The 144,179-nt window shown below is 32.4% G+C and overlaps 15 protein-coding genes and 1 long non-coding RNA gene across 25 annotated transcripts in view; 6 read left to right on the plus strand and 10 right to left on the minus strand.

The window, feature by feature from the left end:
* Window positions 1–13,445: 13,445 nt before the first annotated feature.
* On the minus strand, window positions 13,446–14,457 carry LOC130813003 (chlorophyll a-b binding protein, chloroplastic-like). The gene has a single exon (XM_057678675.1). The coding sequence runs from the start codon at window positions 14,388–14,390 to the stop codon at window positions 13,587–13,589; it is 804 nt and encodes a 267-aa protein (XP_057534658.1). The 5' UTR covers window positions 14,391–14,457; the 3' UTR covers window positions 13,446–13,586.
* Window positions 14,458–23,738: 9,281 nt separating this feature from the next.
* Window positions 23,739–26,313, minus strand: LOC130813004 (cytochrome P450 736A117-like). Its single transcript, XM_057678676.1, has 2 exons — window positions 25,059–26,313; window positions 23,739–24,353 (listed from the first exon to the last, which is right to left on the minus strand). The coding sequence occupies exons 1-2, from the start codon at window positions 25,956–25,958 to the stop codon at window positions 23,739–23,741; spliced, it is 1,515 nt and encodes a 504-aa protein (XP_057534659.1). The 5' UTR covers window positions 25,959–26,313.
* On the plus strand, window positions 25,584–33,766 carry LOC130813006 (uncharacterized). 4 transcript variants are annotated; one of them, XR_009042156.1, is made up of 5 exons: window positions 25,584–25,721; window positions 27,123–27,352; window positions 30,944–31,721; window positions 33,157–33,270; window positions 33,628–33,766. It is a non-coding gene; the product is annotated as an uncharacterized LOC130813006 (long non-coding RNA). The 4 variants fall into 4 exon arrangements; XR_009042158.1 differs by lacking the exon at window positions 25,584–25,721 and adding an exon at window positions 26,501–26,641; XR_009042157.1 differs by lacking the exon at window positions 25,584–25,721 and adding an exon at window positions 26,677–26,885.
* Window positions 31,090–34,268, minus strand: LOC130813005 (cytochrome P450 736A117-like). The gene is made up of 2 exons (XM_057678677.1): window positions 33,053–34,268; window positions 31,090–31,701 (listed from the first exon to the last, which is right to left on the minus strand). The coding sequence occupies exons 1-2, from the start codon at window positions 33,950–33,952 to the stop codon at window positions 31,090–31,092; spliced, it is 1,512 nt and encodes a 503-aa protein (XP_057534660.1). The 5' UTR covers window positions 33,953–34,268.
* Window positions 34,269–41,840: 7,572 nt separating this feature from the next.
* On the minus strand, window positions 41,841–54,282 carry LOC130813607 (cytochrome P450 736A117-like). Its single transcript, XM_057679442.1, has 7 exons — window positions 53,761–54,282; window positions 50,203–50,266; window positions 49,884–49,934; window positions 46,934–47,081; window positions 46,524–46,815; window positions 41,996–42,011; window positions 41,841–41,887 (listed from the first exon to the last, which is right to left on the minus strand). The coding sequence occupies exons 1-7, from the start codon at window positions 54,280–54,282 to the stop codon at window positions 41,841–41,843; spliced, it is 1,140 nt and encodes a 379-aa protein (XP_057535425.1).
* A 3,960-nt stretch (window positions 54,283–58,242) lies between these two features.
* Window positions 58,243–62,470, plus strand: LOC130813007 (serine/threonine-protein kinase AFC2). 3 transcript variants are annotated; one of them, XM_057678678.1, is made up of 12 exons: window positions 58,243–58,523; window positions 59,666–59,861; window positions 60,166–60,192; window positions 60,276–60,429; window positions 60,544–60,592; window positions 60,681–60,795; window positions 61,000–61,091; window positions 61,233–61,389; window positions 61,479–61,543; window positions 61,641–61,738; window positions 61,855–61,957; window positions 62,073–62,470. In XM_057678678.1, the coding sequence occupies exons 1-12, from the start codon at window positions 58,422–58,424 to the stop codon at window positions 62,217–62,219; spliced, it is 1,305 nt and encodes a 434-aa protein (XP_057534661.1). In that variant the 5' UTR covers window positions 58,243–58,421; the 3' UTR covers window positions 62,220–62,470. The 3 variants fall into 3 exon arrangements, with proteins under 3 accessions (XP_057534661.1, XP_057534662.1, XP_057534663.1); XM_057678679.1 differs by lacking the exon at window positions 59,666–59,861; XM_057678680.1 differs by lacking the exons at window positions 59,666–59,861; window positions 60,544–60,592; window positions 60,681–60,795 and having other exon boundaries at window positions 58,244–58,523.
* A 2,448-nt stretch (window positions 62,471–64,918) lies between these two features.
* Window positions 64,919–70,710, plus strand: LOC130813008 (quinolinate synthase, chloroplastic). The gene is made up of 7 exons (XM_057678681.1): window positions 64,919–65,867; window positions 67,162–67,446; window positions 68,148–68,366; window positions 68,587–68,766; window positions 69,116–69,631; window positions 70,016–70,177; window positions 70,257–70,710. Exons 1-7 carry the CDS (start codon window positions 65,163–65,165, stop codon window positions 70,311–70,313), a joined length of 2,124 nt encoding a protein of 707 aa, XP_057534664.1. The 5' UTR covers window positions 64,919–65,162; the 3' UTR covers window positions 70,314–70,710.
* A 1,336-nt stretch (window positions 70,711–72,046) lies between these two features.
* On the plus strand, window positions 72,047–76,493 carry LOC130813009 (manganese-dependent ADP-ribose/CDP-alcohol diphosphatase). 3 transcript variants are annotated; one of them, XM_057678684.1, is made up of 2 exons: window positions 72,047–72,376; window positions 74,907–76,493. In XM_057678684.1, the coding sequence occupies exon 2, from the start codon at window positions 75,334–75,336 to the stop codon at window positions 76,300–76,302; it is 969 nt and encodes a 322-aa protein (XP_057534667.1). In that variant the 5' UTR covers window positions 72,047–72,376; window positions 74,907–75,333; the 3' UTR covers window positions 76,303–76,493. The 3 variants fall into 3 exon arrangements, with proteins under 3 accessions (XP_057534667.1, XP_057534666.1, XP_057534668.1); XM_057678683.1 differs by having other exon boundaries at window positions 75,323–76,493; XM_057678685.1 differs by having other exon boundaries at window positions 72,173–72,376; window positions 75,320–76,493.
* A 1,297-nt stretch (window positions 76,494–77,790) lies between these two features.
* On the minus strand, window positions 77,791–80,378 carry LOC130813010 (high-affinity nitrate transporter 3.2-like). Its single transcript, XM_057678686.1, has 2 exons — window positions 80,141–80,378; window positions 77,791–78,600 (listed from the first exon to the last, which is right to left on the minus strand). Exons 1-2 carry the CDS (start codon window positions 80,265–80,267, stop codon window positions 78,125–78,127), a joined length of 603 nt encoding a protein of 200 aa, XP_057534669.1. The 5' UTR covers window positions 80,268–80,378; the 3' UTR covers window positions 77,791–78,124.
* A 9,859-nt stretch (window positions 80,379–90,237) lies between these two features.
* LOC130813011 (asparagine--tRNA ligase, cytoplasmic 2) lies at window positions 90,238–94,875 on the plus strand. Of its 2 annotated transcripts, XM_057678688.1 has the most exons (8): window positions 90,245–90,746; window positions 90,846–91,013; window positions 91,697–91,936; window positions 92,343–92,924; window positions 93,287–93,537; window positions 93,633–93,762; window positions 93,852–93,910; window positions 94,354–94,875. In XM_057678688.1, the coding sequence occupies exons 1-8, from the start codon at window positions 90,549–90,551 to the stop codon at window positions 94,535–94,537; spliced, it is 1,812 nt and encodes a 603-aa protein (XP_057534671.1). In that variant the 5' UTR covers window positions 90,245–90,548; the 3' UTR covers window positions 94,538–94,875. The 2 variants fall into 2 exon arrangements, with proteins under 2 accessions (XP_057534670.1, XP_057534671.1); XM_057678687.1 differs by having other exon boundaries at window positions 90,238–91,013.
* Window positions 94,876–95,646: 771 nt separating this feature from the next.
* Window positions 95,647–97,233, minus strand: LOC130813012 (cysteine-rich repeat secretory protein 55-like). The gene has a single exon (XM_057678689.1). The coding sequence runs from the start codon at window positions 97,215–97,217 to the stop codon at window positions 96,261–96,263; it is 957 nt and encodes a 318-aa protein (XP_057534672.1). The 5' UTR covers window positions 97,218–97,233; the 3' UTR covers window positions 95,647–96,260.
* Window positions 97,234–101,106: 3,873 nt separating this feature from the next.
* LOC130813013 (uncharacterized) lies at window positions 101,107–114,240 on the minus strand. Of its 2 annotated transcripts, none has more exons than XM_057678691.1 (14): window positions 113,677–114,240; window positions 113,015–113,124; window positions 110,467–110,529; window positions 110,190–110,382; window positions 109,961–110,065; window positions 109,758–109,888; window positions 109,007–109,481; window positions 108,855–108,920; window positions 107,845–107,921; window positions 104,693–104,974; window positions 103,502–103,832; window positions 103,264–103,413; window positions 101,786–102,328; window positions 101,107–101,436 (listed from the first exon to the last, which is right to left on the minus strand). In XM_057678691.1, exons 1-14 carry the CDS (start codon window positions 113,947–113,949, stop codon window positions 101,254–101,256), a joined length of 2,982 nt encoding a protein of 993 aa, XP_057534674.1. In that variant the 5' UTR covers window positions 113,950–114,240; the 3' UTR covers window positions 101,107–101,253. The 2 variants fall into 2 exon arrangements, with proteins under 2 accessions (XP_057534674.1, XP_057534673.1); XM_057678690.1 differs by having other exon boundaries at window positions 109,007–109,610.
* A 1,989-nt stretch (window positions 114,241–116,229) lies between these two features.
* On the plus strand, window positions 116,230–119,697 carry LOC130813014 (cytochrome b561 and DOMON domain-containing protein At4g12980-like). The gene is made up of 3 exons (XM_057678692.1): window positions 116,230–117,091; window positions 118,257–118,511; window positions 119,097–119,697. The coding sequence occupies exons 1-3, from the start codon at window positions 116,477–116,479 to the stop codon at window positions 119,364–119,366; spliced, it is 1,140 nt and encodes a 379-aa protein (XP_057534675.1). The 5' UTR covers window positions 116,230–116,476; the 3' UTR covers window positions 119,367–119,697.
* Window positions 119,698–122,111: 2,414 nt separating this feature from the next.
* LOC130813608 (uncharacterized) lies at window positions 122,112–122,642 on the minus strand. The gene has a single exon (XM_057679443.1). The coding sequence runs from the start codon at window positions 122,640–122,642 to the stop codon at window positions 122,112–122,114; it is 531 nt and encodes a 176-aa protein (XP_057535426.1).
* Window positions 122,643–133,303: 10,661 nt separating this feature from the next.
* On the minus strand, window positions 133,304–134,489 carry LOC130813015 (auxin-induced in root cultures protein 12). The gene has a single exon (XM_057678693.1). The coding sequence runs from the start codon at window positions 134,393–134,395 to the stop codon at window positions 133,637–133,639; it is 759 nt and encodes a 252-aa protein (XP_057534676.1). The 5' UTR covers window positions 134,396–134,489; the 3' UTR covers window positions 133,304–133,636.
* Window positions 134,490–139,363: 4,874 nt separating this feature from the next.
* Window positions 139,364–144,179, minus strand: part of LOC130813016 (probable mitochondrial import inner membrane translocase subunit TIM21) — a 10,237-nt gene continuing 5,421 nt past the window's right edge. Inside the window, exons 3-7 of the mRNA XM_057678694.1 lie at window positions 144,173–144,179; window positions 142,505–142,683; window positions 142,373–142,421; window positions 141,309–141,428; window positions 139,364–140,303 (exon numbers count right to left, since the gene is read on the minus strand). The exon at window positions 144,173–144,179 is cut by the window's right edge and continues 139 nt beyond it. Of these exons, the coding sequence (XP_057534677.1) occupies window positions 140,139–140,303; window positions 141,309–141,428; window positions 142,373–142,421; window positions 142,505–142,683; window positions 144,173–144,179 (520 nt within the window). The 3' untranslated portion in view covers window positions 139,364–140,138. The remainder of the gene's footprint in view (window positions 140,304–141,308; window positions 141,429–142,372; window positions 142,422–142,504; window positions 142,684–144,172) is intronic.

Here is a 144,179-nt window from a genome sequence, read left to right on the forward strand (position 1 = left end):
TCTGTATCCTAACGGTTTATTTCTCCAAGGGACAATCCTCACTCCCCAGACCTGCAACTTAACTTACTGCTAGTCATTGCCCAGATAGGAAACAACATCATTGCAGGGTCGTTAAGACCAAAAGTACACGTCAGCTAACGTCGCATAACAAATAATTAATTACAACAAGAGAAAGACTTAATTCAATAGCTGTCAATTCGCAGAAAAGTACGCTTTGATCATGCTAATAAAGAATAATTATTTTCATATAAAGGTTAGTCAGCCATACTGCTGTACTATCCAGCCATACTGCCGGTACACTCCAATCTCCATAAGTGAGACAATACATTAGGGGGAGCTAACCCCTAAGCAAGTCTCTACCATAGACACTCGCCTTACTTCGGTGCCTATGGTTAAGTATGCATACCCCCGCGGTGGCTCATAATGCCCCCATATACCGCGAGTAATTCATTTCCACCAATTGACGTCATACTACGTCCACTTTAAGGTTAGTGAGGTCATACTACCTCTGCTTATCAAAACAATGTATAAAAATTATTTATTCGAAAGATAACATTATCCGTACTATATATCCATGCCTTACTTTTGTATACCATTATTATATGATACATCGGACTAATGCGAACCACGCTGCGTGTACATACCTTAAGCAAGATAACCAATTCACAAGCGTCTTAATCAATTCCCGGTCACGAATCGACTTCCTACAAGGTTCAATCGTATTCGGGAAATAAGCACACATACACATTTTCCTCAAATCATCCATAACACACATATACAATTACATCCACACCTAGAATACCACACACATCATGAACATCCATCACATACTATAACGTGGTAAACACACAAAACAGGACAGCATACATAATCTGTCCAGAAACACAACTTAAAACTGTCAAACTGAAAATCCGACTTCACCGTTGCGTCCGGAAGGCGTCAAAACCCCCGGGTACCAATTTCCATAATTTATAACATAGTATAAGTATTTTTAACCTAATTTCAAAGCCAAAAATGTTCCAAAAACACCTTTTTTCACCATTTTCCAAACCTACGGGATTTTGTCATTTCATTTTTTTTTATCACAAAAATATAAATTTCAATGCTTTATTTCCTATTAAATCTAAACGACTATTTACATAATTTTCATGACCATCTATGAAATTAATTTTTATTTCTCAAAATTAATTCTTTTTACACAATGTACACACACACACATCACATATATATTTATATATATTTCTCTAACAACATTATAAATTCCTCCTATTAATCAATAAAATAAATTTCTAACACCACATACATTTTTCTATTAGCATCCATTTTTTTTATATATATATACTTTACAATCATCCATCAAACAAATCCTTCACACACATATAAACATATCTAAAACCCTAAAAAGAAACATTCTTCATCAATTTAGATAGAAAAATACATCCCAAAATCATACATGAAATTTTAAATTCATAAAGTAAACATGAATTATAAGATAAAACATATAATAATCATAGAATTTTAAATTAAAACTTAAGATTCAACATAGATTAAGAATTACACTTACAATTGTAAAGGAAAACACCAAATGATGAAGTGTGATGGAGTTAGGAATGTGAATTAGGAGGAATTTTGAAAGGAAGTCAATATGAAAATAATTTAGGAATTAAGAAGGGTTAATTATATGGGATTAATGCCTTGATCCTTCATTACCCTAAGGGAGTTACAAGCTCCACCAAGAGTCCCTCCTATTTTCTTTTTTTTTTTTAAAAGAAAAGATGGGTTAAGGAAAAGTTTGGGTCCAAATAATTCTAATTGCCAAAAAGGATTGCAAATCTCATGACCAAGCCCAATAATAAATAAAATATATATATAGAAATAATATTACTAGTGAATTATTAAATATATCGGGAAGAAAATATCGGGAAAATATCGGGGTGTTACAGACTACCCCCCTTAAAAAGGTTTTGACCCCAAAACCACACTTATCATTACACATAACCACAAAACAAGTAAAACGAACTTAATCACTATACACACATACACAAATCAACCCAAAACATAAATCGCGCGAAAATCCTATCGCCTTCTACCCCCCTTAACGAAGTTACGTCCCCGTAACTTACTAACCCGAGAGAAAAGGTGAGGATACTGCTCTCGCATGGAGTCTTCCGTCTCCCAGGTTGCCTCTTGTGAGCGGTGATTGGACCGTAATACTTTAACCATGGTGACATCCCTCCGACGAGTACTACGGACCTTCTTATCCAATATCCGGACAGGCTGTTCCTCATAGGTTAGGCTCTCATCAAGTTCTAATGGCTCTGGATCTAATACATGAGAAGAAGATGCAACGTAACGTTTCTACTGAGAAATGTGAAAAACGTCTTGCACTTTACCCAGAGCATTAGGCAATGTTAACCGATAGGCTAACTTCCCTACTTTCTCCACAATGTCATAAGGACCTATGAAACGTTGGCTTAACTTTCCATGAGCACCAAAGCAAACTACTCCTTTCATTGGAGACACACGAAGTAGAACCTTGTCACCCACTTCAAATTCACCAGGCCGACGTCGGAGATCGGCGTACGATTCTTTGTCTATCTTGGGTTGCTTTCATTTTCTCGCGAATTAACTTTACTTATTCAGTCATTTGAACAAGCATATCAGGTCCTAAGGTGACAGATTCAGTAAAATCATCCCAGCATACAGGACTACGGCACTTACAACCATAAAGTGCTTCAAACGGAGCCATTTGAATCGTAGCTTGGTGACTGTTATTATAAGAGAACTCTACCAGATCCAAATGTTCATCCCATGAACCTTGCCATTCCATGGCTATCACTCTCAACATGTCCTCCAGTATTTGATTGACGCGTTCCTTCTGACCATCGGTCATTGGGTGGAAGGACGTACTCTGAAGAAGAGTGGTTCCCAAAGCCTGCTGTAATGATTTCCAAAAATGTGACAAGTATCGAGTATCACGATTGGAGACAATAGTACGAGGTATTCCATGATAGCGAATCACGTACTTAATATAAGCACAAGCAAGTTGTTCCATATCCCACTTACAATTCATTGGAATAAACCTTGCCGACTTAGTAAGCCTATCCACAATAACCCAAAGAGTATCATTACCAGCCTTATTTCGTGGCAAACCTAACACGAAATCCATAGATATGTCATCCCACTTCCATACCGGGACTTCTAGAGGTTGCAGTAACCCAGCTGGTCTTCGATGTTCACTCTTAACCTTTTGACACGTTAAACACTTGGAAACAAAATCTGCAATATTCTTTTTCATACCTGACCACCAAAACATGCATTTTAAATCTTGATACATCTTATCTCCACCAGGATGAACCGAGTATCTAGAATAATGGGCTTCGTTCAATAATTTTTCCTTCAAAGAGTCACACCCATCCGGTACACACCACCGTCCTTTAAAACGAAGACTACCGTCCTCATGAATTGTAAAACCTTCAGCTCTCCCTTCACTCATCTGCTCCCGAAGTTTAATGAACTTGGGGTCTTCTAGTTGCTTAGACATAATCTCTTCGAAATATGTAAGTTGAATGGACAATGCACTCAACTTGGCTTCCAACTCCCCTTCTTGGATTATCTCTAAGCTCTTTCTCTCAAACTCCTTACACAATTCCTCAGAGGTTATTAATGCTGAGACTGAGTGCCTCGATTTTCTGCTCAAAGCATCAGCGACCACATTCGCACGACCATCATGATAAGCAATCTCCAAGTCATAATCACTGATAAGTTCTAACCAACGTCGTTGGCGCAAATTCAACTCGGATTGAGTGAACAAAAATTGCAAACTTTTATGGTCCGTGAAGATCTTACATTTGACACCATAGAGATAATAACGCCAGATTTTTAATGCAAAAACCACAACCACTAATTCCAAGTCATGTGTTAGATAATTCACCTCATGAGTCTTCAGCTGATGCGAAGCATACGCCACTACTTTCCTATCTTGCATTAAAACACAACCTAATCCATGTTTGGAAACATCACTGTAAACGGAATATTCCAAAGATGGATCAGGTAAGGTCAACACTGGAGCTGTAGTTAATATCTCCTTCAACAACTGAAATGCCTTCTCACACTCCTCGGTCCATTCAAACTTCTTCTCCTTCTTCATCAAGGATGTTAGCAGACGAGCGACACGAAAAAAAAAAATTCTTCACAAAATGACGATAGTACCTTGTCAAACCCAAGAAACTTCGAATATCCGTAACATTTCGGGGTGTAGACCAGTCCCGAACAGCTGCTACTTTTGCTGGATCAACGGAAATTCCTTCCTTAGAAACAATGTGACCTAGAAAAGCCACTTGCTCTAACCAAAATTCACACTTCGAAAACTTAGCATACAACTGATTCTTTCGCAGAATCTGCAAGACTATCCTTAAATGTTCTCGATGTTCTTCTGGGCTCTTAGAATACACCAAGATATCATCAATGAACACCACCACACATTTATCGAGATACGCGTTGAAAACTCGATTCATCAATCCCATAAACGCCGCCGGTGCGTTGGTCAACCCAAAAGGCATCACGGTGAATTCGAAGTGTCCATATCTGGTTCTAAAAGCTGATTTACTAATATCCTCCTCCTTAATACGTAACTGATGATACCCTGACCGTAGATCAATCTTGGAAAAGACTCCTGCTCCTTGTAACTGATCAAAAAGATCATCGATCCGTGGTAATGGGTACTTATTCTTAACAGTGACCTTATTAAGTTCTCTGTAATCAATGCAGAGACGCATCGTTCCGTCCTTTTTCCTTACAAACAACACCGGGGCTCCTTAGGGCGACACACTGGGTCTTATATAACCCTTCTCCAACAACTCCTCCAATTGGACTTTCAATTCTTCCATCTCCGTTTGGGCCATTCGGTAAAGAGCTTTTGAAATTGGCCCTGTCCCAGGGATTAAGTCAATCGAAAAGTCCACGTCCCTTCTTGGCGGCATACCAGGAAGTTCTTCTGGAAAAACATCCTTAAAATCACAGACCACCGGAATGTTCTCAAGTCGCACCTCCCGCTCCTTCACCTTACTTATACTACACAGAAACCACGGTTGCCCTTGCTTGATTAACTTCTTGACCTTCAATGACGATATGATTTTTACCTTGGGTCCTTGGGAAGCTTTCTATATTTAACTTTCTCTCCTCGGGGTCCGCTTAGTGTTACAGATTGCCCCTCACAATATATTAATGCCTTATATCTACCCAACCAATCCATCCCAAGGATTACATCTAGACCTTCCATTTCAAAAGAAACAAATCACTCGAGATTTTGTCTTTCCTATATTGACCGACACCCCACGAAATAATATACTACAATGAAAGGTCTCTCCGGAAGGAATAGCGACTGAGAAAGATGTTTTCTCGGGATTTTCCAATCCTAAGTCTTTAATTCTAGACTTAGAAATAAACGAGTACGATGCACCAGAATCAAAAAGAACTTTATCAGACTTTGAATTGATGCAAAAAGTACCTGTGACCACATCGGACACTTGTGTTGCTTCCCTAGCGTTAACTGCTGATAGTCTGCCATTATTTTGAAATACTGGGGTGCGCCTTCTTGACTACCTCTTGTCCAGGAAGGTTCTCATTCCTAGCATTCCCTTGAGGTTGCTGAATTCCGAAATGATTTCTTTAAAACCTAAGGTTTGAGACACCCCCAGGGTTTCTACCAAAACAAACACCGTTTTGATTTCCATTTCCCGTGTCATTGCCACTCCGACCATTACCGAAGCGTTGTTGTGGAATACCTCTGTGATTCCCCCCTTGAGGTTCTTGTTGTCCCAATCGAGCATAACACTCATACATTCTATGACACGATTTACCACAGTATGAACAGTCCACTAATGTTCCCCGACAATCTCTCCATGGATGATTTTTCTGGCATCTCTTACAGTTATAAATTCTTTCCTTTCCATTGCGGTCATTAAGTGGTTTCTGTACCCTGGCCGCAGATATCGAACCTCTCCCACCTTTACTTGACTGTCCTGGCTAGTACACTTTTTCTTGATAACCCCATAGGTTTTGTGTTTCTTAAAGTGGTTTTGTGCATGATTACTCTTGCTCTCTGCATTTTAGAACATAGGTTCCCTCCTTTTGTCCCCACTATGGGCCAACTTCTCCTGCTCCTTCCTAATAACATTTCCTATCTAGGCTGCCCTCTTATATAACTGGTCTTAAGTATCGTACCTATCGATCTCAATGTGTTTTTGAATCTCGTACGATAAACCCAATTCGAAGCGTTGCATTTTCTTTGTTTCAGTCGGGACGTCCTCAGGGCAAAACTTCAGAAATTCCGTAAATTTCTGATAATACGCATGCACTGTTAAATTCCCCATTTCAAACCTAGAAAACTCGTTTGACTTATCTGTCCTCACGTGAGGGGGGTAGAATTGATCCTTAACGCTCCCTTAAAACGTTCCCAGCTTAATTCACCATCATTCTCCTTTATCAGCCTCGCCTTACTATGTGTCCACCGGTAGTCATCATCTTCGACTAGATAAAATGCAGCCTGGTCGACCATAAATTCCGCGGGACATCGAACTACACTAAAGAGTTTGTCAAACTCTCGAAGCCAGTTTTCCAGCGCAGAAGGTTGTCCTTTCCCATCATAAGTAAAGGGCTTACTCTGGGCTATTCTCTTACTAATCGATGAAGCCCTCTCTTCCAAGGATTTCTGTCTGGGGTTTCTTGTACCAACTAGGGCTTTCACTAGGTTCCGAAGTACACGGTCAGAGTGACCTCTATTTCCGTTCTTTCTCAAGAATGGAGGCATGATGGAAGGTATACGGCATTTTAATAAACAAGGTATATATATAAATATTCTATTTCCATCATCGAGGTTAAACAAAACTTAGGCTAATATAACTTCTTAGAGATAAGGAAGTCTATCCTAATAGTTGGTAGAATTAAAAAGTTGAGCCTGTTAATCGGCTCCTAAGCTTCCGCCAAATAAAAAAAAAATATTTTAATTAATTATACTAATGCTCAATATTCACAAAATTTCAATATCATAATATATCAAACTTCACAAATTTAGCTAATGAGAAGAGGTTATAAATAATTAAACAGAAAATTAAGATGATATTATAATTCAACCCGCATACTCTGCCATAACATATTATTAAATTCCAAAATACTTGGGTACAAAATCCCAAATAATCACCGTTCTTCGTAACCATATTGTCAAAACAAAACAGAAGAAACTTCTCGACAGAATATCCATACATCATTATTAGCATGAAAATACTCATATAAAATCATAAGCATAAATACTACAATCAAAAGCAAGATCATATAGTAAAAGGCGATGCATCCATACGGTCCCGATCTTCCTCATATAAGTCAGGGTCAAAATCAGCATCCCCGGAGTCGTCATTGGATGTGCTATCAGAATCAGTGGGTGTCTCTATGGGTAGGGAGTCACTCATATTTAGTTGTTCCTCAGAATCTAAAAGCTCAACAATTTCTGGTTCGGGTAATATTTCTTCCCACATTGTAATATCACTATCACTCTCGCTCATATTATCTTCCCTATCAGCTGCTTCTACCTCCATATAAGCATTATATCCCCCTTCCGCACTATCCTCATAAAATTCTTCAGCCTCCTCCTCGGAATTTCCCCAAGTATTTTCCTCCAGACCTTCTTCGGGGACTTCCTCGGGATCTTCTCCTAGATCCTCCTCAGGATCCTCCTTATCAAAATCTATCTGCAGAACTGAGTTAGGGTCGACCATTGGAACATCCTCCTCAACAATCTCAGCTGCCCCACTAGCCTCAGCATTCTTACATCTCTCATTGTCTACAACATCCATTCCTCTATCCCATCTATCAAACTCTCGCTCCAATTGAGCAATTCTCTCAATCAACTCAGCAATTCCCTCAGCTATTATTCCCTCATAAACTTGTTGAGACTTTTTATAGATCATCTCCATCCTGCACTTATAATCTAGCTCACTCTCTCCTTCTTTCTTGTCCCAAATTTTTAATGTTTCTATCTCTGCCCAGACCGGTACATTTACTAAGGCTCTCCATGGTTCTTCTAGGGTACTACTTTCCCCTTCAGCAGGTCTTTTTCCTTTATCCATGACAGATAAAAAAAAATGCTCGTAATCCATGACTCACGAATGAAAGAAAGAGCAAAGGAACAATCAATTTCCAAGCTCAAATAATATCATAATTCATCAACAAAATATCTAACAAGCACACAACAAAATTATCCATAACATCATGCTTAAAGACACCAAGTAAAACACATCATATCCCCTTAATGTCTACCCCTTTACTCTCGTCATCATTTTTTTTTTGGCGTTAGTCTATCAATTTAGATAAATAACACTAAATAAAACTCCCGCTCTGATACCAATTGTAACATCTCGGAATAACTCGGATCGTACGAAAAGAGAAGATGACCTTTTAAAAACAAGTGTATATCGTCCGAGTCAAACCAGGATGTTAGAAGGCAGTTAAAAACGGATTTGAAATTAAGGGAAGCTTGCGAATCGAGTTTTATTAGTGTTATTATGAACTACTAGATATAAGAAATTCTTAGCAGCGGATAAGAACGAAAAATTAAATCAACTTATTACAACTTGAGAACAAAATCGCCTCATAAAACCAAATATTCTTTAAACTTTATTAGAAGTTCTTATCAAGACTTCTGTATCCTAACGGTTTATTTCTCCAAGGGACAATCCTCACTCCCCAGACCTGCAACTTAACTTACTGCTAGTCATTGCCCAGATAGGAAACAACATCATTGCAGGGTCGTTAAGACCAAAAGTACACGTCAGCTAACGTCGCATAACAAATAATTAATTACAACAAGAGAAAGACTTAATTCAATAGCTGTCAATTCGCAGAAAAGTACGCTTTGATCATGCTAATAAAGAATAATTATTTTCATATAAAGGTTAGTCAGCCATACTGCTGTACTATCCAGCCATACTGCCGGTACACTCCAATCTCCATAAGTGAGACAATACATTAGGGGGAGCTAACCCCTAAGCAAGTCTCTACCATAGACACTCGCCTTACTTCGGTGCCTATGGTTAAGTATGCATACCCCCGCGGTGGCTCATAATGCCCCCATATACCGCGAGTAATTCATTTCCACCAATTGACGTCATACTACGTCCACTTTAAGGTTAGTGAGGTCATACTACCTCTGCTTATCAAAACAATGTATAAAAATTATTTATTCGAAAGATAACATTATCCGTACTATATATCCATGCCTTACTTTTGTATACCATTATTATATGATACATCGGACTAATGCGAACCACGCTGCGTGTACATACCTTAAGCAAGATAACCAATTCACAAGCGTCTTAATCAATTCCCGGTCACGAATCGACTTCCTACAAGGTTCAATCGTATTCGGGAAATAAGCACACATACACATTTTCCTCAAATCATCCATAACACACATATACAATTACACCCACACCTAGAATACCACACACATCATGAACATCCATCACATACTATAACGTGGTAAACACACAAAACAGGACAGCATACATAATCTGTCCAGAAACACAACTTAAAACTGTCAAACTGAAAATCCGACTTCACCGTTGCGTCCGGAAGGCGTCAAAACCCCCGGGTACCAATTTCCATAATTTATAACATAGTATAAGTATTTTTAACCTAATTTCAAAGCCAAAAATGTTCCAAAAACACCTTTTTTCACCATTTTCCAAACCTACGGGATTTTGTCATTTCATTTTTTTTTATCACAAAAATATAAATTTCAATGCTTTATTTCCTATTAAATCTAAACGACTATTTACATAATTTTCATGACCATCTATGAAATTAATTTTTATTTCTCAAAATTAATTCTTTTTACACAATGTACACACACACACATCACATATATATTTATATATATTTCTCTAACAACATTATAAATTCCTCCTATTAATCAATAAAATAAATTTCTAACACCACATACATTTTTCTATTAGCATCCATTTTTTTTATATATATATACTTTACAATCATCCATCAAACAAATCCTTCACACACATATAAACATATCTAAAACCCTAAAAAGAAACATTCTTCATCAATTTAGATAGAAAAATACATCCCAAAATCATACATGAAATTTTAAATTCATAAAGTAAACATGAATTATAAGATAAAACATATAATAATCATAGAATTTTAAATTAAAACTTAAGATTCAACATAGATTAAGAATTACACTTACAATTGTAAAGGAAAACACCAAATGATGAAGTGTGATGGAGTTAGGAATGTGAATTAGGAGGAATTTTGAAAGGAAGTCAATATGAAAATAATTTAGGAATTAAGAAGGGTTAATTATATGGGATTAATGCCTTGATCCTTCATTACCCTAAGGGAGTTACAAGCTCCACCAAGAGTCCCTCCTATTTTCTTTTTTTTTTTAAAAGAAAAGATGGGTTAAGGAAAAGTTTGGGTCCAAATAATTCTAATTGCCAAAAAGGATTGCAAATCTCATGACCAAGCCCAATAATAAATAAAATATATATATAGAAATAATATTACTAGTGAATTATTAAATATATCGGGAAGAAAATATCGGGAAAATATCGGGGTGTTACAAGTTGGGTCTCCGCAGCCCTAGGTTACTTGTACAGGAGGCTATATGGTGCTGCCCATAAGAACATCAAGGAGATTGCAGGACCATTAGCCATATTACAGGTAATAACAATAACATTTAATTCTAATCCACATTTGGTGAATTACATACTAATTACATTTGCAATCGTTAGCTGTGCACGTGGGAGCATATTCTTATCGGCCAACCTTACAGAAGCGTTGGTTGTGGTGAAGCTGCTCCGCCGCAACAACCCCCACTAGATGTTGCATATGGATCACGGTGGAATTTTGCACGCCGAACACGCAAACGCACTGGGACCGGTCTAGGATTCTACCCGAGATCAGTGAGACCTGCTACGACCTAACCAGGTAGATATTGGACCCGTACCCTGCCGAAGCCTACGCAGCTGTGCCCGAGCACTCGCGGGTTCAGTCAGGTGCCATTCATATGCTTCGACATTGTCGAAGTACATCTAGGAGTTGGTACAGGGCATTCCACCCCCTTGCAACACTGAACCCGAGTTGCACCTGATTTTGCGCAAAAATCAGGGTATGGCGAATTGGACGGAGATCAACGGGCGCCACATTGCTTGTTGGGATCATAGACTGGAGCTGCTAGCCCAAGGTGCGCCGATCAATGTTGTTGGCGCACCTACTACACCTGACTACATGCCGTGGTTACTCTTCATCACTCGCCGATGGATGACACCACGTGGCATCATCGCAGCGTCACATTATGCTCCTGCTGCGCCTATGATGACCCAATTTGTAAGTCTTCATTTGCATTTAAATGATTAAGTTGCCGATTACATAATATAATATTACATTAACTAAATATTAATTGTAGGCACAAGGTGTGACAGCCGTGATGTGGTATAGCCACAAGGAGCCGATGAGGGAGATTGCGCAAGACATGCTCGTCAACACGCAGTTCCAGCATTTCATACCGGAAGTCGCTGCAGAGTCATCACCGGCTACCACCGATGCGCACGTCTCATCTCCTGCTTATGACTATCATTTGGAGGAGATAGACCTTTCATACCCCGTTGACGTTGCGGGGACCTCGCAGGCTGGGCCATCCCAGCCATCACAGTACTAGTCCCCTCCTCTACCAGAGCGACACACGAACACCTCTAACTACCATAGGAGGCGTAGGAGACCAACTCAGTTGGATAGGGTAGATGAGGGTGATGAACGTTAACGTTAGGTTTTTGTGTATTTGGATTGACTATATATATATATATATATGTGTGTGTGTGTGTGTGTGTTTATTTAGTTGTATATTTCAAACATTTGTATATATTTAGTTGTATATATATGTTTATTTAGTTTATCATAACCTCTAAGCTTTGACTTACGAATGCTTGGACTTTTAGCGATGAATCATCCCATCTGAAACATATATTGACTTGTAATAACTTATAATGATGTATCTATTGCAAATATATCAAAATAAAAACAACTCAATAATTAGGAAAAGTAGCTGATAAAAAAAGTTAAAGTTGTAGTTCCCAGTTAGTTACTGCGAAGAGGGTCAAACAGAAGTCAACACCTGTTTGCAGTTACTAACTGCGAACAACTAGTTTGCTTTTTTGACCTGCGAACAGTTCCAAACCACAAGTTTGAGAATTACACGCTTATTTTTGAAAATAAGTTGAAACTTATCTTATTTCGTGCATTTTTTTGATAATTTATTTTATTCATTTCAATTTTTCTGTTTGGGTCTTGCTCGTGTTTGAAAACCATGGACTCTAGACCCAGATGCATATTCATTTATATTTTTTACACCTGAAACTGAACTTGAATTCACTACATTTAAAAAAAAACTGAACCCAAACCTAGATGCGTACCCATATAATTTTTTAAACCTAAAATCGAACCCAAGTTCACTAGATCTAAAAACATTGGACTTAGACCTGAAAATAGGGGTGAGTGGTTCATGATGAGTACTCGAGTTCATAGAAAAACTTCAAATAAGAATAAGGGTGAAATGAGTGATTGAGTTATTAATTCATTTGACATTTCATATGAATATTTTAGATAAAGTCTGTTGAGATTTAAATCAAAATAAAAATAGCTATATTGGAATTAATTATTGTAGTAAATTATGATAAGTTAGTTACATTATGTTACTGATTATTAGAAAATATTTAGTGGAGTAGTGGTCAAAACTACAGTTATTTTCTAGTACTATAAATTATATTATAATCATAATTAATTGAATATCATGATAAAAAATGAAACGAAAGAAATAATATAGCAGTTTTACATTTACTCTTCTACCATACTTTCTTTCTTTAGTTTTTTTTCCAACAAAATCCTTAAAAAATACTACCCTTAATTGTCCCATTTTTTTTGGCACTATTCACTTAACTCTTAATTTGTATTTTACTCTTAATCTATAAGTTAAAACATAGTCACGTGGAATCTTGTTTGATTCGCCTCAATACAAGGATTATTAATATCAAATTTTTATAATTTTTAATTAAGAATAATTTGAGATATTAAGAGTTAAAATATTAACTCGACAAGTGTGAAAAGTACAATTTAGGCTGAATAGAAGGAAGTATAATTTTAAATGATTAAAACCCTAAAAATTTTAAAGTTCACCCCTTCTCCTCTGTATTTGTCCTAAATAACATTTTAAGTCTATTTATGGAGTCCTTATAAATTTTATTCCTCCATTTTTTTTTATTGTTGACTTATTAATTTATCCAAAGACTCCTGGTTCTCTAATCAAATTTCAACGAATGTAACTCATTATAAATAAACTTTATAAAGCACAAGTCAGACATGACACACACAAATAATAATTAGCACACGAAGTAGTAATAGTAGGCATGCATTATAAGTATTCCTTAAATTGGATCAAATACAATTTACATTAAACCATCACCACATCACTATCAAAACAATGTTCCAAATGAATCAACCCTAAAACCCTAAAACTCAAATTAATTTCCAGGAACAAAGTTAGTAGCATAAGCCCAAGCATTGTTATTTACTGGGTCAGCAAGATGATCAGCAAGGTTCTCCAATGGACCTTTACCTGTAACAATTGCTTGAACAAAGAACCCAAACATGGAGAACATAGCCAATCTACCATTCTTAATCTCCTTCACCTTCAACTCAGCGAAAGCTTCCGGGTCATCAGCAAGACCCAACGGGTCAAAACTACCACCCGGGTAAAGTGGGTCTACAACCTCCCCAAGAGGCCCACCAGCAACACGGTAGCCTTCAACGGCACCCATTAAGATTACTTGACATGCCCATATGGCAAGGATGCTTTGAGCATGGATTAAACTAGGGTTACCCAAATAATCCAACCCACCTTCACTGAAGATTTGGGATCCTGCTTTGAACCATACCGCTTCACCGAATTTGACTCCGTTACGGGCCAATAGTTCGGGGAAAACACAGCCCAAAGCACCCAACATAGCCCATCTACAGTGGATGACTTCTAGTTCACGGTTTTTAGCAAAAGTTTCTGGGTCAGCTGATAGGCCGGCGGTGTCCCAACCGTAATCACCGGGGAATTCACCAGTTAGGTAGCTTGGGGGTTCACCGGAGAATGGGCCTAGGTACTTAACACGGTCTGGGCCGTACCATGGGCTTCCTGATGAAACGGGTTTGGGTTTTCCGGCGGTTTTTCTCATGGTGATTCTTCCTTCACCGAGAAGATCGGAGGCGGTTGGAGAGAGTTTTACTGCTTTACCGGCGAGGGAAGGGGAAGAGAGAGCCATTGTAGAGGAAGCCATTGTTGAGAAGCTTAAGATGGTTTAGAGAGATGGAGAAATGTAGTTAGTGGTGATGAAGTGAAATGGGTTGTTGCTTGTTGGGGTTGTTATGTAGTGGAAATTGGGTAATCTTCTTATCTGTGTGATATCTTTATCTGGTTTCTTATTTGTCTAGGGAGATTGTCTGCTGTCTTAGGTGGATTTTTGTGAACCATAAATTTGGAAGATTTTTAGTTTTTGATTTATTTTGGTTGCTAACCAATGAGAGGAGAACATTTGGAGATTTTTAGGATTGTAGTCATCTAGTTGAAATCTGTTTGTGTATAGGTACTCCACTTTGAATGAACTTTAATGGTTAGTTTCGTAATCAATATTAAATGGTGAGAATAAGAATGATTTGTAGTGTAAATCTTAATGATATATATCATGTTATTCCCATGGTAATGAACGTTTAATCATAAAAAAGTTTTCTTTTTCACAATTTTTCATTACCAAATACCACATTTTTAAATGATAATGCATTAGAATGAATTTTGTCAAGAAAATGAGATTGTTGAAGGAAAATAAGGAAGACCAATAAATTTGTCAATAAATATTTCTACCAAAATTACACTAATTTTGCATTATCAATTTTATTATTTGGTACCGATTATCAAACGGGTACAATTTTAGAGAGGAGCTTAATTCTTTCGACGAGTGATGAATAGTAGTTCACCATTTGAGTTTCTATTTAGAGGTTGTTTAATTGATATATATAGTTAGCTCTATCAAAATTGACTTTGATCACATTAAGAACAGGCTTAACCCATATCTCCTTAGCTCTATCAAAACGCCTAGGAGACTGATCCAGAGACAAAACAGATTGGTATTCGACAAGCCAGTCAACTGCTCTTCCCACGGAAAGAGTTGGAGGAATTGAGAAATGCTCAAAGACTACTTCATTTCTAGCTTTCCACACATGCCACAAATGACAACGAACTGTTCAACTTCTTCACCAATAGAAGCCCAAAACCAACCCAAAACATCCCTAAAAGACCCAAAAGAGATCGAAGGAGAAGAAATATCAGCAACCCTCCAAACATCATGCACCCACGAACAGTCCTGCAGCAAATGAAATAAAGACTCTTCCTTCCCACATCTCGGACAACAAAGGAATTCTTTGATACCTTTCTTACTAAGATTGGCTCCATGGGGAATAATATCCCAACACGCACACCACACAAAGTCTCGAACCTTAGGAGGGACTTTTAATTTCCAAATCTTATTCCATAAAGGGTCCAGACCCCTCGAACAAGAAGCAACATCAGTCGAGTTTAAAGCGAGAGAATAAACGTCTTAAACATAAAGAACCCCATCTTTGCTATGAACCCAACATAACTCATCCGCACAACCGTCAATGCTAATGGGAATGCCCAGGATTTTATTGGCTTCGAAGGGAAGAAAAGTGTCCCTAACAAGATCCTCACGCCACGATTTAGAAACTGGATCGATGAAATAGTCGAGAGTAGCATCAAGACTCAGATTATGACAAGGAGAAACAACCCGATTAGAGCCAGAACCATCTAACCAAGCATCTTGATGGACCTCAATACTTTTCCATTCCCAACCTTCCACCAAATACCCCCAAACAGCACCGAACGAGAGCCCCAAAGACTTCTCCACCCATAACTGGGATAATGGCCCACCTTAGCACTCCACAGATCAGCGTTCGGAAAATACCGAGCATTAAAAATCCAAGCAATCAACGAGTCCGGATGAGAATAAAGTCTCCAAAATTGCTTAGCAAGCATAGCTTGATTAAACAATTCAAAGTCTCTCAACCCCATCCCACTCGATCTACACATATGATCCCAAGCCTTTCCAATAAATACGCTTCCTTTCCTTAGGAATTCCCTACCAAAATTTCTGCACCAAAGTACTAATGTCACTACAAAGCCTAGCAGGAAGTTTAAAACAACTCATAGCAAATGAGGGAATAGTTTGCACCACAACTTTGATGAGAACCTCTTTTCCTGCACGCGACAACAACTTTTCCTTCCACCCTTGAATTTTTTTCCATATTCTATCCCGAATAGCCCTAAAAGAGATTTTCTTGGACTTATCGAACATCGTAGGAAGACCCAAGTATTTACTGTGCATAGCAACTTCCACAAAACCCAAAGTATTATTAATAAGATGACAGACTCGAGATTCCAGTTTCCTACTAAAGGAAATCTCACATTTTTCAAATTCACCTTTTGACCCAATAACTATTCATAATGCCTCAAAATACGACTAATAGTCTCAGCCTCCTTAACAGTAGCATGGGTGAATATGATACTATCATCTGCAAAAAATAAATGAGTAATGGTAGGAGCCTCCTTCGTTATAGAGATACCACTCAACAATCTCGAATGGTAAGCTTGTTTGATCATAGCCCCAAGCCCCTCAGCGCATAACAAGAATAGATAAGGAGCCCTGACGAAGACCTCTTTGAGGGCGCAAAGAATCCGCCAGTTGCCCGTTCACCATGAATGAATAAGTAACCGAGGAAACACACTCCATAATTGTATCCACCCACTTGACCGGAAAACCCATCTTCAACATAATGCCATGAAGATAATCTTATTCAACCCTATCATAGGCTTTGCTCATTTCAAGTTTCAGGGCCATAAAACCACGCTTACGAGCCGAACTCACCCTCATGAAATGGAAAACCTCAGAAGCCAAAAGGATATGATCTGTAATGAGCCGCCCAGGAACGAAAGCACTTTAGTTGTCATCAATGATAATAGGAAGAAAAGCTTTCAATCTGATGGCTAGAACCTTAGAGATGAGCTTATAGGAAATATTGCACAGACTAATCGGACGTAGATCTTTCATCTCTTTCGGATTCTTAACTTTCGGAATTAAGAACACATTGGTGTCATTGAAATGATTCGACATGACCCCAAATTTTAGAAAACGAACTACTATGCTACTTACTTCTTCGCCCACCACATCCAAAAACTTGTTATAAAACAAGGCAGGAAGACCATCTGGCCCTGGCGATTTTCCCGGGTACATCCCCTGCAAAGCTATCATAACCTCCTTTTTAACATACAGACACAATAAACTCACACACATATCATCAGTCAATCTGGGCTCAATATCTGCAAGCTTCTCAAAATCAATAGGAGGCTGAGTCGAGGTAAAAAGATAAGCATAAAATTCTTAACAACTCGTAACAGGTCCTCTTCTTTATCAACCATCCCCATCAGAGTCTAATAAAGAGACAATGTTGTTCCTCTTAAAGCGGTGAGAAGCCCAATAATGAAAATAGGAGGTATTCTTATCCCCATCCCGAAGAACAAAAGGCCTACATCTTTGCTAAGCTTCTGTTTCAATTTTCTTACGGATATCCCTCAATTCTTCCTCAACACGTCGCTCCTCCTCAATCACCGAATTAATAAGATTGCACTATCCATCTCAACCTTTTCAATCTCTTCTTCAACCAACGAAGACGTTTGTGAATATTCTTGAAGGTATGTTTGCCCCATATATCAAGAATACGACCACAACAAAAAACCTTCTCTGACCAAGAGCCCGTCGAAGATCTCCCAGCCTCAACCCAAGCGTCTTTCATCACATCAGTAAACTCTGCCACATAGAGCCATTTAGCTTCAAACTTGAACGACTTAGCATCCCAAGGCACGTCCTTAGCAGCCCCTCCCATATCCTTACTTGCTTTAACCAAAATGGGAAGATGGTCGGAGGAATCCCACACGATATGGTGCACAGAAAAAGAAGTAAATAAATCTAACCAATCCTCATTAGCAAAATCATGGTCCAACCTTTCCTCTATAAAATTATCCCCCTTTTATTAGACCATGTAAATTTATAGCCAGAATAACCCATACCCTTCAAACCACAAGCATCAACTGCATCACAAAAACCCATTATGGAGGAGAAATCATAAGAATTACCCCCCTTCTTTTCGGACTCAAACAAAATCTCATTAAAATCCCCCACTATAAGCCAAGGGATATGCAAGACCACTCCAAGATCCCGAATCATCTTCTACGTTCTCCATTTTTCCCCCGATTCAGACCACCCTTACACTCCGATTTCTCTCCAGTAAACCCCCGAATCACTCTTCACCTCAAAATCAATAAATCTTTGGCCCATCGATCTAATATGAATATCAACATCATTAGACCAAAAAAGCGCAACACCACCTGCCCTACCAACCGCATCCACCCAAACACCATGGTCAAAATTCAACCTCCTTTGAATTTTCCTCATCTCGGACTCCCATATGTCGGTCTCACAAAGAAAGATAATATACGGAGAATTTTGACGGACAAGATCCGTCAACGATCGAACTACCTCAGGACTCCCCAACCCTCGGCAATTCCAAAATAATAAACGACACATTGAGCCGGGAGAGCCCAAGAAGTGGGGCCCGCCACATTCGGATCAGCTTCCTCTCCATTACAATCAACCTCCATATATTATCAATACGATGTTTTTGAGCCTCCTTCTCATCTCCCACCATGCACTCCCACTCAATCCTCTTACAAACAGAGCGTTTACCAATACTAGAACGAAAAACACGCTCATCCGAAACTTGACCCCCATTACCACGGACACGACGTTTCCATCGTTTCTCATAACACACCGTAGGCAACCCCTCCTGCTTCTCACATGCCGATGTCCCAGAACCTCCATTACCATCATTAACAATGCCAAGCAAAAACCCATCATGCTCCTGTTCATACACCTCCTTTGACTCCTAAAGACAGCTTTGCACAGGCAAAACAGTCCCTTCCTCCCTAATAGAAACGTGTTGCTCAGAGATCAACTCATCTACCCTAACTTGGGTATGAAGCAACCTTTTATTGTATTTTTAGTGAAAAGAAAAAGTAGGTTGAAGAATAAGACACAATTCCAAGTGGATTGAAGAACTAAGCAATTAAAATAGAAAGAAAATAAATTTGTAATGATTTTTAAAAGGAGGAGACCAATGCCAAAAAAATAAAATTAATACAAATTAACTGAGACAAATTAAAATGAAATTAAAATAACATTGGAATCTGCCTTTAACAAAGGAATTTGAAGTTGCCAACAGTACACTCGTTACTATTATTTCACATTTTTAGCTTAATAGAAATTTCCACTTTCAAACAAATTTCTGCTGTCGTGATCTAGAAAAAATTGTCAACCAAACAACTATGTAAATTATTAATTATTAGAAAATAGAAATCCAAACCAAACTGCTCCACCCATACACTTTTTTTATTATAAGATATTAAAATGGGTTGAGGAAAATGGTGAGTTAGATGAAAATCGAATCGAGGATTTTACTTGGATAAATAAAGTGAAAATCAAATAAAGGATCTTATTAGGGATAAGCGGTATGTGCTCCAATTGAGACAAAATTCAATTTTCATTATATCTCCTACACTTAATTTTCTACTCTTTATATCTCTCTCATAATGCACCAGTTGTATTTTGGGTAAAACTTTGTGTAAAAGAGGGATTGAGTTGGAAAATAAGACAAATATATAAGTGTATGATATAAATAAATTGTTAGGACGAATTAAAAATAAATTTATGAATGTGATTAAAAAAAATAGTATATGACATTGTCAAAATAGGGAGAAATCAGGATACGAGACTAAAATGGAAAGGGGTGGACAAATGTAGTATTGGTTTCAACCGTATAACTAGAAACACAATTTCTCAAAATGAGACAGTTTTACAATTAGTCCATCTTTTATAAACGTCCCAATGTACATTATGTTCTCATTTATATGAGGAAGTCTTAGTAAATAACGGTTATTTATAGAGTTAACAAATCACCCTTATGTGATGACATTTGATAGGGTTAGAGTTTTGTAAATTTAATTTACCTTTTCTGATTTTGTTTATTTTACTTAAATTCTTTTAGTCTTTGCATTAAAATGATAGTATGTTTTTGTTGTAAATGATGATTAATTAAAAAATAAAGTAATAAACATGAACTCGTCTTGATAGTAAATTTTCTCACCCTCATTTGTCGAGGTAGGAAATATTTTTCCTAAAATTAGAACAGTTAGTCTATTGGGTGAGACGTATCTTAAATCTAACTCATTAATGATTAATATCTACTTATTGTATTCTTAATAGATACTTACATTATCTTTGATGCTTATTTATCATATCTTAATGTTTACTTTTAATATCTTAAATATCTACTTTTATCATTTTTAATGCTTTTTTAAAAAATTTTAAAAAATATATAATAGATCGGTCCACTTAAAGATGAGAAGGTATAAATTTGTGAAATTAGAAAGGTTTCCGAGCATTCTTCCATTTAGGGAGAAAATACAACTGGAAATTGCGACAATTCTCTATTCTACTGCTGCCGTGAAAACAGAGACGAAGGAGTGAAACTGTGAGATAACTCAGCTTTCCCTATCATGAAGGTACGCATTTTTTACTATCAGCATCAAATAACTCAATTAATGGTTTATTTTTGAATAAACCTATCTGAAGGGGTTATTTGCGGAGAATAATTCAACCTATTCGCGATCCGCTAAAAATGAACTCCTAAAAATGAACTCCTAGTTACATAATGTTTGGTAACCTATTAAACATTAGGTGAGTTTATTCTCAGCAAAAAAATCTGTTAGGTGGGTAGTGTGTTTATTCTTAGTGGATTGTGAATAGTTTGTATTATTAATGACAATTTTTTTAAAAAATTTTCTGGATGATGATGGGTAAGTTGCGCTTTCACGTTTTATTTTCAAAATAATAATTGGACTATACTAGCATTTTGAATTTGATTTTCATAGTATATGATTAATGTTAGTTTGATAGTGTATCTACAGAAAGAAATTCGGCAAAATTTATCTTATTTTTACCATACAACTTGATGCATTTTTTGTAATTTGATATTGAAATGTTGGTAAGCCCAACATATATTGTTTGCAATTGCACAAGGTTTTAGCCTTGTTAATATTGAAGTGTTGAAATATCTACTTCCTTGGTTGGAAGACCTTAAAATTTGATGTTGAAACTGTCATTAATTTTGGTAGCACAACTCTTTTCACGTTGGATATGATATTGCTAACTGCTGTGGCGTCAATGAAATGCCGGTGTTACTGATTTTGGGCTTTTGACTTTGGAAACAATAGTATTTAGTACTAGAAATTGTGGGGTAATACTTCCAAGACCACGAATAAGGAGAGCTTTTACAATTGAATGATTAATAATAGCATAAAATAGAGATAAACCTGATAATCTCTTCTAGACAACAATTTTCTTATCCACGGTGCTTGGAATATACCCGAAACAATGCGACAAATGTATAAATTGAATGATGAAGAATGACATAATATTGAATTCCAAAGAGGTTTGCAAAGTCATAATAGAGAACTTGTGGTTTTATGGTTTGAAGATCTAATTTTAATGCGTCAGACTCATAGTATATCCTCTTTATATAGAAAGTTAGTGGGTCTAAATCTATCTTTATGCTCCAGCCTACGACATTTAGTCTCTTCCTTTTCCTTTTAAACTACAAAATAATAATACAAATTGTCAAGCGCTCAGTGATCCATCAAGCCTATACTCAACGGGTCATGGATCCTACGACATTCATTTCCTTTATTTTCCTTTTTCTTTATAATGTAAGATAGGAATAATTTTTTTGGATTGATAAGCATGCCAATGATCTGCTTATTGTGCTTTTGATGATTTAAATGTGAAGTCTTGATTAAATGTACCCGTGACGTTTCTAGCTGCATGAATGTGGAGTTCCCATGACCTTAAGGGGATCTCTCTTATTGATGTTCATCCTGGCTTTTCTGGCTCCTTGAATGTCTCATCTTCTGCCATATGGGGAAGTCAAATGAGTAAAAAGATTTGCTAATGTTACCTCAACGTTAAGATTATGTGGGGACCTGTTCTGTCAGTTCCAAAGGGATTCAGTTAAAAATCCTTCCTCTTGACGTCTTCTGGAGAGTTCAGGAACCTCTCTGGACTGAAGTTGTCAGGAACTTTTCATTAAGTTTCTACAAGAATTGAAGAACCTTAGACATGTTTAGTGTTCTGTTGTACTTGAGTAATAAGAGGCTAAACTTTGAATTTATAGGAGGCGGAGCAGTCATGTAAGTAAGAATAATTGAAGATCTAGATAAGAATAAATGGTATAAGAACTAATCAATTTCAAGGAATAGTCGAATGTCCACTTCTCTTTTCAGAGAATGTGCAGAATCATATAGAGGGAAAGATTAATAGTCATTGTTTTTACTAATCTTTGCTTACAAAAACCATCCCTTTGGCAGCCTTCTAAGAAAAGTTTATCTCATTGTTCAAGTTAACATGAACCAAATGCCTGTACAACAAGACTGATTTATGCTATTTGTGTTGACAATTTGTGATGTTTGTAGTCATGAAGTAACCATATAAGTCCATCTCAAATTATGACCATTGTCCAAGACTTTGTAGACTTGTTAATTTATAGGGGAGGGCATGTGCAAGATGCTCGACCGTATCAGACTCTCTAATTAAAGGGCCTCAACTATTATTTTACAGTAGTTTGTATTTTGCTTTAGTTTTATTACTTGTTTTAAAGCCTCAAAATACTGTAAAATAAACACGGCATCAAAAGTTATGTATTTTTTCTCTGCCCTATCCTTAGTGTATGATAATTGATAGTTTAGCAGATTACATTGTAACACATTGGGATTTTCGACCACGAACCTCAGTGGGGTATTTTAGAGATTGCATACCTAGTAGTTTGCTTGGGAAATAAGTAAGTTCAGTAGTGGGAGAAAAATTAGTATAAGAGGCGGAAGGGAAAGAAAGAAGACAATCTGAAGTTATGTCATTCAGTTGGTGAGTTTTGTATTCACTTTGGAAGATCTCAAGCATCTCGAGAAGGGAAATAAACATGTACGAACGTTTTGTAAAGCATCTCGAGCAAAAAAGGCTTTTAATAGTTTCGTGTTTTGCGACTCAATGATCATAAGCAGTTAACCATATATATTGAGTGTTCAAGATCGCTTCCGCTCCGCCACGCCATTCAGGACATACGTGGTTTTGTGAAAAGCAATCTTAGTCAGAGTTTTAAAACATGAGCTGGACGTATTCTCTATCAAATACCATTTTGTAGTGTACCTGCTATACTCCTATTTCATAACTGGTTCTGGGAATGGAAAATTCACATAACAATTTAAATTACTGCAAGATCACAAATATATTGAATAGGGCTACAATCAACTTGCTCACATCTTAGTTTCATTAGCGTTTTATCAGACATTAAACAAAACATTCAAGGGTAAATGTCTACTTTGTATAACAAATAATATTTTGGAGCTCAAAATATGCTTTGATATTGGTTCTTTGTCTTGTACATTGGTGTTTCTAGCGGCAAGAATGTGGAGTTGCAATGACCATTAAAGGATCTCGCCTGTTGATTGTTACTCCAGGGTTTTCAGGCACATCAGCAGTGTAATCTTCTGCTCCATAGGGTAATTTCCAGTCAAATGAGTAAACAAGATTTGCTAATGCAAGCTCAGCATTGAATAAAGCAAAGGGTATTCCTGGGCAACCTCTTCTACCAGCTCCAAAAGGAATCAGATGAAAATTCAGGCCTTTGAAGTCTACTGTAGAGTTCAAAAATCTCTTTGGACGAAAATCCTCTGGCTGTTCCCAGTAAGTAGGGTCTCTCTGTATTGTCCATGCATTGATGATTACTTGTGTCTTTGCAGCGATGTCATACATGTTTATTTTGGCATCCTGAGAGGATTCTCGAAACACCAGCAATGGGAGTGGAGGATGTAGCCTTAGTACCTCCTTTATCACTGCTTTCAAGTACTTCATTTTGTCCAAATCATCTTCGGATACCATTTGTTTTTTACTGATGATTTTCCTTACTTCATCTTGCAGTTCCTTCATAACATGGGGATGCCTCATCAACTCGGTCATTGTCCACTCCAATAGTGTAAAAGTAGTATCGGATCCAGCAGCAAACATATCCTTCATAAACAGTATAATGGCAATGTTTCACAGATTCTCAAGTTTATGGAAACATCATTGACATTTGACAATTAATGATCATAGTTCCTCTCTTGAATAAGGTAATCATGATTAGTTGACTGCAAGATCTTTCAAAATCTCATTGAAATTAAGAGTTATTTATGTTAAATTGCTTGTTCTCTTATGCTTATTCCAAACAATGATGCAAGAAAAAGAAACACACTCGGCTGTTTCAGTGGTCTTAGTCTCTTAGAATTTATCTAACATGCAATTTATAACTGCGAATGTAAAGTGATAGAGTACATACCTACTACCATATAGTGGGGCTTCAACCATCAACTTAAGCTTTTGGTTGAGTTGTTTCTTTGACATAGTAGCTTTTGGTTGAGTTGGTTCTTTGATATAGTATCAAAGTTAACGAAACGGAAAAGTCACGGATTTGAATCTTATTCACTCCTCATAATTTCAAATGGAATATTTAGCGTTATGTATGAGGAGACAATCTGTTTGCATTCACAATTTTAGCCCAAGGGGCTCGCTTGTGAGGAGGCGTGATAAAGTATATAACATATTGTGAAGTTTAAACCATTAGCTTAAGCTTTTTGTTGAACTTTAACATAAAGTCTTAATCATTCAGAAAGTAATATTGGATGCCTCTTTTAAATAGATAATATTGTTGCCGAGAGTGCATGAGTTATTCTTTACCAGTACAATTGCTTTAATGCTGTCCATGGAAAGAGCAGTTGGATTTTCCCTTTGAGCATCCAGCAAAATATCCACAAAATCCTTTTCATTTTCTTCTTTTTCCGTCTTACAATCGAGATGCTCTTGAACAACATGTTGAAGGAATTGATCGAATTCTTTGGCAACTTTCTCCACCCTTTTGTCCAGACCAGTCAGTTTATCAACCCAACCAAGCCAAGGTATTAAATCTTTTATGCTAAACTCTGCCATAACCTCAACAAACTCTTTCAAAAGTTGCTTAAAATTTGTTCTCCCTTCTCCTGCATACTTCTTTCCATATGCTGTCCTACACAACACATTGGTTGAATACATCATGAAAATCTCACTCATATTCAGTTGTTTCTGTTCTGAGTTCTTGATCTTTTCAACCATCAAACTCACCTCTTCTTCTCTGACATACCTGAAAGATTGAACCTTTTTGTTACTTAACAGCTGTATGACACAAATGCTCCTTATCTGTCTCCAGTAATTACCGTATGAAGAAAAGACCAAGTCTTTGCCACCATAAAATATTCTTCTTGTGATGCTTGATACAGGTCTATTAGAGAAGATAGTATCATGTTTTTTCATAATCTCGCAAGCTGCTTGAGCAGACGCGATCACAAAGGAGGGAGTACTACCAAGGTAAATCAACATCACTTCTCCATATCGCATTGATAATGAGTGCAGTGAACGGTGAGGGAATCTACCAAGCAGGTGAAGGTTGCCTAATATGGGTAACTTGGTTGGTGAAGGTGGCAGTTTTCTGGTTCTGGATGGATTTTTGTATACCCATTTGTAGAGGAAAATTAATAAGAATATGGATGGGAGTGTTAGGGGATGGAGAAAATAAATCTTTAAGAACTGAAGAATCGGAGACATTTCTTTTAGTGCTTTGTTTCAGCTTGAGTAATTTATGGTTATACTTCAATCTTATAGGAGGAGAAAGTTCGGGTTAGAAATGCGTGTAAATATTTACATGAGGATTAAGACCATGAAGAAGTAATCATTTTCAAGAAGTGGTTTATATTTTTCATTTGGTGGGTCGTTCTGGAATGATAAGAATATAAGTTAGTGTTTTTACTGTTTAAGGTTATGAAATTCTTCAAAAAATCAGTGGATAATAAGTAATTGGAGGAGTTAACAGATAATATTTTGTCTTCTGTTTCTCAAGATGTTTATGGTTTGTTTGTTTAGAGGATAAGATTTCTTGGAAAATTGTCTGCACATTTCCATTGTTTCGTTTTATTATAGAATTGTAATAGAAACTTGGGTGCACTAATAAATTTCATTATATTGTATACATTTTCTTCTAAAATAAGAAGATTACTAATTTTCCTCCACCCTTTTTACCCAACATCTTTATTTTTCTGAAGAGTATTTTTAACAAACTAAACAAAATTAATTAATTATCATTTTCATTTACCATTTAGTTTTCATGAAATATGCTATCCATCAAATTAAAGACTCCATGTCTTTTTGTTGGGAATTGGGATATTTGACTTTGAGTTTACCTGAGATGTGTGGTTGACAGGAAGGAGGAGGAATAATTGGTTGAAAATCAGGTGTGGCTCTGTAGTATTAGAAATTAGAATACATAGACGATTCCTCTTCTCATATTCCTCTTTTCTTTTTTCTTCTCTATTTAGCATCATTACCTTAACACTCTCGAGTCTCGACCTAATTAAAATTCTTATAACAATTAAAATTGCTGCAAGATCTCACATATTTTGAATATGACTACAATCAGCTTGCCCACATCTTTGTTGTATAAGCATTAATCATAGAAATTAAACAAATCATACAAAGGTACATATCTACGTTGTTTAACAAATATAGTTATTAGGTGCTAGAAACTTGCTTTGATATTGGTTCATTGTCTTGTACATTGGTGTTTCTAGCTGCAAGAATGCGAAGTTGCAATGGGAGTTGTGGATTTAGCCTTAGTATCTCCATAGTTACTGCTTTCAAGTACTTTATCTTTCCTAAATCGCCTTCAAATACCATCAGTTTTTTACTGCTGATTCCCCTAATTTCATCTTGCAGTTCCTTCATAACATGGGGCTGCCTCATCAACTCTGTCATTGTCTACTCTAACAGTGTAAAAATAGTATTGGATCCAGCAGCAACCATATCCTTCACAAACACAGGCAATTTTTCACAGCTGTAAATTTCTCAAGTTTATGGAAACTTTATGGACAATTAATGATCATGGTTTTCAATGTTGAATAAGCTAATCATGATTGGTTGACATCAAGATCTTTCGGAATTTAGAGGTATTCATATATAGCTGCCTATTCTCTTTTGCTTATTCAACTAATAATGCAAGAAAATTGAAACACAGATCTTAGTTTTTTTAGACATGCAATATATAAGGGTCTATTTGGTAAATGATTGTTAGTTGGAGCTGTTGGTTTGTTTGACTAGCTGGAAGTATTAGCTAACCGTTACGGAGTTATTTGGTAAAAATTAGTTGTTGGTTGTTTATTAGAGAAAAGAAAAAGCCTAAAGTCAATGAAAAAACTACTCTTATAGCTTTCATATGTTGGCTTAATTGTCATTTAACAAATACTTTTTTTTATCAGTTTAATCAACAAAAAATCTAAAACCCAAAATCCATCAAAGAAGTCAAGCAACAAGACATTTACCAAACACACTTGTAAAACCTTATTAATTAAGAAATAAATATTGGCTTTCTCTTCTAAATAGATAGTATTGTTACAGAGAGTACAAGAGTGTTTCAAAAGTTGATTAAAATTTGTTCCCACTTCTCCGGAACACTTCTTTCCATATGCTGTCCTACACAACACAATGGTTAATTACATCATGAAAATCATAGAATATGAGTGAGATTTTCATGATGTAATTAACCATAGTGTTGTGTAGGACAGCATATGGAAAGAAGTGTTCCGGAGAAGTGGGAACAAATTTTAATAGGAGAAGATTTTCATCAAAATCTCACTCATTTCAATCACCAACCAAACTCACCTCTTTTTCTCTGACATACCTGAAAACCTTTTTGTTACTTAAAACCTGTATAATTACAGGACTCCTTATATGTCTCCAGTATTCACCATAGGGAGAAAAAGCTAACTCTTTTCCCTAGTGATGCTTGATACAGGTCTATAGGAGAAGATTAGTATCATGTTTTTCATAATAGGAGACATTTCTTTTAGTTCTTTGTTTCCCCTTGAATAATATAAAATTATACTTCAAATTCATAGGAAAGGGAATATTGGAGTTCCTAAGGTGTCTACACTCTAAACATTATAATAAGAATTAAGAACATGAAGAAGTAATCATATCTAGAAGTGGTTTGAATTTTTCAATTTGGCAGATTGTTCTGGATTGATATGAATAGAATTATTGTAAGTTAAGCTTTTTTACTGTTTTAGATCATGAATTATGAAACTTCTCTTCATTAGGTTTATATTTTAGGAGTAATAAGAATTAAAAGTATGCTAATATTTATGAAATTAATTACAGCTGTAAATATACATTTACCATTACCATTTATCATTACTAACATATATCACTTATTACCAAACAAGCTGTAAATGTATATGCATTAGGGCTTGTTATCGTATAAATAGGCTTATATTTTGTATTAGCATGGATTAGTTTGTATAGAATGACATGTGAGAACAAAATTCTTCAAAATACATCCGTTTGAATGGGCAAAAAGATATATTGCCTCATTTTTTCTTCCTTTGTCTGCTATCTACCTGTACCTTTGTTTTTACCTTGTCATTTCTGATTTTTTTTTTCTCCATTGCCCTGTAGTATGAGTTTAGATCCCCTCACACTTTGTCTGGATCGAAGAAATTGGAGGGAAAGGGATGAGAGGAATGTAGAGGTATATAATTTATTTGTTTGGTTACCAATTTTTAAAGGTAGGTAGTTAGAAGGAAGGAATTTAAAGGTAGTAAGTCTCTTACACTATTTCTGGATAGGAGGAAATGAAAGGAAAGAAATGGGAGGAAAATAGAGGAATTGCATTTCCCTCAATTGAATGCCAATAGGAAAAGGAGGGAAACAAAATTAGGAATCTCTTTATATTTTAAATGAAAACATATCAAATTTCCTGTCCCTCCCTTTTCAATCTTTTGAAGTTTTGTATAGACTTGGTTGATACTAATTAAGTGTGCATCAACCTTAAAATGTATAAAAATAGTATGTTTTTCCACTTGACAAGTACATTCATCGAGAATTATTTGTTATTTTTAGATTTGTGCATACTAAAATAGTGTGAACGAAGTTTATATAGGACTTTTGCCCTTTTCTTCCCCTCTTTTTCTTTTCCTTTCCTTCCAAAAATCAAAAATGCTATCCAATCTTAAAGTTAGTTTTCATTAGTAATCAATTTCTCTCCGTGGAAAAATTTGGATAGAAAATTTTTCTCCAAACGTAATGTTAGAAGTAATGGATTTTTTTCTGAGAAAGTTCAAGTGTATACATGACTACAATTTTCTTTTTATTTGACCGTAATCAAATGTGCAATGAAGTCTGCCAGTTTTCCCACAAAATAAGGGTATCTTAGAACCAACTTTGACATTGTGAAATTGCAAAATTTTTTCTTTTCTAATAGTTGTAGTTCGCAGTACAAGATTTTGATTAGAATACATTTGATTATTAGAATAAAAGGAGTAGTTTGTTTGAAGTATTTTAAATACTAACCTCTTCCTATTCACCCTCTCATTTTCTTTAACTAAGACACCCGTCCTTTTTCTCTTTTTGGCTAAATCATCTTAAATTTTCCGTTGCTATTTTGGGTTAGGGTTTTTTTGAATTACTAGATAGGCTGAGAAAAAAGGAGAGTTGGGTGAGAATTGACACAAGGCTTTGCCTGAGGAAGTTGATATTTGCTGGATAAGACTTAATTCCTATTTACTTATTTATTCTAAATGTCTCATTTCCTTATAATTGGATAAGGTTTTCTTGGCCAAATCATTACCTCGTCAACATTTTGAGTTGTTGACTTCTTACAATTTGCACATTATTATTACATAAATTTTTGTGAGGGATCATTGCTAATTGGGCTGGCTCATTATATAATTTTTAAATTATTATAATAGGCATTAAAAATAATGTAAGTAGACATTAAGATATTGAAAGTAGACATTAATTTTTAATGGGTTGAGTTTGAGATACGTCTCTTATTATAATGGATGTACAATGGAATATGAGAGCTATCAATAGAATTGTTTATTAAGAAGCTTGCCGAAAGTCTATCACTACATAATCTAGTTATGGGTGATCATAAATAGTAATAGTTGTGAACTTGTGACAATTTCTAATGCGATATAGTACAATCATATTCATCCAAGAGCAATATGAGAATTATTCAATCTCTACCCAATTTGAGACTTGACTTTATAGTTGGACTTCAGAAATTTATTTACAATTCATCTTAAAAAAGTGGAATAAATAAAACAAAACATATTAAATATGAAAATAAAACATAATATTGGCTCGGAGGAGGTACGTTTTTCTATTGTTTCTATTCGAATGATAAAAATATTATCTTTTAATGAAAATTGTTTATCAGCATCATTTACATTATATTTGGACAAGAATTTAGAATGAAAAGGAAAAGATGGAAAGGGGAAGCAAAGGGAAAGGGAGAGAAAAAATGATAAGAAAAGTTTTTATTGTTCATTTACGAGGGAACGAATAAAAAAGGAAGAAATTAAACATATATTTTGGATAGGGCTACAATCAGCTTGCCCACATCTTAGATTCATAACCTTTGATAAGAAATAATTAAACATTATATTTATTCAAGGGTACATATCTACTTTGTATAACAAATATAATTATTTGGAGCTTGAAATATGCTTTGATATAGGTTCATTGTCTTTTTTTAGGAAAACGAAAACTTTTCGTTGCACCAAACTAAGAAAAGTACAAAAACTAAAACGGAGATGGCTGTGTCCCCCATTGTTGCATCAGTATCAAACAGAGACCCACCTTCTAGAGGTTCATTGTCCTGTACATTGATGTTTCACTTCCACTAGAAGCAATGTGGAATTGCAATGACCATAAGAGGATCTCGTCTGTTGATTGTTATTCCTGGGTTTTCAGGCACTTCAGAAGTCTCATCTTCTGTTCCATTGGGTAATTTCCAGTCAAATAAGTGAACAAGATTTGCTAATGCAAGCTCAGCATTGAATAAAGCAAAGGATATCCCTGGGCAGCCTCTTCTGCCTGCTCCAAAGGGAATCAGATGAAAATCCAGGCCTTTGAAGTCTACTGTTGAGTTCAAGAACCTCTCTGGACGAAATTCCTCTGGTTGTTCCCAGTAAGTAGGGTCTCTCTGTATTGCCCACGCATTGATGATTACTGTTGTCTTTGCAGCAATGTCATACCCATTTATTTTTGCGTCCTGAGAAGGTTCTCGAAACAGCAGCAATGGGAGTGGTGGATGTAGCCTTAGTACCTCCTTGATCACTGCTTTCATGTACTTCATCTTTTCCAAATCGTCTTCGGATACCATCAGATTTTTACTGCTGATTCCCCTTACTTCATCTTGCAGTTCCTTCATAACGTGGGGATGCCTCATCAACTCTGTCATTGTCCACTCTAGCAGCGTATAAGTAGTATCGGATCCAGCAGCAAACATATCCTTCACAAACACAGGCAGCTGTAAGTTTCTCAAGTTTATGAAGTTTATGGAAACTTCATTCACACTTAATTATCGTGGTTTTCTATATTGAATTAGGTAACCATGATTGGTTGATTTGCAAGTCATAGTCATCCACCCAGTATCCCGCATAGGTCAGGGTTTAGGGGAGAAAGGTAGCGGACAAACAATACCCGTACCGTTCAAGGAATGGGTACAAAAGACTGCGCACACAAATAATTCCCCAACCATGGTGATAATAATTGCAAGATCTTTCAAAATCTCATCTATTCTATTTGTGAATTATTAGGTGATAATAATTGGTAAAACATTTTTAAGTAATGAGAGTAGTCAGTATTTTGCGAACTGGATAGATAATGATGATATATTATAATATAATAATGAGTCTCTATAATACATACTTCTATTATTCATTAGATTTGTTACATTGTACTAAATCTATTTCTTAAGAGAATAATTGGTTTATTGGTAGAATAAAAAATTTGATTGTGTGGATGTAATAATATTTAAAGATAAATAAAATATGTGGGTTATAATTAGAAAAGATATGAGAAATTGAGAATCATTTCTAAATGTGAAAATTTAGCAAATTGATTGAGACGAGTAAAAATATAAAGTATACTCCATAAAATTTAGTTGGGATATGGGATTACAAAGTACACACATTAAATTCATTCATTAAATAAAAAAATATTTATCAATTTATTTTTTATTTTACCCGATTAAAATTAGATTATACTAAAATTTATTATATTTTTCTAAAAATAAAGACACATGTATTTATCCTGTTAAAACTGCGAGGTTAACTGCTTGTTGTTTTTTCTTATTCCAACTAAAATACTAAAGATGCAAAAAAACAAATACACCCTGCTTCTTCGTGGTATTAGATTTTTGTTTAGTATGCAATATATAACTGCTATTGTAAAGCGGTAAAGTCTATAATATGTAGTGAGATTTCAACCATTAGTTTAAGTTTTTGGTCAAATAAATTTCTTGACGTAGTATATGAGGTCAACGTGGCTAAAAAGTCACGAGTTCAAATCTCATTATTTCAACCAGAATATTTAGCACCGAGAATCGAGAAGGGCATGTATTTCATCCACACTGCTAGCTTAAAGCGCTCTCGTGTGATTGGAATGATAGAATATACTATATATCATGACTTCAACCATTAACTTAAGCTTTTGATTGTTAATCAGTTAGAAATGAATACCGGATTTCTGTTCTATATAGATAATTTTATAATAATGGCTTTGATGCTTTTAAGTTGATTGTTGAAGTCATGATATTATTATTATTTTTATTGAGAGTGCATGAGTTATTCTTTAATTACCAGTACAATGGCTTTAATGCTGTCCATGGAAAGAGCAGCTGGATTTTCCCTTTGAGCATCCAGCAAAATATCCACAAAATCCTTATCATTTTCTTCTTTTTCAGTCTTACGATCGAGATGCTCTTGAACAACATGCTGAAGAAACTGATCGAATTCTTTAGCAACTTTCTCCACCCTTTTCTCCAGACCCGTCAGTTTATCAACCCAACCAAGCCAAGGTATAAAATCTCCAATCTTAATCTCTGCCATAACCTCAACAAACTCTTTCAAAAGTTGCTTAAAATTTGTCCCCACTTCTCCTGCATACGTCTTTCCATATGCTGTCCTACACAACACATTGGTTGAATACATCATGAAAATCTCACTCATATTCACTGCTTTTTGCTCTGATTTCCTGATCATTTCAACCACCAAACTCACCTCTTCTTCTCTCAAATTCCTAAAAGATTGAACCTTTTTGTTACTTAAAACCTGTAAGACACATATACTCCTTATCTGTCTCCAGTATCCACCATAAGGAGAAAAGACCAAGTCTTTGCCACAATATATAATCCTTTTTGTGATGCTTGATACAGGTCTATTAGAGAAGATAGTATCATGTGTTTTCATAATCTCGCAAGCTGCTTGAGCAGACGCGATCACAAAGGAGGGAGTACTACCAAGGTAAATCAACATCACTTCTCCATATCGCATTGATAATGAGTGCAGTGAACGGTGAGGGAATCTACCAAGCAGGTGAAGGTTGCCTAATATGGGTAACTTGGTTGGTGAAGGTGGCAGTTTTCTGGTTCTGGATGGATTTTTGTATACCCATTTGTAGAGGAAAATTAATAAGAATATGGATGGGAGTGTTAGGGGATGGAGAAAATAAATCTTTGAGAACTGAAGAATCGGAGACATTTCTTTTAGTGCTTTGTTTCAGCTTGAGTAATTTATGGTTATACTTCAATCTTATAGGAGGAGAAAGTTCGGGTTAGAAATGCGTGTAAATATTTACATGAGGATTAAGACCATGAAGAAGTAATCATTTTCAAGAAGTGGTTTGTATTTTTCATTTGGTGGGTCGTTCTGGAATGATAAGAATATAAGTTAGTGTTTGTACTGTTTAAGGTTATGAAATTCTTCAAAAAATCAGTGGATAATAAGTAGTTGGAGGTGTTAACAGATAATATTTTGTCATTTGGTTTTGAGATGATATACCTTTGGCTTATAAAGTGCGTGTTTTTCTGATTATATGTTAATATTGATAATAAGTCCAGTTTAATTTGATAAAAACTTGAGGTGAATTCAGGATGTTAGTATAGAAAGGTTCGAACACTAACCTTTTCATATAGGATGAATCTATTCTGTGTCATTTGCATGTATTACATGTTACACATAGAGATGGACCCATAATTTTCTTTATGGTAAAGCCTAATATCTGAAATTAATCTATTACATTATTTCTTTATTTTTTAAAAAAATTTACTATACAAACCTACTATGACCTAAGATTGGATACGCAGCTGGTGATACAATTCAATTACTTGTCCCATATTTTAAAACAAGTTTGGGACGAATTCAACCGGAATAAAATATATTAATAAGAATTGAGAATTCAAGAGCAAGAAGTAATCATAATCTAGAAAAGGTTTGAACTTTAGAATTTGGCAGATTGTTCTGGAATGATATGAACAAAATTATTATAAATTACTAGTGTTTTTATTATTTTTAGTTGACTTTGGAAACTCCTCTTTAATAATCAATGGATGATTAATAATGGAGTAGAAGTTCTCATATGGATTAGTCTTGCCAATGTGATCATAGGCTAATTAGCGAATTTCTTCAAATGATTTGTATTACAAGGTAGGTTGAGGAAACAGAGTTAGGTAAAATTTGGTTAAAAAATATGTAGAAAATAATTTTTTTTTCAACTGAAATAAAATTTAATTTTCCCAAAATAGTTTGACCAACAAGGAATGGAGGTAATATTATTTAATGCACAACACTATCTATTATCTTATTATTGTGAGCTTTAATGTATATAGGTCGTTTTGTGTACTGAACTATGATAAAATCTTAGCTAGTCTTCTTTTATTTTTCGTGATGCTTATGGAATTTTTATGAATGTTCTCAGTTTTTATTACAGATTAATAATGGAAATTTTGGACGGAATTTTTTTGTAAAAATTATTATCGTCTATAACAACATAGAAATTAGTTGTCATCTACTTTATCATAATTTCTCCGTTCTATTATACTTATTATATTTCACTTTATTACGCAATTTAATGTGTTATTTTGATCATTTATATTTTAAGTTTTGCATAATAAAAAATCATAAAATTAAAAATTATAAAAACATATGATTAAATGATTCAAACATGAACTTACTTAGTTAAATTTTTTTTTGCACGTTGGCCAAAATAATCTTACATAGCAAATAATACCATAAATACTTGTGTACCAAGAATTTCAAAACGTAGATAGTATGAACCATATCTATATTTATCATATAGATCATTTTCATTTGAAAGTAATTTTCACAAAAGATAATGCTTTCAAATTAGACACTTCATACGATCGCTATATTTTTGTCTTTTTTTTTTTTTGGAGGAATGGGAAATTTGGATTTAAGTAGACTTGAATCTTGAGATGAGTTGCTACACAAATTTGGCATAATAATTGGTTGAAATTGTGGGTGGCACTGTAGTACTCCTACTTAGCAGGGGAGCACTGAAAAGACCTCATCACATCAAAGATTTAACGTCATTATATCTTGTCATTATCATTATTTAATTATCTATAATAAAAGAGTAAAAACAAAATTGTGAGGTTTAGATGATAATTAAACTTCAAATCTTAACTGAAAAAATAATGTCATAAGTGTATATGCCTCTACAAAAATAATGTCAGAGTCTATATCTAAAAGATTAGAATCGATTACATGAAGTAATATATCAATCCTAAATAATTGTTTACATTGATTTTTTTTTCATTTATTTTAATTTTTAACCATCTTAATTTACAAAATTTAGATCCTTCGTATATTTTTTTCAATTATGTGCCCAAAGTATTAGAAAATCATCCATGCTTATCATAAATATTTGACATATGAAGTAAAATTTTATCCGATGGTCTAAAGTTTGTTTTCAAAAATGTCAAACTTTCATAATTGATCTTATTTCAGTTGAAAATCATATGCTTGTCATAAATATTTGACATAGAGTAATATTTTAAAAGGAAAATTACCTGAAAATGATTCAATATTTTTATGATTTTCTTATAATAATTTCATCTATTGATTTATCATAAATAATCCCATCTTTAAAAGGTATTTTCTAAAAGTAAACCCGGTAACCTGATGACTTGCTATAGCAAGTGTATTTTTATTAAAAAAAATAAATTAAAATTGAATGTCAAAAAAATGTTGAAAAATGTTGAAAAAAAATATGATTTGTGTTTATTATTCAGAATTATTATCTAAATTTTTAAAATTTTCTCTAATTTTTCATTAATTTTTAATTTACTTTTCTAATGACTTACCTACTATAGCAGGTCATCGGGTTACCTAAATTTACTCTAAGCAAATATCCCCTAAAATTGAAAATATTCATGGTTAATCAATAGGTAACATTATTATAAGAAAATCATAAAAAAATTAAATTATTCTAAGTAATTTTTTCTATTTTAAATTCAATTTTCAATTAGGTCGCTTATTTTATGAATCAACCGTGAAGTAATAACAAAGTACGGCATTGCAGTCTACATCGATTGAAATAAATGAGATTATTTAGCAATTTAATTCCAAGTATAAGATTGGGTTAAACTTATGTCCCAAAATAAGCTTCCGTACATCCAAGCCTAGCCTCGGGTAAGTCGCTGTTAGTAACAGCGAAAGTGAAAAAAAAAAAAAATTAAAAGCCCAAAGTCGCTGTTAGTAACAGCGACTTAAAAAAAATAAAAAATTAAAAGCCCAAAGTCGCTGTTACTGACTAAAAAAAAAAATTTTTTTTTTTTTTTTTTTTTTTTTTAAGTCCCTGTTAGTAGTAACCTTAAACATATCCTTTTTTTTAGCTTCAAGGCACTATATAACTAGTTTTTCTATTCGATTATTTTTCTAGTTTGATTGTATGACTAGCTCAAAGTTTTTCGAGAAACATAGGGGCGTTTGACAATTGGTTGTTAGTTGTTTGTTTTTTGAATTGGTTTGTTTTACTAGTTGAAAGTTTTAGTTGCTTTTGTTGGCTTTTGATATAACTAAATACAACTTTTTCGAGAGATGTTTGGTAAAATTAATTATTCACGAGTTAGTTATGAGTGGAAGTTCCCAACAGCTAGTCTCAGATCATGCTAGAGACTGAAATCAATGAAGCATTAGATTAATTTGGTCACAGCTGAGGAGAAATATAATGATTATATAAACCTAAGTTTACACTCAAGATACCAAGGCCTGTGTACAATTGAAATTCCTATTGTCACAATCAGTAAGTTTGTACGCTATAAGCACGTTCCAGTTAACCCCAATGAACTTAGAAGATGTATATAAGATCGAAGTGCCAAGCTTTTAATAAATGCAACTGATAACAGCTTAGCGGCTTCCTAACAATGTGATGGTTTCGAAGATTTGGGTATCTTGAAAAAGTTAACATGAAAATTTTAAGAAAAAACCATTGCCAAAAAAGATGGGTGGTCAAGGTGATAGATACTTAAATTTAAAAAAAAAAAAAAAAAAAAAAAAAAAAAAAATTTTTTTTTTAATCGCTGTTAGTAACAGCGACTTTGGGCTTTTAATTTTTTATTTTTTTTTAAGTCGCTGTTACTAACAGCGACTTTGGGCTTTTAATTTTTTTTTTTTTGTTTCACTTTCGCTGTTACTAACAGCGACTTTCCCGAGGCTAGACTTGGATGTACGGAAGCTTATTTTGGAACATAAGTTTAACCCAATCTTATACTTGGAATTAAATTGCTAAATAATCTCATTTATTTCAATCTTTCACGAAAAGGAAGAGGAGACCTACAAAAGGCTTCTCCAAGTCCAAGGTTTGTACTATCTTCAACTGATGAGTGGCTGAGATTACCCAGATTTTGCATCATGATTATGAAATCATGAGCACATATGAATTCTCAAAAGAAATATTTAACAAAAATTATGAAAATACAATTTTTATATAATAAATATATTATTTTATTGAATTGGTTAAATAGTGAAAAAGTAAAGATTATAAATATTAAAAAATATATTAAAAGAAAGTTAGTCGAATAAATTTGAAGACCACAAACTAAGAAAGACATGTTGAAAACATAAATATTATTAAAATATTAAAATAAAGATAAGTAAAGAAAATTTTAACCAAAATTTATAACAAAAATTTAAAATTTTTTTATATAAACAATAAATAAAACGCCCAATATAACAAAGAAAAACTTTTTTAAAAAACAAAAAGAGACTATACTTCTTCTATTCTGAAATACTTGTAACTGATCGTGATATTTTTCTGGAAATTAAGGCTTAATTGCTGTTAGAACTTAGAATAATGTTAACAATTTTGACTTTTTTGTGATCATTTCAAATATATCAATCAACGAGATTTTGTTGCTTATTATTTTAATTAATAATTTGTTTCTGGAAACTCCTATTTTTTAAAAGTCTATAGGTTATTCGTTTTCCAGACAGTTGGCAAAATGTTAATTTAACTTATTTCTGAATATTTCATTTTCACATTCACCTGAATTTCTCCACGTCGATGAATATCTATCCATTATTAATTTTAAAATAATAATATGATTTTCATATTTTTCTTTCATTATAACTTGACGTGTACGGTCTATGCAGTCCAAAAACACATTAAATCACTGAGATCATTCACCTTAAAAAATTAGTAGTAGTAATTAAAAATTAGTTTATTCAGTATTATTTAGTTTTAATTAATAATAATTAGTTACAATTAGTAAAATCAATTTTAATCAGTACAACTAAATTACGATTTATAACTAAAAATAAGTTTCAATCAGTTAAAATTAGGTTACCTAAATAAGGCTTAGTCAAAGCCATTTTGAATAATTATTTAAAAGATTTTTCTAAAATAGTATTCCCTCTATTTCTATTTGTTTCTATTTGATGTTCACATAAAAATGTTCACGGAATTTAAAAAGTTTACTATTTTTAGACGGTGAAGATATTATTTTATTGAATAATAAAGTTAATGGATAAAAAGTAGAACAATAAGCATTAAAAATATTAAAATAAAGTTAGTAGAAAAAAATATGAGAACCAAAACACAAAAAAATATTAAAATAAAGTTAATTAGGAAAACATACGGAGACAATAAGCATCATAAAAATATTACTTCAAATAAAATTAGTAGAAAATACATGAGCACCATAAGTATTAAAAAATATTAAACTAGAGTGATCGTTACTAATTATATTCAAAAAAAATATTACTATAAAAAGATAGTTTTTTTAGTAGAAGAATAAATAAAACTGAAAATAGAAATATTAATTAAAAATAAAGGAAATACTCTATTATTTATAAAAGCAGAGATAAAGGACGCTCTCAATATCCTACACAAGGCAGGGTTTATTATTTATATTAAACTTTTTTTAAATAGTACTTCCTCCTATCTTTTATGTTCTTCCACTTTAGATTTTTCAAACATATTAAGAAAGATAAAATCTTTAGTTGTAGTGGATATTATTTTAATTAAATAGTAGTGTGAAGTAATGATTGATTGGAAGTATGAGAGAGAAAATAATTATAAATAAAAGTAAAACAAAAAAAACTGATTTTATTAAAGTAATTAAAAAGGAGAGAGAATCGTACATAGAGGGAAATTAACCAACTTTTCGAATTGGAAAAGTTTGGAGCTCTAATGTAAAAAAAGAAGGGAACTTAATCCCTCCATACAAAAAACAGAACAACCATTATAGGCCTTTCATTGGCCAAATTACACTTACATGGATTAACAACTAAATTTACTCAAATAAGAAATTACAATCAATAATCTGAAAAAAAAAATGACTTTACAAATTTCAAATCAGCCTATAAAGGCTGCTGTGAAAACAATACATCAAAAATCAGTAAAACAGACATACTTAACTGTCCACAAAGCCTTCAATTATCTAAAAAAACAATAGCCTTAACAATTTCTGAAAAAAATCAATGCATCATTGCCCTTCAATGGCTTCGGGAAGTGAAGATGAGCAACATGGGCTTGGTACTTTGGATCAAATGCATATGATCTAGAGTCCAGTTCATAATCAGAAGAAGAACCATAGAACATGGAAGAACAAGAACCACAACAAGATCATCATAAGCCAAGGCTCAGCAATGAGTTAAGGCATCTTATTTTCCAAGAAATGTTGTCACGAAAAGTTAGTGACTCACTTCCTCATGGTACATTCAAATGGATTGCTCAAAAATACGGTTATCATCATAGAATCATAAGAAATTTATGGAAAAGAGAAATTCAAACCAAAGAAGCAAACAAGCGATACGTTGTAGAATCGAAGTACAAAAACTATGGAAGAAAAAGAGTGGTGGTACCACCATACATTACTATTGAAATAATGATTTCACATTTTCACCTAAATTGAATTTGCTATCTCAAGCCAAAACAATGCGTTCTCTAATGTGTAACACTTTTGAATTTTCGACCCTCTAAACGGAACCAAAATAACAAGGAAACAGAATGTTACATTTAAAACAAAATAAAAATAAAAATAAAGAAAAGGAAAAGAAAAGAAGTAAAGTCTGATTGATTTAATTAAAGGGATTATAGAAAAACTTCCAAACAAAATCATGCAGAAATTTTGGCAGCATCTACCTTGAAAGTGCACGCACCAAAAGAAAATAAACGCGCACTAAAACATAATCAAGAAGAGGCAACATGGGCCTTGTAACAAAATATCACGGCGGAATGTTCATCGCCTAATCCTCTGTCGACAAGTTAAGCATGGATCGTGGTTCCAAAGTAAATGCTTGAGTTTGAAGAAAAAAAAAAGAACGATAACTATTTAAATCATACAAACCATAAAAACAATGCAGCGGAGATAACTTATACAAAAAGGGGGACATGTGCCTCAAACTCAAAACATAAACAACCTGAATGAAAATATACTACATGTAAAGTTAAAACAATAAGATTATTGTACACTTCAAGACTCTCACTCATTCCCCTCGTATGCAATGCATAGAAGCTCCATCACCTGTAATGTTTATCTATGATGTCCCTGCTGCTCAACGTAAGATCATAGACCAACGTATCATAGCAGGGTCATCAAAGACGAGTCATCAACAATGAAAACAAACAGTACACGTCAGTAACTAACAACATGTTATATTTATAACCAACAATCAATATCCACATAACAAGGTAAAGGAGGCATTCCACTATGTAAGTATCAGCTCCAACTATTTCTCATTTCAACGTACTTCTCAATGCCTTCACCATTTTCCTTTTCTTCTTTGATTTCATATATTCTCTTATGTGACAAGAGGTCACCATATTGGGGTTTGCAAGACCCACATGGCAACACCTCAGCCAAAGACAGTGATTGCCATGTCGGCACCCAATGACAAAGTATGATCATACCCAGTATAGCGATCATATACAGATGATCCATGCCTCCGGGAACTAAACCAACTGGGGTACCAATCCAGTGGAGTCACAATAAACAACCAACTTAATATCTCATCAATAAGGGACTCATCCCCATTCATAAAACATAATTCAAAACTTATCAATAAGGAATCATTCTCATTCCATCTCATATAATCCAACATTCCACTCTCGCGACATCAAAACTCATTCTATACCATCTCTACAAATCGATCCACACTTGAAACAATAACCTAATAATGTTTAATAGCAAATCATAGTCAACGTAACTCATATAATATTGTTACGCAAAGAAAACATATTCAAGATGCATGCAAGAGTCAGTTACTGCGTGTACTTACCTGATGCTGCTAGTATCTGCGAAAATCAAAACAATCACCAACACAAGGTTTTATAACCTCTTATGAAGTGAGCACCTACCAAATTTAAAGTAGGTCTTATAAGTCTACTAATCTCATTAAAAGTACCCTTTAAATCATCCACAAATTTTTGCACATTAACACATCCCAGCACTCATCAAGTATACTTAAGCTTATATAAAACAACATGCCATTCTAGTTTATAACTTGAAATAAAGGCCTATTTAGACCAACTGACTACCCAAATATTCAATAATAAAATAATTATAAGGAGAACTTTGTTGTGAAAGAATTAAAGATGTGACAATCGAATTTGAAATATTAATGCGATTAACATTACTTAAGTATCATTATACATATAGCAAAGATATAAATAGAACTAAGACTTATTATTCTAAGGATCATAATAATACTTGTAATATCACTAACGACAACAAGTCAACTAAATATTAACCATAACTCTAATCAACTTCAACATCCATAAGTTCTCATGATTTGCTATTAATAATACTTCTAAACCATTATTTGGCAAAGGAAGTGCATTTAGTCTTTACCCATCCAACATCAATATAACAAAGTAAGACAACATTTTAACATAGAACTATGTAAAAAATAAAAGGAAGTAGAGTTGCTCACAAAGCTATCCTAACCATAAAATACCACCAAAACACCAAAAGTAGTACATACTATTTTTGTTTTCATCCCTAATATAAATTCTAGTTTATCCATGTTCATCTCACCATTACTTCTCTAACCATAACAAATTTTATAAATTCATGTTCAACTCACAATTATCTTCACTCCCAATTCAAACCCTAAATTAAAACATGCTTAAATCATCATTTTAATTCTTACCCACAATAAAATTCAATACATTTAACTCAAATTCAAGAAGTATGAAATTAATTACACAAATTAAAAAAATCACAAATAAGAAGTAAGGAAGAAGAAGAATAGGAGAAGCTAAATTGTAATTGATGTGAACACGTCTATTATTATAGATGTGAAATTGTAATTGATGCATTTCTTATGAAGGGTCAATCAATAATAATAATAATAATAATAATTTATTAATATTAATATTAATATTAATATTATTATTATTATTATTATTATTATTATTAAAAATATTAAAATGAATTTACCGCCATAATTAATTGAGATGTTAAATATCTTTATTAGTCACACTTTTTTGTGTGGGAAAACAAAAAGAAAAACAATGGTCTATGTTATTATGTAGTCACGCTTATCAAGTGAGGAAAGATTTCAACATATATAAGCGTGGCTGAAAGTGCTACCAGCCACGCATATTAGCACCTTTAGCCACGCTTATTAAGCGTGCCTAAATATTTACCAACACAAGTAGAGAGCACGCTTAACTAAGAGTGGCTAAATTTATCAGTCTCAAATATAAGCGTGTCTAACTGTATTTTTAAGCGTAGGTAGGTGTAACATTTTTTGTAATGGAAGAATAGTGTTGATAACCGCAATGTAGTGAGTATTAAAAAAATGATGAAGTATGATTATTACTCCACTTCCTTATCATTCTAAATTTATGAGAGAAACTTAATGAACACAAATTTTTGTGAGAGATCATCTTTAATTGGACTAGTCCAATATATATTTTTTGAAATGTTATAAGTAGGCATTAAAAATAATGTAAGTAGACATTTAAGATACATGTGAATAAGTTTTAAGGATATGGTAAATAAACATTAAGATTAATATAAGTAGACATTTAGTTTTAATGAATTTGGCCTGAGAGACGTCTCTCAAGAGACTAAAATGTTTAATTAATATCTACTTCACTTTCGATTTTTTTTTTTAATTTTCGTTAGTTACGTTCTAGTTTTGAGTGTTTACCAACGCTAAACCTAGATCATTTTGATATATAGTCTTTGATTTGCAATTGTGAACACATTTATTTTTTTTTCACCCGAATTCGATTATGTTTTTGTTATTTTGTATTTTTAATTTTATGCTCTATTTAGTCTGGTTTGATTTCTATTATCTTAAGTAAGTTTATTTTTTGGAAAATTCCACATGATAACATTAAATTTTTATGAAACGTCAGTGGTAGCATTTTTGTAAAATTTTTCTACGTGGTAGCATCCAGTTTATACCTTATCCAACTGGCGCAGCATTTTCCGTTAAATTCTTATCCATTTCCATTTAATTCACCATTTTGATGTTTCCACCATTTCCATTTAATTCACCATTTTGATGTTTCTACCCTTATTAAGTGTTAGTTGTTGTCATTATAATTTGCCCTAAACATTTGAGAGCATTGATAAATTATATGGTGAATTAAACGTCAAAATGGTGAATTAAACATTTGAGATCATAAAAATGATTTAGGGCAAATTATAAAAATAACAACCAACACTTAATAAGAATGAAAACGTCAAAATGGTGAAGTAAACAGAAATTAACAAAAATTTAACGGAAAATGCTACGGCAGTTAGATAAGACATAAATTAAATACTATCATGTGGAAAAATCTTAAAAAAAAAAAATACTACCATTAACATTTTATAAAAGTTCAATGCTATTATATGGGATTTTCTTAATATTATTTATGCTAAATTATTATGTAGCACCCATATTCTACTTACTATATTATTATGTATCCATCATAGCTAACTAATTTTTATCTTTCGGCAAATGGAAAACAAAGTTTAGAGGAAATTTTGGCAATAATTTTACACTATGGTACACCATAATAAATACCCTCATTTTTGAGTCATTTAGCTTTATTTATTTTTAACATAAAATTTAAGAAATTAAATATAGTTTGTAAAGTATTGGGATATTTAGATATAAAGAGTGAATATAAAGGAGTAAAAGTGATGATGTCATATCTAAAAATAAAAGTAAAAGAAGTTTATTATACTTCCTCTTATTCACTTAATAGTCCTATTTGATTGGGTATATTTGCCAACATTGTAATTTTATTATTAAAAATTCTAATTATGCATAATTAAAAATTATAAAAAGTTGATATTAATGATCTTTGCATTAAAAGGAATTAAACAAGATCTCATTTGACTATTTTATAACTTATAAATTAAAAATAAAAAACAAATTAAAAGTGATCGATAAACTGTGTTAAAAATCAAATGAGACTATTAATTTAATAAATAGGAGAAAAAACAAATTAATATACTCCTAAAAATTATGGCAATTTGAATGAGACTGGTATGACTAGTTACGATTAACGACATACCAATCAACTGATCAAATCATGATATTAAGTACTCTATCTGTTCCATTATACTTACTACATTTGACTTTTTACGTAATTTCAATGCATTATTTTAATTACTTATATATTAAATTATACATAATAAAAATTGTAAAAAAACTAATATCATGAAAATATGCGATTAAATGACTAAATAAAATCCTACTTGAGTATATTTCTGCACACACAATAGCTGCAATATATTAAATAAGCTTAGATGATAAATAGTATTAATAATCATAATGTAATAAGTATTTCAGAAGTATTAGTCATATTTAATTTTAAACAAATAGGAGCATAACAGATCATATGATGATACATTCACTATTTATGAATCATGCGCGCATAATCAACAATTATAAATTATTATTATTATTATTATTATTATTCGAAGAAATGATTTTTATATTACCCAATCCAAAAAACGGGATACAAGGGACAAAGACCTCTAGGTTTCCAGCTTATCTCCCTACATTTGCATCAGTATGAATACAGAGTCCACCTTCTAAAAAGGGTTTCAAAGTGTCACTCTTCATGTGCAAGGAAGGTGAGCGGGAAGCCTCAAAAAGCTATACATAGAGGCGAAGCCAATAAATTGAGCTACCTATGTCAGGAGGACATGTCCACCTTGACAAGACCAAAACCAAAGAGTCATTTAAAAAAAAAAGAGCCAATTATTATTATTATTATTATGATAGGAGTATGACTTATGAATAAATGATTAAAATAGTTAGAGAAAAGTTAAAGATAAGATCAGTGTTTGAATGGTAATTTCTTAGACAGTTGAAAATTGGGTTAGGCTGTGTTCTAAAAAACAACCTTTCACTTAAATTGTAGATTTGAATTATGAAATTATTAATGAAGAATTTGAGAATGATAAAATTTAAAAAGTCATTTTTAAATGCTTATTTTTAACTGCTTGTATAAGAATGACGAATTTGATTCAAATTTAAATTTAAAATTTTTTAATTTGTCAAACGCTAAATTTGAATCAAATATATAATTTTTAAATAAAATCTCATTCCCGAACTTAACATCTTCCAATTTTGAAATATTAAGATTTTGGAACGTAGACTATATCCCAATAATTCTAATTATACAAAATCTACATCAACATAATTAGATATCTTTAAAATAATAAGACTTGAGCATTCCTACTTAATTCATAAAATTAAATAATTATTGTATTAATGGCATATGATTTTGTTAAGAAACTCAATCAAAAATATAAACTAATAATTGAACTCAATCAATAATTCTATTTACCGTTAAACCAACGGTTTCAGACATATCCAACGTATCACATTGAACTCCATCAGACAACGTCCAATTAAACTTGTACATAAGGTTTGCTAAAACAAGCTCAATTATAATTGATGCAAAGGATATTCCAGGGCAAATTCTTCTTCCACCTCCAAAGGGAACTAACTCGAATCCATGCCCTTTGAAATCTATTGAAGAATTCATGAACCTTTCAGGCCGAAATTCCTTAGGTTCTTCCCATATTTCGGGATCTCTATGAATTGTAATTGCCCATGCATTGATCATAACACGAGTCCTTGCAGCAATGTCATACCCATTGATTTTTATATCTTCGGTTGATTCAGGAGATACTAATAAGGGTTTTGGTGGGTGCAATCGCAATGATTCTTTGATAACTGCTTTTAATTAAGTACTTCATTTCTTCCAAATCATTTTCGGTTATATGATCTTTGTCTTTGTCGAATCCTCTTATCTCTCTTTGTACTTCTTTCATTACATTTGGATGTTTCAAAAGCTTTGCCATTGTCCATTCTAATACACTGTATGATTTATCTGTTTCCGCTGCAAATACGTCTTATATTACATGAATCAATATTGATTAAATTCTTGTAACATTGTTAAGGTATGTTTGGCAAAATGGTTGATTGATAAGTTAATTGCTTAAGCTAACTTTTAAGGTAATATTTAGTAATGGTTGTATCCTTTTTATTAGAAAAAAATGAATACAAAAGCACATGTCAATGAAAAAACTACTCATTATAGCAAATTAAGGTTAAAAAAATTATAAAAGCTAAAAACCAACAAATATTTAAATAAAAGTCATCGTTTATCAAAGACACCTATGAGGGTATGACTTTGATCAACTTATTGGTTTCGTACTTCTGTGAGATGAACGGATCTAAAAATACAAGATTACAACTCTCAATACTATTCATTGCTCTCGAGTCTCGCCTAGACTCTCATCTAGCAAAGGTTTTGATGGTGGATAATACCCTATTTTATTGTTCTATATGGAATCTTACCCCCTTTATCGATCATTCTTAGTTTGGATAATTATTTTTAATAAATGAATATTAATATATTTAAGTGGGATCTTGTTGGATTCAATTCAAAGAATCTAATTAATATCAAACTTTATATATTTTTTATTTATATACAATCAAAGAAATTAATAATTGCATTAGTACATTAATTAATAAGTATGCAGAAGCAAATAAGAAACTTAAAGCCAATGGAAGGGGTAACAATTAGCTTAATCATGACCAGTGGGCGGTTCTATGCAATTCAAGGTGCCTGACAGCCTAGATCCCCCTTAAAAAAGGGCCTCATACATTAATATTCTTTATAGTTTTTCAATCAAGTGTAGCTCAGTTGGTAAAATGCCTATTTGTGATATTGTTGGTTAGAGTTTGAAAATCTACCGACGTTAAATTTCAGTCTCTATTTTATCATTAATGATTGACGAAGGACCTTAATTTTAAAAAAATCAAAAAGTTAATAGGACTTCTATAATCTTTATTCCCCTAATCATAATTCACTCTTAACATTAAACATAACTACAAATTCATATAAATAAAAAGTGAATTCATAACATACTAATACATAAATCACACTTACCAATATCAAAGCTTTGATGGTATCTCTCTCAACAGTTGGATTTTCTTTTTGTGAACATCAAGTAAAACATCTATAAGATCCTTAGTTTTGTTCTCATCATTACAATTTGATTGATCATCCAAATACTCATGCTCACTAAGTATCCCATCTAACAATAAATCAAACCTTTTAGCACACCTATCGAACCTTTGCTTCAAATCATTAAGGGGTCGTTTGGTTCGCACAGGGAAATCGAAATGGAATGAGGAAAGGGAATAAAGGAGCAATGAATGGATTCCCCTAATTTAGCCTAGTCGTTTGGCTGTGTTCAGGAAGCGGAATGAACTACTCATTGATTCCCTTTGTGACTGTTTGGTTCAAGTTAAGGAATCAAATTATGAGTTTTTAAATTCTTTTATATTTTTTTCAAAAATAACTAGTTATGAAAAAATTGAAAAACTTATTTTTAAAAAAAATATCATTAACCTGTATCATCTTTTCCTGTAATATGAAGAAAAAAAAAACATAACTCTAAATAATATCTTTCTAACTCCATTGATTACAAATAATAATAATAATAATAACAAAAACAACAACAACAACAACAATAATAATAGCAATAATAATATAAATAAAATTAATAACAATTTACAAAAAAAAATTACCAATCGCACAAAAAGTGCGACTGTACCTATATCGAGTTGCACTTTTTGTGCGACTCGACCTAGGTACTGTCGCACTTTTTGTGCGACTAGTATTTTTTTTTTTTTAATTTCGAATTATGAAATTTTTTTTGTTTCATAAATTTATTTTTTAGGTTATTGTTATTTAAATAAATGTTGTAATAAAGTATTTTATTTTAATATAATATTATATTATGATAATATTATTATAATAATTAGTTTTGAATTTAAATAATTTATTTGAATGTTTAATTTTAATATAAAGTATTTTTTATTAATTTAGTTGATAATAGTGTTATTAAGTCCAACAGGCAAATTCGTAATTTTTTAAAGTCAAGGGGCAAATTCGTAATTTAATTAGGGGGTGGCGATAAAATGAAAAGAGTGGCGAATTATAACAATACCCATAAATCAAAGTTAAAATTTTAAGTGATGGATAATAAAGTGGAAAATAGAAATGGAAAAGTCTTGGAGAGGGCGGAGATAAGGATGGTCATGGGGCGGGTCTGGCCAGATCCGGACCCGGACCCTTTTATTTTTTTTGGATCCAGACCCGGATCCGGACCCTAAGGGTCCAAAATTTTCAGACCCAGACCCGGACCCTACGGATCTGACAGGGTCTAGGGTCCTTAATGGGTCTTATACAAAGCCTCTTTGATTTGTCAAAATTGAACCTTTTTCGAATCTTTTTATATTTTTGTAAGCAACTTATTATCGTATTACAAACACTTGTCACAGAAAGTTATCAATCGATACACCAATTTAACAATTCATTTCAGTACTCAGAAACAAGTCCATAAATAGTATCACACTCCGTAAACTTCCAAAACCATTAGAATTAAACAATAAACATCATAATTGAAACTTTAACTCAATGCGCAATCAAATTATTTCAGTACCTAAAAACAAACCAAAATTAGAATATCGCCGCCTCCATAGTTTCCAAAACCATTAGAATTAAACAATAAACACTGTAATTAAACTTTATTCTCGGCGAACAATCAAAGTATTATACATGTACAACAAATGTGCAAATATCATCAAAATTTTAACAAAAAAAAAAAAGGAGTAGAAATGATCAAACCATTCCAGACACTAATTAGAGCTTCTTTGCTAAGACCTTTGACATAATTCCCTAAATATCTTTGAAGTTTTCATTATATTAGAACTAAGAAATCAGAAAATTAAAATATAAAATTTAAAAGTTTAGGGTCCGGGTCTTCACCTTAGAACCCGGACCCGGACCCGTCAAATTTTTTTTGGATCCAGACCCGGACCCGGATCCGATGGGTCTAAAATATTAAGACCCAGACCCTTATAAAAGGGGCGGATCCGGGAGGGTCCTGGACCCATGACCATCCCTAGGCGGGGAATGAATGTGGGCTAATTTTGGTTCAACCAACCCAACCAAGGTATAAAATCCCCAACATCAAAAACCCCAGGCAACTCTTCTAACTCCTTCAAAACCTAAAATCAACCCCAATTTCTTGATTCTCACAAAATTTTCCCCCAAATGCAACTCTACGTATTCACATCATTAGTCAACACTACTAACATATCACTCAAATTTACAACTAACCCATCATTTTTAAGCCCAATCCTTATATTTCGCCACCCTTTTCATTTTATCGCCACTCCCCTGAGTAAATTACCATTTTACCCTTACTTTATAAAAAATTAACAACATTGCCATTAAGGGTGAAATTCCTATATATACCACACTCCACCTAAAATTATTCTCACTACAACTAAATACAACTCATTAAAGCTAAATCTCGGAGCAAAAATTAAGTACAATCCCCAAATTATTAATCGAGGTAAGTTATTTTTAATTTAATTAGTTGCAAAAGAAAAAAAAAATTTCAAAACGAGGCGCCCAGATCTGGGCGGCTGGACCCCGGTTCAGGCGCCCAAAATCAGGCGCCTGAACCGGGGTAGAGCCGCCCAGATCTAGGCGCCTCGTTTTGAATTTTTTTTTTTTTTTTTTTCGTGTATTTAGGATTAATTAATATAAATTTTGAATTATTATTGTAAATTTGTATGTTGTAATGTGTAATTTTTATATTTTTTAGTAAATTTTATATATTGTTTTGAATGCAAAAGAAAAAAAAAATAAATAAAAAGGAGGCGCACAGATCTGGGCGGCTGGACCCCGGTTCAGGCGCCCAAAATTAGGCGCCTGAACCGGGGTTCAGCCGCTCAGATCTGGGCGCCTCGTTTTGAATTTATTTTTTTTTTTTCGTGTATTTAGGATTAATTAATATAAATTTTGAATTATTATTGTAAATTTGTATGTTGTAATGTGTAATTTTTATATTTTTTAGTAAATTTTATATATTGTTTTGAATGCAAAAGAAAAAAAAAATTGAAAGGGAGGCGCCCAGATCTGGGCGCCTCCCTTTTTAATTTTTAATTTTTTTCGTTATATTTAGGAATAATTAATTTAAATTTTGAAGTATGTTATTATTGTTGTTAATGTTATTATTATTAATTTTATTTTTATTATTATTGTGATTGTATTTTTTTTTTATTAAATATATGTTAATGTTATTATAATTAATTATGTTATTATTAATGTGATTGTTATTTTTTTATTATTATAAATATGTTTATGTGTTGTTTTATAAATTATTAGTGTAAATTTGTATGTTAATTTTTTTGTTGTTAAATTATTATTTATCTTTGAATAAAACTGTAAAAACCATGTCGTGAGCTGGACAGGTTGAGGGACTGTCGCAAGGTTCTTGATTCAATGACGGAGACTCAGGTACTGTACATTACATTTTGTCATGCATGTTGTTTTCAATTTATAGTATTTTTTTGTGAACTTCGCTTGTATGCAGGTTGAATGGACTCCCTACAATTCTGCTGCTGGTGCGTTGCTGAATGATCACCCACGCACCACCGTAATCGGGGGTATCACGTGCTTTGATGTTGTGGAGGTGTATTTGCCGGAGCGGACATTGCGACAGATTGGGTTCGTGCAGGCTATTCCTTCCGCTCCTATTAGACCAGCCAAGGCTGTCCGACCGGCACACGGTACCTACTACGTGACCTTTCCTTCTTCTGCTGTATATTTGGAGGCATGGAGTAGGTTCCCCTATAGTGCCCGCCTTGTTGAGCAGGGACTTCGTCGGGCTTCTGTTCCTTTTGAGGCTGAACCTAATTACGTTGATTGGTTCAAAGTGTGCTCACACCCGTACATAGCCCCGGACGAAGGGCCTACTTCCGGTCCTGGTTCTTCTCAGAGCAGATCTGAATACGTGAGTTTTATTATCATTTTTTTTTCAGAATTTTTTTTTAATGAATTAATAACGGACATTATCCTTTTGTGTTTACAGTTCCTGAATGAATGGCCCAGTCGATTCGGTCCACTGGCAAGACTACCTGCTAAGGTTGCGGATTTGAACCCCCGTCAACGACATGCGTTAGAAATATACCTTAATGATTGTAGAGATTTATTTGTAGAATGGCAAATTTTTAAAGGGCATGACCCTGCATAGTCTGTACTGAAACTATTTTACATTAATTATTGCATTTCTTTTCGTTAATGAATGTCATTCGTATACACAATAGTATAATTATGGATTATATACAATTTATAATGAATGTCGTGTATAAATGCTATGGAGTATCTAAATTTACAGCATCGTCAGCGGTGGTATTAGTTGGTTGTGAACGTGGCCCGCATAGATTATTCCAGAGCATAATCCTCGTACTGAAATGTGTGTCAAGATGTTTGGTGAAATTGTCAGCTGCTTGTTTCCAACTTGGATGGATCGGCGGTAGAGGGGACGAATCGTCATTCATTAAAAGTTGAACAAAATGATTTCTATTAACCCAACATATATGTATTACTTTATTTACACTATTCACGCCCGATGCTTTCCTTAACGGGAGAATCAAACAGTTGTATTGCGGATTACAGTCAGCAGAACCATAATGTATTACTTTATTTACACTACTTCCTACAATCATAAATTTACACCCGCAACTTCTACTTTTAGAACCAGGTCGGGCAATATTATCTAGATTATGTACATCACCCCTAATATTACCATAGCGGTGACATCTTAAATAGACACTAACTCTAGAACGTCCTTCTTTCTTTTTATAAGAAGCACGTGTAAATTGAAAACCGATTGTTATTGCTATCGCATCGGCCCAACTATGTAACTCATCTAAGGAGATAAATTCTCTATCCGTAACAAAGCTACCGGAGTAGTCTACGTTGTCTCCAAAGTTTTCAAACTCCTGCAAATTTGAAATATAAATAATATAAATTAAATACATTAATGACTACAATAATAATAATAATAATAATGACAACAACAACAACAACAAATTAAAAACATTACGTAAATAAAAAAATCTTAAAAATTAAAATTTATCAACAATAAAAATTTATACGGAAAATAAAAAAAAATTAATACGAAAAATAAAAAACAGTACTAACAATAATAATAATAATAATTTAAAAAAAATTAATACGGAAAAAAAAAAAAAATTCACAGGCGCACAGATCTGTGCGCCTGAACCATGTTTCAGCCGCCCATATCTGTGCGCCTGAACCATGGTTCAGCCGCCCAGATTTGTGCGCTTTTTTTTTTTTTTTTTTAATTTTCCAACGACAACTTTACGTACCGCATCCGACTCATAGTCGCTTTCGTTAGCCATATTTAACCATTTACGGGTTACCACTTCTTTAACACTTTTTAGAGAGATAATACCAGTTTTTAGAGAGATAGTACCGTGTTTGAATTCGTATTTCATACGCATTTCAGAATTCCATATATATAGACAAATCTTACGCATTAAATTCTTATTAGTGTTATTAAGCGTGATTTACATTTATTAATTAATTTTTAAGTATAGTGGCAATTTTGTAATTTTTTCAAATACAGGGGGTGGCGATAAAATGAAAAGGGGTGGCGAAAAATAACATCACCCTTTTTAAGTACCTTTTCCATCAAAAGTAGTGTTTCTTCCTCTCTTATACCCTTAAAAGAAAGGACTCTTTTATTACATAAAAGTTGAAGGACATAAATAGTCTTCATTTGTCTCCAATACTCACCATAAGGTGATGTTGCAACATTCCTACAATTGTAAAGAAGCTTATTAGTTATGGTTGATTGAATCCTATTGGAAACTACAGCATCATTTGTTTTCATGATCTCTTTTGCCATTTTAGAAGATGAAATGACAAGTGCAGGGTTTTTGCCTAAGTAGATCATCATTAAGTCACCATATTTTTGAGATAATGATCTTAGCGAGTGGGGAGGATGAGTACCTAGCTTAAGGAGGTGTCCTAGGATTGGAAGTTTTGGTGGGGATGGTGGTAAGTTTTTGTTTCTGGAAGGATTTTTTAAGTGCCATTTGTATTGGATGAAGATTAAGAGAAGGGAAGATAAACAAATTGGTATAAGATTCAAGTGATCAAATGAGTTGATTAAATTGTCTAAGAGTTGTTGAATACTAGACATGTTTGTGATTTTGCACTTTTATTATAAATGAGGTTTCTAATTATATCCTTGACTCTAGGACTATCTTTTATTCATACTCTTGAGACCCAAGTTGCACCAAAAGACACGTAATACTGGTTTAGTTATTGATATTAATTATATGGTTGTAATGACAATAATTTTTAATCTATTAACAAAGGAGTAATAGTTTAAATATTTATATTTATATACGTTTTTCGTATCTTTTTACCTGAATTATAGACTAAAGTAATCAAATCAAATTCAATTGAATCAGATTTTAAGATTAGAATAAAAGTTTTTCGGCGGTTGGTTACATGATTTTAGGATGAATTGTTACTATCTTAAGCAACTTCTTTTTACTCGGTTGTGAACGTTGCAACTTGCAAGTGCTCCTTATATTCTAATTAAATGATGTTTTCAAATAGAATATTAACATAGCTAAGAAAATTAAAATTTTTTAGATATTTGTAATAATAAGATAAATAATAAAGATATTATTTTATTTTATTAAATAATAAAGTTAATAAAAAAAGAAATATTATAAGTATAAAAAATATTAAAATAAAGTTAGAAAGAAAAACTTACAAATCAAAAAACACTAAAAAATATATTAAATTATAATAAGTAAAAACGTATAAAGACAATAATCATAATAAAAATGTTAATACTAACTCCGTTATTTAATAATAGTTATACCTTACTTTTTTTATGAGAGTTTTTTTTTGAGTAAACTATAATTATTCATAAATAACAAAGATACTACAAAAGTAATAAAAATATGTGCATACACAATAAGGGTTAGTGGCAGGCAGCGAGGTGTAGTGTTTAATTGTTTATACACCACATTGAGTAAGTGGAAGTACTTTAACTTTTTTGTTTATATATGTTATTTGCCTTGAGTAATCATCCAAAATACTGACTTTATTGAAGAATAAAATCACACAACATTGAATAGTTGCACTTTGCACCATGTTTGACATGGCTCAGGTTTCTTACACATTCAAGACCATATACTTGGGAGTAGTATTCATCAATAATAGCATGTGCAAGCAAACAATTGGTTGTGTCATATCAGGTTAGTGTAGCTGTATGTCATTTTCAGTTCAACAGCAACCAAAAAAATCAGTAAGTGCAGCAAGCAGGCATGTGTAGATCAAAATGCAACCAGCAGCAGCATGTGCACGAATGGACAGAACAGATCAGATTCTGTTCATTACATAGGAGCAGCTCAAGTGATGCAACCTGATCAATATTCCGCAAACCTGATCTGTTTGTGTGTGTATGTGCAACAAAGGGGATTGAGCCTTGGCAATACAAATAAGACAGATCACAAGTACATCATCAATTGTAGCTCAGCAGATACAGTTGAGAAGCATCAGTGATCAGCAGCTGTGCAAAAACTGAAGAACAACAGCAACTTGAGTGCAGATTAGGTTTATTGCATGAACATCGTGTACATGAGCTAAGCTGTATGATACCCCATGAGCATGAATCAAGCTTAGCTATACACCATGATGAAATGGAAGTAATTCCAGCCCAGACAACGAAAGCAAAACTCACAACAAACGCATACAGACAGAAGAAGAAAAAAAACTACAGAACCGCCCTTTCTGTCAGCATACTTTGCACGACACTTGGAGACCAAACCTGTGTACCAAGGACATGTAAAACCACATAAATGGAATCTTTGCACATGGGCCTAGCCACCAAGTCCCAATAACCATGCTGATGTAGGACACAGCCCTTCAAAACCCAAGCACAAGGAAGCCCAGTCAGCGGCTCAATGCTGATCATTATATCAGTGACTTGTTTTCTGTTCTGTTTTTAAGCAAGTGATGTTTGTCACGTGATGTAATAATACTAGCCGTTAGACATTAGAAACTTATATATAAGTCTCTAATCATTGTGTACTTCATTCATTATTCATTAATCAATAATTCAGTTTTGTGATTAATAAGAATTCTTCTTCATTTCCAAAGTTATATTCCTCTCCTTTGTGTGTGCATTTGTCCTTAAAATCTCAGCCTAACAAGAACGTGTGGAACATCTTCTACACTCTAATTGTGGAACAATTTGGAGTGTCATCTTTCCCTTATTTGAGTAGAACTCAAGGGAGGGTGTATGGAGTCATTTCTCGTTGGTGAGTGAAGCCAAATCAGAGGTTGATTGGGATGGCCTGAAAACCAAGAATCGATTTCTTGGGTTGATTGGTGGTTGTTTTGTGTGAATTGGAGTCAATCATCCTCCACGTAATTGAGAGGACTGATTGTGTGCAAGATTAAGAGTCCGAAGGATCCAATCTTGGTGCACACTTACACTGTTACACATAATTAAAAATATTAATACAAGTAAAAAAAGATCTTGAATCTTATTAGAACTCAAAATCTTAGAACCATTTGGGTCTGAAGCCGTTGTTTGAAATAATGTGTTTACTTAAATTGAAGCTATAGTTTCAAACAATTACAATCTTACTTAAAGGTTAATTGTTGTTTCAAACCATGACTTTTGTTCAAGGTTAGAAGAAGCTTAATTTTCAATTTGTTTTTTTTTAAGGTTCATTAAAAATGAAAAGGGAGTAACTTATTAAATCAATGTTTTAGAATTTATTGGATTATGTAATTGACCTGCGATCTGCCGATAATTATATTCTCTTTGTCTCATTAAATTGGTTCTATTAGCATTTAGTGCAAAAAATATTTAGATGTGATGAACATGTAAATTTAATGCTTAAATGTAAATTAAAAAGTGTGCATTGTAAAAAAATATAACTTTAATAAAAGTATAAAATGGGTAATCAAATATTTTCAAATTCTTTATCAAGACCATCTTACTCTGAGACGACTTAATATAAGCTGGTCCAATTCTAATTAATCAATAAAATAAAAAAGTTTAGAGGTAGTTTTAAATATTTTTTTAAACACAAAAACTTGGCCGATACGGTCTCATTATAAGACCGTCAATTTGGGCCGGCCCAATTCTCACATGTAATAGCCTCATATGCTTTCCCTCGGTTTTTTTATTATTTTTTAAACATCTATAAATTTTGACCTTAAATGTATCAATTTCAATTTAAAGTAAACTTAAAAAAAATCAATTAAAATAAACAATTTCAATTTTGACCTATAAGTAATCAATTTTGATGTTAAACTGATCAATTTCTACTTAAATATGGTTTTATTTTCGCAATTTCATAATGAGGCTAATAAAATGTTATTATTCTATCATTTTATAGATAAATTTTAAACAACAAATAAATGGTCAATAACATTATCAATAATAGTGTTAATAAATTGCACAATACAAGTACTCTTATTCAAATGCAATATGCTGGTTCTAATGGAACATAAGAGTACTTGTACTCTTCAATCCTCGATCAATAATAGTAATGTTGCTCTTTCCTCAACAATTTCTGTACATAATAGACTTGAAAATAATGTTGTAGGTGTAGTGTTTGGTTACCCTTGATGTGAAGGCGGTGGAAGTGTTGATCTCGAATATGTTTTGCCAAATGATTCAATGAATGCTTTTGGAAATAATCAAAAGTTCTTAACTGTTTTGTTATAAAAATTTCAATTTTGATCTAAAAATGATCACTTCAAACCTTAAAATGATTCATTAAATAAATGCTTTTTGGAAATGATCAAGAGTTCGTGGCTGCTTTGTTATAAAAAATTTGAATTTTAATCTAAAAATAATCAATTCAGGCCTTAAAATGATCAATTAAAAGAATAAATTTTGACCTTATAGATATCAATTATAATCTTAAATAGATCAAGTACTGAGTATATATTGAGGAAAATCATTTTTGGGCTGATTGTCTCATACTAAGATAGTCTCGCACAAGACTAGCTATTTTTTTAATCGTCTAACTTAACCAAACTCGGTCCGACCCGTCCAAGTGCGGCCCCATAATCAACCAGCTAACTACAGTTAGGCAATATAAATCGCACGGCAATAAAATCTGAATGGTGACATTTCATACATCAACTGCTTCACGAGTTTATCGGATTCCTTCTTATCTTCTTCTCATATGATAGATTAGGGTTTTCCCTCACCTCAAGACTTTCTAATTTCTCTTATCAACTATTTTTCTTTCTCTCGTGCTATCTTTACCGTTAATTCTTTTAAGCTTTAAAGCCATGGAGATGGAGCGAGTCACTGAGTTTCCTTTGACTCACTTGGATCGTCGACCGCGGAAACGACCTCGTTTGGGTTGGGATGTTGCTCCTCAAACCCCTAAGGTATTCGATCTTTTAACTTTCTTCGTTTTCGTTTTTTTGTTTTGTTAGATCTGGTGAGATCTATTGGATTACTTCCTGAAATCTTTTGTTTGATTTGGATTTTTTTTTGTATCGATCTGATGTTTATATTCACTATTCACTTTTTCTCGGTATGATTGTTCTTGTAAATTAATTTTTGTATTGGAATTTATCTGTTTCGATGTATTGGATTTTATGAGATTCACACTTTGTGTTTTTTGGATTGGTTTGGACAATTTTTGGTTTATTTAATATCTAATTTTGTATGCTTCACGATTCAATTTTTCTTGGAAGCATATAAAAAATTTCCATAATACCTATTTTTTTAAGCAATTATTAATGTTCGTAAAGATTAATCGGCTCATCAATAAAAATTGTTTTAATTCTTATTTATCATCTTTTTTAAAGATTAGTTTATTTTTACTGCTTAAGACGAATATGTTGCTAAATTTCTAGATCTTGTTCAATCTGTGGTTTTTAGCCATGAACATATTCGTATATGGAGATCCTATGGTGAATTTGTTGAAGTAGAAACTTTTTTATTGAATGTTAGGGTTTGTTTATGAACGGAAGATTGTTGTTAAAAAAGAAATTATTGGTTCATTTTGTATCGGTGGATGAATTGGTGAATTTGGTTTCTATTTGCTGAAACTATTATGTAAATTGATTATTTTACTTGTTATAAGTTATAAACCCTGTATCTGTTCAAAATACAAATGATTTTTCTTACAACAAGACTAATCCACTTAATCTATACAAATGATTTTTCCTCCAATAAGTTTGATGTTCTTTTTATTTTTAGATCTTAAGTTTGTTTGAGTTGTAATTTTTTTTATGGAGGAGCGATTTTGAGCTATTTTATGATCGTTTTTGAGCACAATTGCTTGGGGTCTGTGTAAATAAAAGATTTTGAATCAATTGAATTGTCTGTGAAATTTGTTGGTCCCTTAGATGGAGAGATATTATGCCATGTACTAAATTTAATCATCAATTGGTGGAAAACTATATTAAATGTGGGTGATAAATGATTGAATATATTTTAAAACGGAACCTGGAATCCGAATTGGTGGAAGGTGTTTGCTTATGTTAACATTAGCGGAACATGGATGGATGGCTGTGTGTAGGTTCAAATAGGTATATTTTGTGGACATGACACTGGAAATGTCGGAAGCATTGAACCTTCAGCTGCACCTTCAAAACATGTTACTTCTAGTTCTCTGTATCACAAGGAAGTCGTGCGAAATGGTTCTCCCCCATGGAGGGAAGATGACAAAGACGGGCATTATATGTTTGAGCTTGGAGAAAATATTACTTCTCGCTGTAATTACACTATTTCCGATACTAAAATTTTCTTTTACTTTGTGATTGTTGAATGTTTTGTTCATGTTATATATAGCAGTAATTACTTTCCAGGAAACCATATGAATTTCTCATGATGATGTAATATGTAGAATGTTGTGTCCAATTTAGCTAGAGTAGATCATACACTATGCTAAAATGGATGCCTTGCAAATATTAGGCTGTTGGCTTAATATGCCTCGGTGGCTTCCCTTGCTGCCTTTTGTGATGTCTTAGTTTGAATCTCATGTATTTCTGATTTTTGCTCTTCTTTTTGTATCTACAGACAAGATTCACAGCAAAATGGGTGAAGGTAAACTAAACTTGAAAAGTTTTGAGATGACGGTTATCGTGTTAAGTGATATTCCATTAAAGTGTTTGAAGTGTTTGTTATAGGTACTTTTGGCCGGGTGTTGGAATGTTGGGATCGTGAGCGTAAAGAAATGGTGGCCATTAAAATTGTGCGTGGAATAAAGAAATATCATGAGGCAGCAATGATTGAAATCGATGTGTTACAACAGCTCGGTAAACATGATAAAGGAGGCAACCGGTGAGTAAGCTTTTTACCATTTAGTTGCTCCTCTATAGTGGTGCCTTTGGTGGTACTTCTCATGGAGGCTTCTATAGTTTTATTGTGTTTGTTAAATTTGTTTATATCTTGCAGTTGTGTGCAAATACGGAACTGGTTTGACTATCGTAACCATGTTTGTATTGTAAGTGAATAGTTGATTTAGAATGTGACCCAAATTACGCTTAAGTTTTGGGGTTAAGAATCATGGGTGAATTCAATGGTCTTAACAGGTTTTTGAGAAGCTTGGACCAAGCTTATATGATTTCCTTCGCAAAAACAATTACCGCTCATTTCCTATTGATCTTGTCCGTGAGATTGGAAGACAACTGTTGGAATGTGTAGCATGTGTGTACAGAAATATATCTTCCCTCAGTTTAATTTCACAATTATCTTACTGGCATTTAGTATAACGAGCACTTTTTTCCTTAAAAGTATTTTAACTAGAATATTATTTATCTTGGAAAGATACCATATGAAGTGTTAAACTGTTTTGTATGGGGTTCTCTTTCAGTCCAATTCATGATCTTGAGCTTATTGAAATTTTTGCAGTTATGCACAATCTTCATCTTATACACACTGATTTGAAGCCTGAGAATGTGCTATTAGTTTCACCAGACTATATTAAGATCCCTGATTACAAGGTCTTATTTCAACTACTTCTAAATGTATTGCTTTGTTCATTCATTGTGGTCTTTTGGTATGCCTTTTGCTTATGTTGTGGGGCTTGCTAGTTAATTTGCACATTTTTTTTCTTTAGCGATTTGTCTGGTCTTGAATTGCAGGGGTCTTCTCGATCACCCAGGGATAGCTCCTACTACAAGAGAGTGCCCAAGTCAAGTGCCATTAAAGTGATTGATTTTGGTAGCACTACATATGAGCGTGCAGATCAGAACTATATAGTCTCGACACGACATTATCGTGCTCCTGAAGTCATTCTGGGTAAATTCATAGATAACTCTTAGTATATGCACTCCCTCATTTCTGAAATTATTCTTGTCATGTCTCCCTAAATTTTACATTACATGTAGGCCTTGGTTGGAGCTACCCATGTGATGTCTGGAGTGTTGGGTGTATTCTGGTGGAACTGTTTTCGGTGAGTTTATCTGTCCTAGATGCAAAAAATGGATGCCTCGCGTGTGCGTAATTACAAACTGTTCTGACCTTTCATTTTTGCTTTTGTTCCATTGTAGGGAGAAGCCTTGTTTCAAACGCATGAAAATTTGGAACACCTTGCGATGATGGAGAGGGTTCTTGGGCCTATGCCACAGCATATGCTGAAGAGAGTAGAGTAAGTACTATGTCAGAGGCCAGTGGGTGTTTCATTTTGAGGGTTGTTTAAGATGGTGTTTTCGTATTGGAGTAATTTTGTTTTGACTCTGATCTGATGCATTATGTTATGTACAGTCGACATGCAGAGAAGTATGTTAGAAGAGGTAGATTAGACTGGCCAGAAGGTGCAACTTCTAGGGAGAGTATTAGAGCAGTTACAAAGCTCCTCCGCCTTCAGGTATTTCTTTTGGTCGAAACAGGCTAATGTTGCCACTCATGTTTCATCACCCGTAATGTATGATTAGAGACTTAGAGTATATCGTCATGTTAAATTTGCTTGCTTGGTATTGCAGAACCTGGTAATGCAGCATGTGGATCATTCAGGGGGCGATCTTATACATCTTTTGCAAGGCCTTCTTAAGTATGATCCATCAGAGCGGCTCACTGCACGTGAAGCTCTCCAACATCCATTCTTTGCTCCTACTCGTCTCAGGAGTTGAATAGACATTGCTGGATATGTCTGTGACTTGTGAACGCGGTGTTGGCCCAATTTTAGACAAAGTGCATTCCCAGAAATGCTAAGAAATTGAGTTGTGCTGGTGAGGTGCTTGCCAACTTGCCAATGTTGATTTTTCACTTATGTTTTTGGGGTGCAGCAGGTTATGAAATTGTATATAACCTTTTTTCTTGACATATTTGTATAGAGACTACAACTAGTATTGGATGCCTAATATTTACTTTTTCATTTCCATAATACTTCCACTTATTTCTTTAATTGTTTTTTGGTTGTTAAATGATTGTCTTTTTTCCATCATTGTCAAAAAAACAATTTAATAATTTCTCATTTTTCACTCAAATACATTGAAATTGATTTTTCTTAATTCTTGTGGCATTGTCTAAAAGTTCAAGTAATTTAGAACAGAGATAGTACGTTGTATTAGTGCTAAAATGTTACCAAATGTAGTATTTGGATTAAAATAGATTAAAATAAAATAATGTTTCCACCGTTTTTTAATTTTCTTTCCGTTTAGAATATATTATTTTAAAGAGAAATTTAATTAAGATTTTTAAGATATATAAAGATGATAAAATATATACATGTGAGATCTTGTTAGATTCGTCTTAATGTATATTTTTTATGATATATTTTTTTTATAATTTTTATAATTCATATTAAGAGATATTAAGGTTCGAAAATTGTTTTCAAAACTGTGCAAAAAGTAAATGAGAAGAACAAAAAAGAACGGAAGGAGTAGGACATAGTATTCGATGATAGTGTTGTATTAAAACATTTCATAAAATTAAATTATATTGATGGTTATTAAAAAGATATAAATAGGTGAGATTTATCAAAGTGGTGGAGAATGGAAATTATTTTTGTAAAAGGAAATGTAAGAAATTAGATGGAAGAATAAAAATAAAAATTGTAGCAAGCTCGAGTACTAAAAGACTAATACTCTTGTGTCCCTCTGAATCAGTTAGAATTTTAAATTTCGATGTAAATTTGATTTCTCATATAAGAATTTTCACCTAAATGTTACAAAATAAGTTTTTCACCTAAATGTTACAAAATATGTTAAACATAGGAGTATTTTAATAAATAGCAAAAGGTATGGATATTGGATAGAGTTCCATTCTTCATATCTCTGGTAGACACATTGTTATATCTCTGGGGTTAGTTGGTCAACATAGAGTAGCTCAAAATGGGTTGGTTAGCAAAAGAAACAAGTCAATTTCATATTGACAAGCTAAAGTCTTGTCCATTCAAATTGGACCCTCCCAATGAAGAACACTAAAAAAGGAAAAGGCAAAGCTAAAAGATCCAAACGACCCATCTAATAGGCGAAAGGATGTTTGTAATTGTGGGTGTGCAAATACCAAAAAGTGATTGATACAATTTGGCTAACTTTATGCAATTGATAATAACTTTACTAAAGCATTAATTCTCTTTTTAGCTAAAAAAGCTAACTTCATCTTTGACACTTCTACTTTTCTATATGCTCCTTATTCTCCCTTTTTTGCGTGTCTTTCTTGAGGCCTTTGGGCTTGTCCAACATTGTCATTATTGAGCAGCTCCAGGTTAATAATCGTTATTTGTCAATTTTACAAATTACACTTATGTGGAGGAATTTAATAGGGTCATATGTTTGAAATTATAATTTATCTTTTTGTGTTTCGCTTATTTTATTAGTATATTTTTTGTCTTTTATGGTGATACACAAATCACGGTAATTGATTAGGATATTCTAATCATAATTCAACACCAATAGTATGTTGCTCGCCTATTCTTTTAATTTTATAATATTTTTTATTTAATTTGGTGTTAAAACAATTTAATCTTTTAAAAATTAATTCTCAATGAGCTCAATTTGGGTCAAATATGCACATTTTCAAGTTGATTTCAAATAGGGATTTTTTTTGGATTTTTTTTTGAATTAGAATTTTTTTGGATTTGGTTGAGGGTAAATCTGAATCGAAAGTAGTTGATATTGAATAATTTTTCTAGCCCAATCATTTCTTTATAAACCTTAATTAATACAACATTTATTCTTAAAAATTTTCCAACCTTAAATGAAAGAACTATGTTTATTTATAGTAGTTTATAATAATTCAAACTATAGTTTGTATGTAGAAGTAGAACTTAAAAATTACTCTTGCTTTTCGTTTACCCTTAAAATAAGGTATCGAAAGATAATCAAAACTCAAAATTCAATACAAAGTGAATACTAAATAACTTTTTTTAAATAGATACCAGATAAGTAGATATTAGATGTTACAAAGGAAAAAGGAAAAAATTATGCATTTTCTCGCAATCATAGTTGACTATAACTATAGAATCGGATCATGAAATAAGCCATCATATACCATAAAAACTTTTTTCACTATCTTGATTTCCATTAAAAAGACTTTTTCAACTTTAACGCAATTTATTGTTATTTTTCATTTTTATTTTAAAAATAATTATTTGTACTTATGAGTTTGCTACGTGGAAATCAACACGAATATTGGAGTTGTTTAGCTACTAAGAGTATAAAATAAAAAGAAACTGTGCGGATATATCGTGACATGTCAAGTTGTGCGGTGGCTGTCTATAGTGACCGACCCAATACTATGATGGAGTGTTTTAAACGTGAGACCATCTTTATTAAAGGTAATGATCCCGATTCCTGGCTCAAGACCAGCTGCACAAATAAAGAAGCGGTTCAGAAAAAATCGCTCCTTTATTTATTTAATATTTTTATTATATTAATATCTAATTGACCTTTTTGGCGGGTTTGTGTAACTCCACTTAAATTTTAGACCAAGCATAACTTTTCCATTCTCTTTTGGCCTTACTTAATAACGCCTCTTCTTGCTTCCTCTGTTCTCAGACATTTCTGCTAAAATTTCCCGCATTTCGAGGCCATAATTGTTTCTCTCTCCTCCATTTTTTTTCCATCACCATGAATTCAATCAGACTCTCATCATCAACTCCCTCATCTTCTTCCTATTTCTCTTCTAATCCATTAATCAAAATTCCAAAACTTCAATCTTTATTTTTCACCTCTCAAACCGTAAATTTCTCTCTTCTTAAAACCACTTCTAAACTCTTCTCTTGCAGATCAGCAATTACTTCTTCGCCATTGGTGGACACTTCTGATATTGCTTCTTCTAAATTCGACCGTTTGATCTCCGAATTTCAACTCTTGACCGATCCTATTGACCGCTTAAAACACTTATTGAGTTATGGGGCGAAATTAGAGCCGTTCGATGAGGAAATTCAGACGGCGAAGAATCGGGTGATGGGGTGTACAACCCAAGTGTGGGTTGATGCGAAACTTGATGAGGAAGGAAGAGTGAGATTTAGGGCGTATAGTGATTCAGAAATCAGTAGAGGGTTTTGTGGGTGTTTAATTTGGGTTTTGGATGGGAGTTTTCCTGAAGATGTGATGAATTTGAAGACGGAAGATTTAGTTTTATTGAATTTTGGTGGAATTATTGGGGTTAATTCTAGAGCAAATACTTGGTTTAATGTGTTGATTAGCATGCAAAAAAAGACTAAAGCTTTGGTTGCTGAAAAAGAAGGGATAGTTGTTGGAGAGCCTTTTCCTTCTTTGATTATTTCACATGATGGGGTTTCTGCTAAAGGTAGTTTTGCTGAAACACAGGTATTATCTACAACCTTCTATGGTGCCTGTTATTTTTATTTCTTTTGAATAATTTCAATTCAGTATTACATGAACCCAGAACTATTTACCTCTACATGATCATTTTTTTTGTGGAAATAGAGGGTTTTGGGAGAATTAGAGGGAATCTAATCTTGGGCCTGATCTGACTTATCAATATTGAATTTTAAAACAATGAACACCGAAGAATCAGAGCCAACACATTAGATGAAACCGCCATTAAATGTGGTAATTTGGTGCTAAAAAGCAAGAAAAGTTAAGCCTTTCATTCAATGTGAGCCTGTATCTAATATGGAATTCACATACTTTTTTTTAATTTGATTAGTTAGCATTTTAATTTTGGATTTGCAGCCAAATTTAAAAATCCTTATTCCGGCTAGTGTTAGGCCCATCTTATACAGGTATCCTAGGGTTTTGGAATATGTAGTCTCATACTTTTTTTTATGGCAACACCATGGCTCAAGTCCATGTTATAATTTGTCGCATGGTGTACCCAAGGTGTTTTTTTCTTCTATCTGTTCATTTAAAGTTGCAAATGAGGAAAACCAACTTGGGTGTGTGCTGCGCTCAGTCGCAAGATAATTATTCTTGGAAAGTTCAGTGCCTAAAGATGGGATCATTTTGATTTCTATTTTGTTGGTCCAAAGAGGCAGATTTAGTTGCTTTTGAGGCGTGTTGTTCCTTGAATTTATTGTTCTATATGTGGTTTGGATTGGATTGGATAACTGGTTTATTTTATTTTAGTTTCTATGTTCAAAGACATTACTGTGGAGTTAAGAGACCAAAAATAGAAATAGGCGAAGTCTTTAACATGTAATTTAAACAAAGATTGTTTCAACTTCATCCATCTCTCCTTCCAAAAAAAAAGAATTCTGTTTTCTACATTTTTTGGTTAACATTCCCCTGATGGTGTAGGAACGAATCGTGAAGTTCCATACATAATATTGTTTTGTTGAAATGGTTAACCTGTTTCTGTGTTTGTATATGCAGCTAAGAATTGGGATATTTAGACTTTAATTTAAGCAGATCTCAAATTCATCATAAATTGTCATATTAATGTGATTATGGTGCCGTACATTTTAATTGGTGATGAGGACCATCTAATTTCTGATAATCTTTGTGATATTAGCAGTTTTAGTATGGTGGAATAGAAATATGCAGAAAGGTTATTCTGTTTCACTTCTTAAATCATAGTGGAGTTTTGATTATGAGATTAATATAGTGTTCTCCAAATTTTATTGCTTCCGCCCTTCCAACATATTTTATCTGATTGCAGGCAAGATATTTGTTTCCTGATGAATCACAAGTTAATGATCTTGTCAAACATCTTAAAGAAAAGAATATTGGTATTGTTGCACATTTCTACATGGATCCCCAGGTCCAAGGTGTCTTAACGGCTGCGCAAAAACAGTGGCCGCACATCCATATATCAGACTCATTGGTAATGGCTGATAGGGCTGTAAAAATGGCTGAAGCTGGATGCCAATTTATTGCTGTTCTCGGTGTAGATTTTATGTCAGAAAATGTCCGTGCGATTCTTGACCAGGCTGGCTATAATCAGGTAGGTTTGACTAGTTATGTATTGTCCAAGGGCGGTTCCTTTTTTTCTCTGAGTGGTGTTTCATGTTTAGCTATAACAACTAAGTGCTACGTTTCAGTGAGTTGGGACTTGGGTGATTCGTGGAAATTGAACAAAAGGCATTGGAGACTGCCCATAATAATTTTTAATTGTTATAGATCTTTATTTTGATGTAAAACTGGTAAGAGTAGTAGAAATATGATGGACTAGTGATTATCCCAATTTAATAAGACTTGGGTGGAAAAGTCAGATTTATTGTTGGATTTAGTTTTATCTCTGTGTACCTCTCACAGTTATCTTGATTTGTTTTATCCGAGAAGTCAGTCTAGATGGAATAATTTTTGTGGACAATTTGAGAATTTGATATTGAGGGAAGTTTTTCTGCTGGTTTTATGCATATCGGTGGATTATAGATTTTGACGATCCTGTTATGTGAGTGAAGTCAGTTTTGATGCATTTATCTTCGTATTGTAAAAGTGATCACTGCCAAATCTGCTCAATTAATCATTGATGTCATATTCAAAGATATCCTGTTCCAATTCTTAACACCTAAATTATAAAACTTGATTTAGGCTTGGATTAGATTAAACTTTAAGCTGTTTGATATTCATGTACTGGCTTCACTCAGAATCATTTTCTGATGTTACGCTTTTTAAAATAAATCCGGTTTATGCTTTTTACAGGTTGGTGTTTACAGGATGTCTGATGAACGAATAGGTTGCTCATTGGCTGATGCTGCAGCTACAACTGAATATATGAAATATCTTGAGATTGGCTCTTTGTCGCCACCCTCATTGCATGTGATCTATATAAATACTTCATTGGAGACAAAAGCTCATGCTCATGAGCTTGTACCAACAATAACATGTACTTCTTCCAATGTCGTGCAAACAATTTTGCAGGTTGGCCTAATGTTTATTACATAATTCTCATGTTTGTTATTTCTATTTTACTTCTGCTTATATTTTTTCGTGTTCTTTATTATATACTTTTGACGGTGGCCATACCAAACTTTCTCTTTAGTGTATGAAAAGTTATTTCTGTGCCTGTACTCCCTTGTTGATGTGCCTTCTGACTGCACTTCTGGGTTTCTCTTTTTTTCCATATCTTTATCTTCCTTAGGCATTCGCACAGATTCCTGACCTGACAGTGTACTATGGACCGGATTCCTACATGGGTGCCAATATTGCGGAGTTGTTTCAACAGATGACCATTATGTCAGATGAAGAAATCTCAGCAATACATCCACAACATAACAAAGACTCAATAAAGTCTTTGCTTCCTCGCTTGCACTACTTCCAGGTGCGTGTTATTTGCTTTGAGGGTGTTTTTTATATGTTTATGCAATATTTTCTTTATAAGAAGACTTGCAGATGATCTCAATTTTATCTAATAAGTTTCCAGATACAATGAACTGTTGCTTAATGTTGCTCTATCTAAGTTATGATTTTTTACTATATATAATTCCCTTTATATATGAAATTTAAGTGGGTAACCTATGAACTGAGCTTGTAAAAAACGTTAATTCGGATAACTACTAGTACATTAGTATTTCTTCAGGTTTTGATAGTCATTCATGTAAGTTTGTAATGTGTTTGTGCTCAATCGAAGTGCACACAATGTCTCTAATTTGATAGCTTTTCTGCACCAGGATGGTACATGCATTGTACATGACCTTTTTGGACACGAAGTTGTAGAGAAGATAAATGAGATGTACTGTGATGCGTTCCTTACTGCCCATTTTGAGGTCCCTGGAGAAATGTTTTCTTTGGCAATGGAAGCTAAAAGACGGGGAATGGGAGTAGTTGGGTCCACCCAGAACATATTAGATTTCATCAAACAGAAACTTCAAGAGGCGTTAGATAGAAATACTGATGACCATCTACAATTCGTCCTAGGAACGGAATCGGGAATGATTACTTCCATTGTTGCTACAGTTAACTCAATGTTGGTGTCTGTTAAAACCCTTCCGAATAGAGCAGATATTAATGTTGAGATAGTATTTCCTGTATCAGTGGATTCCGTGACGAACACAAAAGAAAGTTCCTGTGGCAGCTCAAATTCAACAGGAATTGAAGATTCATCAAATCTTACTGTTTTACCTGGAGTTACAAGTGGTGAAGGATGTTCCATCCACGGGGGATGTGCTTCCTGTCCTTACATGAAGGTTAGCACCTTCTCAATACTCTGCAAATTTTCCCAGTTTTTTAAAGCACTGTGTTCTTATGCTATAGCTTGTCGTGTTTCTGAATTCATAGTGCAAAAACAGGCCACATCAACGTATTGCGACCGTATTGTGAAAGTTTTTGAGTTTATCACGACCAAAATATAGGCCGCATTGACCGTTCCGTATTGGCCGGGAAATTAGTTTCACGACCATTACTGAAACCGTATTTTTGCACTATGTTTGTGATACAAACATCAGTGAATTCAACTGTGTTGTAAAACTCTTGAATGATTTAGTCATGTTCCATCAAGAATTTAGCTCTTTCGATTTTGGAGTGATAGTTTAGTTTCACTTCTGATTTAGTTCTTCCCCCGTGTTTTCCAGATGAATTCTCTCAGCGCACTCCTAAAAGTTTGTGAAAACCTTCCAAATGATAGACATGTTCTCTCTGCTTACGAAGCTGGAAGATTCAGTTCGCAGACAGTGAATGGAAGATCGGTAGCTGATGTTGGATGCGAACCAATTCTTCACATGAGGCACTTTCAGGTTTTCCATTCTTAAATAAACACACTCTTATTATAATCTTGTAGTGTAGCAAAATATACTGAAAGTGATGAATTAACAGGCAAACCGACAACTACCGGAGAAACTAGTTCGTCAGGTCTGTCGATCCTCTCTGTAAATGGGAAGCCAGTATCTTGAAATGAACATCTACAAGAGTGATCTTACGAGACAGTTTCTGCAGTGCTACTACTGAAATGGATGAGATTCATATGCAATTTTGACAGAAAAATTTTCATATGTAACTTACCACACCTATTTATGCTGCAAAGAAGGAACTTGTGATGGCCTGGTTATGTCGCTTGGTTTGGGTTACCCGTTTTGTTTCCGTTGGTTAATATTCGTATTTTTGTTTGTTCAATTTGGTGCGGGAAACAGCTGCTGTTAATTGTAAAATAAACGAGAATAAACCATTGTTTTCTAGGATTAGATCGGAGTCATGTATAGTGAGATGTTGTACTCCTATATTTTAATCAAATAGCCCGTTCCATTTTTGAGAAGGCTGAAATGTGGATGAAGTTTCAGGACTACTGTTGAGCTCACCCTTGCTAAAAGTGAAAGAAACAGTGGAGAATGTATTGTACATTCTTACAATGGAAGGCTTGAGGGTTGAGACTTGAGACTTGAGACTTGAGATGGATATAGGAATACGAGCTTATTACAAAATATATGAGCAAATGATTAGAACTATCAACATTCCTGACTTTATTTTTCTCATTTTAATAATGGGCTGATTATGTCTTATTAACTTTTTTTTTTATTGATAAAGAAATTACCTACTACCATAGTTGTGATGCACAAGTATTAACAATTACATTCATCGAGTAGATTTACACAAATTTTTAATGAGAGACGGTCTTTTTGAGAAATTATCTCTGATTAGTGAGCCTATTATTTTTTTTTTTTTAGTTTAGTTAAGCTTCAATTGGGTTGGGTCTGAGAGACATTTCTCAAAAAGACGGTCTCTTAGAAGATCGATTGATAGATCTACTAAACTTTTTCTTGAATATGGACTAGGTCGAGGAAATGAAAATCGAAAGTGATACATACTCTAGCCAAGACAAGATTTGATATTTGACTTATTTAACTTATACGACTTAGTAATTAGAAGTATTTATGTGTGCGGTGTGCCTCTAGAGGTGTTTGGCATATGAGAAAGGAATTAAGTAGACCTGTTAAAATTTAATTTGACCTGAAATTAACTTGAAATATGATTGAAACAATTGGTTTATATTCAAAATTTTTGACCCATAACCTAAAATGACCCCACCAGAAATATTGAAATAAATCGATACAAATCCAATTGAAACCAAACTTAATTGTTTTAGCTCATTTTATGTTTCACATCATCAATCATCATATTTAGTCAGGACTCACTATATTTGTAGTCAAACATTTTTTTTTATACAGTAGCTTTAAGGTATGTGTATTGTTGATTTGTTTCATTTTAACACCAAAATATTTTCTTTATAAATAAAATGCTATATCTACTAAACTTTTTTTTGAATACATACTAGGTGGAGGAAATAAAAGGGCTAGAGAAGAGGCAATGAAAATCGGATTTACGCCTTTCATGGAGAAAGTGTACATATTCTAGCCGAGACAAAATTTAATGTTTGACTTACTTAACTTATATGACTTAGTAATTAGAAGTTTATCTATATGTACCTGTAAGGTGTTTGGCATGTAGGAAAGGAATTAAGTAGACCTGTTAATATTTTGATTCAACTAGAAATCGACTCAAAAATTTTGACCCGTAACCTAAAATGTCCCGATATGAAAATATTGAAAAAACTGAGACAAATCCGATCGAAACCAAACGTAATCGTTTTAACTCGTTTTACGTTTACGTCATTATTTTTAATCAAAACTCACTATATTTGTAATCAATATTTAAAGTTGCTTACACAATAAAAAGAATAACGAATGCCTTTTTATAATATATTATCTACCCAATGTTCCCAATCCCCTATTGCCAAACACCCGGTATATGTATATACAAATACAATATAACCTGTTTCGTTTTCCCTTTTTCTTTTCACTTTCGGGAGGTGAAGGAATAGGAAATAGCCAATTAGCCAAACTTCATGGGCATTTACCTCTACTTCTAACTACTCTTCTTCTCCGATTTGTCAACCACTGCCACAAATTTTTTTGGAGATCCAATTACCTTTTTTCATTACGGTAATTTCTTATTCTCTCTTTTGAATATATCTTGGTTTTGTAACGAACATATCACTTTTGCGCATTAATGTAATTTGGTTTGCATTAATTCCCAATTATTTGTCTCTGCTTTATGTAATTACTTCTTGATTCATTGTGTGTTTTCTACAATTAGCTTTCATTTTGTGAATTTTACAACTTTTGTGTTCAGATTATTTTTTAATTTAAGCTTCCTTTTTGATTTTGATTCATTTCTGTTTCATATAATTAAGGTTGTCATTACTCAAAAAGTTGATTTATTTATCCAATTTGCGTAATCGGTCCTTTTTGCTATTAGACACTCGAACAATTGAGTAAAGGAGTATTAATCTTGTGGGTGTTATTGGGTTTGCCTTAATCTCAGCTTCCGTACCAAACTTTTCCTAACTTTTGTCATTACATTCGCTTGAACAACTTTTCTTTCTTTTTGAAATATTGAAACAATATTCTACTTTTAAGTTTTTTGTGAAGTTTTTATGTGAATGGGAACGCTAGGTTTTTAGAAGTATAAAAGTTAACGGTGTAATTGATTTTTGTTATGAATTTTACAAATGTGGAAGTTAGGAGATTGTAGCTTGAAGTTGTACTGATGAATATGATTAATTTTTAATTAATAACATGAATTTGTGCAAGAAAATAAATAACAAACATTAACGCCAAATTTGTTGAGGTTTACCAACATGGCTACATTCTCTTTCTATGTTAGTGTTTGTATTTGGTGTTTAAGGATAGTCGAGCAAATAACTCAAACAAATATATAATATATGAAGAAATTACATCGACGGAGATGATATTTAAGGAAGAAGGTAAAGTATAGGGAGAGAGAATTACATGACCTAGAATGAGCGTGGGAGGATAAAAAGGATACGAGCTCAAGCCTTTGCTTGGGTTGGCTTGGCTTGCAATACTATGTATACAAGAGGGCATATGTATAGGCACATATAGAAGGCCAATTGCAAAAGTGGCAGAAACATTGAAAAAGGGCATCAAACATGTATGTGCTCGGTCGAGCAACCTTGGTAAGAACATTTTGCCTTGATTTCTGCTTCTTTGCTAGATCGAGCTATAGATTGCTCGATTGAACCCGAGCCTTGTTAGTGCAATTGCTTTCACCCCTAAGCCCTTCCAAATTACACCAAGATAAATCAAGCATCATTTGCATCTCCCAAACCTTGACATTAATAAGGAAATTCTTAGATAATGCTCCTCATTCTGCATCAACTCCCAATGATAATTGCTTAAATAGCTAGGAACCAATTCTTGACCATAATTTATGTGTCACGGGATTGATCAACACAAAAGGCTAAGACAAAATCTACGTCCTTCTTCATAAAAAGTCGAAACAAAAGAGTCCCAGTTGTTATTTGATTCAAGTCACAATACAACAATTTTACCTTGGGAATTTTTTTCCGATGGGACCAGGAGTCTTAAGACTTATGGGTGAGACTTGGAATAAGACTTTGGACGAAAATGATTATTTCTCTTTTGTGCTGATTGATATATGATAAAAACTTACTGATACTAAATTACAAAGTCACAATTTTTTCCTTAATACCTCATCTGACCTTTGCTTGGAAACTATGTCATTTGTTTCATCTCTCAAATCTCAACTTAAAATTCCACCCTTTAAAGACACTTTTTGTTTGGACTTTGCTTTCCCAATTTCCATTCCCCCTTCTCCAATTCCCAATTTCTTCCAACAAGACATGTGTTCAGTCCCTTACAAAATTTTCAATCCCAAGTTCATATTTCCCCTAACGCTCCATGGGTAAGATACAATGTGAAATGGATTAAGGTGTTTCCAGACACATTCACAATTTCACATATATACTTCTATTATGTTACTTTAATGTTTCTACAGTAGGCTACACTTTATGCTTCTAACTATGGAAATCATGTATTAGAAGTGGATGATAGTAAGGATATAGTGGTGCTTGTTAACAGATTGAATAAGAATTGATGTGATAGTGTTATTGACCACAGGAAATTTTGCAGTGTTTTCATTTTATGGTTAATCGATTCTGAAACTGTGGACATTTAGTTCTTTCCTGAAGTAAATGAAATGAAATTACAGAAAAAATAATTGTGGAAGAAAGGAGTATGCTGTGGGGATTGAGGTGATCTCCATGTAAAAAAAGTGGAGAAAGTAAATTAAATGCAGTTTGTTTAGGAATTTTTAGAACTACTTTATGCTGCTTCGTATTCTTAACTTGTCTCCCCTGTCTAAGTTAGCCATTCAGTCTTTAGATTTCATAAAAAAAATGACGGAAACACAATAATTTTGATGTCAATGGTTATTGTTAGGCATGTGATGCTAGTGTAGTTCTATTCATGAAAAGTGAAATTTCTTGTACTGAGCATACCATTCTTATTACCCTTGAATGTTGCTGGAATGGTGGGAATGGTGGGTGTCTGTTGCATACATGTGCTAATTTTTGAGCTTGCAAGGTATATCACTCTCGCTACACTGTATGAATACCTCAAATTTTTCTCATGAGGTTGTAATATACAGCATAATCAGAGAGGATCAAGTCTCGTAATTAGTTGTTGATTCAAAAGGCATTGAATAGATCAATACTCAAAAGAAACCAAGTCGATGGAAGCTTTGTGAATCATTTGTTTTTTCCCTTACAGACCAAGCTGAGATTTGTGCACAATGTTAAATGAGTTTTTCAGCGCTATCGGACTTGTGGTAATCTTCTGCATGTCTTGATGTCTGTTCATAAGTTTTGCTCCTCCATTCCTAGGACGATTTTTACATGGTATTAGACTCTTAGGGGAAGAGGGACTGATTTTGTTTTTTTCTTTTCTTTTTTCGGTTCTTATTGAAAGGTAATTTATACCTTGAAAGCAAATTGTTATGCTATTTCCTTTTTATTTACCCCATCTTTTGTATATATGTTGACTTTCGTCGTGTTGGAAAAGTAGCTCGGTGTTGCATGGGGTTAATCACTGGTCAGGGGAAACAACCCCTATTTTCATTTGGGGTCATATCAGATGTTCAGTATGCTGATATTCCTGATGGTCGTTCCTTCCTCGGTGTGCCTCGATACTACAGACATAGCATACTTGTGCTACAAAGGGCGGTCCATAAATGGAATAACCTTCAACATCTCAGTTTTGCCGTTAATTTTGGCGACATTGTTGATGGATTCTGCCCAAAAGACAAGTCTCTAGACGCTGTCAAAATGGTTGCATCTGAATTCGAAAAATTCAATGGCCCTGTACACCACATGATAGGTAACCACTGCCTCTATAATCTTTCTCGTGAGAAACTACTACCGTTATTGAACATTCCCGGTCAAAATGGCTCTGCTTATTATGATTTTGCACCTACACCTGGTTACCGATTAGTTGTTCTTGACGGGTATGATATCAGTGCTATCGGCTGGCCTCAAGATCATTCAAAAACAACTGAAGCTTTAACGATTCTCAAGGAAAAAAACCCAAACCCCGATAAGAATAGTCCAGCAGGACTAGAAGGTCCCGCAAGAAGGTTTCTGAAGTTCAATGGAGCGATTGGGAAAGAACAGATGGAATGGCTCAATCATACCCTTCAGAACGCAACTGATTTGAACCAGAAAGTGATTATCTGCAGTCACCTTCCTCTAGACTCGAACGCAGCGACATATGCGTCACTTCTTTGGAATTACGATGAAGTGATGGGTGTTATACACAAATACAAGTGTGTGAAAATATGCATTGCTGGGCACAATCACAAAGGAGGTTACTCGATCGACTCCCATGGGGTTCACCACCGTGTTCTCGAAGCTTCCCTAGAATGTCCTCCAAATTCGGACGCATTTGGATATTTAGATGTATATGAGGATAGGGTTTTGCTCGTTGGTACTGACCGGATGGCAAGCACAGATATGGTGTTTGATTCTTCACCTTCATGTATTAGGTAACTTGACATAATTCTTTGTCCAACAAATTATTACTGTTATTCCTTAGCATTATGTTCTGTATAATGTACATTACCATTAACGGCGGTTTAGCTATATGGACGTCCGTTGATAAGTATGAATGTAAATCAATTTTTACGAAATGCTTATGGCAGAATGTAAGTCTTATTACCATAAATATAAATGATTGAACTACGTAATTTTCTTGCGGTAATTTTAATTAGCATAATTTGCGAATTACAGTCGTAAAGTTTAGCATTTTTTCGAATTACAATTTCAATGTTTATATTTTGCGAATTATAGTCACCAAGTATCAAAATTTACAGATTCAGGCTAAAACCAGAATTCCGACTATTTTAGTGATTGGAATTTTAGATAATATGGTCCAAATTACATACTTTTGGTTTGAACCTGTAAACTTTAATATTTTGGTGGTGTAATTGGCAAAAAATAAATATTAAAGTTGTAATTTTCAAAAGTATTAAACATTAAGATTGTAGTTTTCAAATTATTTTTTTACTTATGTAAATTCAAGATATTAATGAAAAGATGGTATATTGACACACGTATCTAGTTAATTTAAATAAATAGGAGAAAATATATTATTATGAGTAATGATTTTAAAAAAGATAGAAAGTAGTCCTCAACTAGAAGCCTAGCCTTTTGTGAATTGTGTATTTAAATTTGAAGATTTCGCTTGATCGATTGCTTGCGTGGGGTCAGAATATGATGCCATGCTGAGGGACTTGAATAAATAAATGTGATTATCATATTTATTTATTCTGTCACAACTGTCTTAATTCTTTCTTGCTTGGGAATGCGTAACTATAAATGCTTAATCAAGTAGTCTTTGACTTTGTTAGACAATGCAAGATTCAACTATTCAAAGCTTCATCTAAAGACCTTTTCTTTCTAACATCAACAATAATACCATGGTTAATCATGAAAGATTAAAATGGATTATATAAACTAATATATTAGTTTTTATATTTATTTATATAAAAAAGTTTTTTTTTTTAAATTTTTTTTTATTTTTTTATCATCTCAACTTGTAAATCTAGATCTTTTATATTTTTTATCATTCTTGTCTCTTTTTTTTTAGTTCTCTTAAGCTTTAATTTTCTACTCTTTTTTTATTAATTTGTCGATTTTATTTAATTTACATATGGTAAAATCATCTTAAATAATTATTTTTCATTGTAAAACATTTTTTGTTTAATACTCCTATTTTTAATCCATTATCTTATCACTTTGTGACAATCACGTTACCCTCTTTATATCAAATAGTTATAAGAAAACATAGTCTTGCTTTATTTAGCTCTAGACCAAGTAAAAATATTAGTATTAATACAACAACAAATCAACTACATATAGGTAGCAAGTACATTACATCAACTACATATTAAACTACTTTTTTGGAAGTTACTTGTAAATTCAATTTAACATTAACTTAATTGTATGTCATAACAACAAACAAAGCTCTAAAGGAAAAAAAAATCAAACAAAAAATGCCAATTATCAAATAATATTATACACACTTAATTAAAAGACAAAAATATTGTATTTGAGGCATCAACAAAGCCTATTACAAAAGCTTATCAAATATATTACATATTTTAAAAAACAAAACCCCCTCCGTTCAAATTTAATAGTAACAGAAGTTATAACATAAAGTTAAAAACATCAAACTGGTGAATTAAAATAAATACTACTCCATCCCTTTAAGTTAATCCCATTCAATTATTTTATTTTTTAATTAAATTGGACAAATTCTAAGAGACGACAGAGGGAGTAGAGTATAGTATAGGAATAATAAAATTAAAGATCACTTAGCTTCTTCTTTCCTAGCCTTTTTCTTCTCCAAATAAAAGAAAAAAGCAAGAGAAACAACAGAGAAAGTAGAGAAAACAGACGCAGCAATATCAATAGAAGAACTACGACCACTGATTCCAGTAACGTTTAAATCCACACCGTTGGTTTGTCCATAAGCAATCTGTTTTCCATCAGGGCCATCACGAACATAAACCCTAACAAAGTAATGAGCAGTTGGAACATCTTTTTTAACCTTGTAAGTAAATGAGTCAGTTGTAACGTTGTACTCTTTTTTAACGACTGAAAATTGGCATGTTTTGTCTCTGTCTAATTCCTCTTCAGTTTTCCTCCATGGCCTGTCTTTTTGACTTTCTTTTGAGTAACATAGTTTGACTTCTATGTTCTTGTACGACTTTGTATCAACTTTACTTCCGTTTTTGTTCAGTCCCCATGTTATTGTTATTGAGTCAACTCCCGCTTTTAGATCCACTGTATCAAGCCTTTTTTCATTAGTTTAATCTATTTTTAACCATTCGAAAGTCAGGTTAAAACTATGAAATTCTAAGATTATAAATATACATTAGACTAGCTCAATAAATACAGTTTCACCGTAAAATTTTCTCATTTAAAAATTTGTGCTATTTTAAATGAAAATGATGGATGAAGGCTAGCTAACACTAGGTTAGAGGGTTCATTAATGAGAGTTTAAATTAATTTTGTAATTAAATTTTGAAATATATGCGTATTTTGTAACTATTAACCAAGCCTTTTTTTTTTTTAGCTTTTTTCTAAAATAACTATTCTTTTTAATTTTTATACATACTTTTTCCAAATAATTTCATATACATATTTATTATTAATAATATCAATAGTTAATTACAGTGGGAAATATAGAAATTTAAGCATAATCGGATGAGTTGGGTTAGTTTTAAATTTATAATTTTTTTAAAATGAACAAATTTATAAATTGAATTAAAGCGAGTTATATGATTGACTATAATTAGTTCCTAAGAGATGTCAAAATAGTAAATAACACAAAAATTTTAATCTCTTACGACTTGTTTAATTCATAGGAAATGACCATGAAGATTAATTCTCGTGCTTTAATTATATATTACTAAAGTAATTTAATTTCAATGACAACCAAACTAATTATTTATAATAAAAACTAAAACATAAACTCAAGTGTCTAATTTAGAACCAAACTTAAGTATTACTCCCTCCGTTTTTTTTTATCTTCCACATTACTATAACGGGTAGTTTCAAAAGTTCTTCCACTTAGAATACTTTCTATTTTTAGAAAGTTTTTATTTCACTTTTACCCCTTAAAACCCCTCTTTTCTTTTAATGTACCCCTTTTCTTTTATTTATAATTATTTTCTCTCTCATACTTTCAATACAATCATTACTTCACACTACTATTTAATTAAAATAATAACCACTACAACCTCATACTTCCAATACAATCATTACTTCACACTACTATTTAATTAAAATAATACCTACTACAACCTAAAAATTCTATCTTCCTTAATATGTGTAAAAAATCCAAAATAAAAAATAAAAAAGAACGGAGGAAGTATCTATTTAGTTTAATAAAAAGATCTACACCTTTAAATTAACTTCTACTTTAGGGTTAGTCTACATAAAATATTATAGCAATAATCATCTATAGTTACACCTTTCCCTAAGTCAACTCTATGAGTAAGTAACAATCAAAGTTACAAGTTTACTTTTTATTTTGATTTTTTTTGGGTGATATTATACAAGAGATATATCTCACTAATTATTGTAACAACACCCTAATTAATCTTTTCTTATTATAATATCATTTGTTCGATAAATTAGCTAATTGCAATAAATTATTGTTATGAATCAGTTTTCTTTAAATAAACCGATTAAATTAGCATTGATCAAATCTATCATTTCAATCGGCAATTAATTCTGTTTGCCATATACAAATAATTAATATATCAAAACTACTAATCACACACAAATTAATTTTAGAAAAATAAGATTTTGGTGTTACCTTTGCCTTTAGGAGATGTGGAGACTGTGAGAGTATTAGCAAGGTGAGAAAACATAACTTTTCCACAACAAGTAGTCACCATGACTGAGAATATCATAGCAAAGATTATTAATCCACGAACCGCCATTATCAGCTAGCTTGAAATTTAATTTTTTTGTTTTGGTTATTTAGAGAGAAAAGAAGGAAGAAAATACCCAAAAACTGATAATACTTTTAGAGATTCGAATGATTCCTTTCCGTAGAGGATGCTTCTATTTATATTGTGTACGTCAAAGACCCCCTTTTGAAGGAAACTTCAATTATTTATTCTTAATATTATAATTAAAATCCTAATTATAGTTAATTATAATTTTGTATTTTTTAAACCAAGGATCAAGTCAACGAAATGTTACAATTTGTAACTCTTGGACAACTACAAAAGAACAAATTATTGTGATGATAAGGAAACAATTTTGTATTAAGTTAAAGAGTCCAACTAAATTAAATAAAACAATCATTTTTATTTATTAACATACTTTTTTTTAAATTGTCTAACTTTATTTATTTTTAAGGAAATTTCATATTGTGATCCTTAGTTTTTGAATTTTCAAGTGGTAGACAATAAATTCAAGTGGTGACCCTAAACTTTTAACTTTTCCATGTAGTAGACAAAATGTTGAATTTTAGGTTAAATTAAGTACTCATTTGGACTCGTTTACGAAATATGTGACAATTAGGGTGATTGTGACATCTATTTTTTGAAAAAAAAAATTCATTATATTTGGGAAAATAGCGTAAAGTTAACAAAAACACTTAATTCTCTTTTGTCTATCATGTGGAAAAGTTGAAAGCTTAAGTTCACCACGTGAATTAAAAAAATTTATCTACCACATAAAAAAGCCGATACTTCAGAGTTATCATGTGGAGTTTCTCTTTTTTTTTAACACATACATTTTAGTTACTAAAACTCCAATTTTTAAATTTAGACTGCTTATATGGACTTAATTATCACAATAGGTTTCATACAAGAGTTTGCTATTCGTAATGTGGGTTTTGTTTATTTGTAGAGGGGTAATTTGCCGGCTCAAAAGAAATACCAAAAGGTAGGGTTGAATGATTAATTAATTAATTAGTTAATTGTGAAGTGTATATTGCAATTAGTTGCTATTGGGTATTAATTTATTTGTCTGACTATTCTTGATGGAAATACAAATACTTGAATCCAAGTTGGAAAGGATGAATCTGAATAGAATCTTCGAAAATATTGTATAATACCATTTAATTTGTATGTTGGATGATGTAAAAAGGGTTATCTGGCTGTCTTTGGCATTAAAATCTATACAGTAGGATGGATGATAAGGGGTCCAGCTATATCGTAGCTGTTTCAGAATTTTGGGACAGAGTAAAAGGTCTTACAAGTTAATTGTGTGTGTGATATGGGGTGTTAGGGACTCCAATTGAGCCAATTAGTGTTGGGACTGCGCTACTCGGATATATTCGTTGTTGAGCAAGAAAGCGGCAACCATTTTGTTCAGTTAGGCTTTTTTGGGTAATTTGATTTATTCTAATTTATTGCTACTATATCGGGTAAAATTAGAATTTAAGGTGGGGCCAGTTGAAAAGATTAGATTATGAATTTAACGGTATAAAATTAGATGGAAAATATGAAAGTACAATGATTGTGAAAAACTGTTAGTGTAATTTCTTAGCTAAAATGAATTTAAATTTTATAGGTCGTTATCAACGACTAGAAACATATGAATTCAAACAAATCGTTGAAAGACATCAGTTTAGATGGGATTAAAGAAGATAAGCAAACGATTGTCACCTTATGTAGTCCTTATTTTCAATTCATACTTATAAAAATATATCATGGTAAGTAAATCCTCCTAATATAAAATCATAAAGCTAAAATTCCAACATCTAAAATAAAACTCAATTCAAAGTCTGACAAGTTTTACTCATCTGCCAATATTATTAGCTTAGACAAGCGATATCTTGACTCTTGTTAGAGCACATTTACTAAGACTGAAATTTAATTGTTTAGAATATTATTTTAAGATGATTCAAACCTCTTTCAGTTTCATTTTTATAGCGTTATTACCAATGTTATTACCAATACTAATGCCATAATAAAAAACTTGTACTCTCTTCCAAGTTCCAACCCTAAGTTTAAATATACTTTTTATACACTTTATAGCTTGCATGATGATTCAAACCTCTTCAGTTTCATTTCAATAGCGTTGCTATTACATTTAATTACTTGACTTTATGATCCTTGCAGAAACCCTTTATATTAAGTATTATACATTATATATTAGTAAGGAGATTAACTTAAATATACAATGAGTCAACATTTAACCGAAGCTTCACCCTTGTTTGTTAGCTAACTTCTTTACGTTAGTATATTATATCATCATCCTCATCCTACCTAATGTATTTCATTCATACAAGAATTATGGACAGGATGTGGAGAGGGAAAAACGGCGGCAACTCATACCTGTAAAGGAGAGCACGACCAAAGAAATCCCCTGGCTGGAGAAAAATAAGGAGAAAACAAAAACTAATAATAAAAGAAACGAGAGAACCAAGATGGCAAGAACACCAAAAGGTAATCTAAGAGGACATCAGTACTCTAAAACATGGATATGGCGCCTCCAACTACCCTATCCCTAGTCAGGCCCTCAGAGAGGTTTAACTCATGTAAGTCAACTTTTATTTACTCATCTCAAGTTCTCCTGAGTCTTCCTCGACTCCTCTTACCTTCCACTATAATGCTTTCTACCCTCCTCACAGGGGCGGCGAAAGTCTTTCTCTGCACATGTCCAAACCAGCCCAATCTATTTTCGCGCAATTTTCCAGAAATAAGGGCTATCCCTAGTTTGTCCTAAAACTCTTGGTTTCTAATTCGATTCATCGATGTGTGCCCACACATCCACCTCAGCATACGCATTTATGTAACTTCCATCTTATGTTCAAAAATCTTCTTTACAGGCCAACATTCGGTCCCATATAGCAGAGCAGGTCTGATTGCCGCCCAATAGATATTTCCTTTTAACTTGCTTGGGACTTTCCTATCACATAGCATAGCGGTGGTTGCACGCCACTTCAGCCAACCCGCATGTATATGATGATTTACATTTCCGTCAATCTCCCCATTCCTTTGAATGATCGATCCCAAATACTTGTACTTGGTCGTACTTTTTAACAACTGCTTCATCAATGAACACCTCTACCGGTGATGTCCCACTAAAGTCACAGCGCAAATACTCGATCTTCGTACGACTAATGTGCAACCCTTTACCTTCTAAAGCTTCCCTCCACTCATCCAATTTATTACTAACCTCTTCTCTAGTTCCTGCTACCAGCACTATGTCGTCTACCGTCTCCCAAATAGATTTAGAAATCTCTTCCATAATGACAATAAAAATGAAAGGGTTTAGAGCTGATCCCTAATGTAATCCAACTTTAACTGGAAAAGGCTATGTTATCCCCACTAGTGTTTGAATGTTAGTTGAAACTTTGTTATACATATCCCGTATAGCCTCAATGTACATTGAAGAATTACCTCTAGCCTTGAGGCTATCCCAGATGACACGTCATGGTACGCTATCATACGCTTTCTCCAAGTCAATGAACAACCATATGCAGATCCTTCTTTCGCTCCCTATATTCCTCCATCAGTCTCAATAAAATTAAATTTTTGCAACATAAGATTTAGTGACATTAAAGAAAGGTCACTAATCTATATTTTTAGTGTAATAATTATTGATTTTTACTTTGAATTTCACTATAGAGTGATTAGTGACCCTTTATTTGGTCTTTCGTGACATATGTAACTGTTATTATAGTCTATAGACACATTTATGAGAAATGTCACTACATCTTATGTCACGAAAAATTTTAATATAACTTTTATGCTACTGAAGAATTTAATAAATGTCACTAAATCCACTATACATATACAATTAGAAATTTATATTAGTGACAATTAATTTAAATATATATCTCACTAAAAATATATTATATAATAGTGGTAATTGCTATTTTATTAAAATTAAACACTTCATATCAGCCATTATTTCCGAAATAAGTAAAAACAATGTCTCAAAAATCATAAACTCAAATGTATAATTATTAATTAAATTGAGGCATAACAAATAAAAAAAGGCATTACATGACTAATATCTCTTTATATGTAGACGATGATGTTAATTTTAGATTTTAATGTCTTAACCAAACGAAGTATCAAAGAGTAATTCCTTACACACAAATAAAATGTCTCTTCAGTTTTCATAAAGCTCGAGTCCTTCTCAACTTTTGAAATCTTGCTGTACTTATCATGATGCGCAATGCTAGCCAACTTTTTGATAGTTGCAAAATGAAATGTTACAAAGTCAAACTTTCTAAAGTCAACCCCTAGTTGATAAATAATTAAGGTGAGTATAGTATATATGCTCCTTTTATTTAATTCACTTTTCTTTTTATTATTCTTTTTTATATATTTAACGTTTATTTTTATTGTCTCATTTATACATTTCTTATACTATATAACAAAAAAAAATAATCTCTTTTAACTTTATAGATTTAACAAATATTAATTAATGTGACAAATTTAATTAAACAGATAGAGTATATAAGTCCAAACTATCATAACAATATAATGAACCTACTTTACATATATGAGACAAAACATACACGTCATTGTATTACTATTATTATATGTGTTTGTCAATTTTATTAGCATATAATAATACATGTTTGCCTCCCTGATTATATAGATTTATTATTTATAACATATTTATCGAAGCTAATTAGATTGATTTGAAAATGAGGTGAATGATGTCTAATTTGATGAAATTGGGTTGAAATTAAATGATCATAATTATTCATTGGGAAATTTGCAAAAAAACACCTTTTAAAACCCCTTTTTTGCAAACAAACACCTTTTATAATTTTTTTTGTAAAAAAACACCTTTTAAGAGACTTTTTTAAAAAAAAACACCTTAAATCAGTTTCCGGTGACTTTGGTCAACTTTCCGGCGTTGACTATGCCAGTCAACGCCGGAAAGTTGACCAAAGTCACCGGAAACTGATTTAAGGTGTTTTTTTTAAAAAAAAGTCTCTTAAAAGGTGTTTTTTTACAAAAAAAATTATAAAAGGTGTTTCTTTACAAAAAAGGGTTTTAAAAGGTGTTTCTTTGCAAATTTCCCTTATTATTATTATTATTAATTTTCTTAAATTTTTTTTTTATATAATAATAAAAATAAATTTTTTTAAAAAAAATAATATTAATAATAAAAATAAAAATAAAAATAAAAACAAAAATTTTAAAAAAAGTTAAAAAAAATTTAAAAAATTTAATAATAATAAAAAAAATAAAAAGTATAAAAAAATATAAAATAACAATAATAATAATTAAAAATAATAATAATAATAATAAAATTAAAAATAAAAATTAACTTAAAAAAATATTTTTTTTAAAAAAAATAAGAATAATAATATTTATTATTATTATTATTATTATTAATTTTTTAAAATTTTTTTTAACTTTTTTTAAAATTTTTGTTTTTATTTTAAAAAAAAATTATTTTTATTATTATATAAAAAAAAATTAAAAAAAAAAATTTTTTAAAAATTAATAATAATAATAATTAGGAAAATTTGCAAAGAAACACCTTTTAAAACCCTTTTTTGTAAAGAAACACCTTTTATAATTTTTTTTGTAAAAAAACACCTTTTAAGAGACTTTTTTTAAAAAAAAAACACCTTAAATCAATTTCCGGTGACTTTGGTCAACTTTCCGGCGTTGACTGTGACAAAAGTCACCGGAAACTGATTTAAGGTGTTTTTTTAAAAAAAAAAGTCTCTTAAAAGGTGTTTTTTTACAAAAAAAATTATAAAAGGTGTTTCTTTACAAAAAAGTGGTTTTAAAAGGTGTTTCTTTGCAAATTTCCCTTATTCATTTCACATTATTCTGATAATAATTGAAGTTTGAAGCGTAGCGGTAAAAACGTACAATATAGGATGTCATCAAATTGGCAACTCGTAGTTCTAACAACATGTCAACTTTTTAGATTACAAATACTCTCTGTTCCACAAAATTGTGTTATATTTTTCCGTATGTTACATTAAATTTGTCACAATTTTATATTTCATTAGCTCATTTATATTTTTTTATTTCATCCGCACATTTTTTTCACTTTCTCATAAAATATTATTTTATTCACTTCTTTTAAATTTTCTAAAAATTTTTTATGGGGAAATTTTCATGAGACAAAGATTATACTGATATATCAAATGTCGACATTGGTGTCATATACTTTCTCCGTTCTTAAGTAATTGCAACGTCAACAATTGATACATCATCATCATACTCAGTGTATCACGCTCATAAGAAAACTATAAACATGATTTGAAGAAGGAAGAAAAATGACAACTCATACCCAAAAAGAAAAACGCGATCAAAGAGTTCATCTTTTCATTTATTAATAAATTGGAAGAAAGTACAAGCTACGGAATTGCATGAATAGGCTTAAAAGTGAGAAAAATAAATGAATAAAAATTAAAAGATATGATTGGGGAGACAACCTCAAAGAGAAATGGAGTAAGTAAAATAAAAAAATGAGTCACAGAATATTTGAAGTACTTATCTGTTAATTGATGCTAATTTCATGAAATAACTCGTACCTTCTAAGTTCCAAATTTCAACCTTGATGTCGGTATTTGATTTGTAGTAATAGTTGTACTGAGGTTAGGCCTGAAAAAAGTTAAGTCAACCTCCTATTTAGATTTGAATCTTATTTATTTGAAATTAGAAAAATTAATTAGAATAATTTAATTTTTTTTATGATTTTTATATAATAATTTCATCTATTGATTAATTATGAATAATATTAATTTTAGAGGTATTTTCCTAGGATAAACTCGATAGCTTGATGACCTGCTATAGTAGGTAATTTACGAAAAAAATAATCTGAAAATTAATGAACAATTAAAAAATATTTAAAAATTTACATAAAAAATTTTGAATAATAAAAAAAATCAAAAAATAAATTTTTTAAATAAATAAAGCTTGCTATAGCAAGTCATCTAATTATTGGATTTACTCTTAGGCAAATATCCCTAAAGTTGATATTATTTATGGTTAATCAATAGGTGGGATTGTTGTAGAAAAATAAAAAAAAAAAAAGATTATTCTAAGTAATATTTCTTTTGGAATAAGTTTATGTGAGCTAAAAGATTTTATCTAATTAATTACATGATTGATGTGATCTGACTTGTATATTATATGAGTTAAGTTAAAGTTAAAATTTTAAAAAATGAAATACACCGGTATAACTCATTTAATTATACAAATTATTTTTGAGTCAATTCAATGAGTAATATTATCTTATTTTCAATAGTAAATGTAAAATAAAACAACTCTTGAATTCAAAGTTTAAAATTGAGATTTGAAGAATAAGATGTAGTCAATTTAAGAATCTTGAAATGGAAACAAAAAACTCTAAAAGGATTAAGTGTGTCGAAATCAAATTGACTTGATGTACTTCCTTCGTTCTATTTTACCCGCTACATAATGGTTTGACACAATAATTAAGAAATTGGTATCTTCGTGTAAAAAAAGACCATTATAACCTCTAAAAAGATAAATGTAAAATAAAATGAAATATGATTTTAGAACAATTAGAGAAAAAAATAGACATTTCTATAGTTATTTTTTTTCCAAAAAAAGTAATATAGCAAGTAACTTAAAACAGTTAAATAAGGAAAATATAGCAAGTATAATGCAAAGAAAAAAGTATTTGACAAACCTAATTGAGCTGGATACTAGTGAAAAATGACAGGTGAAAAATGACAAATCTAAATTAAATACAACTACTCTTGTAAGAAATCGTCTCTCGGTGAGAAGACCCTAACACAAGAAGTTGATATTTTACTAATCTGTATTATTAGACTATCTATTCCATTTATAAGGCGCATCTCACCATATGACCGTCTTATACAAGAATTTGTAAATCAAATATAGGAGTTGTGGAGAAGGTATGTCAAAGTATTAAGTGAATTATCTAATGTCATGTTTGGAAACGATGATTTCATTTGAAAATTTGGAATTGACTCAAATTTATTGTTTGACAAATTAAAAATTTTTAAATTTGAATTTGGATCAAATTCCTCCATTATTTTTAAAGTAGTTAAAGTTGAGAATTTAAAAATGAATACCAAAACCTTGTCATTTTCAAATTCTTCATTTATGATTTTATAGTTGAAATTCATAATTTGAAATAAAACACTTGTTCTCAAACCCTACACAATATTTTTACTGATCCATAGATTTATTTGAAATTTGTGAATTTTAATGCGAGTTATTTTTATCCATCAATTAGATTTTTAGTCTATCTATAGGAGTCTTTATGTGAGAGTTCTTGTGTTGCCTTTGGTCATGATTTTTAATGTGGTACTGGTCAGCTCCTCCAAAATAGGTTAACTTAAAACAATGAAACTCATGGCAGATAAATTTGGGCTGGCCCTTTAGATTCCATGTGGAGCAACTTTTGGGCCCTTTGAAGGTCTCCCTACGTAAAAATGATTCTCAAATGAGATTATTTCTATTCACGAAAATTTGGATGAGATCGTCGCAAGTTAAGACGAAGTGTAAGCCGGTCATTTCACGCGCATGTAATAACATTTTAATTTTCTGGACATTTATCAATTTTGACCTTAACGGTATCAATTTTGAAAATTGAATTTTTAAGGTCAAAATTGATACCTTTAAGATTAAAATTGAAAAATGCCCGAAAAATGAAAAAAACATCCAGGTTGTTACACGTGCGAATTGTGTCGGCCCAAATTGACGGTCTCATTATTAGGCCGTCTCGTCCAAGACCAGCTGATTTCTATTAAGATGACTCAATACACACTTGTTCTCTTAGAATGATCACTTATAATTTTAATGTGATCACTTACTAATTTAAAGTGATAACTTTTTAAAGTCATAGAGCAATTATTTATAACTTTAAAGCAATTATTTACAGTATTGAAGTGATTAATTAGAAAAATAAAGTAATTATATAGGCTCATCTTATGATGAGTAGATCTCAAACAAGACTTGGTGAAATTAGTTTAGTCCATTAAAATTGGCAAATAATCCATAATTAGGAAGTCTTGTATCAGACTGTCATGAAATGGATCTCTAATTGATCACTTTGAGATGATAGATTGATAGTTGATCACGTTATGGATATAAATAATTACTCTAAGACTATAAAAAGTGATTACTTTAAAATTATAAGTAATTATTTTAAGGTTATGATTGGTCTTTTTAACCTTTAACTTTGTAAGTAATTTGTTTAATACCATAAAAAGTAATCACTTTAAAACTGTAATTGATTAATTTAAAGTTATAATTAATTACATTAAAATTGTATTCGATCACTTTATGATTATAAATGGTTACTCTAAAACTGTAAATATACATTAACTAGAATTAATAGACACGAGATCGTCTCATTTTAAGAATTTGTGTAATTCTATACAAATTCGACATTAATGTTTGACAAACTCTAAAATCAATTTTTAACAAAAATAGATAAATAGATAAATCAAAAGTCATAATTTTCCTTTGCTTATACTAAGCCATATATTTTACTACTCCCAACACAAATTTTTAAGTTTTCTTTTTATAGTGAATATATATTGAAAGAAAAATTATGTAAAGAAATCATTGTTAAGAGGTCATCGAACAAGTGTTCAAATAGATTGATAAATATAGAGGATAAATGAATGAAAGAATGCTTAATGATAATCATCTTATGTTCTTAAGTTTATTATTTATTTTTTTGGGAATTATATAAAATATTAATCATTTTCAATTTCTATATATTAGATTCTCTAAAAAAGTTAAAATTATTGAAAAAAAATCATTAATTTATATATACTACACTAAGTGCTTAAATATTATTATCCTAATTGAAATTTAAAATTGTTGACTGATGGTGTTAAATGAGAATTTGTACAAAAGGTCTTGCTACTAATTTGGAAAAGCCGTTAAAAACAGGAAACTAACTCCCGCCGTTGTCCCTTGAAAACCCAATTGAAAAGAAATACTTGGTTCCTCTGTATATCTTTCTTTCCCTTCTGTTTTCGGCTCCACTTTGGTGTGAGATTTCAGACATTAAAAATGGTTGTAGATGCTTGCAAACTTCTAGATTCCTTTCTCTTCATCCTCATCAAACACCCTCCACACATAAACCTTATCATTAACAAAATTCTTAATATCAACAAACCAATTCCTTCATCATCATCTTTCTCAAGCAAAGCATTTTTTCTCCTCATTAAAACCCATCCTCTTCTTTCCTCAAAAAATCAAACATTGTAAATTCATCAAATCTAATAAAAACATTAATCTCCATTGTTATATTCTCCATTAATGGCTTTCAAAGAAGAACTTTCTTCTGCTAACATGGAAACCCATCAACAGGAAGAATCTACAGTTAAACCCCATATCCCGAATTCGAATTACTCCAAAAGGGTAGTTCTAAAAACTCTGTTAGATCGCGAAGATGGTGGATTGGGATTGGTAGGACAGAAAATTGTGATTGGTGGATGGGTTAAGACAGCTAAAGAGGTGAGGAAAAACCCACCTTCATCCCCTGAATCTGATAATGAACCTAAACCCGAAGCGCAAACCGAGCAGAAGGATGTGACTTGTAGTGAAATTTTGCAGAATCGGATGCCGATCTTTAGAACATTCTTGAAGCTTTTTGGGGTTGGACATTATCAAGGGCAGAAAGAGAAAGAATTAACGGCTGGGATAGTGCAAAGAGTTCAACAACCTGTACTTTCTACTGTGGTTTTGCAAATTACTGATGGGTCTTGTATTGCCAGTCTTCAGGTAAGCTCTATTTTGCTTGGTTTTGGGTGTGATAATGAATTGATTTCTAGATTTTAGTATATGTTTTTGTTTTTAACCTTTTAAATATTGTTATTAAATTTGGATTTTCAAAATATATACTGAATCCCTCTGCATTTTTATCAATAGTTAATTATGGTGATTGGTGAAGTAAAAATTAGCAAATAATTTTATGACCCGGTGCGGTTTTCATGTATCAATGTCTAATTTTCATTTTAATTAAAAGACAATGGGTGGAATTCGACTCTAATGGAGCACACATTTATTGCAACATTCCGCTTGCTTAATTGTCGTTTTAAGTGACTCTCAGTTTAATAAGGTTTGGTGGAATCATATCTTTGTTTCATTCTAAAAATAATAGGATTAAATGTATACAACTTTATTCTTGTAGTAACAAAGACATTATTTCTTATTATGGAAGAATCTAGGTCGGGACCTACATAGGCAATGACCTGGATCATGTGATTTAAAACCCTACTAATATTAAGCTATGTAACATATATCATAGATAATGACAATCTAGTTGGTTCAGTACAAATGAATAGATGAGTGTTCGACTCATCCTATACTAGTATTCTAAATTCGGTCTTGCCTATATGCCCCACACCCATGATTGGGTATGCATAGACAATGTATAAAATTCAATCTAAAAACAAAAATTTCAGGTGTTGGTGGAATCAACTCTGGCTCCTCCAGGCCAAATCATGCTTGGTGGAACGTGCATTCTGGTGGAAGGTGTGATACAAAAACCTGAAACATCCGGAAAGCATATCATTGAGATTAAAGCAGAAAAAGTTCTACATCTTGGTGTAGTAAAAGATCAGGAAAAGTATCCCTTGTCCAAGAAAAGGCTCCCTTTACACAGTCTAAGAGATTGGGCGCATTTTCGTCCTAGGACAACCACCGTAAGAACTCTTAATCTTCCCTAAACATATTACAAACTATGTTACTCGGACTCTTCATTTTGCTTTACGTACCATTGTCCAATCCTTGATGCTTGGACAATGGTTTGGCACTTAGACTCTTCATTTTAAGCGTAAAATTGAATATTTAGACGTATCCAACACTTGGACATGTACCAGTATTCGACATTAGTACCTGAGTTCAATTAACATAGATTACAAGTATTTCCAACTATACTTATCTAAATGAAAAGGAACCTATCCTTTAGGGGATCAATTAAGTCTGTGCATTTCTCCTTGCCCTCTCCTTGGAGGGGCACGGGTACCCTGACCCTAACTTTTGGGAACATTGGGTTGTTGACTATGACTATAATTACTCTGAATTTCATCTTATGTATCTGTTTGCTAGGTTGCATCGATCACAAGAATCCGTCATGCTTTAACACACGCGACTCACAACTTCTTCCAACAAAACGGCTTTCTATATGTTCAAGTTCCGGTAATTACAACAGCAGATTCTGAAGGATGTACTAACAAATTTCATGTTACAACACTTGTAAGCAAGCCAACACACGAATCATCAAATGCATTCGATGAAGTTAGTGGAGTTAGCCTTGCATCTGTTAAGAATGCTCTGAAGGAGAAGACTAATAAGTTAGACGAGCTAAGAAGAACAGATAGTAATAGAGAAGCATTACTTGCAGCTATTCAGGATCTTAAGAAAACAAATGAGCTTGCTTCACAATTAGAAGCTAAAGAGAAAAAAGAGAAGGCAAATTCTAAGACTGACCAATTAGATTTTATGAATGATTACTTTTCTTGCCAAGCCTTTTTAACAGTTTCAGGCCGGCTTCATCTTGAAAGTTATGCTTGTGCACTTGGTAATGTTTACTCTTTTGGGCCGCGATTTAAGGCTCAGACGATTCACTCTACTAGACATGTCTCTGAAATGTGGATGGTTGAAGCTGAAATGGCTTTTTCTGAACTAGAGGTATCTTTTTTTCTTCATACTATTAGTAGTTAGTAAACTTTTGATGTTAATGTGAAGAATGCAATTCAACCAAAACCCAAAAGCTTAAACTGATGTTGAAGGTCCGATTAATGTCATATAGTTTGTCACGCCCCCTTACATGAGAACCATTTAGGTTAGAACTGCTTAGAAGTAATGAGAGACGTACGTGTATGAGATTCAAACCTGCGACCCTTCTGTTACATGGGCATATACCATATCAATGAACCAACTCAACCAAAAGCTTAAACTGATGGTTGAGGTCCAGAATATGTTATGTACTTTTATCAGTTAATGCCAAAATTTTTGGTGCTTTAAAGTTACAATCCCTCTACATTTTGCAGGAAGCCATGGGTTGTGCTACTGATCTTTTAAAGCACATATGCAAATGGGTACTAGAAAATTGTCCTAATGATATGAAATTCATCCTAAAACGGGTGGATCAAAGCATCGTTCCTCGTCTTCAAACAGTGGTGTCAAGTTACTTCGAGAAGATTCCTTATTGCAAAGCCATTGATGTACTAAAACAGGCCAAAGAAAACAAGCATGACTTAAATATTGAATGGGGTGTTCCTCTTACTGAAGAACATGAAAGGTGCTACTTATTCTAGTAAATTTTTGGATACGATTCGATTATTGTTGTTATTAAGTTAAACAATAAATAATCTTTACTATATTGTGTTAATGAAGATATATGGCTGATGAAATCTACAAAAAACCAGTAATCATTTATGATTATCCCAAGGAAGTTAAGCCCTTCTATGTTCGCCAAAATGATGATGGAAAAACAGTTGCTGCATTCGATATTATTGTTCCAAAGGTAAATCTTAGCAATATACATAAAGGACATTACTTTCGCCTTACCGAAAAATAGTTAAAAAGAACTAAATCATGCACTTGAAAATACAGGTAGGAGCAGTGATCAGAGGAAGTCAGAACGAAGAACGTCTCAAGATGCTAAGCACCAGGTAATGAACATAATGAACTCGTTTGGTTGACATAAGAACTAATTCAACCAAAAACTTAAGCTGATGGTTGAGAGCCCTTTGGCCTATAAGTGTGCATGCAGTAAAAGTCCTTCTTATAACTGTTGCACATGTTATAACTGGTGCGAAATATCCCACTTGAAATTGAGGGGTGATAGAGATTTGTACCCATGATCTTTTTATCGCGTTGGCTTCTGATACTATATCAAAGAACAAACTTAACCAAAAGCTTAAGCTGAGGTCACATGTTTATATACTCATGAGAGTACTTGTAAACTTGAATTTGCAACACACATTTGGACCTTTCAACCCCTACTTAGTAATAAAAATTTTCTACATTTTGTGAGAATTTTTACTTCTAATTAGAGAATTTAGCAAAGGAAGAGTAATTTCTGAAAGTTGTATTTGGTGTTGTTTATAAACAGAATCCAAGAATTAGGTTTGTCAAGTAAGCAGTATGAGTGGTACTTGGATCTGCGTAGACATGGAACAGTCAAACATGGTGGATTTAGTCTGACATTCGACCTTATTGTCCTTTTGGCTACTGGAATTTCTGATGTACGGGATGTTATCCCATTTCCTAGAAGCTATGGGAAACTTAGTAACTAATGTACGACTCGTTTTCGATAGGGTCTGATATATATCTGATTTTATGTACATGGTTTGTGTATAAATGTATTACTATTAAGTAATCTTTACCCTAGTGATCTTATAACCTTGCCTGTGACCATTCATCATTCAAGTATATATAGAAGTACAAGAGCATAGTAATGTAAATGAATGCATGAAATATAACACAACACAAGTTAATTAACAGATTCTATTTCCCTGTACTTATTGTGGACTATGTTCTTTAGACTCATCAAGTCAAGTCTCTTGAAGTACTATTGTTTGATCTTTATGTACGTTGACTAAGATATAAGTTTGATGCTGTCATGATTAACATATAAGCCTGATGCTTTCATGATCTCATATGGATGAATTAGTAAGTAGTTGACTAACATGAGCTTAATGCTTTCATGACAAATTTATCACCTTAACAGCCCGTTTGATAGGGGTAATAAACGATGAGAATGAAAATATCTTACTTGGGTATTGATGCTTAATTAAGACTCAAGTTTAGACCAAATCTGTAGAACTTTTGGATGAATTTGTATTTGGACACATACCCATATCAGCCGAGAGATTCTTTGGTCGCAACAAAAACTTGTTCACACAAATTTATCTCAACATGTGAGTCACCGCAAGTGCACAGTGTTGTAGCACATACAAGTCGAACACAAGGAGTGAGTGTTGTGACATAGGGCCTTTTTAGATCATATGATAGGGGTAGATGATGGTTTAAATTATGATCACAGCTAATGAAAACAATAAAGAAAAAAAACACTAGGGTAGGGGTTGATTCATTTGCAACGAACTTCACGTGCCAAATTCAGGGTCTACTTCAGGATAATTGTAAAGACATGGATTCAAATACGAAGAGCGATCTGATCCTACGTCGGGTTTGGGATCGCCTTGGGAATAACACTGACACCTGTCTAATTTCAAAATTTATAAATACAAAATTGGAGTAATAAACCAGTCAACGCCAAATACAAGAAACCAATAATGATTTGGCGTTTGATAACAAAATAATGACTTGGCGTTTAGTGACGTTTGGATGATCGGTCAACAATCGAGATTGACAATTTAATTCAAAGAGTTAAGAAATATATTATTGTATTTTTGTTGGACTAAATTAATTTTTATAGAACTAGTTCCATTGAATTGAACCAGTTTATACATTATTTTCTAAAGTTACTAATTTTTAATTGTAGAAAACTAATATGTAAGATTGAGAGGAGTTCAACTGATTAATTAATTATTATTAATATATAAATAAACAATTTTTAATTCAACAGAACTTATTTGTAAATTCAAGATTACAAATACTATGATTAGAAGTACGCAGCTCAATTACTGCATTTTACTTGGTAGGAGATGGGTTTAGAGCTTGCCATTCGGGTGTTTGGAATGATTTCGGGTGGTGAAAAACAGATCAAGTCATATTCATATTGTTCAACAAATCCACTTTAAATGAGGGCTGGTTGAGATTCGAACCGTAACCTCTTATCACACTGGCTTCTAATACCATTAGCTATAATCATAATTAAAACAACACACATTTTTTGTAGTCTCACTTTCTAATTGAAAATGGGCAAAGCTTCTCTATGCCTTATTTACTTATGTAATTAGTAATAATTATAATTTTCATGATAACCTTAATACCAAAAGATTGAAGTCATCAACATGAACCAATCAATCAGTTTCCTTTGTCGTCCACACAACAAACTTAATGATGATTGAAAGACTTCCTTAAAGTATGGCCAATATTTCTTGGTGGTTGATCATCTAATGGAAAGAAAAATGGGTAAAGTTCATATCTAACATAACAACTACTATATAACACCCTACATCCCTTACTATTACTACAAAAATCATCAAAATTCTGAATTGCAATAGCCAAACACTGCCTACAATTCACAGGAGATAAATCCCTTGTGCACTGAACCAACCCATACAATGTGTCAAAATCAGACAATTTCTTCTCATCTTTTCCTAACCCATCATTAGAAGGCTTAGTTGCCTGTTCACTAATCTTATCAAACAAATTGCCCAATTCATGATTAAAACTATCAGGATTTGTAACATTTTGTGTATTTTTATACAATGTACCAATTGATGTATCCACTTGACCATAAAATTTATCTTGACTATACCTTAAGAAGCAATAATCATACCAAATCCGAGCATCGGATTGTGTAGGGCAGAGGTCTCGGACTTGTTGAGCTGCATCTTGGATGCAGCTCAAACAATTCTGAGAGCTCAAATCACCGCGACATTGGGCTAACCCGTAAATCATGTCTTTGTTAGTGCCATATGAGGACATAATAAAGGTTGCACCCTGCTGAAATTTGGTGAGAATATCAGCTAATAAGTGGTCTATGTTTGATGATATTTTGCTGCTACTGCTTACGACTGTGTTTGGATTGCAGTAGTTTCCTGAAGGATCATCTGCATAGGAATAATAAGTTACTGATACAAGAAGTAAAACAAGTATATGGAGAATTTGGTTCATGGTTATGTGTATAATTAAGTTATTTGTGTTTTGTAGTTTGGATGAATTTTTAGGTAAATTGATATGTTTATATAGTGTGATTAGTGATGTATGGTTTGGCGCAGGGTAACTTGTAGCAGACATTTTTGACACTTGAATTTTAACCTTAAAATATCCTAAATTTCGTCTCATTAAAATAAATTTAATCTGTCTGTTTCATAATATTTGCTACAAGTTTTTCTAGTTTGTGTCATAGAATTTGCCATGGTTCTATTTTTGATATAACTCACATTTTTTTCTTTATTTCTCGTTCACACATCTAATTTATTTTATGATCTTATTCAAGTTTCCATATGTCTCCAAACCTTTAAATATCACCCATTTTGTAATTATAGCAATTGTGTTGGGACTTAGGAAATACTTCCTTTGCTCTGTTTTGTTTTTTCCATTCATTTTTTTCTCTTATCAAAATGTAAACTTGAAAGTATAGAGTCCAAATGTGGTTATGGTCATCATTGTGGTAACGAAATTATGATACAGTAACGGGAGTGATGCAATTATCAGAATGCCTAAATATCGGTCGAAATCATAAGACATCCCTTGATACCGCCTAAAACTCGATTTTTTTACCCCTGTAAAACACGGGAAATATCGATTCGTTGTTTTTAGAAATCTTTACTCGGCCGCATTGTGATGATATACTCGACCGTCAAATAACTTGAATGGTGGCATTACAATATATAATGAGACAAATCTATTAAGTTTCCATAGAAAATTATGATTTATATATAGATCGATGAGAATTCGTATTCAAGAATCCAGATTGCATTAGCAGCCCATATTGCATATCGACATTCCGATTGGATGCAATTCCGGTTATTACTCACTAATAAATGGTGCCTAATGCGGTAATGCATATATAATTAATCATCAATTCTAATTGAAGTTCTTCACTGTAATATAAAATATACACCTATGTAGCTTGACCTTTCAAACCAGTTTTACCAAATGAAGAAGTCCATCATGATCAGTTGATCACACACCATTGCATTAAAATGTCAATAATCAAATTAGTAAAGGAAAATTTTACGTGGTGATCCTGAGTTTTTGATTTTTTAACAAATGTATTTTAAAATTTATAAGGTGATCTTTAGCTTTCAACTTTTCAGTGTGATAGACAAAATGTTAAATTTTTTGTTAAATTAAGTTTTTATTTCAACTGAATTTCGAAATATGTGATCAATTAAGGTGATCATGATGTTTGTTTTTTGAAAAAAATATCATTACGTTGTGGAAAAATAACGTAAATTTTTTTTAAAAAAAACTTTCTTTTTGTCTACCGCGTGGAAAATTAAAAAGTCAAGATCACCATATGAATTAATAAAAAGGTTTGTCCATCATAAAAAATCAAAAATTCAAAGTTACTACAAAATTTTTCTAATAAAAATTTATTTAACCTATGCTGGATACATGTTATTATTATTATAACCTTATTTAATCAACTTTATTTGAGAAAGTTCTTTAAATATATACTTCCTCCGTTTTGATATTGTTACTACATTTGCATGGGCACGGGGATTAAGAAAAGTGATTGATCTACACTGTAGTTGATTGTTTACTTTATAGAGTATAGTATTTTATTATTGTTAATTGAAAAAGAAAAAAGGAAAAATAGGTTGTTAGGTTACTTTATAGAGTATAATATAGTATTTTATTATAAAGTATAGAGTATAGAGTAGAATAAAAATAGGGGTAGGTAGAACTTTAAATGATTGTTTTATTACTAAAAACGAAAATGTAGCAAGTAATATGAAATTGCCAAAAATAGAACATATAGGGGTATTACATATAGGGGTATTATGAAACGGAGGAAGTAATTCACATGCAATGACTCGCGTACAAGATGTTTGAAGAGCTATTTTTTCCTTGAAGACACACATTTATCTCCAATAATTAGGTTCAAGATATTATAGTTACACTACATACCCTATAAATACAATTGAGTTGTATAAATTACTTTAATCTTTAATCTCAAGTAAAATAATGTATAATGATTTTTTAATGTAATTATATTTTGTTTTTCAAACTAATCTTTGAAACATAAGGCTAACCAAAATCCATTTCTAAAAATAGTTTAGCTAAAAACAAAGTTATTTTCTAAAAGAATGATCAAACGTACTTTTAATATAATTTATTTATTTCTTTTGTAGATAACAAGAATTAAACTTTAATTATAAAAGTAAAACATAACAATCAACAAGTTGAACAATATCCAAAAGTAGAAGTGTGTTTAGATTAGTGGGAAAGTTGACCACGCGGACTGCCACAATAACGTATTGTCATTTTCCAAGTAATGAATAGTTGGTCAAATGTCAAATAGTCTAGAATATGTATATGAAGTAGTATATACTTCTTCTCGAAAGCTTCATATGAAATGCTGGGATCGAAATCACGAATTATTGTTTGTGGATGTGACAATTTATTTATTGTTAATCACTCCCTTAGTTTCATCGCAAATTCTTGTAGAAAACGGTCTCACTATGAGACGCGGCCCATACTTGGGATAAATAGACCCAATAATAAAAAACTTTAATAAAAAATTTTGTATCTAGTTTTACGGTGAGACGGTCTCATGCAAGAGGAGTTGTTGTTTTATAGGTATCATGTAATAAAGATGCAAGTGGACGTGACGGGACCAGCCATGATCTGTCCATGGCGCAACATGATTTGGGCCGTGTGGGTGTGGGTCAGGCCCAATACCTCACAACTGATGTAGATGTGGACTTCGTGCGGACACCGGGCAGTGGAGAACAAATTGTGATGTTGGACAGTAGGAGGATTCATGTCCTCCATCTTGCTGGGAAATGATACGAGAGAAATAATCTGAGAAAATAAAGTGTCATAATACAAATTGCTGTGAGATACGATTTTTTTCAAGAGACGCAGTAGATATATGGGTTAAAAAGTCTAATTAATAAAAATTAAAGAAAATAAGAATATGGGTTTTTTATTTTAAAATCATTTTGAAAGACGGTCTCTCACATTAGTAGCTGGTGTCATAATAAAAGTATTACACAATAACTCCTTGTTTTGCCACGTTAATTCCAAAATTTAATATGAAGATCAAATTTATTGTCAGCAGAAAGTTATAAACTTAATCTATTAGATTTATGCAATTGCAAGTGGCTTATTTTGCCATGTTAATTCAATTAACCTGCGACATAATGTCAGATTATAAGTGTTATATTGATGTTATATCGGATTAATTATGAGTCTGGTTGATGTCAATTCATTTTAATTATGGTCTTTATGTTGTTTTGAATCAGAATATATTAAATTAGTACCGTGCTAAAATCAGTTTAGACAGTGACAGATCTTAAGCAATTTTAATTGATTGGCTAACTTAATATTTAAATTAAATAGTCAAAAGATACAGGGAGCAAATAAGAATTTTCAATATAAATAAATATATTGATGGGGGCTAGCCCCGGGGGATTTAAAGGAAATATAGCATTGAGCTTAAAGGTCATTTTTAATAACCAACTTTTAAACCCAATATTTCAACACAAAACTTGTTATTAAAAAAAGGGAGCAAAATTATGTGGGGTTAGAAATTAATGAGAATTTTATCTTATCTTAATTTAGTTAGAGTAAGTATCAATCTCCTGAAAAGATGTTTTGAGTTTAATTTTCATATTACTCTCTCTATTCTATCTACCTCCCTTATAATAAAAAGAAATTTTATTGATAGAAAATAAAAAATTACAATAATGCTAGGTGGGGTTTTGATTCTGATTCTAGAGACACAAATGTCGTATTACTAACCGGATTTTTTCACCTTCAAAAAAACACCAAAAAAATTCTCATTCAAGTAAGCAAATGGAGTATAGGTTTTAAGGGAGCATGGACCATTTACTCGGATAATTTCCCCTTTGTTCATACATAACATAGTACATGCATTACCTTCTGAAACTATCTCTGCTCTCTTGCTCAATGCCGCTGACGTACAAAATGGTGAATACAAAGGGACTGGTGTTGGTTTTGAGCTACATCAATGGAACAAAATTCAAGGCTATGGAAATAAGAGTTAAGAACCAATGAATAAATGGAGGAAAGTATGCCAAAAGTCACTAATACAATCGACTGAAGAACTATCACTAAATGAATTTATATACAGTGATATGTCGCATAAAGTAATGTTTTCATAGGCTGGGCATGAGAAAAGAATTCATGGTTTTCTCAAGGCTGATGCAGCACCCATCACTACAGCCAACATAACCCCAAGACCAGCACCAAGAGACGCACCAATGGTTGCTGCGGAAATTGACTTATCCTGTGCATCTCCCTTTCCGGCAGTCCCTTTTGCGCCATCTTGTGAGAGTTCCATTAATAGTCTATCCTTCGAAAATTCCTTCAAGTGGCAAAGTAAAAATGTGAGGTTTTTAATCTCAGATATAAAAATAGAAACATGGAAAACGATTTCAACAGTTGGAAATAAACAAAATAAGTGGATTTTATAATGTTCATAATAAAATGATGTATGCTTAGACAGATGTTCTGGAGAAAAATTTCAGGCGCATTATGCAGACGTACCACAAAAAAAATGTGTGGATAGTTTTTTCCTATTCTTTTTGTTGTTTGTTCATCATCTTTGATTTTCACAGGAGTAACATATATAATTATACATCTAAAAGCTCCAATTTTAGTTCACTGATAGATGAGTTATAAACAGAGAAGTGTGACAGTGTGATTTGGTATACCTCAAAGGATGACTCCTCTTTGCTCCGAAGCTCTCGGTGAACAAGCTGACAAAAGGAATCCACACCCTCTACAGGAAGAATTGTAGCTTTCCTTTGAAATGGTCTCCGTACAAAGTTCAAGGGGCCAAGGACTATACCTTGAGGAATCATTCCTCTATTTGTGTCTTCTCGAGCCACGGCACTGGACAAAGAGGCATAAGAACTGCCTGCTGTGTGAATAACATAGGGACAAGAGTTCAAAATTTCAGTATTACTCGGAGATGCTTGATATGCCTTCAATGCAGCATCAATTGCTGCTTTCTGCTGGTGTGCGCTGACCGAAAATTTGTTAGTTACTGCAAGAACCCAAGGAATCCCAAGGGCTTTAGCCTCATCCAGTAACAAAGCGAGGGCAGGCCGTCGTTGCAACACATTTGGGTCATTGTATCTGGGTATTTGATGAGCGAGATTATGAACAAGGACAAGCAAATCTATCTTCTTGCTTAGATCTCGAATACCCATCCATAACTCATCTTTCAGGCGAGAAGCCTCCGCACTCAGCTCCTAAAATGAAAAATGAAACAAATTAGATCAAGTAACAAGGTCCCACTGCAACATCTAATGACAGAATAAAAGTAGAAATGAAGATCTGAAGCAGAATAGAACGTAGAAAAAGCATAGCTTCCATCTTGATATAAAATATACTCCCTCCATTCCTAAATGATGTTCCCATTTGACATTTTGGGCATTTTCATTAGTTGTTCCCACAAAAAATCTTTTGATTTTCATCCCATAGTTTTAGTCATATTTAACCCTTATTTTTACATATGTTGAACAAAATTGTCCTTACTTTTTTATAAAATATCAAAAGTCTATTCTTGTGGTCCCTACATCACATATTCCCCCTTACACTTAAAATCAATATTAAGTATTCAATCCACAAAAAATCATACTCATTTATCTTTGTCTGTTTTCATTTTTATTTTATTCATGTGATCCTACATGTTTCTTACTTACAATAAAGCCAATATATCATTACTTCAATCACAAAAATTTTGTCTTTCTTAATTCCCGTGAACATTCCTTGTGGGAACAACATTTAGAAACGGCTTTTATTATAAAAAAAAGATACATAAAACTAGAAAAGAAAGATGTATTTCTACATATTTGTAATCCGATAAAAGCCTAGAACTACGCATCGAAAAAAATTATCCACAAACACAAAAAACAAAAAGAAAACATAAAAAATATGACTGCAAGCAGAATATTTTTAAAACATAAATCTAAATTGTCTCAATCAAAGATAATTACCAAAACAGAGGAAGGCCTGAAACCTAGATGATAGAGCTAAAACAAATTTTATATAAAAAAAAGAAAAACAAATATGATCTCTCATGTTAATTTATTTTTGCTTCATGTAGCCGACATGATATGTTACGATTAAGGCTTAAGTATTGTTTGATGATTAGTAGATGAAACTCGCAAACTTGAGTACCTACCTGTAAATTTATTCCCGCTGAGTCGATGTAGCACAAACCACCAGCAATACCTTCTTGAATATCTGTTTCAGACTGTACATTCTCACTTTCAATGTGATTTTGTCTACCTTTATTCAAGATAGCCTTCAGAAGTGAAGTTTTACCAGCACCCTGATGTCATGTGACATGGTTCAAACAAGGGGAATAAAAGTAGTTTTAAAATACCAAAAAATCAATTTAGGGATGGCATCACAAGTACCTCAAGGCCAATAAATTGCACTCTACGAGTCCTAACATCAACCTCCTTGGAAACGGTGGTGAAGTCAGTGGTACAATATATGACAAGAGTGCTTAATCCTGGAGGGCGGAGACATTTACTTTTAGATAATGCTCCTAACATTTGTTGTGCCTTTAAATTGATTGATTCGGAATCAACGGAAGGAAATACTGTAAATGCATCTGGTACAATCTGATGCTTCGGAGGAGATTTTAATGGAGCTCCAATCAGCACCCTCATTTTGTGCAATTCAGGCTGTTCTGCGTCGGAGTAAATTGGCGCAGGAGGATGTATCTCAAATCTTGTAGAGCACCTATAAAATGGAATTTGAATAACAGAAAATCCTAGAAAATCAGTACAAACATAAATCATGACATATGCTGTGGTATTGTTTTAGAGGTCCCCCCTCCCTCTTTAAAAAAACGTGCATTGCATAATTCAACATGAAATTTCTCGTAAACACTCCATTTCACATATGAACCATTTGTTTTCTTGCAATCTGAATAGGTCTACGAGCACCTTTAGTGGTCATTCTGTTTTTGGTCTTCTATTCTAGGTTACATAAGTACATAACCCTTATTCGGCGCATTCTACACCAGTGGCCCACATGCTCCTAACAATTGTCAAATCCTCTCCAAATACAATTTGTAAATCATTTTTCTCTCTCTTGGGACCAAAGACAGGCCAGGATCATCTACTTTGATACCATAATTAAGTCATCATAGAGCCGCACATATGAGCATTTGGGGTAGGTTGTAAGAAATATTCTTGAATGATGAGGAAATAATCAATAATTATGCAATTTTCTCGTTAGATCTCAATCATGTATTTTGATGCTAAAGACAAAGGCTAACTGGCCAAGTCACCAATCTTCGAACATTTAACTTAGCTGAATTTGAAAACCATCATTATCCTGAATATTGAATAGACAACTAATTCTACGATGGATATGAAAGAATTTAATGAGGTAACAAAGTTTTAGAATAGAGCTATTGCAGAACTAGCATCTAATAGGTTCTATCTAATGACAATTACAGCTAACAGAGATAAAACATTTGTCAGAAGTCAGAAAAATGATACATGCAGTAAATTGCAGTTACATTTTTTTGGCAGACATACAAGGTTGTGAACCACAATACAGACACAAAAGAAAAAAGAACAAAGAGAACATACCATTTCCCATTCACTTGAGCCTGAACTCGATTACACATATGGAGCCCAGAACCTACTACGTCCACTTTTAAGAGGTCTGCAGATTTCTCACCGGGCGTTCCAACCCATCCAAGAGGTGTTATTGAAGTTGCTGCACGGATCAATGGAGATCCAACGATATGACCAAGCTCGACTGTTCCAGCAATTGATAGCCCAAGCCATTGGTGTAAATGAGGATACTGCTGAAGTTGCTCAATTCCCAAAAATGGTGCAGGACTATCACCCATGCACTTATCATAGATCCTGAAAGCGGAAAGTACAAAATATGAGAAACTAAATAGTACAGAAATCATATGTCATCAGAAAACTGGCTTTTACTCAAATCATGTTATACTATACAAAATAGTTGATAAGATAGAGAACATTAGGTAATTTTAGTCCATGACACATAATCCTGTCACAACCAGAGCTCAAGTCTTGATTACCACAAGAAAGAAGTGACAATGACAATTCCCCTTCAATAGAAAAGGCTTCATTGCAAATAAAGGTCATACAATAAAGAATATGGAAACAATTTTCCATCTTCACTTTTAGTTTTTGAAAGGAAAGTAACCAAGTCAGTGTAAGCTCCAGTAGTTACAAAAAAAAATACTTAAACAAAACAGAACTCTTTCTAATGAATATAGATTTCAATTAGCTCATTCATAGCATAACTTCTTTCCTCTTTTTCAAATCATTGATAACTTTTGAGTACCCATTAGAAGGATATTTTGTGAAAAACCACCGCTACCTTAAAGAATTATAATAAGCCTCATTAACAATACATTCGGTGGAAGGAAATGAAGGAAAGGGCTCAATAAGGGATTTGGAGAGATGAAATTTCCTTTTTTGAATACTAAATTTGGAGGGGGGAATTTAGAGGGATGACCTTTCCTTTTCTTGGGATATCAAATATGGAAGGGGCAGGAATTGGTATACAAAAAATAATTTCTCCAAATATGAAGAAACTTGGAAGAAAAATGGTGAAACAGTTGTTTCCACAACTATATTCCCCACCAAAGCATGTATGCCATTCTTTCTCCTCTGTAAAGGCCAACAGTAGTTCAAGAATCCTTGTCTTCATGATTGCTATTTTCTTTCTCCTACCAATGTTTCCTCCAACATTTTCTCTGCTCAATGCCTCAACCTCCTCTACACTCTGTTTTTCTCGTTCCTCTGTGTTTCCATCATTCGGTATTTGGAGCTCATCAAAACTTACAATTTAGTTTTTTTAAAAAAATGGGTCAGCAATGGGCAGTGACCATGGAGGTAGCAATGGTGATATTTATCAGGGCATGACTGAAAGAAGTTCTCACCTTTTTTTTCTTTACTCGTGAAAGATTGGTAAATATCACTCCCTCTCCCTTTCTTACTTTCTCTCCAATCTAAACAAGAGAATACTTACTCTTGCCTCTCCTTGCTCTCCTTCATCAAATCTTATACAAACACATTGTTAAGCTCTTGAATGCATATCAAAGCTGCCCTCCATTATTAACAAAAATTAGCCCTTAATCTAAACCAAATCCTCATAATAAACCTTATACCTCCAACAAACTCTGTAGTCTAATCCCACTCAACCCAAAATCTCTTTCCTTGCCCTATTTAAGAATCTCAATAAGAAAATAGAGATACTGTTCACCATCTTTCCATTAGACTAGAAAAAATAAATGGCTCTATAGAAATGTTAAAAGTCAGTATAATTTATTACAGAGTATGTTAATGCTAGCAAACTACCTGAGGTTTTCATTACTCTATACCTGATTGATCTTCCAATTTTCTGCCTAAGTACAATCCATATCAATTCCACTTAACTCCTAATTGTAACACAATTCCTCCTAAATGACCCACCTTTGTTCCGACCTCTCACTCTATATCTCGTTCCAAATTCACCACCACCATAGTCAATAGGTCACCATGCTACCATCATCACTACTAACACCAACAAACTGTCCACCCACCCTCAGTCCCTCACCATCAACGCTCACAACCTGTCTGCCAAATCTTACCATTAATACTGACAACCTGTCCACTGTCCACTGTCACTAAGAACACCAAATCTCATAACTCTCAGCTGATTTTGATACTGCCAGCCAAAACCAACCACTTACCACGATCTATCTGCCCCTCACTCCCACCAACTTAACAACCAAAACCCAATGCCAATCTCCAGCCTCACCTACCCAATTTTACCGAACAATCATTGTAGCCATGTTTCAGATCTAATCAGTGACACTTCAAAATTGACCAAGATTTGCTCCAAGTAAAGAAGCCAAACCCTTGCCGTGTCAAAGAAAAAATGCAAAGGTTGTATTAGATTGAGAAGACTAGAAAGCTCTTCTTGAACAGAGAGAAATTAAAAGGAGGTATTGGGTCTTCTTTTACCAGGAAAGTGAGAATTATATGTTGAATAAATAAATTATTGTAAACTAGTTTTTAAATCTCTTTCCTCTTGTTTCCACTCCTGTCCATAGTGTATGATCAAAGTTCAACAAACCCTCCATTTATATACTCACTCCCTATTTGTTCCTACTTCTCCAAATGAATATTACATTCGAGGATCAATAGGAAGTGGAGGGAGAAATCACAAGAACATCCCTAGCACCTGGAAACCTAGTCAAGCATCATGTAATCCAGTAAAAACCAAGTAAAATAATTCATTTGATGCATGAACATATGTAAAATTGATAGCGTAACAATTGATTTGTTTAATACTTAATATTAAAGTCCAAATCAGCTTATTTACTTCTGCTGGAAAAGTAACATTTGAAACAATGGAGATGCTGGCAATGGCAAATGGTTAGATGCAATACCAGGTGAAGACACACCCAAAAAATACCGGCTCAAGGATTCTACTATAAAGATGAAAAATATAAAATTTCTTGCAGGGCACTCTCGGTTTTTCAAACATAGAGAGCACCAATACAAAAAAAACGAGAGAAAAGATGCTCTCCTTCCACCCAACCACCCCACCAAAAAGATGAAGGAAATAGAATGCCAAAAGAGGGAAAATTTAACGCTCACTAATACAAAACAATTGACAAAAAAATAACAAAAAATAAAAATATAAAGCTATGAGTATGACCAAAACAAAAATTATGTGGTAAAAAAAGATAATCAACTACTATATGTCATACCTCTGAAATCTTGATCTGTAAGACCTCATGGAATGTGATTGGAAACGTTCCTTCAGTTCAGAAAACACAGATTTGACCTGAAAATGTCTTTGCCAGAAAAAAGCAAAGAAACTGAGAGGTTCTGAAATACAGCAGAAACTGCACTTTGAACGTTTTTGAGAGTAAAATGGACACTCAAAACTTATGAGTCTACAAAATTCTAAAAATCACAATGCTAAACCAAATTATTTGTCAAAATCTCAAAGGCGTAACAGAAATATGTTTATACTTCCGTACACTATATGATAACCTTGTTTTCCACTGAAAGGGACATTACATGGAAGATGGTTATTTCTGAGAAACCACAGTAGCAATCCCATAAAACACAAGACATCATCAAACAGCAATTATAGCATATGGATTTCTTTATGTCAAAAAAAATAAAGCACATGGCATTAGGAGTGGTGGTGTAGAAGACCATTTTAACAAATACGCACTTACTCAGATACTCGGAGTCTCATATCTAACACAAAACTATCATCATTTATCACAGACTAAATAAGTCCATTACTCCATTCTAGATGGAAAAAAAGAAATTATAGTTCTTTGGTTTTGATAATGGACTATACTAAAATAGTTCAGTAAACCATGTACACTTCTTATTCACGTGAAATTGCAATTGCCAAGGGTCAATCGGAGATAACCTCTTCGTTATCACAAACAAGAGTAAGATTAGCTCCAAACCCCGCCTAAGCGGGAGCCACTTAGAATTGAGGTAAAGAAATGATGGAATGATACTGATCACGGACTAAATAATCAAGGGCCAATTATTAGCTGAGGCCCATTATCAAGATTATATAACTTCATTAGTCATACGATAAAAATTATAGCGTCAACATTTTAAACCAAATGGCGCTAGCACAAAACGGAAACTTGTTTCAAACAAAGCATAAATCTTTCAAGACTTCCAAAGTTCAAACAAAGGAAGAAAAATCCTATTATTATCTTCATGAATAAAAGAAAACTCATACCGATGTCAACTTCGAGTACTCCGCATCTGATAGAGTATCCACTGATGATGGCCCCAGCAAGTAGAGCTGCTTTAATAAAAGAAAAGTTAAATATTTACCATCTTATAATCTTATTAAAATGATCAACAACCTAGATACAGTTAAGCAGTTACCTCCCCAAATGGCACGTAAGAAGGTAAAGTAGGCATTCTGCCCCAGGCTCGGCCATTCCTTTCATTGCTGCCATTTTTCTCAGGTATCTTTCTCGCAGAATCTGAAGGCGACTCCTTAACATCAGATTCAGATATTAGCTTAAGAGAAACACCGTCAGAACCCTCTTCAATCTCTAAGGATTGTGGTGTAGTTGGATTATCAGTTGATGAAGATGTTGCTGAATCAGACCCAGTTACAGCCGGTCCTGTAACAGAAGCTTCTGTTCCTTCTTGCCCTGTTAAACGGTTTCTAATACCCTCTATAGGGACAAGGCGGGATAATCTCCAAAATGGGCTCTGGATAGGGCCAACACCAAGAACTAATTGCTCTCCTCCATTCCCTTTCAGTTTCTGTCCATGGCTCTCACTTTGATCCCCACAATCTACTTTCATCCCGACATCCCTTTGATTACCAATTGACGATGAGGCAGCACCACTATCAACAGACGGAGTTTGTGTATTATTATAATGATCAAAATAAGCTGGGGAAAGAAATCGAGGTATAAGATCTTCTGGAATACAATAAGTCTTAAAGTATTGGTGCCAGCCTTTACGATCAACATAACTGGAAGTTTGAACCAAAAAACATAACTTTAACATATCAGCAAGTGAGCGCATATTAAAAAAAAAAAAAAAAAAAAAAAAAAAAAAAAAAAAGCATTTATCTTCTGTAGTAAAGACAGTAAGTGTCTGGCTTATATAAGCAACATACTCTCTAAGAGCTGCATTCCCAACAGGGGGTTGAGAGAAAGTAATACATTTGACTTGAAATTTTTCGTTGTCTTTAGGCGGAGAAGAAACCGCAATGACCCTTAAAATGGCTAGTGTAGCCAATGCTGCCACCTATAATGAACACAGCCAATAAGATTCATAATTTTACATGGCAGTTATACTTAAAAACACAAGAATACTCACAGCTCCACCAAGTGAATGCCCACAGAGGACAAGTTTGCGATTCTTTTTCTGCGCAAGCCTGTACAGCTCTACGGCTGGTATCCCTTTTGCACGAGCCATGAACCCCTGAAATCAAATTAATCGTATAAAGTTAAGAAGGGAAGGAGAAAATCCAATAAACAGGAGCTAGCGTAGGAAAGAATTATGAAATCTAATCAGCGATAATCATAATCACAAATTATGAACATACTCTATGAGCAGCAGGCCTCCGCTTGTGTATCCACTGTTTAGATTTTGTTTCGAGGATCTTTGCATGAGATTCTAGTTCACCCTTTTGACCATTACTCATATCCAATTCAGCAATCTCTCTATCTTCCATGACCTCCATGTCATCCTCATTAAATAAAGCTCCTTGAAATATATTAGCATCGGCCACCACATCCCTTATTATCAAGAACAAAATGTGCTTTTAACTTTTTGGAAGAGATAGCAAAACAGATACAAGGGATAGAGTCTACATGACATACGTGTACTGCTTTGTGCCAACGAAAGAAGCAAACAAGGTGTCACCTGCTTCTGCCAAAAGATATCTGCAATGGAAAGTAAAAAACCATGAAATAAGATAGTACTTTTTGTCCTCTATTTCCTCTTTATCACTAAAAACCAAAGGCCTGCAACATACATGGCGTTTGTAATACTACTTTTACTCACTTAGCATGCCCCACCCACCTAATCTCTCTCTCTTAAAAGAAATTACACACACAATACTTTATCTTCTACCTTTCTCTTCCCACAGTACCTCAATCCAAGTTATAGCATCTAGGGCCTAGGCAAACAACTTCCAAGACAACCAAAAAAATCACCACAACACCTAACCAAATGCCCCCATCTTCAAACCAACACCTTAACATACATCACCACTACTAACCAGTAACCACCCAACTTCCATCCTTCAAGCAATCCTCACAGCCACCTAGCGCAACACATAGTGCAAATATCTCTTGTATTACCATGTCGCGATTGTATTATCATAGACTTTTGAGCTTATTACGAAAAAAATAAATATAGTTTGACACAACCAAAAAAACATACACTTGACTGCAAAAGTCGTTTTCGCAAGATTTTGTAATAGGTTAATCTCCTGCAACCCAACACAAACACTATCCAACACATCTCCCACTACTCACACGACCGTCCACCCAGGTTCTCAACTTCAAAGAGAATTGAGACTAATATGCGCCTCCCCGCCCCTACCAGTCAAATCTTAGCCACCTTACCCGCTCGATTCAAGTCCATAAGCTAATTATCTTACCTGAAACACCTTTTAGTCAAAAAAGATGAATTTGACATCTAATGCTCTAGGTCTAAAAGGGCTAAGGGTCAAAATTAACCATTTTGGGTTAGACTCATTGCTGGAATCTAGAGCAATAGAGTGTTTGTAGCAATTGTTTAAGTTGATTTGGGATATACAAAGATTGAGTCCAGTGATTGACAGTGAAACGTTTAATGGTGACAGCCATTGAGTCGTGGAGGTGCAATGGTGACTCATGGTAGTGATAGATGGTGGCGAGAGGTGGTGCTAAGTTCTCATTCAAAAAATTAACCTTAATCACTATCTTAGAACCTCTAACAATACTAACATTACAGATCTACTAGGACAAATGAACTCCTCCTTGGTATGTGTGGAAATTAAGTGTGACAAACAAACAGGGGGGAGTACAATGATTTAGAACTCCTATATCCAACACTCAAAGAAAAAGAAATTCAAATCATAAGCATAACAAGAATGATCACTCCTTAACCCAACCTGATAAGATCAATTTGATCATTTTAATGGCTCTTTTAACATAACCTTATTATTTAATCCCATTGAATAAAGCTACATCATAAACATATGGTGTTGGTTTAAAATACCCCTAACTGAATGTAAATAGCAAAACTAATAACAAGAAACGATTTCAAATGTCTATAACCAAGGTGAGATGGAAATAATTGACCAACTGCAAGGTGAGAATACTCAACAGGTAACTTCTCAAATCTCAGCATGAGCTTGAGATATATAGTAGTTAGTAAACGCCACCTAGTCTGAACTCAAAAGTAGATCTCATGCAAGGATATTAATCATGGAAGCAATACTGAAATACTGATTCAAAGATTAGTGATGCATTGTCAAGGGATTTATAGTATGGCAAGCCAAGTAGCCAACTATGTTATTCTAGATGTAAAGTCTATTTATTTATAGAGATAACTTTTGTGGCTATGCGGTCCTTAAATTCTTAATAATAACTTTATTGTAGATGTGAAGTCTAATAGAAGTAATAGGAATTCAACAACCCCAAGGAAACTAAGTACTACACCAACAAGGAAAAATCAAGGCCTCCTATGATGACTAATTGCTACTTGCCAATGACCACTAAAAGCTATAGAAATCATAAAGCTTAAAATTAGGGCCAATCAAGCAAGATAGAAGTACTTCAATTCAAATAGCAAACACCATGAAAGCGACGAAATGTGTGTATCTCCCAAATGACCGTGCTACAATCAAAAGTAGCACAAGCATGTAAGATTGTGTTATCATGCAATAAGAACTGCACTGTATTGTCTATGCACATCAAACACTGCAGACAAAAGTGGATTAACAAGGTCTACAACTCAAGTTATCATCCTTTACAACAGCGCATTACTGAACACCATAAACATTTCAGGCAATTAGGAAAAAGAATAACTAGATAAAACAAACAAGTCGTTGCAAATTTTTATTTTTATTTTTATTTTGATAAGGTAAAGTTTATTTGTTAAATAAAGAATAAGATACATAATTGGGGATATGGCATCAGTACAGTCCTTGCAATTGTTTACACACTCATATATGAGAAAAACAATAATGTAGCTAAATGCATCACATTCGCAACAAAAAGAATGTTACTAATAGATGGAGCAAGATGACAAAAAAAGTGTCGTACATGAAACTACATTAAACTGTCAATGCTTAGCCAATCCTAGACATCCATAAACATTTGTAAAAATTTCACAAACCAAATAAGCAACACCATCAAAAAAAGTGATTCAGGATACCTGTGAGGAACATGATCCAGCGAGGGCTGAACACGCTCCAAGGAAACAACCTCGCCTCCAAAGTCAGCTTTGTACTTGTTGACCGCACGGATTAGCTCAGTTGCAGGTTTCTGGAATTTAAGATAGCAAAAGGCAACAAATTTATGAACCGCAAAAATTAAAAAGAAAGAAAACACAAAAGGCACGCCTTGGAACTAAACTGCTTAAATCAATTCTTACTTTAAACCTGCTACTAAAAACCTTGAGTTATCCTATTTCTTCAGACAGATACATGAATAATTAAATAACATTAGGCAAATCACAGTAAATAGAACCACACAAAATTCAATGATGAGAATATTAAAATTCGAGGATTACCAAATTTATCCATACATATTAGCCTAAAGACATCCATAGCTTAATCCCAGTAATATCCAGAATCATATCAATAAAACAACTGCTTGATTGAATTGATTAATTAATTGAATTAAAAAAACATCTGCTTGATGGTTGAACATCTATCAAATATACCAAGTGTTACGAAAATGTGCAGGTAATATAATTCGCTCAATGAACACAAAAACAAGCTAATTTACACTATCTTTTATAGTTTTCGGAAAATTGATTCGCAAGTAACACAATCTATGAGACAATAAAAAATAAGTGCACAAAATTATGACAACCTTGTAGACGCACTCAGAAAGAACCATGCAACAAAGAATATCCTGCAAATCAGAAACAGACTCAGCCTTTATAGCGAGACAAAGATCATTAAGTTGCTTCCGTCTTCTCTCAAACTCTTCTTGAAGCTTTCTCTGGTGTTCTCGATCAGTCGACCATGGGGGCCACTTTACTCTCACCCAACGAAGCTGCGGTAACTGCGGAATTTGAAGCTTCGGAAACTTGGATGTTTGATCTTTGATCCAATGCTCAAATTTCCGTTGCAATCCCTCCATTATTATTATTATCAATCATTGACAATCATTAACCCTAATTTTAGTGATCTAAAATTAAATTGGGGAAGTTATGATATCAAAATCGGTAACGGGTTGTTCGGGAGTGTTGAATTTTAGGGTAATTGTGCTGTAGAGTGTGAGAAATGAAATGAAAAAAATACAATTGAAAAAAGGTTTATGAAGAAGGGGAAATCTGCGGAAACTGATGGCTGAAAAGTATATCCTGAAGAATCGAACTCCTGCGACTGAGGAGGAAAATGGATGTGGAGGGGCTTGATCGCTGCAATATAGTTGTAACTTGCGTAGTTGTTAAAACACCCACTTTAAAATACTAACTTTATCAGTTTAACATATCAACTTCAACATATTAAAACATCAACTTTAATTTTAACCAAATAAAATATTAATTTTAATAGGTTAAAATATCAATTTTAATAGGTTGAAATACTAACTTTAATATATTAACAACTTAACAAGTTAAAACAGCACTCCAAATAGGTTTAAAATACCAATTTTAATGGGTTAAACCACCAAATAGGTTATAATACCAGCTTCAATAGGTTAAAATACCAACTTTAATATGCTAAAACACCAACTTAAATAAGTTAAAATATCAGCTTAAATAGCATAAAATACCAACTTAAACAAGTTAAAATATTAACTTCAACAAGATAAAATACCAATTTCAATATGTTAAAAATACGAACTATAATAGATTAATAACTTAACAAGTGAAAACACGAACTCTAAAAAGATTAACATACTAATTTTAATAGATTAAAACACCAACTAGTATGGTTAAAATACCAACTTCAATAGGTTAAAACATCAATTTCAAATAGGTTAACACAGGTTATAAAGTGCCACAAATTCTTGTGAGAGACCATCTCTAAATCTCTAATTGGCCAGCCCATTATATATTTTTTAAAATATCATAAGTATGTATTATGAATGATGTAAGTAGACATATAAGATATTGAAAGTAGGCATTAAAGATACGGTAAGTAAGAATTAAAGATAATATAAGTAGACATTGAGAATACGATAATTAGACATTAATCTGTAATGGATTAGACTTGAAATACGTCTCTCAAAGTGATAGTCTCTCAAGAGACTAACTGATAAAGTGCATATATTAGACCGACCCAAAATGCATATATTAGGCCGCCCCAAATAGACATATCTCTTGCAACAATTTGCAAATAATTTTTATCAAGTATCTCAATAACAAGTGACTCATCAACCAATTGATGTCCCAACTCAAATGTTGGTAATTGTTATTTGTTTCTTTAATGTAAGGTTTCTTTGATTTTCCATTGTAAATTTTGTTTTAAAATTGTATGTATTTTCGCATCCTAGAGTGTCGAAATAAAATTGCATGCATTTTCGCATTCTAGAGCGCCAAAATAAATATCAGTACAATAGTAAATATAATCTCAAAAACAATACAACTGTAAATATAAGTAATTATTTTGTTTTATCAATTACCTTATAATTGATAATACCATAATAGTGTTATAAGTATTGCTCGACAAGCAAATAATCCTTATGTTAAGAGTCCGATCCTCTTTCATAGCATTGATTTCATGAATGTTATAATATTTTAATATGACAGATTTGTAATAATGAACAGATTGTATGATTAAACACACGACATTTCAATTGAATATGTGTAATTATTACATGATTATGATTCACTTCCTTAATTAACACACATAACATTTCAATCGAATATGTATTACCATTATATCCTTAATTTATAGACGGGATAACTTTTATTGTAAGTCGACATGTAGCAAATCATATTTTTTTGGGCGTTTTGACGTTTACTTTTATCATATTGACAACTACAATCCAAAATTAGCAATTTACTTTCAGACTATTGCCACTAAGCACTTCAAATATAATTGACAATATATCAAATCGGTTGAGCTAATTAATAACCTCATTCAAAGAATCTCACATGGTTCAAATCCAAAGCCAACCATCCTTGAATTTAACAAACTTGTTTCACACAAAAAACTTCACCTTCCCTTCCATTCTTCCTTCCCCTCCTAACCCTCAAACTCCTTAATAAAGCATATACTTCCTTAAATAACACTCTTCCACGATTTCATATTTAGCTTATCTTATATGAAATCATTTCATATAATTAATCTATTCCTTTAAATAATCACTTTTACACAATATATATGCACTCCAATAAAAATTAAATGATCTTATTTACAAATTTGTGTTCCACATTATAGCAAGAACGAGAGTAAACCTTAATCATCTTCCAACATCCCAACAATATAAAAAGCACTCAATAACAGTATTCACTCTCACTCATTACATTAACATGAGCATGGCAAATCCCATAACTCTTTTTTTCACAACTTTTATGTGGCAATTCCTAATTGGCTATCTCATCCTATCCCTTAATTCTCTCCCTCCTATTTAACTCCATCCTTCACCCTCCCAACTTTCCCAAATTCCTCTCAAATTAAAAGGCCATTACTTTACTCTTCTTTTCTTCATTTCATCAATGGCTTCCTTGATTCTCTCTTTATTCATCATTTTAAATTCAATTTCTCTTTCTTTTTCCTCAACATGCACATCCCCAAAACTCACTTCTTCTTTTACATCATGCAATGAACTCCCATCTCTTGGTTCTTCCCTTCATTATTCATATAACCCAACAAATAAATCACTTTCCGTTGCTTTTACTGCAACCCCTTCTTCTCCTAATGGTTGGGTTGCTTGGGGAATTAACCCCACTTCAACTGGTATGGGTGGTACTCAAGCAATTCTTGCTTTTAGAAATTCTGATGGTTCAATGTCTGTTAAAACTTTCGATATTTCATCTTATTCCTCAATTGTTCCTGGGAAATTGTCATATCAAGTGTATGACAAAAAAGCAGTCTTTAATTCTGCAGATGGGTCTATAACCATTTTTGCAACAATTGAAAATCATGGTGGGAAAAATAACCATGTTTGGCAAGTGGGTCCCTCAGTTACTAAAGATTTTCCTGATAAACATGACTTTAAGCCTGCAAATCTCAATGCAAAAGGTGTTCTGGATTTGTCTGTTTCTGGTGGTGATAGTGGCAGTAGTACAGCTTCACCAAGTTCAAGTGATCCAATCACTAAGAAGAAAAATGTGGGTTTTTTGTTTCTTCTCTTGGGTTTAGTTTTTGGTTTGTTTTCTGTTCTGGGTTGTTCTTAGATTCTGAAAATTTTGTTTCTTTAGGGGTAAATTTTGATACTTTTGATTCCTCAATTTAGTACTACATGTAGTTCTTGTTTACTATAGTTTTATTATGTAGCGTTCTACTCAAAAAGGAGAAAAATTTAGATAAAGAAAATAAGTTTTATGGTATTTAGTGGAATATTCAGTTATGGTTAGATGATTGAATTACAGCTAACTGATTATGGGAAATATTTTTTTCTGCATATATTATGTTAGTGACTTTGTGTTGCTTTTGTATAAATATTTGTTCTCCAGAAAAGTCCTTCAATTTGTGTATAAATTCATATTGCTAACTAGTAGTGTGCATATTGAAAAGTAGGTTTCATTAATTCGCCCAAATTGCTTGTTTGAGATTAATTTGCTAACTGTTTTTGTTGTTTCTTTGAAGCAAACTGTTTTAATTAACATCCAGAAATTGACATTTGAATTTCTGGTTATAAATAGAAAGTCCTCAAATACTGTTCAAGTTTCATGCTTGTAATATTTCTCTCCAATTGCATGCTAGAATAATGACTACCAACTACTCTTTTGAATTTGTGTTCAGATCTTCATGTGTATGTGCTGTTTTCAAGTGTGATGCATTGAGAATGACTTAGTGGTTAAAGGCTTTCCCTTTTACCTTGGTGACAAGGGTGTGTTTCAACCATCAGTTTAAGCTTTTGGTTGAGTTGGTTCCTTAATATGGTATCAAAAGCCAATATGACAAGAGGTTACAGGTTTGAACCTCAAGTATCTCACATTGAATATTTAGTGTTACATATGAGAAGAGTCTCTGTGGCATCCACACTTCTAGCCCAAAGGCTATCATGTGAGGGGAGTGTTAGAGTATATAATATAACATATCCTGAGGCCTCAACCATCAGCTTAAACTTTTGGTTGAGTTGGTTCCTTGACTCTCGCAACTCTAGGAAGGATTAATTTCCCTTTGCGCTTGCATGTAGGGGATTCTCTAAGCTCTAACCCTACCCCATAAAGAAAGTGTGATGCTTCAATGCAAATTTCTGCTGCATTTAGAATTCAGAAAATGACATTTTGAGGTGATGGTGGTTTGTTTGTTTGTTTGTTGCTGTTTCAGACTCATGGAATATTGAATGCTATTAGTTGGGGACTATTGTTTCCAGTTGGAGCTATTATAGCAAGATATGTGAGAACATTTGAGTCTGCAGATCCTGCTTGGTTTTATGTTCATGTTACTTGCCAAATATCTGGATATGCTATTGGTGTTGCTGGCTGGGCCACCGGTCTTCAACTCGGGAGTAAGTCAGTAGAGATTGTTAATAAGAGCCATCGCTACATTGGGATCGCCCTCTTTGCCCTTGCTACTCTACAGGTCGTTCCTTGCTCCACATATTTGCATTCATTTCAGCATACATGTACTTGGTTTGATGCATCTTAAACTACTAAAATCTGAAGATCTATATTAGTTTTATGATAGAGAGAAGCTAAAATGTTGTAGTACTCCTATTAAGGTGTTCACTATTTAGATAGTTTGCTCACATAGTTCTATTCCGTTCCATTACCTCAATACCTAAACTGGCCTCCACCTATTGGGGTGGTTGAGTGGGTGTTTCTGGGGGGGGGGGGGAGGAGGTAGTGGGGTCGGATTTACGCAAGGTTACCCTTGTTTTAGACAACAACGAGGTTGATCCTGATTGACCCTTGGTAGCAAACGTCATCTCCAACTTCACAAATAATAGTGCTCCAACTTCACAAATAATAGTGCACAAGATAGCCAAATTAATATATTCCCTTATAATCCAAACCCCTCTTGAAAATGATGTGTTTGATCTTGAAATAACTAAACTGAATCATCATTATGATCCCTCCTAGAATGGAACATTGTATGATGCTTCAACATAAAACAATGGCTAGCACTAAATATCCATTTTCATTTTGTACCGTTCTGTTATGGCAGATATTCGCACTGTTTCTAAGACCCAAGAAAGAGCATAAGTTGAGATTTTACTGGAACATCTATCACCACAGTATTGGATACGCCATTATCATCCTCGGAATCATCAATGTATTCAAAGGCCTAACAATACTCGACCCTGCAAAGAAATGGAAATCCACATATGTTAGCATTCTTATCGTGTTAGGAGGCATTACTGTGTTGCTCGAAGTCTTTACTTGGGTCGTGGTTTTACTTAGGAGATCTAGTCGATCCACCAAGCCATACGCTTAATGAATTACTCGACTTGTTGGATCATCGGTGGCGTCTCCCTCCACACAATAGTAAGAAGTGCGAGAGGCTTCTACTGTTAATTTGTACCAGAGGCTATTTTTATTTGTGCTTCTTGCTTGTGTTTGTGTATATTGGCTTTGAAATAGTACGCTGTATCTGTATATGCACTCTAATTGAGTGGAATTATTTGTATTTTTGTTAGTTGGATTTAGGCTAAATTCAGAAAGATGCAGTCTTTGCTCCATCTGTGTGTGTAAATGAGTATGCCAAATTCTATCTTTTATGAAATTGTTGGATTCCAGTTTTCTGATAGTGCTGGTTTCTTTTCTGATTTGTACTGCTGAATTCTGCCTTATCTTGAAGGGAAAGTTGCTGACCGGCAGCGATACAAACAATGTCAAAGTTTTAATCTGAATAATACGTATATAAACTTGTAGTATAGTATTAGGATTTCTGTGGAAGAAGTATATATAAAGTTTTAATCTGAGGAATACGTATATAAATTTGTAGTGTATCTGGATTTCTGTGGAGGAAGTATACATTTTTCGTGGAGAAATCAATACCCTAATTTCAATATACTCCATACTCTTGTATTGCATCATGTGTGTTTATATAGATTAATATGGTGTTTAAACTTGGTTGTATTCTAAATTAAATCGAGTAAATATGCTTCAAGTCGAGCTTTATATTTGATGACTAATATTTTCTTTGTTTTTCTTTATATATATATATATATATATATATATATATATATATATATATATATATATATATATATATATATAAACCTACTATTTATTTTAGATGCTAGTATGTAGTCCCTAGCTATAAATTTGCCAACATTGTAATTAAATGTGCCTTTATTGATATATAATTTATTTTAGGTATGATTTTTATCATTTTCTTTACTTATCATCTATATATCTTCTCTCATCTTCGATCCCCTAAACACAATCTATCCCCTAAACACAATCTAAGCGTCTTGTTGCCTTAATAAACCAATACTATAAAGACGATTAACAAGATAATAATGATCATGATGAATGATGATGATTATACGAAAAATGTAATGATCACTTGTGTTTAGACTATGTTCGGCATTTAAAAGCACATTTATACAATTAGAAATAGTATTACTAACATTGAAATACTGAACATCAATTATTTAGTTGAAAAATGGGTGAAGAGAGAATCGTAAACCGAAAGCAAAATGAAATATACAAAGTGGAATGAAAATGTCTTTTTTATTGGTTTCAGAGACAATGTAATCGTGGGCCATCATCCCTTCTTCATCAATCCTACACCAATATCCCTTTTCTTTTGGGATATGGCAGGTTTCCTCCAATACAAATTGAGCCCTACCCTCTACCATCAGCTTAAAGGTTTCTGATGTAAGCCCAGTGGTCATTAATCTAGTCATTGTATCAAAAGAACCCTCCAAGTCAAAGGGTGTAAAGTGGATACCTTCAAGACCCTCCAAAGATGGAGGAATGATTGGGTCAGTTCATCGAAGATGTAGCTAGCCATTTGATTTCATACTCCAATCAGTTGAAGGTTCATGAGGAAGTGATTCTGGCTGCATAAAGAGGGGAAAATTCAAAAACAGGTGCATCAATGAGTTCTTTGCTAAAGTTAAAGGTCAGTTCGCTGAGAGAAGTCTTCGAGGAAACCATTGTTGAAATAATGTGAGAATAAGGTGAAAAACAAGGTTTTGCATAGAAGAGTTTGCAGAGAATTGAATTAGAGAAAGTTTGAGAATAATTAGGGTTTAAGAAAAATGTAAATTGAAATAAATGCAAGTTTAAGGATATTTATAGGCGAGATAATCATTAGAAAATTTAAAGTGGGAAGATCAGCAGCCAAGAAGTATAGAAATTTGAATTAGAAGATCAACAGTCGAGATGAAACCGCCAAAAATTCAAAATTTTAGACGTAGGGAACAGTGATTGGATGTGCATTTAATGATAGTACAATCAAATAGGGATAATGATAAAAGTATGCTACAACAATTGTGGCGTGTTCAACAATTTTCAAGAAAAATTACACCAACCGGGAAATATTCAGAGTAATTGATGAAAGATATTTCCAAGAAAAGCTTGATTTTTGCATAAGCTCAGAATAGAAACAATTTGTTTAAACTTGTGTCTGATGCTGAAGTCGATCAGACCCATGAATTATGGCAGAAAGATATCTGGGAGGATTGGAGAAACATTGAACGTGCATTAGGAATATATATATATATTAATGATTTACTAACTTACTTTATTAGTTTAGTAGTGTTATTTTAGATGTTAGATTATGTTATGAAGGAACTTTTATTTATATAAGAAACTTTTGAAACTAATTTGATATTTTTACGATATTTATAATTTGTATAATATTATTGGATGTATTTTAGATTCTAATTAACCTTTGAAAAGTGGTCAATTTTTTTTTTTTTGAAAAAACGAAAAAAATTTCCATTGCACCAAAACAAAGACATATACAAACACTAAGGAGGGGACACCTACCCCTCATCTCTGCATCAGTATGAAATCAAGACCCACCTTCGAGGAAGGGTTGCCTAAGCTCACTCTTCATATGCAAAGGGAAGAAAGCATCCCTCAGAAAAAGAAAAAGGATACACTATACAAAAAGTCTAAGACAATAAGTGTCGACACCACTCGTCAGAGTGAGCCGGGTACAGAGCATAAATTCTACCCATAACTTCTTGTCGAATTCGTTGTAGGACTGTTGCAGTAGTACTCATGTTGAGCCCCAAATAGCATCATTTCGGGCTTTCCAGATGTGATAGCAGAGACTAGTGATGATCACTTTCCTTTTAAAACCAGAGGCATTCCATTTCTTTTGAGCTAGCCTTACTAAGTTGGAGTTTTGTAAGGGTACACCTAACCAATGAGATAGAGCAGCAAGACATTGGGAGCTGAACACACAGTTGAAGAAAGTGTGTTCCAAGGTTTTAACTGCAGATGCGCACATAGGGCAGCTGTCATCGTCAGGAAGCCCGATTTTCTTGAGCTTATCCCGGGTCTTTAGCTTGTTTTGAAAGGCAAGCCAAAAGATGAATCTTTCCTTTGTGATAGAAGGTCTGTGCCACGCAAACTTAGCCCAGGCAACAGGAGCTTGCTGAAGAGTGTACTCCTTGTAGATTGAAGCAATGCTATATCTATCCTTTACCATCCAGTTACTCATAATGTCTCTAATTTTGCAGATTTTCCATAGAGACCAACTTGTTGTAGGACGAGGGTTGAAACGTAACCAATTAGCCCTCTTCATATAAACACCATGGACTCGTTAAGATTATAATTAATCTCTTTAAGGTTATAGTGGACTTGTTTAAGATTAAAAGTTATAATTGATCACTATACATGTGATGGCTTATAATTTAGCAATGTTAGCTTTAAATTGATCACTTTAAGTTTGTAATTGATCATTTTAAAACTTGCTAGTTATCCAGTTAAAGTTATCCACCTAATATTATAATTGATCACTTTATATATAACTGGTTATTTTAAGGTTTAAATCGATCACTTTAAGATTTGAATTAAGCGCTTTAAAATGTCAAGATTGATCCATTTAAGGTTATTTAAATTAAGCTAAAATTGATAACTTTAAATTTTGAATTAAAACTTTAAATTAAAATTAAAATTAAACCAATTTATATTATAAACCAATCTTTAAAAGACATTTGAAAGTTTGAGCAAGTATGAGGTCCCGTCAAGGGCCATATGTGCATATTATTCTCACTTTCATCATTTTTGTATCTTTTGAACATAGCAAAGGCACTTTCACAAATCAAATACTATTTCTCCAGGCCATCTTCCATAATGACGTTTCTTAAGGTGATGGACCATTCCTCCTTCATTCTTGCTTAACGATGGGAATACAACTTTTACAACCCTTTCTTTGTTTGACGGGTTCGTTTTCCTTTAATCTTTCTATAAGAAATATTGTATTTTAAAATGAGAGAAACTTATATATTTCATAAATGCCTAAGAATTAAAAAATATTATGTGAAATTTTATTATAATCGTCTGATGTATATAATTTTATTATATACTTTACTTTTTATAATATAATTGAAATGTATTTATAAATGTTTTGGCAAACATAAACTTTAAAAACTATTAAAAACAAATAAAAACACCAAATAGAAATAGAATGATTGTTTACACTACTAATTAATTGTGTACTAATGTACAAAGTTCAGTTAATTTTCTCAATGGGTTAGCTTTTGTCATTGTAGTCAATGTTATTTAACTTAATTTGTAAAGTTATGAAAAAGTGATACCTAACCCTAATACATATGTATTGAGATGAATCAAACATAGTTTCAAATAAGATTCCACGTAAATATATTTTAACTTATAGATTAAGAATAAAATATAAATATAATAAGTAAATAGTATAAAAAAATAAATAGGACTAATGGATAAAATATAAGGGAGTATTATTTGTGTGATACCTATCCCTTAATTTCTAATTCTAGCACCTTAATCTTTTGTGTTTGCAACAATAGTAAAATTTCTGCATCCCATAATTGAGTTGCTTCTATCCATATATAAAAATTACATCAGATTAAATTTAAAAGTTATATCAAATAATGTGAAAGAAAGTATATATATCGGTAAGTCGATTGAAAGACATGAAATTAAATTTACGTTGCTTAAAAAGGCGTTTGTCTTAATAATTTGCATAAAGTTGAATAATAAGGATTGATTTATGACTACTGTATGAATAAATTGATCAGCAAATTGCTATTAGGTGACAATTGATGCCCCATTTTAGATCATGACGTTTTCGCTCTACGTTCATGTCATTGTTTGCTTGCATAAGCATGACCTTTGTATGCCATCAGCTAGTAAGCTTCCTCAAATAAGATATTATTCTACCCAATTCTTAATTTCGCCACCCTTTTTATTTTATCGTCACCCCCTCCAAATGAAATTACGAATTTGCCCCTAATTTTTAAAAAATTACAAATTTGCCCCTCATTTCAAATTTCTTATTTATAATAATAATAATAATAATAATAATAATAATATTAATAATAATAATAATAATAATAATAATAATAATTATTATTATTATTATTATTATTATTATTATTATATCAATAACAATAATAATAATAATTAACTTTTTTATATTCTTCAAAAAGAATATAAATAAAATTAATAATAATAATATTATTATTATTATTATTATTATTTTCCAAAAAGAAAAAAAAAATTGAGTCGCCCAAAATTGGGCGATTGAACCGGGGTCCAGTCGCCCGGTTCTGGATTAGGCGTGTCAAATAGAGAACGTCGGTCTTTTCGTATTATATATTAACTGATCAGAGTTCCCTTTGATTCAAAACTGACATATTTAGTTAACACAAAAATTTGGACGAGACGGTCTTATTATGAGATCGTCAATTTGGGCCGGCTCAATTCACGCATGTAATAACATTTTAATTTTTTAGTCATTTATCAATTTTGACTTTAAAAGTATCAATTTTGAAAATTAATACTTTTAAGATCAAAGTTGAAAAATGCCCAAAAATTGAAAAAAAAATGCCCAGATTTTTACACGCGCAAATTGGTTCTACCCAAAATAACGGTCTCATTATGGGGCCGTCTCGTCCAAGACCACCTATTTAGTTAATTGAATTAGAAATCACAACTTTGTCTTGATCCGTTACAGATCAAATCAACTCGATTTCAACTCATTTATATCGTTTAGAATTTTCTGTTTTTATTTTTGGATTTTTAACATTGACTAAATTTTGTTTTTTGGCCTTAGTATTATACTTTTAGTTTATGACTTGTTTATTTTGTACTTACTAAGAAAAATAAGAAAATATTTTAATGGATTAAGTTCATGTTATTGTGATTGATTTAACTCCAAATTAAGTCGTTAACTAAATGATACATGTTTGTTTCAAGATTAAAATTTTGACCTTAATCTTACACATTTATAAATGGATCAACTCCGGTCAACTCAGTTATTAATTGGATAAAACGTTTTAATTCAAATCCACTTATTTTTGATTTATTTCAGATTGGGTTACCAAGTCGGATATGCTTTTATCAAACTAACTAAGATGAATTTAAAGTACTTAAAGCTAGAATTTTAATTATATTCATGATATGTAAATTTTATGATTAATTATGTTCTTTACAAATTCTTTTGCGAATAATTTTTTTTCTCAATGCAATATTAAACTTAAAAACTTATGTGACTTTGTGAACTTTTATTTCATCCAAACGTACTACCGAAAATTTGATTTTACTTTGTCAATACTTTTTTTTGAACTAAGTTGCAATGGCTAACCAAATCACAACATTTTCATCTAGGACAGGTTTCACTATAAAATTGTACAAAATTGGACAAAATAAGTCGATTAGAATAATTAAAACATATACTTTCGTATATAAAATAAAATACTCGCTTAATGTTGATTGATGTTCAATACCATCAAAATTAACACTTTGATTATTAAAAAAATATCCACTTTAAATCTGTTTCACTATGAGATTTCGAACAAAAGTTATTTTACCAAAATATGGACATAACATAACTTAAGCATGTCTCATTATCCAGTCAGAATGTGCTAATGGGCCCATTGAGAAAATTGGACCATACCAATGCTAACTTTTGCTTTTGGTGCTGCTATCAATTCTTGCCTTCTGAGGAAATTTTGAAATCAATAAGTCAAAAGATAAAAAAAATTAACAAAATGATCTAAATTTTTAACTTATTTCAAAAGTAAGTGTAAAATTCTCAAACCTGAGATTTGAAGCTGTTTGCAGTTACTAATTGCGAACAGGTCAAAAAAGACAAAAATAAAATAGTTGTTTGCAGTTACTAACTGCGAACAAGTCAAAACAGGTCAAATAGCTGTTCGCAGTTAGTAACTGCGAACAGCCCTGAACCTCAAGTTTGTGAATTTCACGCTCACTTTTGGAATAAGTTTGAAACTTAGATTATTTTGTTAATTTTTTTTATCTTTTCACTTATTGATTTGAAATTTTCTCTTCTAAGTACTCATTAGCCCATATTTTTCACTTGTTTAAATTTTCAATCAGTTTTTTGAGATTGTCTTTTTAAAAGACGTTTTTTAGACTCAGTCTATTAAAATTTAATGTCTATTCTTATTATATATTTTTTTGTGGGTCAGTTCAATTAGAGATGGTCTCTTCATCTTTTACAAAAATTTGTGTTGTATTTTTGTTTTTAAGGTAAACCCGAAATTGATTAATTAAATTTATTTTCTTGAATTAAATTGTTTTTTTTAACATGACAAACTATTTCTGAGTACTACCTTTATTTTATTATAATTGCTATTAATAGTGATATTTTTCCATATAACATATCACAATCAGATATGAGTATTTCAGGAAAAACATATTTTTTTTAGTTATAAACTTTTACTAGAATTGAAATTATTTTTTGATTTACTAAAATGAATTTTAGTAGAATGCTTACCTATTTGGCTATTTCAGTATTGATGGTAATAATAGTTTTATCAACCAATACTCTAACGTAATCTTGTCAAATAGGAGTACGATAAGCATGACATGCGACTTTAATGACGACTTTGAATCATTTCCTCCATTTAAAAGGTTCATGATAATTTTGCATTTTGCATATATTGAGCTTGTTGGCCAAAAAAGGATCAAATACTACAATTTCATATAAATCACTCAAGTGAGTATCGCCATCTAACCTAATTATCTCATCAAAATTACCCTAATCTAAATGACACTGACTACCGAAAACAATAAAAATATTAAAGATTAGGTCCTATCTCAATTTGAAAAAGTATCGTATTTTTTAGACAAGGTTTAAGGATTGAATCTTATTTAGTTTATTTCCTTCATTCAGCCTAACCTATCATGTATAAGTCTTGTAATCATTATAATGAACATGCTTGAAAAATAAGCACATCCCAAAAGATTTTGCATTAAATCTTTCTCTAAATTTTGTTACTCAAGGTTCTCATTTTTTATAAGTATTATTTAATTAATTTTCCAAGAATAAGCTTTAATATTTTGTTGTAATAGAGAAACTTTGGAATACATCCAAAAGTTTCAAAATAGTTCACTAATAGATGAGTTTTGAGAGTACGACAAACGATAAAAATTTTACGGATTTCGCACCACATTTAGATTTGGGTATGATTATGACTTTGGTTGTTAATGAAAATATATAAGCATAAAAAGTCTTACCCCTCATCCTTCGGTAATTTCTTGATGGCAATAAATTTTTTTAGTAAATTTTCACTCTTATAAAGTTCGAATATAAAAAAAAGTTTGGGATATATGCTCTTATGTCTAATGCATTGCAGTTTACTTTTAGATTTTGTTCAAAATCCTAAGAATTTTTTTTATCAATTTGTGACAAACAAATATAACTTATTATTACATTTAAATTTTATTTGAACTTTATTTTAGTTTATTTTAATTTAACGGTATTTGATTAAGTTCAATTTAAATCAATTACTAATACTCAAAATAAGCGCTAATAATCAAAATTGATAGCTATAGAAAAAGTGCCGTCTCCTTGAAAGGCGGGGAAGAGCATTCTCTTTTTTACTCACAAAGTCACAATCCTCTTAAGTCTTAAGTCTAAGTTACAAGACGTACAGCAGCAGTAGTTTGTTGAATAATCTAAGCTAGGGTTCTAGAATTTGAATATATAACTTATATTGTGTCACTTTGGCATATGCTTGATTATTGATAGTTAATAGCCGATAAGAATGATTGTTTAACTATTTAATTTTATTAATTAGTTTGACCAGCTGATTTGAACTCGCTGTTATGACCAACTTATTTAAAAATAGCTTATTGATTACAATAAGCTGTTTCAACAAGCTATTTTACCAAATATTAGCATTAAATACTTTGACCACCTAACCCTCTACTTGTATCAAAATCAACTAAAATTGTCTAATAAGCTATTTTGCCAAACAACCAGTACAAGTTTCGCCACTCATATATTTTTTTTATTCCGGTAAGACTTGAGAATATTTATAGGTAATAGGACGAGATTTAATTCTTAATCTCATTTTGTACGGGACCGTGTCATCATGTGATAGATTCATATAATTAACCTATTTTACTAATTAATCACTTTAAATTTGTAAATGATTACTTTAAGGCTTTAAGTGATCATTTTAAGACAATAAATGTATTTTGAGTTAAAAAATTTGAAAAAAATTATTTCACTATAAGATATTCTCATTTAAAAATTTACGTAATTGGAGTATTTATGATTCACTTATTTTCTAAACAAGAATGGTCTTTTATTTCAGGCACCGATGATGGAAATCTTCACTCTCAATTAATGAAGAAAGAAATTTGTGTAGTGTTTGACTAAAGCCACGAGAAATAAACTCGCTAGTTCAAACAAGAACGATTTGACACTATTGAAGTCAAATATTTTGTGAATTTTATTGTTTAGCATAAAATTCTTGCTTCATGGAAACAAAAAGGCATTGTCAGCGTTGACCCATCTTCTATGAAGTATAATTTATCAATATATCAAATCATATTTAAAAAATAACCTAATTAAAAAAGTAAAAGACAAGTTAAATTTGACTGTATTTTGGAGCAGACCATTTTGATCTATTTTTCTTAATTTATTATTTTTTCTATTTTACATTATTAATTTTCGTTTGGAATTCATTTTATTTTAGTCAATTTTTGTATATTGAGTTCATTTTTTTTATTGAAGTAAAAAAGGTACAATTATTCTTTTTCATGATTTTTTCGGTAAAACAAAAAACTTACCCTTTTCATGTTTTGTTCCAATTGTTGTAAGCATTACAGTTAATTATTTTTATTTTTTTATATTTTTAATCTATAAGTTTTACATGGTCATGTGAATTTTCTTTGTTTCGTTTCAATTTAATTTTTATTTATATCAAATTTTATAATCTTTAATCATAAACAATTATAAATATTTAAGATTAAATTAGTACATTAAAAAATGTGCAATGTAAATCGGAATAACTAAACTGAATTAAAAGAAGTATTTTTCAATAATTAAATTGTTGGTAAAATATTTGTTTAAAAGTCCTCTGCCGTTTAGTCCCTCTGTGCATGAACCTTAATTTTCTTCCAAAATTTAATGACACATAGAAATGTAAAAATAATTAATACTTTTCAAATTTGTCAAATATTATGCATATATGAAAAAATCTTATATTTAATTTATATTATTTAATATTATGTTTACTTTAGAAACATAAGCATTTAATTATACTTTATTATTTTGTCATTTATTATTTCTTGGGAAGTTAAATATCATTATATTAAATATTAATTGTTTTTCAATTTCTAGATTATATTCTCTTGAAAATTTAAAATTGTTAATAATAAAAAGAATTTGTTAATTTTTATGTACAGCCCTAAGGACTGTAAATATCATTAATATATATATATATATATATATATATATATATATATATATATATATTGATAATTATTTGTTTCTTTTATTTTTCAATGTTCTACATTAATGGTAACTTAATTTTTGGTGAGTGCTGATTTTTGAGATGTTGCATTAAATAATACGGTGACAGGCAAATTATGTGCAAGAATTCATGCAAACACATGTACGTGTTCAATACTTTCTTTATTCCATATATCATTTGGTACTAATTGGTGCTTCATATCACTAAATTGCAATGCTGACCAAATGCCTTACGTCTTGCAAGTGTAATGTGTTGCATTCACTACCCCATCAACTAAATTCACGTTAACCCGTTGACTTTTTTTATTATGATTATTTAGAGAATTTCTATTCTATTTTTTTTTTAATATAAAAGAAAAATTCTCAACTATTGATACATTAGTATAAAAACCCATGCACAATAAATATATATCAAAAATTATGATTGTGAAAATGAAAATGCAAATATAAATTATATCTATCAAGTTTAAGTTTTTTTCATTACATTGTGATAATTTTTGCCTAAATAAAATGATATTTAGACAGATAAAGAAATTGACATGAACAAAGATGTAAGTATAAATAACAATTTTAAATATGCAATAAATAATTTTTTGATAATAATAACGGTCCAAAGGATTTAAAAATATCTCTTTGTATACAACATTCAGTGTGATCACAAATTTTTACTATTCTTATCACATATTAATTATCTTCAACAATTGTAAAAATTACTCAAATATTTATAGTTGATAATAAGACAAACTGTTTATCAAAGACGTTATATTTATTCATGTCAGTCTTTTTTTTCTTATTCTTATATGATTAGTATCTATAATTTATTATATAATACTTATATATTCTAAATTTAACAAACATTAATTTCAAATCAATTTATTTTTAGATAAACTATGGTAATTAGCTAATTGAAGGATTATTTATTTTGTATTGAAATCAATCAATGTTTTTAGATATGGTAATTAATTTTTTTTTCTTTTAAAAATTGACAACTTACTTAAATATATGCTATATAGACGCTAATGGATAGAAATTTTTTAATTGTCAAACATTCACATAAATTGACACTTATCATTACGTAGATCATCCTTAATAGATAGTATATGATAGTGTGATTGATTAAGAGAGTAATTTAGTTCCATTATTACATACCAATTTTACAGCCATCTTATTATATTTTGTAGAAAAAGCATACTAGATTTTTTTAGAATCACTATTTGACACATTAAATCAGACTTGGTGAACATTATTAAAGCTACAATCACACTTGGTCTTAATTGGATTATTAGTAAAAGGTATAAGAAACCTAAAAAAGATAAGATACAAACAGATAAAAATACTCCCTCCGCTCTTTTAAGTTTGTTCACCTTACTATAATGGGTAATTTTAAAAGTTTGTCTATTTTAAATTACTTTCCATTTTTGAAAATCTTTTTTTCTTAGTATACCCTTATTTCTCTCTCTCACTCCCTTATTTCTCTAGTATATTCACTCTCTCACTTATTTTTTGTTCTTTAAATTTTGTTTTATTTTAATTTTCTCTCTCACCAATACAATCATTACTTTACACCACTATCTAATTAAAATAATACCCACTAGAATAAAAGATTTTGTTTTTCTTAATAGGTGTGAAAAACTCAAATTGAGCAAACTTAAAAAATCGGAGGGAGTAATAATATAAAATAAGATGATTGCATTTAATGAATGAAATAAGCTATTTCGTTTTAACCAGATGAAAATAATTAAACGCCTATATATTTAATTGATTAAGTTTATATTTAACAAAGTATTTAAAGTATTGAGTTTCAACAATCAACTAAATTTATCCCATCAACTATCAACTAAATTTCTAATTAAGACCAACCATCAACTAAATGTATAATTAAGATGTCTTTTATTTTTACTAATTTTCATAATATTCTTGTTAAGGATCGGACAATATTAGTTTATCCCATGATTGCACTGCGAGTTTTAAGAGAGTCTTTATGTAAGAATGCTGGTGAAAGACTACTTGTCTCAACTACCTCACCTTTCTTGATGTAAGACCACTTCAAATGGCTGCACAAGCAACACACGTTAGCTGGTTCGAAGAGTTGACTTTGAGAATCACTTTTGACGGCCGAGTTAGTAAATACACAAGAGTATTCAGATTGCCTAATTTCAAGTGCATAGTGACCTTTAGCTTTAATGAACAACTAGTGTTTGCTTATACACGAGGCCTTAAATATGTTCTTCAATACAAGAGTAAATGCAAGAAGAAATAATGCTATTCTTCGAATAATTGAGACTTAGAGTAGTCAAAACCCTGATTGTCAATAAGAAATGCATTTCTTAACTTTGGTGTATAATCGTTAGCTTTTCTTGAGGTCCAACACCTTTGTTCCTTAGCTTTCTTGGTAGAATCGATTCCCTATTGACGTGGTGTCACCACATTGGAATTAAAATAGACCATTTAATAATGTAAAATTCGCATTTTGCACAAACCACAAAAGCTTGTTGCTTTTGTTAGACAAGAGTAAACTTCTCTCTTTTCATGCAAGTAGATATTTAACTGTAACTACACTATTGCATTGCTTTCATGCATTTAATGCTACGTATTTTATGATATTTAGAAAAATCTCATCTATTAAATACATCAAATTAAGACTCGATAGAGGATCTTAAATCTAAAATCCTGTTTTAAACACACACAAATAAAAGTAAAAATAAGACCAACAAAAAGAATTCTATGAGTATATTGTTTGTGTATGGACTTCAAGCAATCACATGTAAAGTATTTGCAATTTGCAAACTATTCCTATTTGAGATTCATAGCATATTGTCTTAGCAATTAATGCGGAGAATGTAGATAGTCACATAATCATTCATTGATCTTAAACTAATAGGAGTACTCTTAAGTCATAATTACGTTAATTATACATTACTAATTAATTATTGATCAGCTCATCATAATGATATTAAAAACATGAAAATTTTATACCAGCAAGCCATTTTCAGATCTGGAATTGTACGATTCACATGTATTTAGTAGTCTTTTAATACACTCTTCATTCATAATTAAAAAAATTATTATTCTTCCTTTCACTATCTTTGTTTATTTCACTATCTTTTTACATGTATTAAACTACTATACTTTATACTTTATTCTAAAGCCAAGACGCGGGATATTTTGCATTATAATTCATATTTAATCATCACTCTTTTAACTTTCATTAACATGTTAATGAACGGAAAAATATCTATTTGTTTATTCGGGTTGTTTTTGATTTTACTAAAAGAAAATTAAGTAATTTTATTAACTTTGGTATAGAATTAGACGAGGAATAACATGGGGAATGAGAAAAACGCAAATGATATTGAAAATAAAAAGAAAGTTTATAATTGAAATTTTAAAAGCAAATGTGGAATCACGGCAAAAAATAAAAATAGACAAAAAATCAAAATAATAATTCATAATATATATAAAAAAACTAAAATTAAAGTGACAAAGAGAGTATATCATTGATATTTTTATTAAAGCAATACAATTTAAACAAAATGATAATTCCATGCCTAAAAAAGAGAGGAGGAGAAAAATATCACCAATCCTCTTAAACCCCAAAAATTCTAATGTATATAACCCCATTTTTTTTATGTATAGCCCAAATTTAATAACAACATGAAAATTACAAACTTAACACCATTATTTTTTTTTAGGAATTAATGTTAGATAAGTAAAATTAAATATTTATCCGTTCCTTTAAATTTGCACAAATTTTAACAATATTTGATCTTTTAAACATAAGGTAGCAAATTTAAAACAACCGAAAATTAAAACAAGAAAGAAACTGCAAGAGCTCCCAACGCCAAAGCACTAGAAACTAATCTCTCCCCTGCATTTTCACCACTCCCCGGCGCTGGAGCTGAGCCCACAATCTTTGCACCGGAAGGAGCAGAACTCAAAGGAGAAACGGTAGGATCCGACGGTGTACCCGACGGCGAAGCAGCGGGTCCAGTACTGCCGGACAAACTAAGCACCTGTTTGGCACCCAAATTAGGAGGGGCAAATTCATGTTTACTAATCTTACCATTAGTAACCGGACCCACTTGCCAAATCTGGTTAAACTTTGCCTGACCCGTTGGTAATTCCCACGTACCAAAAATAGTATACGCAGACCCGGTTTCCTCCGCAAGAAGAGAACCAACCTTGAAAGAAATTGGACCCTTATTGATTTCCCCATAAGATTTGATATCGTATGTGCTAACAGTAATGGGACTAGACGGGTCGGTTTTTAGGGCTAAAAGGGCTTGGGCTCCGGCCATACCTTTACCATTTGGGTTTAAACCCCAAGCAACCCAACCATTGGGTTGAGAAGGTTTAGCAGTGAAGGCCATGGAAAGGGAAGAGTTTGATGGGTTGTATGTCCAATGAAGGACGGCATTAAGGGTAGGAAGATCATTACAATTAGCGAATGTTCGGTTGGAGAATTTGAGAGATTTGCAGGATGGAATGGTTGATTGAAAGAATGTTGGGTGAATGACGAAGAGAAATAATGAGAAAAGGAGGAATGGGAACGAGGAAGAAGACATTTTTAGGGGTGGGGAAATGGGAATGAAGAAGAGAATGTTAAATTGGGTATGGTGAGATGAGGTAAGGGAAGGTGGGTGAAGGCGTTTATATAGGAGAACAGAATGTCAGGTGAGTGTTCATTTGAAATGGGTGTATTACTTATTGTTTGACTTTCAATTAATTAAGGATTCATGGAATATTTTTAAATCATTTCTTTAAAGTTGAACCATGATCATAATTTTAATAAATTTATTTTGGATATTATTGATAACTTACCAAACTATTGGTGATTTGCCAATATATATTTTTTTAAAAACTTCGTGTAGTTGTTCTGAGATTTTGGCTTTTCTACGCGATAGATAAACGTTTTTGTTAATTCGCGTGATGATCCCAAGTTTTAACTTTATCATAAAGACTAAGATTTTTGTTAAATTTACGCTATTATAATGACTTTTTACATGAAACAAGCGCTCCGATCACTCTTGAAGGACATTTTTTTTGAAAATATGTTCGAAATGAATACTTAACTTAACAATGAACTTTATATTTGTCTATCGCATGAAAAAATAAAAAACTCAAGATCACGATGCGGATTAAAAAAAATTTATTTACCACATTGATAAGCCAAAAACTTGGCTTCACCGCATGGATATTATTATCACCATTTATAAAGGTTTTTCTAGATATAAATCAAACCAAAACAAAATACAACCTAAAAATAACTAAAAAAAACAATATACAACATGATTGAACATTCCACTTACCCGAAAAGAAACTAATAGAAATTTTTGGTCAATCACATATCAACAAAATGGTTTCTGAGACAAACAATTTAAAAATTTGAAAAGACATCTACGAATTACACCCTCGAAAGTAGGAAAGTGATCATTATTTAAGCTAATTGACCGTTGACTAATTGACTTTTAACCTGTCTAAATGACTGTTGACCATTAGTAATCACCTTTGATTTTTGTTGACCAACTCTAATCACCTTTGACTTTCTTAATTACCAATTGTACCTTTGTGTTTTAGCACTTTAACGTCGTTTATCTATTATTATGATGGGTAATTGCGAATTAATTGAGATTTACAGCCTTCAAGTTTCGGACTAATTGCAACGTCCGTTTTTTGAAAAAATATTATTATGATGGGTAAAAACGACGATTAATATTTTTTCGGTCTACGTGCCGAAAAATAGGCGAATAACTACTTGCTTGAACTGGATTTTCGAAAGAGATCTCATATGGGTAATTGCGATGTCCGTTTTTTGAAAAAATATCGTAATGATGGGTAAAACGACGATGAATATATTTTTCGGTCGAATGACGAAAAATTGGCGAATAACTACTTATTTCGATCGATTTTCGAAAGAGTTACCCCATATGGGTAATTGTGACGTCCATTTTTTGAAAAATATCATAATGATGGATGAAAACAAAGTTAAAGTGCTAAAATACAAGGGTACAATTGGTAATTAGGAAAGTCAAAGGTGAGTGGGGTTGGTCAACAAAAGTCAAAGGTGATTAGTAATAGTTAACAATCATTTAGACTGGTGAAAGGTTACGTGGGTTGGTCAACGGTCAATTGGCTTGAATGGTGGTCACTTTAATATTTTTGAGGATGTAATTCGCAAAAAAAAAAAAAAAAAAAAAAAAATTAAAATTGTAATTCGCAAAAATCCTAAATTTAAAAGTTGTAATTCACAATTAATTTTATTTTTTCTTTTGTTGACGAACCCACATTGATCCTAGTGCATAAGAAAATTTTACTTCAGTTCAAGGATATGTTAATTGGACTCTTCATATTGCTTTGCATATTCGTGTTCGTTTTCTGATTCTAGGACACCGGGATGGCATTTAGGCACATTATTTTAGGCGTAAAATTAAACATTTAAACTTATCTGACATTTAGGCATAATCCAAGTAACATAGGTCGAAGAAAAAACGAAGAAAACTATATGAAAGACATGTTTTTTTTTTTTTTTTTTTTTTTTTTTCAAAGTATATACCTAAAAAAAACATGGAATAACTTTAACGTAAATAGGATCTGAGTTTTTTTTTTAATTATTTATAATGTTAATAATTGTGGTAATGTTAATTAATAGTTTAATAAGGAAAAATAGATTTTTGTCATGTTCTTTTTTAACATGCGGTAGCTTTTCAATATTAATTCAAAAAGCTATTTATCTAAAGCCATTTTACCAAATACTAAAAATAACTTAAGCAAAATCAAGAATTTAAAGAAAATTATTCGAGCTAAAAGGTACCCTCAAAACATGTAAACTAAAAACCCATCATATCAAATCATTAGACATACATTCTAATAAAACTAAAAAAGCAAAATGACAATTATCGCAATTAGAGTAATTCTAACATTTGGATTAATTTATTGAAGTAGGTTGCTGACTAAATACAACATATAATCTTAAATTAAATAAGGAAATTCTATAATTAATTTGCAATAATTTTGTAATTGATATATTAAAATTCAGGAATAACTAATGGATTAAATACGAAAATTGTATGATTGATTTGCAATAATTTTGTAATTGATACATTAAAATGTAGTAATAATTTAGTAATATAATATTAATTTGTAATAAATGGTAAAAAAATAGCACTTTGGAATTTTTGCGGACATAGTATTCAAAATTTACCTTGATTGGATTACATACATGGTTATTTGTCAATTAATAATAAAAAAATATTTGAATAAGATAACGATAATACGAAATTTCATCATTTATTAAAATTAAGATTCTTTATATTAATTTATACTAAAAAAATCGTACATTGCACGAGTTTATATACTAGTTAGAGATAAAATAATGATATGTTGATACATATACTATTCCCTCTATTTCTTTCAAACTTCCAATTTATTTTTCGAGTACTATTTATCAAACATTCTTGATTTGTAATTTATTTATAATCTTTAAATTAAAACATAATCAAATGAAATCTTATTTGATTCATTCCAACATAAGGTACTTCCTCCGTTCAATTATACTTGCTACATTTCATTTTTTACGCAATCCAATCCGTAACTTTGATCATTTATATCTTAAGCTATGCTTAACTAAAAATTATAAAAATTTGATATTATGAAAGTGTTTGATTAGAGGACTCAAACAAGATCTAACTTGACTATATTTTTTCTAACACATTAGCCGCAATATATAAAATAAGCTTGAAAGATGAATAGTACCAAAAATTCTATATAGCGATTATCTCAGAACGAATGAGGTATATTAATATCTATTTTTTATAATTTTTAATTTTGCACAATTAGAGATATTAAATATTGAATTAGTACATGAACAAACGTGCAAAAAGCAAATAGAACATTTAAAAAGAAATTAGGAGTATCAAATTCAAAAGTCCAAAATTAAGTGGAAAAAAAAGTATGAACACTAGGGCCTGGAGGCTCACAAAAAGGTATTTCATACTCAGTTACTCTCCTTGTGGGACGGCCTTATCCGTGTAATTTGCCTAGATTTAATAATTTTTTAAAAATATTTTGACATACTAATTTTAAGACTTAAAAGGATAATTCTAAGACTTAAAAATCTAATTTTAAGACTTAAAATGTCAATTTTTAAAGTTTTTAATATCAACTTTAATGTTTGAATCATTCTATTTTAAAGTTAAAATGAGAATTTAATGTCCTACAATTGGTCTTTTAAATTTTGAAATTAATTTTTTAAGTATTGAAATTGACCTTTTAAGTCAAACTATCAAATCCCATGACTTAAATGTCAATTCAAATCCTTGAAATTGGTCTTTTACGTTTTTAAATTGGTCTTTTAACTCTTAAAATTAACATTTTAATTTATGAAATTGATAAAAATATATATACAAATAGACTGACCCAATAAAACGCATCTTATAAGTCACACGGTATCACTCAAGTTTTTGTGTTTCATACTTGTTGAGTTGTTTGTGCCCATGTGAAGGGAAGAAGATAGTGGTGGTCTTCACCGAGCGGCTTTTGAATCCAACATTGGTTGATTTTTAATTTTTTGGTTGATTAATAAGTTAAAATATTTGATAAATAACTTTTCATGAAAACTTTTAAGTCAAAATAAATAAATTTAATTTGTTAAATTTTTCAATTGGTTTTACATGTTGGAAAATTTGAATAAAATAAGATGTTTTAACAATTTAATTCCAAAAATAAGCTTCGAGAATAATTTCCAAAATAAGCGTCCGTACATTCAAACCTAGCCTTGGAGTAAGTAGCTGTTACTAACAGCGACTTAAAATATATATATATATATATGTATATATATATATACATATATATATATATATATACACATATATATATATATACATATATATATATATATATATACATATATATATATATATATATGTTTTTAAGTCGCTGTTAGTAACAGTGACTTGCGACTTTTATTTTATTTTATTTTATTTTGTCTTTCGCTGTTAGTAACAGCGATTTACCCCAAGGCTAGATTTGGATGTACAGACGCTTATTTTGGAAATTAAGTTTTCACGAAGCTTATTTTTAGAATTAAGTTGTTAAATAATCTTATTTTATTTAAATTTTCTACATGTTGGCCCATACTTCCTCTAATAATCATTTAATAGTCAGTACTAAATTTTACCTGACATCTTTCTAAAAAGTTGGCTTATGAAATTAGCTTAAAGCCAAAAAAAATAATGAAAAAATACATAAATAAGATAAAACCGAAAATTAAATTTATGGATTATATTAATAAAAAACGAGCATCTATGTAAAAAAAAATTAGAAATAAATAAGTATTTTTTGCAAAAAAAATTCATAAATAAGCTTCAGTTAAACTTATTTTTTGACTTTTTCAGTCTAAATTTGCTTATTGATTTCAAATTTTCTGTAAAAAACAAAAATAGCAAGACCATATAAAATAAACAATGTAACAAAATATAGGATTCAGAAAAGGAAAAAATAAAGCAAAGGAAGTATGAAGGAAAGTAGAATTCACATAAAGCATTGTCGGCCTATTTTCCAATAAAAAGTGGGGCCAAATCAAACAATATTGGTAAACAAAGACTTCATTGAATTGACTGGTTACAAGTTAGTTGGGTATCCAATTCCACACCACAAACTCATTTCTCACGACATCTCTTTATGTTTGTTAAACCAAAAATTTCATCTTTTACATACTGCACGTTTTAGACTTTTATAATGTAAAAGACCATTGTTGAACCATCTTGATTCGTGAGTAGCCAAGCATCCATCATTCATGCGTGCGACTAACATATGAGGCTTGTATCTACGACTACAAGCGTATACATGCTTCAACAAGACAAGCTTTGATCTTTAACACTCTTTATTGTCATCCAAAAGATGGATAAAAGCGCTAATACAGTTAAGAACAACCAAAATATTTTGTCGTTTTTCATTAAGGATACATTTCCAATTTTCCGGTGTGGAGAAATATTGAATAATAATGTACGACGTAAAATAAGAGAACCTGATTCTATTCACTAAAAAGGCTCAAGTACACGACTATAGAAATCAGTCACACGTTTGGTGAATGCTGCAGGTTTGTCAAACCATTATGCTTTTCTTCTGGCTCAAAAAAAATTTTGGACAAGTAAACTCATAGAGCGCATAGATGGTGAAGGGCTAAAATTATGATTTCAGAGCAGGCAGTAACACTCAGGAAAATCAGGCAATGGCTCACAGAAATATGCTTGGCGAGAAAATAGAAGGCGAGAATTGGGTTTGATGTTGAACGATACCAGTTTCAAGTTATTAGGCTGTACTTGGAAGATATGATTCCAGGAACAACTTTTTAGGCGAAGGGTGACGGATGTCGACAATCAAAAACTGGTATTTCCACTGCTTGTCTTCTTTGTCTTTGAACATCTCACAATAGACTACTCCATCCCCATTAGGCCCACGAATATGAAAGTTCACCTGTAGCAACATCATTACGTAAAGTTCAGTTGATTAACACTTTCCCCTTAATTTATTAGAAAAAATAACGACAACATTTCATTACGCTAATGCCATTAAGTGGGTCCCACTCCAGGGTTTGAGGAGGTCGGATGTACGCAACCTTATCCTTGTATGTCTGATTGATCCTTGGTAGCAAACAACACGTGCAACTTCACACAAATAAGAAGTGCACATGATTTAATGAGCCAATTTACTTAAGTCCATTTTCAGTTTTTTTTTTCTCTTTTTTTGACGGGAGAGGAGGAGCAGGGGCAGGGGTGGGAACAGTTGCGGCAAGCAGCAAATGTGTATAATGCATGACAGACATTCAAATCAAAAACAAATCATTAATGTCCCTCCTGGCTCTTAGTGATAGATCCACTCTACTCCCAGCACAATGCATGCAAAGATGGTGCAAGAAGAATGAAGTTAAAGCAGTTATAAGATGCAAAGTACCCATGTTGTCCAAAATAATTTTCTCATCTGTACAGTCATGTCTCAGCATGCACAAAAATTGCATGACGTCCCAAACTTATCTAAAACAAAGTGATTTTGTATCCTAACCACCACCAATTTTTTAGTGGAAAAAAGGGATTAAATAAGATTCGTTGCAATTCACAATGTACATAAAATTTCTAAAATTTCTCAATGCTATTTCAAAGTAAGAATTGTCACTTTTAATCTCAAAAATCACCAATTCTGAAAGAAATGCTATTTATGCCAAATTCCACATTCATAAGGTCGGAATCATAAACAGCTAGCTAGTTTGAAGAAGAGGAAATACTTTCTAGTATACAATAGGATATAAACAATATACAATGAGTAGCAATCATCCTTTTTCCAATGTTTACAAGTTCTTCCCCGGAATTTTGGTTTGCGCGGGAGGGGGGTGCGGCGGCTCAATTATAGTATAATATACCCAGCAAGGCAAAGAAAAAGCAGAATCTGTTAAAAGGCAGCAAGGTTATATTATTAAGAAGTTACCTCAACATGCTCCACCCCTTCTTCATCAGTCCATATTCTATGAGGTATTCTTTGGCGGGCAGCACGATTTCTAGTCTCCTGGCCATATCCTTTAACAGGCGAACCAATCCTCACTTTAACCTATAACACGCACTTCTATATACGTCATTATTTCTGAATGTATAAGGCTCTTTAAACTTAATGTTAAAAGTTCAGCAACACAATCAATAATTCATATCATAGCATGTGTTATGCATAAAGCTGAGTTATTAGATAAAGATACTTCTATGTTATACAAGAAAATCTGAAAGGACTAATACAGCTTCTTTGTTTAAGACATAAATCCAGTTGTAATCCCACCACAAATAAAACAGAAGAAATCTTTGCTTTCATATTAGGGGATGCAATATGACATACTAATAGTAAGGAACATGGTGTTCCAGGTGTGCAAATCAGAGCCTCATAAAGAAGTCTAGTACAACAATTAGTTCAAGAACTGCATTAAGATATGGAAGTCATTCAGACAGCTTGCATCAACTATCAAACAGACTGTTAAAGCAATCAACCTATTGTCCAACAGAGAACGAGACACTTGTGACCGTAGTGTGAAAATGTGGTACAATGGAGCGGTAATGGGACTAATGAAGTGACTGTAAAGCCAAATATCGACTGAAAGCATGGGATATCCCTTGAGACCGCTAAAAACGTAGGTTTTTTTTTACGCCTTTACAATGCGTAAACATTGGTTCGTTTTTTTGTTGAAAACTTTGACAACACAGCGATGCAGGCTTGATTTTCACTACACTCGTGTCAAATCCCTTAACTACTAAAATAAGTAAAAATGTAAACATCTCTTTCTACACACAACACATTCCCCACCTCAAATATCACTTCTTGACACCTCCATTACTAAGCTAACTACTAAGAAACAGGCAGGAATTATTCTATAAAGTTAGCCAATCAAAGAATATTAGGGAAGCATCAGTCAACATGAGGATAGAATAGTCCATAAAAGGACTCCAAATAAACTAATTGTACGGACAGGTACATCTGTACTTGCACAAAAAAGTAATAACATCTCTAACCTGACTATCGTTTTGAACCTTCTCCAGTGCCTTGCTAAATACTTTGTACCTATAACAGATTGTAAATTCATCAATACTAGGATAACAAATTTACCACAAAATATGAATTCGGAAATGAAAGATTTTTCATACTCTTTTGGTTCAAAAATAAGCTCTTTGAAAACAGCATAACCTGCAGCAGCAGCTACTCCAAGCCCAACAAGAATCACAGCAGTATATGAAGCACCCTCCGTAAATGTGACCGGTTTTTCAGGGATATGATATGTAGGGGAATCAAAAGGATCTTCCACTGTAGACAGCTCTTTCTTTCCCTGTTAGCAAGCAGAGAAACTATGAATCAGGAAGAAAAACCACTACATAACAATAAGTTGCACCTATATACAATAAGCTAATTTATATTTGCACCTATAAACCATTAACAGTGTTTGAGCCTTTGTTCTTCCACTTGTACACTACAACAATTAACAAATGCTTTCTCTTGACTTAATTTATCTCAAATACAATTTACTTACGAAAACAATCTATATAAATCAAAGCTTTTAGTATATTCTACGGTTCTTTGGTTTCAGATTATAGTGAGCTTCTAAAATGATTCATTAATTTATGTGCACTAATTATTTATTTGAAGTTGTAGGTGATGTTTAGTACCAAGGGTGAATGAGAAACATTCTTTTTGTTATCACTAATAAGGATTAAGTAGCGTACACCAACTTTAGGAATCATTTAATGACATTAGTGCAATGGAATGTAGTAATGACAATTAGCGAAATAATACGGTATTTTTTCATTTTGGCAATTGCTTTTCTTTACCTCTTCATTTGACTTTAAAAGCTATCACATGATACTCATCTATAGGAGAGGTGCGGGAAATCTAAGAAAAGGATTGGCAATTTGTTGTTGGATTTGAAATGAGAATAAGATGGTATTCTTGAATCTCCTTTTTACTTCTTTTTGGTTTTTATTTTATTTTCAATTTTTTTTCTTTCAATTCTCCTCCCCTTTGATTTTAACATTTCCTTTCTCAATACATTTTTTCTCCTCTACTGCTTGGTTTATCATCTTTTTTTCTTTTTATTTGATAACAATTAGAAAAAAAAATTAGACAAAATGCCTTAAGAAGTTGTGTTTAGAAAGCCCCATATGCCATTTTGCAAAATTTACAAGGAAAGAACTCATAAGACAGCAGACAGTATAGGCAAAAATACACAGAAAAAAAAAAGAAAAAGAAACGAAAAAGGGGAGAGTCAAAGATAACCTAACCCTGAGGTATTCTATAAAATTAATATAGCAGAAGTGAGAAAACTGCCTCAAATCTGCAACTCCGCATAATGCACAAATTGCAATTACTAATCTGGACAGCTGAAAATGATAGGTTGCAGCCTTGCAGAATAGTAGGGGATATCCATATTCCTTTGCATCAAGCTCTGGCCTCTAAATCTCTTTTTCTTTTTCAGAGTTTTACCTCTTTCATAAGAATGTTTCCAAAACATAACTTTTAAAAATTTCCCATAATCCCATCATTATGTCCCATATGTTTGTAGGTATAAAATAGGAAATTTTCAACATCATAATTTCTTCAAATTCAGAATATTCCATGTTAGACACTCAAAGTCATACATGTATGCACAAGAATTTGTGATTTGCGAACATGACTTCCCCAAAAATGGAATTCTAAAAGAAGACATTGCTATTGAATAAAAGATGCAAAACGATCAAGCAAAAGAACATTCAACTGAACAAAAAGACAAGGTTAACCCACAAAGGCAGCAAGGACGATAAAAAATTGACAATGAGACACACCTCTGTT

The sequence above is a fragment of the Amaranthus tricolor genome, chromosome 5 (assembly GCF_026212465.1).
Source record: "Amaranthus tricolor cultivar Red isolate AtriRed21 chromosome 5, ASM2621246v1, whole genome shotgun sequence".
NCBI lineage: Eukaryota > Viridiplantae > Streptophyta > Magnoliopsida > Caryophyllales > Amaranthaceae > Amaranthus > Amaranthus tricolor.

What these genes read in the sequence shown, in the direction of transcription:
- LOC130813607 (XM_057679442.1), bottom strand. Translation starts at nt 54,282, where the DNA reads ATGTCTAGTATTCAACAACTCTTAGACAATTTAATCAACTCATTTGAT. An exon ending in CACTACTTTTGATGGAAAAG is followed by an intron (nt 50,267 to 53,760) that starts GTACTTAAAAAG and finishes GGTTGATTTTAG; the next exon opens with GTTTTGAAGGAGTTAGAAGA. An exon ending in GGATTTTATACCTTGGTTGG is followed by an intron (nt 49,935 to 50,202) that starts GTTGGTTGAACC and finishes AAAGATATTTAG; the next exon opens with GGAATTATGTCAAAGGTCTT.
- LOC130813007 (XM_057678678.1), top strand. Translation starts at nt 58,422, where the DNA reads ATGGAGATGGAGCGAGTCACTGAGTTTCCTTTGACTCACTTGGATCGT. An exon ending in CATGATAAAGGAGGCAACCG is followed by an intron (nt 60,430 to 60,543) that starts GTGAGTAAGCTT and finishes TATATCTTGCAG; the next exon opens with TTGTGTGCAAATACGGAACT. An exon ending in ATCGTAACCATGTTTGTATT is followed by an intron (nt 60,593 to 60,680) that starts GTAAGTGAATAG and finishes TGGTCTTAACAG; the next exon opens with GTTTTTGAGAAGCTTGGACC.
- LOC130813015 (XM_057678693.1), bottom strand. Translation starts at nt 134,395, where the DNA reads ATGTCTTCTTCCTCGTTCCCATTCCTCCTTTTCTCATTATTTCTCTTC.
- LOC130813010 (XM_057678686.1), bottom strand. Translation starts at nt 80,267, where the DNA reads ATGGCGGTTCGTGGATTAATAATCTTTGCTATGATATTCTCAGTCATG. An exon ending in CACATCTCCTAAAGGCAAAG is followed by an intron (nt 78,601 to 80,140) that starts GTAACACCAAAA and finishes GGCTTGATACAG; the next exon opens with TGGATCTAAAAGCGGGAGTT.
- LOC130813011 (XM_057678687.1), top strand. Translation starts at nt 90,549, where the DNA reads ATGGCTTTCAAAGAAGAACTTTCTTCTGCTAACATGGAAACCCATCAA. An exon ending in CTTACTGAAGAACATGAAAG is followed by an intron (nt 93,538 to 93,632) that starts GTGCTACTTATT and finishes GTGTTAATGAAG; the next exon opens with ATATATGGCTGATGAAATCT. An exon ending in CTCAAGATGCTAAGCACCAG is followed by an intron (nt 93,911 to 94,353) that starts GTAATGAACATA and finishes GTTTATAAACAG; the next exon opens with AATCCAAGAATTAGGTTTGT.
- LOC130813008 (XM_057678681.1), top strand. Translation starts at nt 65,163, where the DNA reads ATGAATTCAATCAGACTCTCATCATCAACTCCCTCATCTTCTTCCTAT. An exon ending in CTCGCTTGCACTACTTCCAG is followed by an intron (nt 68,767 to 69,115) that starts GTGCGTGTTATT and finishes TTTCTGCACCAG; the next exon opens with GATGGTACATGCATTGTACA. An exon ending in CTTCCTGTCCTTACATGAAG is followed by an intron (nt 69,632 to 70,015) that starts GTTAGCACCTTC and finishes CGTGTTTTCCAG; the next exon opens with ATGAATTCTCTCAGCGCACT.
- LOC130813009 (XM_057678684.1), top strand. Translation starts at nt 75,334, where the DNA reads ATGGGGTTAATCACTGGTCAGGGGAAACAACCCCTATTTTCATTTGGG.
- LOC130813014 (XM_057678692.1), top strand. Translation starts at nt 116,477, where the DNA reads ATGGCTTCCTTGATTCTCTCTTTATTCATCATTTTAAATTCAATTTCT. An exon ending in CAATCACTAAGAAGAAAAAT is followed by an intron (nt 117,092 to 118,256) that starts GTGGGTTTTTTG and finishes TTGCTGTTTCAG; the next exon opens with ACTCATGGAATATTGAATGC. An exon ending in TTGCCCTTGCTACTCTACAG is followed by an intron (nt 118,512 to 119,096) that starts GTCGTTCCTTGC and finishes CTGTTATGGCAG; the next exon opens with ATATTCGCACTGTTTCTAAG.
- LOC130813004 (XM_057678676.1), bottom strand. Translation starts at nt 25,958, where the DNA reads ATGTCTCCGATTCTTCAGTTCTTAAAGATTTATTTTCTCCATCCCCTA. An exon ending in GCATTAAAGCAATTGTACTG is followed by an intron (nt 24,354 to 25,058) that starts GTAAAGAATAAC and finishes CTGTTTATGAAG; the next exon opens with GATATGTTTGCTGCTGGATC.
- LOC130813012 (XM_057678689.1), bottom strand. Translation starts at nt 97,217, where the DNA reads ATGAGACGAAATTTAGGATATTTTAAGGTTAAAATTCAAGTGTCAAAA.
- LOC130813013 (XM_057678690.1), bottom strand. Translation starts at nt 113,949, where the DNA reads ATGGAGGGATTGCAACGGAAATTTGAGCATTGGATCAAAGATCAAACA. An exon ending in GCTCAAGTGAATGGGAAATG is followed by an intron (nt 103,833 to 104,692) that starts GTATGTTCTCTT and finishes TCCATTTTATAG; the next exon opens with GTGCTCTACAAGATTTGAGA. An exon ending in TGCAATTTATTGGCCTTGAG is followed by an intron (nt 103,414 to 103,501) that starts GTACTTGTGATG and finishes ACATGACATCAG; the next exon opens with GGTGCTGGTAAAACTTCACT.
- LOC130813608 (XM_057679443.1), bottom strand. Translation starts at nt 122,642, where the DNA reads ATGAAGAGGGCTAATTGGTTACGTTTCAACCCTCGTCCTACAACAAGT.
- LOC130813005 (XM_057678677.1), bottom strand. Translation starts at nt 33,952, where the DNA reads ATGTCTCCGATTCTTCAGTTCTCAAAGATTTATTTTCTCCATCCCCTA. An exon ending in GCATTAAAGCCATTGTACTG is followed by an intron (nt 31,702 to 33,052) that starts GTAATTAAAGAA and finishes GTGTTTGTGAAG; the next exon opens with GATATGTTTGCTGCTGGATC.
- LOC130813003 (XM_057678675.1), bottom strand. Translation starts at nt 14,390, where the DNA reads ATGGCTTCCTCTACAATGGCTCTCTCTTCCCCTTCCCTCGCCGGTAAA.